Source organism: Anabrus simplex, chromosome 5 (assembly GCF_040414725.1).
Source record: "Anabrus simplex isolate iqAnaSimp1 chromosome 5, ASM4041472v1, whole genome shotgun sequence".
NCBI classification, from domain to species: Eukaryota; Metazoa; Arthropoda; class Insecta; order Orthoptera; family Tettigoniidae; genus Anabrus; species Anabrus simplex.
Window position 1 is genome coordinate 434,068,079 of NC_090269.1, and position 144,179 is coordinate 434,212,257.

The 144,179-nt window shown below is 38.9% G+C and overlaps 1 protein-coding gene across 2 annotated transcripts; it reads right to left on the reverse strand.

Moving 5' to 3' along the window:
• Positions 1-14,010: 14,010 nt before the first annotated feature.
• Positions 14,011-100,016, reverse strand: LOC136874611 (zinc finger protein OZF-like). Of its 2 annotated transcripts, none has more exons than XM_067148244.2 (5): positions 99,912-100,016; positions 93,227-93,357; positions 84,518-84,613; positions 51,850-51,932; positions 14,011-14,937 (listed from the first exon to the last, which is right to left on the reverse strand). In XM_067148244.2, the coding sequence occupies exons 2-5, from the start codon at positions 93,290-93,292 to the stop codon at positions 14,136-14,138; spliced, it is 1,047 nt and encodes a 348-aa protein (XP_067004345.2). In that variant the 5' UTR covers positions 93,293-93,357; positions 99,912-100,016; the 3' UTR covers positions 14,011-14,135. The 2 variants fall into 2 exon arrangements, with proteins under 2 accessions (XP_067004345.2, XP_068083795.1); XM_068227694.1 differs by lacking the exon at positions 99,912-100,016 and adding an exon at positions 96,442-96,565.
• Positions 100,017-144,179: the final 44,163 nt, after the last annotated feature.

The following is a 144,179-nucleotide window of genomic DNA, read 5'->3' on the forward strand; positions in this document are numbered from 1 at the left end:
GCGATATTGTGTTTACAGAACCCTGTCAGTTTTATTTCTGCTAGATAACCTGATATTTCAACACTCCAATTTGCAGCTGCTTGAATGACAACAAAACTTGGGTACTCTGGATTGCAACGGATATCCCTTTTAATTTATCAATTTGTTTTTCGGATTTATTGTGGTGTTTTATATTCTCAGTTCCGATGTGAACGAGGCGTTGCAAATTTTACACTTCGTCTTTCCTTCACTCATAGCGTCGCAACACAACCATCGTATATACTGTGGAATATTTACCTACATGATTTGTTCTAGAAACTTTTAGTGGGGACTATCCTCCCAAACAGAGTACATTGCTTTCTTTAACATGTGCAACACTGTCAATTCACTTTTCACACTTCGCTGTACACGGATGCAGTACGCACTGCATCAGCGCAGCCTGAAAGAGATGATCAAGGTGTGTGAATCTCTGATGTGTCAGCATAATGAGCTTTGATTTTAGTCGATGTCGTGATGATGAAATGATTCATAAGAGGTCGAAAGATGAAAAGCTGGGTTACCTGAAATGAGCGGAACTGGTAGATGTAAAACATAGTTATTCCACGTTGCGTTATGGTTTGTTCGGCTTTTTATTTACTGTAAAAGTATATTTCACTTCAAAATTTCAGGAAGACCGTGCATAATCCAAAGTCGGAACGTACATTGTTCGAGAAAAGAAATGTACCCTATTTGATTGGTCCAGACTGTACAAAATGTACATGATCCAAGGGTCGGAGTGAACGTCGTACATTGGGAGCAATATACAGTATTTGTGCGGTCCAGACTGTACAAAATGTACATGATCCAAACGTCGGCGTGTCCACCGTCTGAGAGAGCAATATACCATTTTGATTGGAACAAACAAATTTAAACATGAGAGATGCTGGAGTGAACTTGTGGGACTCATGAACCGCCAAATTTAGAGCAAATGCTAACCAATGCAGGGACGTATCCAACCTGGAATGATCTTCCTGATGAAATGCAATTAAAGCATATCTACGATTACGATTGACCCCCTCAGCAGGAGACGGCTGAGGGTAATAAGCAGAAGTTGTTACGTGTGAGATAGACAGGTCGAAACATAATTTACGAAATAAGTTAGACGTAAATGCCTTTGCGTTATCAGAAACTATGTATTGATAAGGACCAAAAGAAGCAAAGATAGTATGCAAACAGGAGATGGTAGGTAGACTGAGCGGTTGCCACCTTAGTCGGAAATAACAAAGAAAATATCATGAAACCGTCTACACACACCAGAATACATTCATTTCCATTCCCCTTGGATTGTGGGAAAGGTCCGATGTAGCCTATATATAGACGTTCTGGGGCGAGATGCTTGGTGCGATGACAAGAGCCCTAGCTTAGTGGACAAGGTGGACTTACTAAGCAAGCATGATTTACAAGCTTTCACCATTTCTCTCATTTCACCGTCCATACCTTTCCAGATGAACATCTCTCGGATATTTTCCCCGAGTTTTGAAGATGCCTAAATGCCCCCTAATGGGTCTCATTATAGTACTTGAACATCATAGGCACAAGCACACAAGCACAGTTGGAACCACAACTTTTATCTTTGATCATGCCTCGAAGGGCAACACATAACCCTGTTTCTCAACACATAAGGGATGACATGTTCCCCAGAAGAAAGGGTTTCCATTATAGGAGCCAGCGCAGTATCTTCACGTTGATATTTTTCAATGTCCCGAAATAACATAGGGGCATCAGTTAGAATAGCATTAATACCCGAAGCTATGGGCGTTGGAAGGGAGGAACTGTCTTCCTGTTCAGTGGTCTCCACTTCATAAGAAAACATCCGGCTTAGTCCATCCGCAACTAGATTTTCAGATCCTCTAATATGCCTCAGATCAAATTGAGAAGTAGATATTCTGATGGCCCATCGGGCTATACGACCAGTACGACGTGGCCTAGCTAATACCCAACTTAAGGCTTCGTTATCCGTTTCTAGGTCAAATTTGATATGTTCCAGATAGAGGCGGAACTTCTCTAGAGCAAAAAAAAAAACCTGCCAAACCCTCAAGTTCATAGATAGAATATTTGGCCTCTTGAGCCGATAGGGTCCTAGAAGCAAAGGCGATGGGTCGCTTTCTGAGTTCCGTTTCCTGAAAAAGGACAGCGGCAACCGCCGATGACGAGACGTCGGTTTGAACAATGAATTTCTTAGAGAAATCTGGCATGGCTAATACCGGGGCGTTACAAAGAGCTAGTTTCAGATCTTCAAGAGCGGCTTGCTGAGACGGCCCCCATTCAAATTTGACGCCTTTCCTACGGAGTAAGTTCAAGGGCGCCGCTCTGTTAGCGAAGTTAGGAATAAATTTCCTAAAGAAATTCACCATGCCTATAAAGCTGGCTATGCCTTTGACGTCCTTAGGAGGCTTGAAATCACGGATGGCCTGTGTTCTGGAATGATCAAAGGAAACCCCATCGAGCGACACATGATACCCTAAGAACGACATGGAAGGTTTAGCAAAAGCGACATTAGATAATTTTTAAGTCAACCCAGCCTTACGAAGGCGATTGAGTACTTCCTGTAGATGATCTAGGCGTTCTTCAAAAGTCTCAGAAAAGACAAGATATCATCGAGGTAGTGATACAGATATTCAAATTTGATGTCGGAGAAGACGCTATCTAGAAGTTTGGTAAGAACAGCTGCCCTCGTGGGGGGCCCGAAAGGCACGTGCTTGTACTCATACAAGTTCCAATCCGCGGTAAAAGCTGTCAGATATTTAGATTCTTCAACTAGAGGTATCTGGTTGTATGCCTAATTAAGATCAAGGATGGTAAAGAACTTGGATTTTCGAAACCATGAAAAACATGAGTGAAGCTTAGGAAGGGGCACAGATTTTAACACCACCTTACGGTTCAAAGCCCTGCAGTCAATCACCGGCCGGAAGCCACCTTGCGGGTTCGGCACAAAAAAAAAATTCTTTAACATCTGATTGATGATTTCCTTAAGAGCCTTCATTTTAGGAGGGGACAGTCTGTAAGGCGGGAAACTAACTGAAAACGAATCTGTAACCTCAATCTTACATTCGATAAGGTCGGTAACGCCAAGAGTATCAGAAAACACACCAGGAAAGGACTGACACAACTTTCGAATACTTTCAGCCCGCTCCTCAGGTAGATGTCTAAGATCTAACGACATCTCACCCTGGGTAAGCGAAACAGATGAACATGGCGCAGAATTACATTTTAAAAGGGGAATATGACAATTACTAGAAAATTTGAATGTGCATGACTTGCTGTGAATGTCGAGCACCAGACCAGTAGAATACATGAAATCGGCCCACAATTGTTTAGCAACAAATAACTTCACTTTCCAGGTAAATTTCGAAACACGAGTTTTAGTAAAAATGAAACCTAAAATTTCTAATGGGGATGAATTAGCCGAAATACATTTAACAGAAGATGAACTACAGTCCGAAATCTTACAAGCAGTTTTAAATTTAGAGTACCAATTAGGTTAATATGGGAAGTGCAGCATATTCAGAATGTAATGGAGCCAACTAGAGGGAAGAATATTCTGCATGTGGTGCTGGAAAACCTGATGAGGTCTAGAAACGCCGTGTGGCCTCCGGAAAGGCCTGCTGCAGGTCTTTTGATTTGACTCCTGTAGGTGACCTGCGCCTCGTGATGAGGATGAAGTGGTGATGAACCCAGTCCCCAAGCCAGGGGAATTAACTAATTATGGTTAAAATACCCGACCCTACGGGGAATCGAAATCGAGTCCCTGTGACCTAAGTTCAGCACGCTAACCATTTAACCATGCAGATGGATGGTGGTATTAGTGATCATTAGAAATGAGAACTATAGGCATTAAAAAAATAAAATAGGCAGGCATCTAGGATCTTAAATTAGCAAAAATAGGCATGTAAATAGGCACTAACCTGTAAAATAGGCAACAAAATAGACATGAAAATTACTTATAATTTAATTACTCAATCAATTACTATAAAAAGAATTTACAACAAGCAACTTTTCAATGTTTTCCGGTAACAAACTTGTTCTCCTGTCGCGCAGAATGATTTGCACCGAGAGAAAGTTTTCTCAACTTCACAATAAGTGATTTGACAGAACTTCAATGAAGCCACTTCATCTAGTTTTAGTTCAACTACTTCATATACCGCACCCCGTAGCACACTGGCTACTTTTACCGTCGCTTTCCAACATGGATTCTGCTGCAGGACTCTTATAGAACTTATTGCTGATAGCGGCTACCTTCCTAGAGGTTCTGTCAAAACTTCTCCTGACTTTTTCTACAACCCTAAATGACTCCACCAGGGGAAAGCCACTCTTTTCCAACTCGGTGATTGCTCCCGGAAGCTTGCTGAAATATGAAGAAGCTCCAGTTTTTGCAGGGGGGATTATCTCCCACCATTGCAGTGCAGAGATCTATAGAAATTGTTGTTGGTCGCTGTTCAAAGTGGACTGGTAGGAAAGCTGCGATGACAACGCTTAATGTACTCGTGTTCAATGCATCGCAGTATTTCTATGTTGATCTATATGGTATATTTTCACATTAGAGCTGAAAATAATCAAACTGACTTAAATTACAATGTTGCTATGTCAGGGAAGTTAGGATTGAATTTATAAGAAATAGTAATTGTTGATAGAATGGAATGAAATTTGGTTTATGGTCTCCTAATGGTGCAAGAAGACCATATACAAATTTTCAGGAAAATAGCAACGGAATGTTCTGAGAAATTAAATCGATAATTTTTATTTTTTTCACCGAAAACTCAGTCCCAGCCTCTCTTATATTTCTACAGCTGGGCTAATTGGCAATAATGCTTAATATCAACATGCATTTGTTTCATAAAATAAGAGAACGACTATTGAGGTGTTGTTTCTAGAAGTACAAAACTTTAAAGTAGGAACAAGGTAATTCGTAATTTACATGGAAATATGCTCTCGAAAATGTTCAGTTATAATCTGGCAGTTTCCTGCCGAGTTCACCGGGTGAAAAAATAATAAAAATGACGTGAGACGATACCTGAGTAGCGTAGAGATCCTTCCTGTGTGCATGCCAGGGACTCACCAAGCTTCCCCTAGCAGTATTCTTAATTATATAGAAGAATTAATACGGAGGCACTATAAATCTCAGATTTGTGAACATTTTATATATTGCTATTCGCCGGCTTTGGTCAGCCGGGTCAGCGGTCACGAAGACTATTTCCTGTTGCCTGCAATTTATTCTGCATCATGTGTGCCCACAAGGCTGCCACCCTCGTTGAAAATTAGAAAAACACGTGATTTGATATTATCGTGGCATACGCCCATAGCCTTACTCTCTGTCAAAATTTAGCAAGACTCTAGATGGAATGCTAGAGCTTACGCACCCTAGACCCTCTTTGCTCCCACGCCCCCGCCCCAGCACAGCGGTTTTTAACCGGACCTCACCAATCCAGACCAGCGTTTTTTTCTATCGCCTGGTCTTGTAAAGGTAGTACACTCAAGAAAATGGAAATTGCAACAGCATGAAGGCATTGGTCGTTTGTGTTGATTTTCAAGATATGGAACGGTGCCATGTAGGTATGTAAACGATCAAAGTTTCAGACCCATTCGATTGTTGCTACAGGTCTCCCCACGTAATTGGTCGCGGAGGAATCAACTCCAGTATACGGACCTTGGTTTAGCGTAGTTGACTTGCAGTCTGTGCAGTGAAGTGTTCCCCGTCAAACATGCCTCGACGACAGAGAAGAGCACGCTATCAACAACTGTCGCCGTTTGAGAGGGCTCGGATAATTGGGCTGTGTGTGGCTGGATTATCGCTAAGGACTGTCGCTGCACGGGTTGGCCGACAGATATCTACCATACAACGTGTATGGCAGCAGTGGGTAAAGGAAGGTACCCACACTCGTAGAATTGGCACTGGCCCAGAGCGACAGACAACTGTGAGAGAGAATCGCCGCATCATTCGGATGGAACCCCATGCAACAGCAGCGCAAATTCGAACAGCTGTGGCACCCCACGCTACCAACAAACAGTTGGTAATTCCCTGCGTGCAGATGGCTTACGAGCCCGTGTCTCTGCAGAAGGTGTTCCATGGACCACACAACAGCGATGTGTAAGGCTGGCCTGGTGTCGAGAAAGATCGACGTAGGTCGACGAATGGCATAGGGTCGTCTTTAGTGATGAATCGCGCTTCTGTCTTGCCCGCTGTGATCGCCGGAATCGTGTGCGCCAGCGTACCGGGGAGAGGGGCCGCCTAGATCTTATTGTCGAGAATCACACAGGGCCAACACCAAGCATTGTGGTCTGGGGAGCTATTGCCTTTAATGTGAAATCACAATTAGTGCTTGTTGAGGGCACTATGATTGCTCGACAGTACGTTGATAGGGTAGTCAGTCCAGTGGTTGTCCCTATGATGGCGAACATTGCTAATGGGATGTTTCAGCACGACAATGCCCGGGTTCATACTGCACGCACCTCCAAAGAAGCTCTCCATATCACAACCTTAGTCCTATTGAGCATGTGTGGGACATGATGGGTTGACAGCTGGCCAACCGTCCTCAGCCACCCACAACTCTGGAACAACTGACCCGTGCAGTGCAGCAAACATGGGCCACAATTCCTCAGGAAACGATCCAGGGCCTCATTGACTCCAAGCCTCGACGAATTCATCAATGTATTGCAGCTCGTGGTGGGCACATCCTGTATTGATTGTTGTCCAAACTTGCGGTCAGAGGGACCTGAAAGTGTAATAATCGAATCACAACCGAACACTCGTCCTGCATGTTCAATTGCAGTAATGTAGCGCCAATCCTTCTGGGTGTTGCAATTTCCATATTCTTCAGTGTATTTGCAGCCATGTAAAACACGCTGTGACATCATCAAAACTGTGCCATCTTGTATGTCCAGCCTCTGTAAAATCGTCCTAGCTGCACCACATTCGATCTTCAACCTATGTTTCGCGAAGGCTTTGTGGAAGCGTAATAGAATTCACTAGAGCCTACACATAGCGCTGGTGAATGTTACTCACGAATTTTTAAAACCACATTTCAGTTATAGCCCGCTTCTGTGGTGTAGTAGTTAGCGTGATTACCCGCCACCCACGGAGGCCCTGGTTCCATTCACGGCACTGCCAAGAAGTTTGAAAAGCGGCACGAGGGCTGAAACGGGGTCCACTCAGCCTTGAGAGGTCAACTGGGTAGAGATGGGTTCAATTCCCACCTCACGTCAACCTCGAACTGGTTTTCTGTGGTTTCCCACTTCTCCTCCAGGAAAATGTCGGGATTGTACCTAACTTGAGGATGCGGCTAGTTTCTTCCCTGTTCTTTGCCTGTCCCTTCCAATCTTCCCATGCCTTAACAAAGCCCCTGTTCAGCATAGAAGGTGAGGCTGTTTGGGCGAGGTACTAGACTTACTCCCCGGTTGTATCCCCCGACCCAAAGTGTCACGCTCCTGGACACTGCCCTTGAGAAGGTAGAGGTGGGGTCCTTCGCTGAGTCCGAGGGAAAACCAAACCCAGGAGGGTAAAGAGATTATGAAAGAAAGAAAGAAAGAAAGAAAGAAAGAAAGAAAGAAAGAAAGAAAGAAAGAAAGAAGGCAATAAACTACTTCAGTTGTAAATCTCTATTTTCACAAGAAATAAATCAGAGTTCAAAATACCGATTTTTAATTTTCATCCACTCTGTGACGAGACCACCGGCGTTCTGCCTCGTTCAGTAATTAAATAATTATTTTCATTTTAGCAATATAAATTATTGAAAGTTCACGACTAATACAGCATTGCAACAAAACATCTTTCAACAATACGTAAATTATCAGTTCTATAAATGCGGCAATGAAATGCGATCTTAGTTCATTCGCAAAAAAGTAAAAGAAACAAACGAACTTACCTCCTTTCAGCAAGCTTGGCAGAAGACTACCCTTCCATCCGTAGAGAAATTGGGATCCACTGTGATCCGCCGCTTCGGCCTGTAGGTCGATGATTTTCGCTATCAATTACAATTTTTTAAGTCACGCCGAGACAGATAGATCTTAAGGTGACGATGGGATGTGAAAGGCTTAGGAGTGGGAAGGAAACGACCGTGGCCTTAATTAAGGTACAACCCCAGTATTTGCCAGATGTGAAAATGGGAAACCTCGGAAAACCATCTTCAGGGCTGCCGGCAGTGGGGCTCGAACCCCTATCTCCCGGATGAAAGCTCACAGCTGCGCGCCCCTAAGCGCACAGCCAACTCGCCCGGTGATTATTCTTTGGGCATTGCCACAGACACACTTCTTCTTCACAATAAATCACAACACGTTCTGAAGTTAAGCATACGCGTACAATATTTCACATCCAGAAGGAGGTATAAGGGATCTGGGTTGTGCAACGTAGTTCGACATTGATTGGTTTTCGCATATGTTTTGGAAGGTTGGAGGGGTTGAAGGCTTCGAGGTCAAATGTTTTCTTGTTCCTCCTGACGGAAATTAACCAAGAATTATTTCTGGTGACTTTCGAGGTTTCCCATTTTTGTTCGTGGGGTAAACAGATCTTGAGAAATGAGAAGATAATATTGTTGAGCACATCAGTTACAATATAATGCCTGGAATAAAATCGGTTCCTTAGTTTCAAAAAGCGACAAATTGGCAATTATAGTCCAAATACTCACAAACCCTTGAAATAGGCATCTATACGCACATTGAAACCAACGAAATCTAGCTTAAAGGACCCTAAAACGGATTAATGTAGGCCTACGTTTCTGAACACAGGAATAAAATATGCACATTCCCGTCTCTAGTGATCACGAAACTGTTTTTCTCGTTGTTAAAAGTAAAAGTTATAGAACTGACAAGTAGGCAGTACCATATGGCTGATAAAAGAGGTATGAGGGAGTTTAAAAGAAGTAAGTATGATCAACGGAAAACTGAAATTTAAAAAGTCTGTTTGTTGTGTTTAAAGCGATTGTCGAGGAATCTGACAATAGCTATGGGTACTTTTAACATTAGAACGGCCAGAGCGGTCATTTTGACCGTTAGCGAATTTCAAGGTATTTCCACACTCGTACTTTTAATGCACGAAGTTGTGCTTTTGTGACTTTTAATCTTTTAGGGTTATGTACATTTACGCCAAAAATTACATCCGTAGTTGATAAGGGAACACCGATATTGTCCCTTATATAACTTGCATAAGTTGCTTGTCAAGTGCCTAAATAGGCTTGTAAACAAATTGAGACTCTTATTTTTATCATTTTCCATAAAGGAATTCAATAACAAGTCCGTCAAAATATTTCATTGTTACCTATTAGAAGTGAGAGAATATGAACAATTATTAATACTTAACAATGGATTGATCTGTATACAATACATACTAATTGTTAACTATGTTGCTTTAAAATTAATAATTGAACATTCGCATGTTTCCCAGATCCTGGATACTAGATATATGTCAGTATGTGGCAGCGGTCAAAATGACCGCCTGTGGCCTTTATAGGTATGAGGAAAGTTCGGCCGTTCTAGTGTTAAATGTGGTAAAGAATGGTAAAGATCCGACGTAATATAACAGAGAAGTAAAAAGACTGACAAAAAGGGCAGGTTAGAAAGAAATGAAGTTAGACATGGTTGTGGAGTATAGAGAAATGGAAGTAATTTATTAGAAAATTACATCTAGCGTAGAAGTCAGCTAAGGATAACATGACGTCAACCATAACTGACAATCATAAAAATTTTAGTGAAACAAAGAAAGGTATGTGCAGAGATTTTAAATGAATCGTACAGATTTTTGCACATGGTTACGAGGATATTTATGGGTTGTAGTAATGGTTTAAAGGAGAGCCTAGGTAAATAGAAAGGGTATCTGCCACCTGGGCGACTGTCCTAAGTGCAGATTAGTGGTGATTGCTTGATAATTTAATACTCGTACAAGCAAAGGACTAAACGGAAGTGTACAGTATATATTCTTACAAAAACAGTGATGAAGGTTCTGACGCTATTGTCACTGCAATAAACAACACAATCTGAAGATTTGCGCAAAATTTTGAACGTAACTGCCTATAGAACAGTAGCGCATCTGTACATTTTTGCATTCACACTTCAGTTTTCCAGGAGTCACTGCTGAAAACCAAAATACCTTAAAGTAATATACAATGTTGGTGGAAAGGAAAGTAAAAAATTGCCGTATGCGATAGAAAATATGATCCTGGATTGTTGCCGAGTACTCGGATTCAAAATGGTCACACTTGTGACTATATTTACCGGGTAGCATGACATAATTCCATGTGGAAGTGGTAAAGTTTAATAAGGGTAAAGGAATGGGTAAAAAATGAATTCAAATTTAGAAATAAAAGAGATATCAGTTACAATTGTTTTAAAGGCACAAAGTTAACCATAGTAAAATTGTTACTGTTATCGCTGATCTGATCACCTAATATAAGTTTACAATTATTTTAATCATTGTACACATCTCAATGCTTCATGCTTCCGGCTCTGACTGCTTTGTCAAGCTAACTGGAAAACAATAATGATTTATATTCAATCAGTTTATTTCATTGTTACAAGAACTATAACTTACTTAAACAGAGGCTGATGGCCTAATGAACACCATTAAATATCATCACACAGTGGTAGCACTTTGTAAGATATTACATTTAATTACAGATAAAACATGGGAAGAAAGTTGTTGAAACATCCAAGCCAGACTATATCCTAGTAGAAAGTAGGCTTACACATGTTTATTTACCAACTGAAAGGAACAGGGAAGCAGACGGCAAAGTCCTGCTTCTACTAAAACACAAGCTACCAAATGAAACACCCTGTTACTACTTGTGGACGTATTAATGGCATTAATTTACAACAATCACTACAGCAAAGGACTATGGTAAGGACACAGTCACATGTTGCACCAAATCCCATATTAAATGCATCAACAATTCACATGAATATCAGAAATATCAGTACCATTCATACTATCATTACTCTAAATAATTAGCCATTCACTGCTAAATTAATGATTCATTATTGTGATTATATTGTGAGTGATCAGGAAGTTTATCATCATAAGTTACTAGCGGCTAATTATAATTATCATTAATAATTAAATTTAGGTGTAATAATTCAATATCATTATTATTGTTAGCATGATGGTGAGGAATCAGAATAATTATGGCTTATTATTAGCGTTGGTTAGTTACGATTCTGCGATCAGCTGACCTACTTGTGAACATGGTACCTCAGCATGACTTAACTCGAGAATTGTGGAGATCTGAACTGACATTCCACAGACTAGAGAGAACACTACAAACAAGATCACTAACACTGCTATTAAACGGAAATAAATCATAATACCTTGTGAGTGGTCTGACGTAACTTCCACAAAAACAGAATAGAAATAATAGATGGTTTGGAAATTGTTCATCTCACTGAACAGGCATAAGCTAATCCAAGAACTCCAGCCACAGCAGAACAAGATTTCCAGAGAAATATTACAAACAACATATGGGAAATTTGATTGTCAAAATTCTTGTTTGAAATAATGTAGTATGTTTGATACTGAACTAATCAGGGCCCGGGGACATGCCAACAAGATCTCCACCCTAGCCACAGGCTAATTTAAATAACTTCTCAGTAATGACAACTGATGTAGTTGGAATAATAGTTATTCAAGAACACATAAAACCTGCCTTGGGGTAAAAACAAGAAACACCTGGACGACGTGCTGGGATATATCTTACAAGGACAGAATGGTCATCATCACTGGTGCCTATGAATACTCTTACAAACCTCATTAGAGTACCTGCATCGCTTGCCCTCACATGTTCCATTATTCATTAATGATCATTACTAACTTCAATACGGTTCACTACATCATCGTAGATTCACATTACTATCCTCACAGCAAGGACTCACGAATATCATCGCAGATTCGTATTACTAGCCTCATGTCAGGGACTCACTAACATCATTGCAGATTCGTATTACAAGCCTCACATCAAGGACTCACATAACATCACCGCAGATTAATATTGCTAACCTCACATCAAGGACGCACTAACATAATCGCAGATTCAAATTACTAGCCTCACATCAAGGATTCAGTAACATCATCGCAGATTCATATTACTAGCGAAACATCAACGACTCACTAATATAATCGCAGATTCGTATTACTACCCTCACCAACATCGGCGCAGATTCAAATTACTAGCCTCACATAAAGGACTCACAAACATCAATACTACCGGGCGAGTTGCCCGTGCGGTTGTAGCTGTGAGCATGCATCCGGGAAATATTGAGTTCGACCCGCAATGCCGGTAGCCCTGAAGATACTTTTCCGAGGTTCCCCATTTTCACACCAGGCAAATACTGGGCCTGTGCCTTAATAAAGACCACGCCCGCTTCTTTGCCACTCCTAAACGCTTCCTATCCCATTGTCGGCATTAGACCTATCTGGGTCGGTGAGACATAAAGCGAATTGTAAACATCATTACGAGCTTTACATCCAGGGCTCACTAACACCATATCAGATTCGCATTACCAGGCTCACATAAAGGACTCACTAAAATCAGGGCAGATTCATTTTACTAACCTCACGTCAAGGAGTCACTAACATCATCGCAGTTTCATATTACTAGCCTCACATCAAGGACTCACTAAAATCATTATTTTACAGTTACAGTTTACGATGAGTAGACATCGGATTTGTATGCAAATGCCGATATCTATAACTCGAAAACCGACAAGGAAGTGCGTTTGAAGGCAAAACTCGACCAATTATCCATGTATACGTTTGAGATTAGTGCGCACATTTCAAATTTCGTACTAATTGTGTATTTTCGACTATTATTATGCACATTTAGCCAGTTTTACACGCAATCCTCAAAAAAAAGATTAAGTAATTAATGCGCGAAACTTTCGGCAATGAAACAGACGAAAGGGCTACGACATCTACCAAGACATACTTCGAAATCATACCGGGATCAGTCAAGAAGCTAGAAACACGTGGACTGCATCTTTGAGGTTGTGAAGTGTGAACTGAAATGTATCCCAGGAAACTTCGGATAGTGAGGATCTACCAAAATGTTTAGGACCTACACTCGCTCCGAAATACAAGTACTCTGCTGTCACATCCGTACATGTAGAGATAATTCTTCACACAAAACAGACTAACGCCACCGATTTAAAACAGAAAACATGGAAAGGACTTGTAGTGCACGGCAAAGCACAGCAAACAATAAGGATATGCATATAATCATGCATCTGTTATAATATGTTAATAATTATAGTAATACAAAATAAAGAGCATACAATAGCCATGAATTTTCCTTGTTTCTAATAAATGCACCGATGATGTAACTGTGAACATTATTAACATAAAAATGGGAGCGACTTCCGCAGGGTTATGATGGGGTGAAGATAAAATTTCAACCTCTTAGCAAGCTGATTCCCTGATGTCGATACTGTGGCGTAATGAATATTTCAAGCAAAGGATTATACCCAGTACTTCATATATGTTATTGCTACTGGGTCAAACGGAGTGGAATGCAACATATATTCACCTAAAACAACTTAAAATGGCAAATACACACATATTTTAAAATGCAATATATTTGTTCGGTCCAGTTTTGATACAAGCCACTTAGAGCACATAAAAGGCGTCAGCTTCAGCTCGTATACATGGAACATTCTAAAAGTCAAATATGATGACTAAATTTATTTATCTTATTTTCTAAATTACTGTGTATGTGTGTATAGTAATCATCATGAAGGTAGGTTTGGTATTTACAATTAATATTATTATTATAATTATTATTATCATTTGCGAATTTTTCAAATGTTTGAATCCTAGAAACTTCTACAGTTGTTAATTTCATCCATTTCGCTGCCAGACGTTTGGTTACATTATTATTATTATTATAGACAGCATGGTGCTGCGTTCGAACGATTTGCCACAAAACATACAGCAGTGATGCCTCTCACCAGTTTCAATCCACATGGGTACATGCAAGTACCAGGACTGGATATCATATAGCTTTTCTCAGCATCGTCCGATTGTTATTCCGCACGTGTCCGAATGTGGACATGCTCCACAGTATGGATTCTACTCTCTATGCAAGCGCAGGTGTTCGGTTATAAGCTTTCCGGGTAAAGGCCTTGCCACAGATATCGCAATAGACTTACTTCTCGCCGTTATGCGTCTGCGAGTGATAGTTTAAATGATCTTTACGCCTAAAGGCCTTGCCACAAATATTGCATCCGTACGGCTTCTCGTTTGTATGTGTCCGCAAATGTACGATTAGATTGCATCTAATGCTAAAAGCCTTGCCACATATATTGCAGAAGTATGGCTTGTCCCCTGTATGCAACCGTAAGTGCTGGGTAAGGTACAATTTCCGGCTGAAGGCCTTGCAACAGAAATTACAACGAAACGATTTCTCGCCCGTATGACTCAGCATGTGAATCTTTACATAGACTTTAACACCAAAGGCGACGCCGCAAATACTGCAGAGGTACGGCTTCTCTCTTGTATGTGTGCGCGAATGATTCCTTAACTGAACCTTACTACTAAACGACTTGTTACAGATACTGCATGAGTACGGCTTCTCACCTGTATGAGTCCGAAAATGTCTAATTAGATTGCCTTTAAGGCTAAAGGCCTTGTCACAGATATTGCAACAGTAAGGCTTGACACCTGTATGAAACCGCATGTGAATGGCCAATTGTGAAGATCTTCGGAAAATTTTCTGGCATACAGAGCACTTGACTTCCGTGTGCATTCGCATGTGTTCTCTCACGGTGCTTCTCTTTGTAAAGCATTTGTGGCAAATTGCGCACTCGTGGAGCGCCTGGGCAGTGTGGATCTTGACGTGCTCAGACAGGCTACTTCCGCTAATAAACGGCTTGCTGCAGTGATCGCACCTGAGATGTCGTCCGCCATCCGGAGGTGGATGATCTGCGTCGCTCACCTCTGGGCTCGATCTACGTTGACAAATTGAAACCATGTGACCAACAGTTCTACAACTGACTCCCCTAGAAGTCTCACACAGAGGAACTAATACTGAACGTCAAAGAATCTCCTTGGAAAAATTAAAGTTTAGTAAAACAGGTTTTGCCAAACGTATGTCTACAACTACTTTAACCTCAGAAGGATCCTCAAACTCGTCAGAAATAGACGCAGCAAAGGCACTGCTCGCAAAAGGCTTTCCGAATGATGTCTCGGATTTTGATAATGATGAACAAGAGAACATCAGATTGATAAACTCGAACTTTAGGGATACTAACACACAAACGGAATTGGAATTTGCAGGCGAAGAAGTAGAGGATATTGTAACCAAAATTAACGATAAAATGTGCGTAGGACCTGAGGCAATTGTTGGAACAATAGTTGCAAGTATGCGTAATACCCTGCCAAATTTTTTGAAAACTACTTTCAAAAATTGCTTGCTTTTGGGATGCATCCCTAAAAAGTGGAAAAACGCCAACGTAATAGCAATTCCTAAAACATACAGAAGAAAACTGCAGTCAGTAGCAGGATGCCGAGGGATCAGCTTACTTTGAATTCCTGGTAAATAACTGGAAAAACTTTCTATGGATAGGTTAAACTAATTTCTTCAAGCCAACAGGCAGGTACCATCACAACAGTACGGATTCACAGCAGGAAGGTCCACCTCAGATGCGATAAAAGCAGTGTCAGATTTTGCTCACCAGTATAAAAGACTTGGAGTGAAAAGCAGTCTTCTTCCTCCAGATTTTGTAGGTCCTTTCGATAATGCATGACACCCTAGTATTCTGGCTCGCTTATGGGAAAAACTTCCCTTCAATTTTTTAACATCAGTAAGGACTTCGTAGAAGATCGTACAGCCCACATCACCCTAGGAAAGACTTCAACCTCAAAAGCTAACAGCAAAGGGTGTCTCCAAAGTTCGGACGCTGGTCCCACTCTATGGAACGTCATCACTAGCGGCTTAATTGTACAGCTATCAAATAAGCCCGATCTGGATATAGTTGTCTATGCTGATGATGTTATGCTCATGTTCAGAGATCCTTCTCATTCTCCTATCCTATCCACGCTTCAGACAGCGCTCGAAATTATGCGGCATTGGTGCGAAGACACAAACTTGAAATATCTAAAGACAAGTCAGCACTAATGCCAATGCGTTTCAGGAAGAAGGAAGATTATACCAGTCATCCTTCAGTAACAGCTTGGGATCTCAATGTTGTGTCATAAATGAAGTATTTGGTAGTAATGCTGGACAACAAAATGGACTGGAACCCGCACATGCAATACCTGGACATTAAAATAATGCAAATCCCGAACAACTTAGTCAGAAGTTCCAAAGAGACGTGCGACATGTCTTATCACCATTTGGTAATGATATATAATCATGCTATTCATTTTGCTATTTGTTTTACGTCGCACCGACACAGATAGGTCTTATACCGACGATGGGACAGGGAAGGCCTAGGAATGGGAAAGAAGCAGCCATGGCCTTCATTAGGTACAGCCCCAGCATTTGCCTGGTATGAAAATGGGAATGCAACGGAAAACCACCTTCAGAGCTGCTGACAGTGGGGTTCGAACCCACTCTATCCCTGATGCGAGCTCACAGCTGCGCGCTACTAACCGCACAGCCAACTCGCCCAGTCATGCTATTCTACCCGTCATATTGTATGCCGCAGAAGTATGGAGCACCTCCATATTAAAAAGAGCCAAATTGAAATTGCAACAAATACAAAGATATTTTCTGATATAAGCAACAAAGGCATACAGAACAGTCTCCAACAATGCTTTGCAAGCTATAGCCTACACCATACCCATAGATGCAGCCATTCTTTTACATAACGACATCAAATCCATCTCAAGATATCATCCCACAAACGCAGTAGTTCCTTCATTGAAAGAAACTGAAATCCAAGCATGATCAAGAAGAAACCATCCTGGAGAGAATCATATAAACATAAATACTTAAGAAGCTGGAGATAAAGCAGACGTTCTTATCTTTAGAGACGGACCAAAAACGCAAAACCATGTCGGAGCAGGAATGGTAGACGAGAAAAACTCGAAGGAAACCTTCATTGAAATGAAAAGGTTAGATATTAGTTTCTCGGTATTCCAAGTCGAACTATTGGGCATCATCATGGCTGTGAAATGGATAGAACTACTTAGAAACTACACTTCAACTTATTCCATTCATGTTGACTCGTAAGCTACAATTTTTGCCGTTGCTAATAAGAAAAATACCCATCATCTCGCCACTCAAATCAGAGACAAACTTATTACCCTCAACAAAACGAGCAAGCTTACTCTTTACTGGATTAAGGGCACACAGGACTTCAGGGGAACGAGAGAGCTGACTATCTTGCCAGGATTGCTAACAGCTAAAAATCGTCAATAGACCACAAATCACCACCTCTAAATTATGCCAAACAAGTATTAACTGAATATTATACAACAATTTGGAACTCCAGATATACCAGCTCCGAAGATTCCTTCCATACAAAATTATTCATGCCTAATATACCACACAGACTGTCCTCATCTATCTGGCCCAACTTCATAACCACTCAGTTTATTACAAATCATGGTCGCTTTAAATCCTATCTCCATAAAATGAACATAATTGATTCACCACTCTGCAGCTGCCCGGAAAAGTCTCCACAGACTGCTCGACACTTGTTGACTGAATGCACCACGTGAAATAACACTGGAACACTGTCGAAGTAACAGAATTCCTCAAGAAAATCTTATATTAACTTCAATGATTTATCCGTATGTTGTTATCATAACTGTAAATATCCCGTGATATACCTGTAGGTGAAACACGGGATGTAAATATATTACCAAAATATAAAACTAATACTGAACAGTTCGAGCACTGATATTCCATGCAGAAAACTCGTTAGTAATGACCGCCACATTCCTTCAGGGTGAACATCATCTCAACTCTAATTCAGAATGTATTCGTGTATATCAAAAGCTCTTACTTGTTACGAGGAAGTGTTGTGTCTTTTCCCTTGAATGTATAACGTAACAAAATAACGCTCAATAATCTTCAAACAATTTAGTAACGTACGAGCTCATGGAGTACTCTTTAAAGAATGAACGAGAAGTGGTCGAGCCGAAAGTGGAAGTACAAGATCGTATAGCCGGCAAATATTTATCTACTGAAATCCGCAACAGACTACTCTCCTTCATAAGGGACGGTGTATGTTTTAGGGTTTTGATCTTGTTCAACCACACTGTAGTTTATGGCAGGTTCGTAATTAACCTCTGTAAAAGCCCTTGTCGTCGTTTGAGAGAATCCCAGGGTTGTAGGTACTAATAAAGTTGAGAAAATCGTTCGCAATAAGTCAGCCATTGCAAATAATTTATAAATATTATTTAGTGTGACAAATATACTAGAGTGTCTCAGCTGGACCGGGAGACAAATGACGATGACTACGCAAAAAAGTACGAAGAGTCAGATTGTGCGGCGGAAGTGAGAAAAATCATTTTTCTGTTGTTTTGTATCTAATGCTATATGACAGGGCAAGGAAATTTATCTACTTGTGAGTGAACGAAGATTTGGGAACTATTGTACTTTATTTGGATTAAAATTACTAGTAGTATCATGAATGTGTGTATATAATTTTTCTTTATATCGCCCCAACACATACAGATCTTACAGCGAAAATGCAATAGGAAAGGCCTAGGAGTGGGAAGAAATCAGCCGTGACCTTAAATAATGTACAGCCCAAGCATTAGCTCGGTGTGAAAATGGGAAACCAAGTAAAACCATTTTCAAGGCTGCCGACAATGGGGTTCGAACCCACTACTTCACGAATGCAAGCTCAGAGATGCACGCCCCTAAACGCACGGCGAACTCGCTCGGTGTAGAGGTTTATTGCTAAGTTGTAATGCGATTTACTGTAAAGATATTCCTATGGAAAGGAAATTGACGTACGTTACCGGTACCCACGTATGTAACAACTGGCGTCAAAAGTGGGATAGTCTTTGGACAATTCGTGACCGTTAAAGGAGAGTTAGATATAAGGAAGACAATACTTTGATGAAAGTGAGTTTGAGCGATTGAAATGTTACCGCTCTGAAGTGCGAGCTGGAAGAACGTGATGAGGATATTTCCGGAACCGAGGTCGTGTTACGGTTAGATGCAGAAAGTAAAGATATAGATAGAGACATTTTTGAAATAGCAGGTGTTGTTAACATATTGGCACAAATATTGGAAGTTCGTAGAAAGTTCTAAGAGGACAAGCCGAAAACTTTAGTTTATTGGAAAAAAGCTAGGGAAATATTCTCAGAAACAGTTCAAAATTGAGATTGGTAGAATATAAGATAATTGGAATTGATCAAGGGCTAGAACAAATACAAACTGACGTATACCGTTAAACAGCTGCTATAGAGGACGGATTAGCATTACTGAAAAAGAAGTCCTTTGGAATAAACAGGTCTATCGCTGAATGCAGAACAAAATCCGAGAATGTAGCAGGGACGGTGCGTTTGAAACCAGTACCTTAGGTTTGCAATACTCCGTGGTCTATGTACGAGTGCAATTTGAGACAGCAGCTGCCGCCAATCGGTGGAATAGAGAAGACAAATGCACTGCCTAGGTTGTTGCGCAGCGAAGTGATGCGTTAGATATACTCCACGGGATTGCAGACAGTGAGCAATATAATTTCAATTCTCTGGTGGCCCGATTAGAGATGAGGTACGACGATAAAGACCTTAAAAAGTGTACCATAGTAAACTCCGTAGCAGGCACCAAAACGTGGCGAGACACTACAAGAATTTGAGGAGACATCGCGCGTTTTGTTTGTATGACTTATCCTTCAGCTACAAACGATTACGCAGAACAGCTATATGTAGTCTCGTATATCCGACCCAGAATTCCAACGAGCCCTATGTCTGGCGCACCCAAATAGGTTAGATGATGCGCTGGCTCATGTATTTTCATTCGAAGCTGCTACATAGACCTCGAATCTACAGGCGCAGCTTCGACGGCTGGATGAAGAGAAGCCTCAAGACGGAAATGTAAAGAGATTTGTTTTGATAACCCAGTCTAATGAGGGTGGACAACCTTGAAGTCGGGAGATTCGCTGTTGGAGTTATGATGAGCCTGGACAGGTTAGTAGCTGCTACAATAAAGACTCAAAGTTTCAGCAAAACTGAAATGGGCCGGTGCTAAGGGGCGAGCACGGCCTGTCGGCACTGCTGCCCCGAGAATGGTGGTACATGTCATTTCACCGGTTCGAATGGACAACAAAGACCAACAAGAGACGGGAATTTTCGAGTCTGTTGCGAGGAGGAAGTCTGCCCAGGAATATTACAGGGAAGAGGATTTTAAATGCTAAGGGGCCTACTTCAACAAATGTTGAACCTAAATGATTTTCTAGTATCACTGTAATCCATTGTTCGTGTGGACAGCACGAAGGATGCACAGGACGTCCATCACCTTTCAAAATTAATCGAGACCTCGGACATACTGCGCTGACGCAGGCAGACACAGATAGGTATTACGGCGACGATGGGACAGGAAAGGCCTAGTAATGGGAAGGAAGCGGCCGTGGCCTTAATAAACGTACAGGGCCAGCATTTGCCTGGTGTGAAAATGGGACAACACAGAAAACCATCTTTAGGGCTGCCACAGTGGGGTCCGAACCCAGTAATTCCAGGATGCTAACACACAGCTGCGCGCTCCTAACTGCACGGCCAACTCGCCCGGTAACGCAGGTTCAAAAGGCCAAAGTTGAAGAAAAGTTCTTCAAATATCAAGATGTCTTCGCAATCGAGAACTGTCCGTACGGAAATATTCAACCGAATAGACAGAGCCCACGACGTTCGCCACTATCAAGAAGAGAGGAGGCTGAGAGAATTGTTTGTGACATGTATAAGCCAAATGCCCAATGATGGTGCTAAAATTTATTACGGTTAACGAGGAGCATAACTACTTAGTTAATATTAATAACAGTCACAGTGCATTTAAGGAAGCCGATACTTAAGGTTTACAAACTTTCATCATCATCACAGCTATAAATTTTGGAAGTGATACTGTTGAATTACATCCAGGTTTTATGCTTTAGCATGTTGAATAAATTATTACATGGATGCAAAACAATTTTTGGATATTTATCCGTACTACTATACTATAACGTCAGAATTTACTTTTATTTAATACTTTGTGATAAATGCCACAGTCATCAAATGTAAATAAGGTAACTGTTTCAAAGTTGTAAGCTTCATTTTATTAAAACTTAATAGCGTTTGTATGTGAGAACGCAGTAGTGAATTCTTTCCATAGTGGTGTGTGGTATCTTGGCTGAAATGAATAGCCAGTGTACTCGTTTCTGTATTTGCTGTTGTTGTGATGGAAGGTCATGTGACGATGGATCTGCTGAAGCAGTTGGAAGATATGAAAGTTCAGAGGATAGAGAGTGTGAGGGAGGACATAAACATTCAGATGGAGGACATGAAATTTCACAGTGATGATTCAAAGAGTACGATCAATGATACACAAACTATTTGTAAAGAGTCCAGGGATGATTTAAAGACTAGAATTCAAGATAATAGTGATGATTCAAAGACTAGAATTCAAGATAATAGTGATGATTTAAAGTCTAGGATTCAGGACACTAGTGATGATTTAAAGGTTGGATTAAAGGACACCGTAGATCAACTAATGAAGTTTGAGAATATTCTTCAAGAAACACAGGCTAGTTGCCTAGAACTCAGAGGAAGATAAAGGTGAGATAGAAAAACTAAATCAGCGTTTCGATGATAGCCAGGTTGAAATTAAGAAATAAATATACAAACAATTTGCGGAAGATCAGGTCAAACTCAAAGATGATTTTGTTAAACAGTTTGCTAAAATTCATGATAGTTTAAATACAGACATTGATAAAGTTTTGATGAAAGCTACGACATGATAGCCAGGAGGAGATAAAGAAGCAAATTGACAAACACTTAGTTGATAGCACATAAACAGCCGACCAATACGCACGTGGATCTTAAAGCCAACATTATTCAACAGATTATAGAGATGTGGAAGTCTATAGATCATGAGAATGAGAAAACATTAACGATCGTGGAGGAGCAGCGTAAAATTTTATCAGCTGATATTAAGTTATTAGATTGTAAGATAGAGCGAATTAGTGGAGAATTAGACAGTGCGTTAAAGCTGGAAACCGAAACAGAGGAGAAAAGAGTAATGTAACTTCATGAGCAAGCAACTGGTAAACTCCAAGTGTCTAGTGAGAATTCCGAAACCACGATTAAAGACATTTAAGAGGAATTAGTGGAAATGAGAAATGTTTTGCGTGACACTAGGCAGAACATGACCCAGCACACTGAGGGTCCGATGATAGGAACAGTAGTATTGAGCACGATTTGAGAGAAATGGATTAGAAGGTCGGATGCATTAAGAATGAAGTCAATATTTGCATCAGTAGTGTGGTTGAGACGCAATCCAATGTGGATAAAGTTTTAAATCAACCCACGACAGTTCCTAATACAGATTTTGGTTCTCAATTGCCAAATGGTAGTCATATCAAAGTTAGTGGTCAGTCAGAATGTTGAGACCTGTCGATCTCAAGGCTCAGGGGTTGCGAATGTCACAAACATGATTCGGCTACATGAGGACCAGCCTCAGTTATTTGATGGTGGCCTACTTCTAACTTCGAAAGGATTCCGTAAGGATCGTAGGGTATATATTCGTGATGCTAAGATTCCTGACGAGTGGTGGCCGAAAGATAGCTTGAAGGAGCGCCGTTATTATGGTTCAAAGGCATATATTAATTTTTCGACACATTTGACGAGTTCCAACGGGCATTTCTAAGCAAATTTTGATGCACAGGGGCCCAGCAGAGCCTGAGACTTGAACTGTACTCACGTAGGTACGAAGCTATGGGCCCTACCAAGTACTCAGAATATTTTACAGTTCAGCTCGTTAAATATCACGAACTTGAAGCAACACAGTCGGAGGAAGAATTAGTTCAAGCTATCCTCCGGAGGTTCAAATGATGAACTTTGCATTAAACGTAGAGTCGTCTGTACAAGCGGAGATGATCCTCCGACAGCTAGACCTCACGCATAACCAAAAACCACCAAGAGGAGAACGATCCCACGAACGATACGTGAATACTATCAGTAAGGTTCCCGAAGGAGGTCAGGAAATATCAGACCAGGGAAATAACCACAATCGACCAAAGATGAGAGTTTGGAAACAACTGGGAACACCCACATCCTAGAAATGGGGACTGGAATAGGCGCAGAGGAAACCGGAATTATCACCGGAAGAGGAACCGTAACTGAAGACGGTATTGTTGAAACGGAGGTAACCGCAGGCATTTTAGGAATGATTAAAATAACCGAAGGGACTAGGGAAATAACAGATCCCAGAATTCTCAACATAACGAAGTTGAGAGGTATCGAGAGCGGGTTCGATATACTGATGGGTTGAGAAGAGCTCAAGAGAAAGAAACGTGGAAGGATGGCATTCAACACCAGGAAGTAAGCACAGATTGTTTTGGGGCTGAAGGGTTAGAGTACCGGGGAGCAAATCACCAGGATCAGCGCGATTCCAACTTAAGTCCTTTTGCACCGTGTTTCGAACGTGATTCACAACCGTCGCCTGATAGGAAAAACTTCAAAATCCCAATAGATGAAATTTCAATGTCGTCAACCCCAGTTTTTAAATGCGAAGTGTCAAATGACTGGGTGGTTGCACAAATGAGCTCTTGGATCATTACGTCCGTAGACCTAGTTGAAGACTACTTGAAACAGGAAATTACCAAAGTAAAGTACCCCCAATCAATGTCCGCATATGTAACTTTCAGGTCAAATCTTTGGTGGATACTGGTGCCAGTATCAGAATCATCTCCCAAGCTCTTATTTGACAATTCGAAACATCAAAATAAGTTGCCAAAAATTCCAGTGTCGCATGAAAATATACGACGGGTCATACCTGACAAAATTGCTGTTTGTAAGGTACAAACGTTTTTAGATCTCCAGACTATAAATTCCACGTTCGCTCATCCATTCGTGATCATGTCCAAGATGCACCACAGTGTGATTTTAGGAGCCCATTTCATTCGAGAAACTAATGCTGTGATTGACTTCAGTACAAATCATATTAAATTCAGGAAAGACAATAGATATGAATTTGTTCAATTAAATGAGGAATCGGTAGAAGACAGAATATATGAATATAGCGAAGAGGATGTCCAAGGTTCAAATGCTCTAAATTCAGTAGAGGCAAATTCTGGTGAAAGTGAGGTTATAGAGGATGAAAGAATTCATCGTGAGGAGCTACATGACGTTTTGGAAGTTGATGTTTACACCGATTACGAAACCGTGATAGGATTGAGGGTACCTGAATTTCCGCGAACCGTGGAGGAAAACGAGCAACTGAGAAAACTTTTGACGGAGTATATATCAGTGTTCGCTAACAGAGCAGGTCTGCTTCGGCTGTTAGGGATTTGACGCCTTTCAAGAGGAAACCGTATCCTATTCCAGATAAATACCATACCCAAGCTGCCAAAATTATAAAGGAAATGGAGGAAAATGGGTTCATTTCAAGCAACCCACACCATATTTAAATCCTGATGGATCACTACGAGAGTGTCTGGACGCTCGTGCCCTCAATGAACAGTTGATCCCCGAGCACGATCAAGCTCCGCCCATTAAAGATGTTATTAGACGTTTTAGAGAAAAATCACGTTTCATCAGCGTAGAACATACATCCTCATACCACCACATCGGACTGGACCATAAATCAAAACAGTTTACTGGCTTCATTCTTGATGAGAAAACGTATGTTTTCAAACATCTGCCCTTCGGACTTAAAACGAAGGTGCAGCTCTCATCGCGCCCTAGATCGATGTCTCACTGAAGAAATTATGGCTGTGAAAAAGCGTTATATGGACGATGTTTCCTTAGCTTCAGGAAGTTTCTATGAGAAAGTTCAAGATTTAAAGAAACCACTGGAAAATATAAGGGCATGAGGCTTCAGTAAATTTAAAGAAATCCAATTTTTTCAGAGGGAAGTTTTGTTTATTGGTCATGTTATTGATGGAGAGGGGTTCGCCCGAATCTGGTTAAAGTCCGAAGCCACTCAAAAAATTTAAATGTCAGGTGATTCCTCGGAATGTGCCAATCTTTCGCGGATCACTGCTGAAATTATACGGAAGTGGTGGCACCACTTCAGAGCTTGCTTCTTAAAACAATAAATGTAGGTGTAGTCCAGAATATGAAGAAGTATTCAGGAAGACCAAAGAGCTACTGCTAAACAGAGTCAAGATACGTTATCCCGATTTTGAGAAATCCTTCATTTTACAAACGGATGCGTCCACCGTGGGAACCGGGGCTTTTTCATATCAGGAAAGTTCAGACCAGCCCACCGATAGGAATTATTTGTCCTTCTATAGTCGGAAACTAAGACCGCATAAGATCAGGTACAGCCTGACGGAACTGGAAATGTTGGCTATTGTTCAGGCATTGCAGCACGGGAAAAATATTGTTTATGCATTTGATATAATTATTAAGACACAACCATAAGGCACTTACTTTTATAATGAAGACGACTGTTGTGAGTAAAAGAGTGGCCAGGTGGGCTCTGTTTATCCAACAATTTTACTATGAGATTGAGCATTGTTCAGGGAAGTCAAATGTCATGGCGGACTTATTAAGCAGAAACCCTAATGAGGAAGAGAATATGGTAAACCATCCACATACAGTCCAGGAAGACCGAGATTTTCTGGTAGAGCTGGGACAACTAGGGGACCTACAATCGAGACACACTTTTTGCAAGAAAATGACTCGTACTTTCAGTGGAGACTTCCAGCTAAGTATCCACGATACTCTGCCATCCGAAAGATCGCTGATAACTACTTGTTTGTGGATAATACACTCGTGAAATTTGTAGATAGTGATCATGTAAAATCCCAGATTTTGATATCAACGCAGCTACGAAAGGTATTAATTTGGCACGTGCACATAATTATTTATCATAGAGGGATCGATAAGGTTGTTTCAACCAATCGAGAGACCTTTACATGGGTGATTTTGCTGGAGAATGCAAGGGAAATCATCATTCCATGTGACACACGCCAGCGGGTTAAGGCAAAGCCTTACTTAATTCGACAGGCATCTATCCGTATCTTGCCTTCACAACCAAACGAGCTATACGCTATGGACATTTATGGGCCCCTCGTGAGAGGAAGCGTGGCAGCAAGTTTGTCTTAGTAACCATTGACGTCTTCTCCAAACTTACGACACTGTTTCCTATGCAGAAAGCGAACTCCAAACTTGTTTTGAGATGTATTTCCCGTAACATTATTCCAGATATGGGCGAGCCGAAATTTCGTCTTACAGATTATGGCTCCCAGTTTATTTCTGCGCAGTTTGAGACGGTCATTTAGAACTTGGAAATTTATCATATTCTCAGTAGTGTTAGACACCCTGCGGGAAATCCTAGCGAGAGGGTAATGCACGTAATTGCAAAATTCTTCAGGATTTAGTACGACCAAGAACACCTTAAGTGGGTTGAGGTGTTACCTCTGATAGTCAATTGTGCCAATAACACCCTTCACGAATCTATATGGAGAATACCATCCGTTGTTCCTGAAACATGCTAATGTAGCATGGTTTCTTAGATGATGTTACCGATGTCTCAAAGAATATGTATCTGACTGTTCCGTGTATCTATGTATTTCCACTTTCTGTCGACAGAGGGCACCCTCTGTCGCGAGCATGAAGGATTATTTCTCGGCGAGACCTTTTAATATCTTCTCCTAGAAGTGAATATTTTTTCTGATTAATCTGACTAATTAAGACATGCAGCCCTCACACACAGGAGCAGCGTTTTTAAGCATCAAATGGATGTTTTATAGGTTTAAAAACAATGCTAAACTACTGCATCATTTGCGTGCTTCGATGATTGTTATACTACTGCATCATTTGCGTGCTTCGATGATTGTTATAGTACTACATCATTTGCGTGCTTCGATGATTGATATTGCCGGTAATGTAACATTTTGAATTTGTATCATTTGTGTATGATCATTCTTTCTTTTCTTTTTCTTACGGCCGACCGAGACCCATCTTTGTACTCGGGGCGAGTATGGCATGTGTGTGAGTTGTAGGAGTGATCGTAGTGCGTCATAATCTGGGTTTCTGTTTATTTTAATGAGCTTCTCGTTGTAACATTTTGCCATCTTTTGGTGGTATGGTCGGTGTGTCGGCCGGAAAATCTGTTCTGGCCGTACGCAGCATAAGGGGTGGTGATTCTACGCGTGACCGTGGGGTCACAAACGTCCTGCTGTCGTTTGACCTGGGAAGCTATATATCTACTATTGACGTGAGACCTTATCGCTGAAATGTTGTATTGCACTCTACGAGATGCCCTTATTTATTTATTTATTCGGACCGAGCTGCAGAGATTATTTGCCTTAGAGGGCAAATGATTATATGGTTGAATGAATGAGTAGATGAATGGGCTGAGTGTTAAGATGTCGTATCGGTCTCTTAAAATCATATTTGTTTGTTCTTTATCGCCTCTCATTTTCTTTTGGGAGCGAATTCTTTGTTTCCTTATTGTACGTCGTGGTCTTTTTCGACCTGGACGCCGCCATGATGATTTGTTTATTTCATGGCCGCGCGCCATGTTACTCTTGTTGATATGTTTAACATTCATTGCTCCGTAGAGCATTCCCTTTGCCCTTCGAGCTAATTTCCTTGGTCACGGCGTTTCTCTGATTTGAACACATTTTTGCTTTATCTGCTCCTTGGTGTGTGGGAATTGAAATGTGTGGGAGGTATTGTTAAAAAAGGAGTTAGCAAATGATAAGGGACTCCCACGCTTGTGATTTAATATTTTATCCTCGGTGAAGGAATGACTGAATAAAATTCGAGCAAAGAATATTCACTTCGCAGATTTGAGTAGTGAAGTCACTGATTGTATTAGTGCCTACATCTCAAGAATAACTATCCCAGGCACATGTATGCAATGATGAGGTCACGATTGACATTCGGACTAACGCCGAGTATATATGTATTATCCTGTTATAATCACTGATTTAAATTGATCCTTTGATTGACGTTACATTTCAATAATCCCTTATTTATCTTTTCTCGGATTTTTATTCCTAGTAGTGTTTGTTACTAACTTGTGTTGCTTGAGGTGAATAACTTTTCTAGTTCAGGGTAATGTCTTTCGCCCTTCCTGACCGGGGTCCACGCCTAGTTTTCTCTTTCGATCCTCGTATTTAACTATGTGCGTACGTTAGTTAGAAGGTAGGTGTGGCTCATTCCTTTTAAACAATACCCGGTGAGACCCTGGCATGGTGTGGTTCAGTGTACCAGTGATCCTTGACAATCACATGAATTATGTACACAAAATACGGCTGACACCTACATCGGCACGCAGATCGCCGGTTGCGCAGTGTGAAAAACCGAAGATTCCATCGTCCATTAGATGAAAATGAATTTGTGCTCGAAAGAAGACCCGTGATGTATAAAGCAAGGGAAAATATCTATGGAAAATTTGCACGCTTATACGTTGGATCATTTAAAATTGTTGAGAGTTTCAGGAACAACAATAAAATTTATTGCACGGCAGCAGGGAGGCTATATTTAATGCAGCGAACCTGAAGGTATGCCATACCCAAGAAGAAAGAATTCCAAAACCCAATGACTTCACCATAGCAGCAGCGGAGATGACCCCCGGAGAAGAAGAGGTCCTACGGCTCATTAATATTGCTACTTTAACAGGTAAAATACCCGGCCGAAGGGCCACTCCATGGAACTATAAATATCAACAAAAGTTCGGAGAAAAACCAGTAATGTCCAGAGTGCAGGCATTAAATAGGAGATTTTGTCGATGACACACGCCACGAAATTTTGTTGGTGGAAGAGGAAAACCGGAAGATGCTCGAGAGGACTGAAATCCTACGTCGGGAACAAGATTTGCAAGAGAATGCGCTGTAGAATTATTGTTAATTTTGATGTCAAAATTCTTCCACACATTCCGATTTTGAGAAATATTTATGTTTCCACTTTATACGTAAATATTCCGTCGTTGTAGGTGGATTATGAGCACACAATTCTACCTTGCTGAAATTTCAACTCAACATAAAGTGCATCCATATTTTTATTGCAAACTCATCTCGCGTTCTGTGGCGTGACAACCCACAGCGGGATGCGGCCCACCAAACATCGAACGAGGTCGGAACATTTCGGAAGACCTTGGGTAATTAATAATGAAATTCAGGATAATAACCCTCATTGTGAGAGATTTCAGCACTGTCATTAAAAAGAAATAAGTAATTAAGAAATTTGGTAAATATCTGATGAAGCTACGGTCCACAGTATGCAACTGTACTTAATTAGGATTGGAGAGAATTTAGCATGCTTACTGGCAGATTAATGTACACATGTCAAGGACATGCAGTCAAAATGCGCGGGAATCTCCGTGCACGAAATTAATTAATTACGCCCGTTAAAGAACCAGAGCAAATTAGCAAGAACACCATCATGACTGGAAAAATGGATGGAATGTCTGGTGTGAGTATCGAAGAAATCTGTTCAGTGGTCATCAAATGGAATGATTGCACAACAGTAGATAACGCCAAGCAGAGCGTCGCTTCTACATGTATAAATACTCCCTCCTCAACCAAGAGCGTCAGTCATCATTCAGTTGCCCGAGAGTGTGAATCCGCGTCAAGCGACATTTGGAAGAAGGCTTAAGGTGGGCGAAATAGACTTGCAGAATCCTTAGAGCCAGTTGGCTTGAGGGAGGAATATATTACCAAGTGGTAAATGGTGAACGGAGATAAATTACATATTGATAACATTGTATCCACGATATCCATCCCGGACGGGGAAGAAAATCATAAGCTAAATAATTGTAGGATTCCTGAACTTTTCATATGGAGACAGCAGATAGATAGCTCTTGTGAATTTCTGCGAACGATGTTATTTTTGGTAATCGGTAAGGGAGGACTGTAGTCTGGCGGAGATAAGCTTGCGTCCCACGGTCAGTCGCACCTGTGAATATCTGGATAAGAATTAGTTGGGAGGTTTACGCAAATTCTATTAGTTGAGTTCTCGACACGAAACGGGGCGGTTTAACTGTTGTACAAGTGTACATAATACAGTTTATCGTCAATTGTTAGATATAAAAAATATAATGTGCGTTGCTTCAAGTCAAGTCCAGAATCTGTATTTATAAGGTAGTGTTTAAGCGAAGAATTTGTCCTGAAATTATGAGAGGGTTAGTCCGAGGTGGCTGGCATAAAATGAAGCCGAGATAACGCCATGCCAACGAGGAAATTATAGGTCTGTCTAATTTACATATCATGTTTTGTAGTTAGAAATATGAATGCTTGTTCCTTTAAATACTTAATTCATGAATCATAACATCGCGTTGCATATGTGGCGTGTAAAAATTTAAGTGTTGCGACGTCGATGATATGTCTTGTCGTTATACTTGTGTGGAGGCGAATGTTAACGAGAGAGACAGTGAAGGTAAATACTGCAAATGAAAATTAATGAAATGATCAGGCCGGAAAATTTTACAATTATGATAACCACAAAATAACAGTTATGAGTGTGATAAACTCAAATATCAAAATATCCAATAATAATAATAATAATAATAATAATAATAATAATAATAATAATAATAATGTTCACGCCAGGAAAAAAATGAGATGAAAAAGTATGTGTTCAGCAGAAACGTCAAGCGACATTTTCAGTTTATACCGAAATCCAGTGAAGATAATCATAAGTCGGCATTTTCGGAATCTTAAATTTGGTGACACCGAGTATTTGCGATACAGAAAATCACGGTATGCTCTTTTGCTCGCGAGGTCAGGAAAAAATTCGAGAAGTAACTTGTGAGATCATTATAAAGTTGTTTGATCATGGAGTCGCTAGTATTTAAAAAAGTTGGAAGCAAGAAGGAACTGGATTGTAATGGAAATGAAATATTATGAGAGTAGTTAGGACGATGTTAAGGAAAGAGTAAGCCTGTATTTTATGAGTGAGGTAGAATAAGCAGGATGCCGAGGATAAGAGGCAGTGTATTTCGACGGAGAGGAGGTTTTGTGGCATGTTGTATAGGTTGAGATGTAATTTTTCTGGGAAAGGCTGTATAAGAGGAACGATTTCCTGGAGCAATCCAGAACGACTGATGAATATAAAGGTTGTGAAATTCAAGTGAGCGCGTTGTAACGCTTATTATAAGTAGAAATTCATGTTCTCCTATGATTACTATTTTTGTAAGACCGTAAGTAACGATAATTAAGTAGAAGTGACGGTTCTATTTTATATCAACGAAGTGCATTTTGTGACAGCTGACCTCACATACAAAATACACTCTGACACACGGTTACGATAATACTTGAGTATTGTAAATAGAATTCTATTCTGTATCTTTACGAGACGAAAATATCGGTCACTGGAAACATTGCGGGTGTGAAAAATAAATTTTATTAGAATGATAGCTCAGCTTGCGTATATCGATTGGAAGTTACTTCACTGGGCAGTTCACCGTGATACCAGTTTGGAGTGTTGACACTGCAAGTCAGTTGGAGCTTCACACTCGAGTTATGCCGTGAATATCTTGATGGTAGTGATTACTGTTTTCAGTGATATTATGTAATATCAAACGAGAGTCGAGTTTATTTTTATTTTGTGAACATCACTGCATGTGTTGAGACTGTGTTGATTAAACTATTTGGACATGTTGTTTAACTTCGATTTCGCGTTTTAATATAGGAAATAGACAAAGTAATATTTCCAGCCTCGAGTTCATTTTTGTAGCGATTCTGAATTCATGTGTCAGAGTTTCAACGAGGGTCAGACGTAAATTCCCGGACATTGTGTTAAAAGTTTCGATTTCGCCTGGCGGTATGAATGTGTAGATACCATGACGTTGGCTCAAGGGAAGGATTATGGCGTCGTCTGTACACAGTCAAGTCATAGGATAGGCATTTTTGCTGATCGACTTGTACGATGTTAGTGTTTGCAGTAGTGGATACGAATATGAAAGATATTAGCAGGTACTATTCAGGCCATGTTTCGCTATAATTCCTACTAGCTAGAACGTGCTCCCATAATAGCGCTGCATCAGAAGCGGCATGAATGTAAGGACTGTCCCACGTGGAAACCTGGCTAACGGAGACTGATCCTTACTGCTTAGCCGCGTGTGTTCAAGTTCGATTAACTTTCGTTTTCTATTTGCTTATCTTTACTTTAAGATTTACTGTTCGGGTGTCCGATATATTATGATTGTGTCGTGTGTTGACACTTAGTTCATTTATGTAGGACTTACACTACGAATGCGATTTCGATTCGGCAGCTTTTAATATATTTTACTTTAATTTTTCGTTCTTCACGTTATGTATGTGGGACGTTGATCTACTGATCACTTGTAGTTTGGGTTAATGGGACATGTGTAGGTAGAGAGATTTGTAATTATAGTCGCAGTTATAGAAAACTGGAAATATTTCTGTAGTGTACTATCGATATACAGGAGATCGATGTGTGTGTTGTAAGATCAGAGAGAAGATGATTGTTTTTTATGCTTTGGATGTAATGGCGACTGTCAATAAAGAGGTTGTTTATTTCGTATAAATCGCTAATTATACAGTACATTGGCGCAGTCGGTAAAATCCATTGGTTAAATCCGTCAACTAAACCTTCAGAAAATATTAAAATGGAAAGAAGCAGCACTAGCCCTATACCAATTTTCGATGTAAATGGAGATGTCACCAGCCTTGCTTCTAGATGGAAAAAATGGAAACGTTCGGTCGAACTGTATATTGCCGCAAAAGGAATAACAGATTCTGCTAGAAAACAGGCAATTTACCCGCATTCGGGTGGAGAAGGCTTGCAAGACATATTTTATTCAATCCCTGAACACAACACTATTCCTACAGGTAAAGCTGTGCATGAATATACTTTAGAATTGTTAGATAAACATTTTTTACCGAAAAGCAATCCGCTATTTGAAGTCTATGAAACAGGATGTTAGTGAAACATCTGACGCCTTTATATCTAGGTTGCGTCAACAAGTTGTCAAATGTGATTTTAAAGATACCACAACAAAAAAAGAATTAGAGGACATGTTTATGTGACCAGTTCGTAGAGGGTTGTAAATCAGCTGAAGTCAGAAAGAGAATATTGGAAAAATCCTCTGTCACAGTAGACGATTTGGTTGACATTGGACGGGCTCACGAAATGATAAACATACAGACATCACATTTTAGTAAGGACGACGGTTCTGAGCAAGAGGTGTATAGTATGTCGAATAGGAAGAATTATGGGATTTCACAAAGAACTATTTCCAATAGTGGCAAAAACACTGGTGCTCCGCCGAAAACTAGTTATAATAGTTATCAAAATAGAGGACAAAGGAAATGTTATCGCTGCGGGGAAACAAATCACTTAGCAAGAGACCCCCAGTGCCCTACAAGAAACAACGTTTGCCAGGCTTGTCATTTAACAGGGCACTATCGGAAGTGTTGTAGAACAAAAAGGACATATACATTAGAATCGGGGGAGTCAAATGTTGATGACGAAATTTCGTACGTGGGCAACGTCAAATATGAAGTCGGCCCTGGATGTAGTAGTGATTTAGACTACACCTTTCTTACAAATGACGAAAAAAAACGGGAGACAACGGGGAAGACCACTTGCCTATTGTCAGGGGTACCCTTCGTTTTTATTATTGACTCAGGATCTACTTGCGATGTTATTGACCAAGGAACTTGGAAGGAATTTGAAAGGAAGCAGGTAACCGATAAAGTAAAATTACTAAATAGTTCGAAAAGACTTTTCACTTATGGTAGAACCGATCCGTTGGATATTTTAGGAGAGTTCGAGGCGGACATAACGCATTCCAATAGAAAAATTAGTACCACTGTTGTAGTTATTAAAGGTAGGGGACCACCTATTTTGGGACGTTCCTCGGCTACAAAACTAGGAATATTACAAATTTCTGAGCACGTTAACCAGACGGTGGTTTGTGACACATCGAGGGTGGGCAAAATAAAGAATTTTCAGCTTAAATTACCAATCGATCCGAAAGTCCCACCAGTTATTCAACCTCTGCGGAGGGTGCCATTGGCATTAAAACAAAAAATAGCAGAACGTATCCTTGAGCTGGAGCAAAATGACATAATTGAAAAGGTTGAAGGACCGTCAAGATGGGTTTCCCCTCTTGTACCAATTCCAAAAGGTGACAGCGTTAGATTGTGTGTCGATATGCGAATGGCAAATAAAGCTGTACTAAAGGCTAGTCATCCATTACCAACCATGGAAGACCTACATCCTGAAATTAGTGAAAGCAAATACTTTTCAAAGTTGGATGTTACGTCAGCTTTTCACCATGTGGAGCTGCATCCAGACTCACGGGAGATTACCACATTTAGCACACATTTAGGCTTATATAGGTTCAAGCGGCTAATGTTCGGTTTGAATCGGGCAGCTCCTGAGTTCCAAAAGATAATGGAGCATCTGATAAGGAACAAGATTCCTAAAGGAGTTTACGTATTTATTGATGACATTCTGGTGTATGGGGAACTAAAGAAATACATGATTCAAGATTAAAAAAGGTTCTTGAAGTTTTTCGCGAGCACGGTATTGAACTGAATGAGGAAAAGTGTGAATATGGTAAAACTTCAATTAAGTTCTTGGGTCACATAATATCAGCTAATGGCATTAGGCCTACCGAAGACAGAGTGGCGGCTCTGAAAAATTGCAGAAGACCACAAAATGTGTCTGAGCTGAGAGGTTTTCTAGGCCTACTGAACTATGTAAGTAGATTTATTCCGAACATATCAAACATGACAGAACCACTGCGACAGCTTACACATAAGTCTGCACAGTTTGTATGGAAACAAGTACACCAAGAAGCTTTTAATAAAATAAAAAAGTACTTACATCTAGTTCAGTTTTAGGATATTTCAACCCCAAGGACGAAACGATAGTGATGGCAGACGCTGGCCCAAAAGGACTTGGTGCAGTGCTGATACAACGGAACAATGAAGGGATCCCACGCATAATTTGCTACGTTAGTCGCAGCCTGTCGGATGTCGAACAACGGTACTCTCAGACAGAGAAAGAAGCACTTGGGATTGTCTGGGCGTGTGAGCGTCTAAGGATTTTCCTGACGGGTAAGCAGTTTTGCCTGTATACGGACCATAAACCACTAGAGGTAATTTTTGGGCCTAGATCAAAACCCTGCGCGAGAATTGAACGTTGGCTTCTGAGACTCCAATCTTTTGACTTCCAGGTTAAGTATGTAAAGGGGAAAAATAACATAGCAGATCCTTTATCACGGTTAAGTGAGAATTCAATCGGTGAAGCCGAGAAGGACAATTATCTGATGCACTTGGCTACGTATTTGGCACCAGTTGCATTATCTTTGGAAGAAATAGAGCAAGCTTCAAAAATTGATCCCACTCTAAAAAAGGTCCGGTCACATTTACTAACAGGGTGTTGGGATCGTAATGACGTTGACCTCCTTCCATTTCGGGCGATGATGTCACAATTATGCGTCATGGACAATATATTACTGAAAGAAACTAAGTTGGTAATTCCGAAAAGTTTACAAACTAGGGTCCTTAGTTTGGCACACGAGGGTCATCCGGGAATTTTGGAAATGAAAAACAGACTCAGATCTAAAGTATGGTGGCCTGGAATGGACAAAGCAGCGGAACGGACAGTGAGAACATGTCTGGGTTGTCAGATTACCAGTAAACCCGAGAAACCCGAAAAAATATCTCCGACAGTAATTCCTAAAAAGCCTTGGGAACGAATAGCTGCTGATATTTTGGGTCCTTTCCCTAATGGGGTACAACTATTGATCGTGATAGATTATTTTAGCCGTTTCATGGAAGTAACAAGACTAAGTAGTACTGACTCTAAAAGCATAATAAAGGCCCTAGATGGTATTTTTGCAAGATACGGGTATCCTGAGGTTCTCTCAACAGATAACGGCACGAACTTCGTCAGCGCAGAGACGGAAAATTACCTGCAACAGTGTGGAATTCATCACCACAGAGTTACCCCGTTACACCCACAAGCAAATGGCACAGTGGAAAGACTGAACCCAGGGATAACTCAACGACTACAGATTGCCAATGCCATGAAATTAGATTGGGAGTTAGAGCTAAACAAGTACCTACTGATGTACCGGAACCATGAGCACCAGACTACAGGAGTTAGTTCGGCGGAGTTATTTTTTAACAGAAAATTGAGGGACAAAATTCCCGGTCTGGCCCCATACAAGACAGAAAAAATATTAGAGGAGGTGGTGGAACGAGACCTTATTCAAAAGTTTAAAAAGGGAGAATACGCGGACATTAGACGTGGGGCCAGAGAAAATAAATTATCAGAGGGCGACAAGGTTTTGATGCGTAACCCCAAAGTAAACAAATTTTCAACTACATTTGGACCCACACCCTTGAAAGTCGTCAAGAAGAATGGCAACGCTGTGACAGTAGAGACTTCGGATGGTAGACAAATAACTCGCAACTCTACCTTCTTCCGGCCTTTTCATGAGCTGTTGTCTGAGGACGAGTCAGAGAGTGTGAAAGAGCAACCAGAGGAACCAGAGAAGAAAGAAGAAGAAGGAAGTCAAGAATCGGGACCGAGACGAAGTCAACGGGAGAGGAAACCCCCAGGATTTTTGTCAGACTACGATTTAAAGTAAAAAAAAAAAAAAAAAGAAAAAAGGGAGTGATGTAGTAGTGTACTATCGATATACAGGAGATCGATGTGTGTGTTGTAAGATCAGAGAGAAGATGATTGTTTTTTATGCTTTGGATGTAATGGCGACTGTCAATAAAGAGGTTGTTTATTTCGTATAAATCGCTAATTATACAGTACAATTTCTCTTTGGGTGTTTTAAGTTGTGGACTTGTACTTAACGAATTTAACGACTTAACTGTTTCATAACCTGAAAATTGGTTTAGTAAGAACATTTTCAAGTGATTAATCACTTTTCGTTAACATCAGTGTTTGGCATTTCTTCTAAATGTATAATGAATTAATGTTTTCCTGCATTTTGCTTTTTTGTTCCTTCAGAACGATAAAATATAAAATCGCATCGGAACAAGTGCTGTTGGCTCCTTCTGAACGTCTGTTCGGGGTGATGAATATTCAGCATGGGGATTCCTCTGTAACTTAAGGGTGTGACGAGATGAAAACATATGGTGGAATTTTATTTTTGCTTGTGACAATTGCTGTTAACTCGTAATGAACAACTTGCTTTGAAGTAATATTTCGCAACCTAGCCAAAGAAACTGATAGTCGATTTGGTTTGATTAAGGATCCATTCGGGGGGTTTCCAATATCCGATAGGATAGTCGACTGATGGATAACCTTAATTAAATGTAAATCTGGAATTCTACTTGTCGAAGGTCAGATTTTCCATGGATCACGTGGATTAAATCTCAGTTATCGTTTGCATCAATGGTGCACAATTTTCAGGTATTATTCTCTCTTTCTGATTTTGCTGCCCACGAATTTTTAACTATGTTTTCATTCCTTGAAAGACAATAATAAACAATTTCAATAATTTTTTACCACTCACGTTATGCATTGTGACTGCGTTAACACATGTTGTGACTTTTCTTGCACTTTTAATAAATAAAGGTTCGTAATATACATTGAATTAATATTTTAGTAAGCACATTTTTGCCCCTCAATCTGAAGTAGTTATGCTTTCCCCTGAACCCTGTAGTTTGGTCAATGAAGTGACAGAAAAAGAAAACGCTCTACTTAAGTCGCCGAGGCAGACGACCAACGGTGGTACGGTAAGTTCAAGGGTTCAGTATCTCATTGATTATTACAACAAGCATAGAATTCACTTGCATACTGGCGGGAGGGTGCGAACAGAGGTTGAGGGGAAGTTGGAAGGAAACCAATGTGGTTTCAGAACACAGAGGTGCTGTCATGAGCAGATTTTCAGTATGCACCAGGTAATTGAAAAATGCTACAACAGAAATAGACAGTTGTGTTTACGGTTCGTAGATCTAGAGAAAGCATATGACAGGGTACCGAGGGAAAATACGTTCACCATACTGGGGTTCTATGGAATTAAGGGTAGATTATTAAAATCAATCAATGGCTTTTATGTTGACAACAGGGCTGCAGTGAGAATTTATGGTAGAATGAGTTTTTGGTTCAGGGTACTTACAGGGGTTAGACAAGGCTGCAATCTTTGACCTTTATTGTTCGTAGTTTACATGGATCATCTACTGAAAGGTATAAAGTGGCAAGGAAGGATTCAGTTAGGTGGAAATGTAGTACGCAGTCTGACCTATGCTGACGACTAGGTCATAATGGCAGATTGTGCCCAAATCCTGCAGTCTGGAACTTGAAAATAGGTGCAATGTATATGGTATGAACATTAGCCTTTTTGAAGACTTAATTGATGTCAGCAGGTAAAAAATTCAACATAATTGAATGTCAGGCTTGCAGACTGCAGACTGAATGCTGAAAGGTATAGTGGCCTATAATGATTTAAAAAAATTCTCTCAAGTTCACAGTATGCAGGCTATTATTCATAACAAGTTGGAGAGGACAGATGGAGATGAGTTGCATTCTTTGCTTTTTCAGAAATTCTGGAGGAAAACTACTTGAGTAACATGGACCAGTATTTCTAGCTTTCAAAACAGAAATAAAATCCACAATTTCAGTTGACATTGAGTACCTAAACTGAAATGGGTTCTTTTTCACACTCGGCATTGCTGTGCAGTTGTCAGAACAGAATGTATTAGTCTTTATATCCTCTCATACTTAGAAACACCATCATTTCCACAAATGTTCATCAAGCGAGCCAATTTGGTGTCATCTATCAGATTCTCACTCTCAACAGTAGAGCAGTCATCAAACTGCAGCCTACAAATTGGTTCTGAAGCACGTTCATTACATCTTCAAGAGACTCACTTTCCTTCCTTGGCAGCAATAACGGAAATCTTTCTAAAAGAAACTGTACAGATGAAAACTGAGAACCTTCAATTTTTCAAACATCTGCACCCCTTGCATGTTTCAGTACTTCACCATTGAAAGGAAACTTGTTAATAATATACTCACATGCCGTGTAGAAGTGACCCATGGAAGATGAAAATCATGCTGATTTAGCTCTATCATTAAGTTTCTTCACTAAGTCCATTCTCTCAACGCCGATGTCTAGGATGATCACTGTCTCTCCGATTTTCTATAGAATGGTATGGAACTTTTAATAAAAGAGAATTTTCGATCACTGCTGGTTTAACAAATTTGGAAAGCAGCTGTTTTAACAGGTTCGTCATCAGTTCTAGTAGTTTATGAATGTGAGGGGAAGCACTCTGAAGTGTAGAATTGAGATTCTTAAATAAAGTAATGAAAGCATACAGGAAGGCACAGTATGCTTTACTTAGGCCTGATGATAGAACCATAAAAAAATTCTTCACAATTTTGAATAATGTTCTTATTCTTTACAAGGAGTGTCAGATTTTGAGACACATGCAAATTTTTAGGAGCGACCAATTCTGCTGACTCAATAGGTTTCTTCTTTACATGGTCTTTGGAACTACCAGGCTCAGCTTTTGGGATCGTAAATGATCTTAAGCTAGTAGTTCATGCACATTGAGTATTAACAAGCACATCACCTTTAAAGAAACCAAGTAGTTGCAGACACCTCCCTAATTGTCCCAGTGGGGACAGGTTTTTGGCCTTTCCACCCAATATTTTAGGCCTGGGTGACTCGCCATCGAAACTTGTATCACTTTGGAATTTTATTCCAACTCTGTTCTAATTTTATTTCCTGTGCGGCTTAGGTTACAAATTATAATTTCATCTTCTCCGTCAGCGAATAAACCTTCCATCGTTTATATACGATGTGTTTTACTATTTTTTCCTGATCTCATGTCTGTTGTCTACTGGTCTGATGTCAGGCCAGCTGGAGAGCGAATCTTACTTGGTCCGCTCGCTGTCCTACGCTCTTTTGCTGTACATCGCCTTGCTGGCGTGTGTTTAGTCGATTGTGCTGCACAATGATGGTTGCGCGTGGACTCTTTATTAGAGCATCTTTTCATCTAACAGGGGGACATTCCCTGCTCGTCACCACCGATTTCGCTCAAATTTATAGAACATGCAGGGCTTGGCTGGAAATGAAAGCACCCGAAGTGGGAACTCCAGATGGCCAAGCGTATAAAAAATAAAAATAATAATGTTGACGCGGCTCTCGCACCGTATAAGCCACTTACGTTAGTGCGCACGCCGAGCAGTTGTTGGCGTAGCGGTAAGAGCTCGGACTGGTAATTCGATGGTCGTGGGTTCGATTCCCCGTGTGGAGACTGGTTTTTCTGTCAAATTTTATATTATTCATTTTCCAATTACGCAAAGAGGTGAATAATTCATTTTATTTATTTATACGCAAAAGGCATAGAAAAGGTAAAAAAAAAAAATTGGGATTTCATTGTCATTGTCTACCTGCGCCAAGAATCTACTGTTTGTGTACAGCCGCCAGGGGCAACCTTCACTTGTCAGGTGAAAACGAATCTTACAGCGAAACGACTATTCATGTTTATGGCACATTCCCCAAGGAGGGGAGAGAGCCAATAAAGGAGAAAACAGAAGAATTCCTTTTCGAACACGTCGGGAAAGTTCGCAACTCCAAATTTTCTACAATTGTGCGCTCATTAAAAGAATGACGTCCTATATGCCTTTTGCATAAGTAAAATAAATTAAAATAAATGAATAATATAAAAATTGAGAAAAATATTCTCCACACGGCGAGTCAAACCCACGACCATCAAATTACTAGTCCAAGCTCTTACCGCTATGCCAACAACTGCTCGGCGTGCGCACTAACGTAAGTGGCTTATACGGTGCGAGAGCCGCGTCAACAATTTTTTTACATTTTTTTTATACGCTTGGCCATCTGGAGTTCCCACTTTGGGTACTTTCATTTCTAGCCAAGCCCTGCATGTTTTATAAATTTGAGCGAAATCGGTGGTGACGAGTAGGGAATGTCCCCTTGTAAATATGCCTGGATAACATGTAATGGATATGGGCTAAGGCCCTGAGGTGTTTTTGTCTTCTTAGATGGAGTGGACATCCGCTATTTGATTGCTACGAGGATCTAAGTAAACTACATCTCAACTGACGCCATGCGTTAGTTTTCTTCTCATGGACAAAATGTAAGTCTACTATTATTCTGCCTGGAGCAGGATTGTCTCGTCTCAAACCCTTAACTTGATATTATTCTGTTCGATGATCACCAATTCTAATAGACATTCATTTCGAATGAACTTGGAAATTTCACAACATGAAAAGTTTTCGGCCTACTGACTGCACTGTTTAAACCATTCGGTGGGCGACGCGGCTACAAGTCGCTTACTCGGTGGGAACGCGGATATATCCGCCCATTCAAATTATATTTTTTTCTCACTTGCCTGCCTGCAGAAGTTAATTTCTTTTTCAGCAGCGTATTCCGGATGAGTCTGCCCTCTGATGTTAATTTTTCAAATATGTTTTCCCAGTACCAATATGTCATCCTCAAGTTGCATCATAAAGAACGCAGTTTACGTCCGAGCAAGAACGACCTAAGGCCTAATAGCTTTGCGCTGAAGCTGTAGAAGGAATTTCCAGAGATTGTGATACTGAACAGACCACTCTGATGACATTTGAGAACTGTGACCTGATTTATTATTCCCAGTCTCGAGTTCTTCCTCCACGGCAGGAGTATGTGTTTACCGCGAGTTACACACCATTTATTATCGTACGCATCCATAATACAGGCACATTTCATGATTTCCGTCCAACCTGCAGAGACCAGGGTTCTGTTCGATCCTCCTCCTTACATTCTCCCCGCTAAAATTTCTAAAATGAATTATCGGCCCCCATCGTTAGAGGAAGATGACTTACGGGTCATTATTAACGAAATGTTGGAATTTGGTGAGGGGAATAGTCTTAGTGAAGTAAGTACTGCCGAAGGGGAATTCGTGACAGGAATTTACATGGAATAAGTACTTCAGGCTCGAATGTACAGAGTTCGGGCCCAGCTGATGCGAATGTTAGGCAGTCTCGAAAGAGACAACACGTGTTCGATCATGACAGTGACAGTGATAACGATAATGCTGATTACAAGTGCAAGTTCTTCGTCAACTTATACCGAAAATGGACAAAGATATTTCGCTTTGATCCAAAATTCCATCGTGATGTAAAGGGACAGTTTTTACGAAATCAAAACCGAGCGGAATATTTCAATAATTTTTATGACAAGATATGCCAGAACATACCTGAACAGAAAAAGGATGCCCAGCAGAAAATCGCATATAAAACCCAGCTTAGTAAGATGAAACGAAAGAGTCGAGATCAAGACCGGGTCCGAACAAATAAGGATGAAATAAAGCTTATTATGGCCATACTGTTGCCGCAGGAGGTTGTACAGGAACGTAAATTAGGACACTATATTTCTCGCAATCGCTTCTTCACTACGCCTATTTGCTATGAGCTGATGACATATTAGAGACTTTTTTCCGCCGGGTTGAGTGACGCAAACGGTTGAGGCGCTGGCCGGGCTTCTGACCTCATCATGGCAGGTTCGATTCTGGCTCAGACCGGTGGTATTTGAAGATGCTCAAATACGTCAGCTTTTGTGAGTAAATTTACTGGCATGCAAAAGAACACCTTCGGGACTAAATTCCGGCACCTCAGCGTCTCCGAAAACCGTAAAAGTAGTTAGTGGGACGCAAAGCCAATAACATTATTATTATTATTATTATTATAAGATTTTTCCACAGCTTTTTACATATCTCTGACAATAAGGTGAATAATGGACAAATTCCTCCCAAAATACATACAACAAATCCAGTATTTGACCACCTGTTAGCAAAATTTTCGGAAGCTTATAATCCTGACGGCAAAGGGCCAATTGATGAGAACCTCTTGGTACGGAAAGGGTGGCTATGCTGGAAAGTTTACATACCAAGAAAACGATCGCGTTTCGGAATGGAATCATATAAATTATGCAAAGCCGAGACAGATTAGATAACATGATCTGCTTCCGTGTGTATCATAATGAACAGCTGTAAGAGACATAACACTGTGAAGACTGTAAGTAATGTAAATATTTCCTGAATTGTAGTGTAATGTAGTCCGTGTGTGTTAGTTATGAATTGTAGGTAGGCTACATAAACTTGATCCCTCAAAAGCTCTAAACAACATAACAGAAAATTTAATGTGTAATATAATTTATTCCAATGTAAATCGTTTAAATGCATACAGGTAAACTTTGTAAATCTAAAATTCACATATACAGAAACATTTACTTCTAGGCAGAGATTGTTAGTAAACTGCCTAAAATATTCAGGTAAAAGTTGCTGTATAAACAAAAAGCACAGCTTTGCTATTAGGAAGAAGCAACCTCGATATCGCAGTATGAAAGCACTTATTACGTTCTTGCACAAAGTATTGACAAATCAAAATACTAGGATTTTTCAACAATTAAATACATTATATTCAAGTAAATATTTCTCTTAGGGCCCTTTTAGTCTATGATTGTTTTCAATCAAGTAATTCAATATTTTCTTCAATCGGGGAAATCGCTCCCCACCTGGGAGTGAGCAGGTGTGTACCGAGTTCTCCGCTTAAGGTGTTAAACCAACTATGAGTGGGAGTAATACTTTTCGGTGAATTGTTATTGGAACTAAAAGATTTTTCTGTTTCGGATTATGTTATTGAAGTTAGGAGTAAAGTAATTTAAAAATGTAAATGCATCTATTAAATGGTTTGAAATCGCGAGATTATCTCCGTGGATCGGAATCTGTTTCTGCTTTAATTTGATCTTTTCTGCTCTTCTTTTCTTAATGTGAAATTTCCTTTTACGCTTCGGCAACGATCACTCTTGCTTAACGTTTCCATGGCAACCGTCGCCCTTGGGAACTATTGGTTCGGATTATTGAAAATGTACTGAGGAGGATTGACGATTGATTGAATTTGTAACGAGCGTGTCATTAAGTTGGGAGCTGTTGGCTCTTTATTCTTCTAATTAATTGATTGATGATTTGAAAGTGGTTGCTTTTCCAGGTGGTTTGAGCTGCCCTGCGCTTCGTGCTTATTTGAGTTTTCGTGTGCACGCTCTGTTAAGATTAGAGCTGCTTGCTCTGATAATTTATGATCGTACTCTAATTATTGGTGGGCGCGTTATCATCTTTGTGCTATCTTTTCTTCCATTTCGAAGCGTGGTGAATTTTTGGGGTCATTTGGTGGCCTGTTTCGTGTCTATTCATTTCGGTGAACGCCTTCAGTTTTGGATATATTTTCTGCGCACGTTATTTAATTTTCCAGTTGGCCTATTGTGACCCGGTTCTGGGAAGAATCTCGCGGCCTCATCTTAGCATATTTTCACCTAACATACAAAATAATTCCTGGAGAAAGAATTTGTTTTTTTAAATTAATAATATACAAGTATAAATCTTTTTAAGTTCAATGTAATTACTCAAGCCCTTCTGGTGGGCAGTAAAATTAGTCCATGGACATTACTGACAATTAATTACCTTGTAATATGATCTAGTTTCAAGTTTACCTTTTATTAGTTATTTTAAATCAGAGGGCGTCCCTTGACTCTAGGTATCCATTTGTTTTCAATTTAATTTTATTTAGTTAATCAGTTCATTAATTTGTTATTTCAGTTCAGAGGATATTTTATTAATCAATTTCCATTTAGGTAATTAATCTTTTAGATTTGTAAAGGTGCACCACCTAATTCCTATGGGTTTTGCTTTACTATCATATGTAAAATTCTTTAATCACATTAATTAAATAATTTAGTTCTTTTGAAAAACTCTTAGCGTTTTTCTTCCCTGATTTCTTATATTTACTACCGTGAAGATCTGTTGGTTACGATCTAAGTGGCCTCTGGTTTATGGCCTGTTGCTTGACTATTTGATGAGTATTCGCTGTTTTCCTTCTTAAGTTTTATTTGTAAAAAGGGATTTTGCTATCTTTTGCTTTCTGTTTACGTGCACCAGTAAATGCTGGTACAACTGGTATACTAATGATAACCACCTTGTGCAAACACGTTTCAGTATCATCTCCTTTTCCTGGCTCTGAAGCTCTTGGAATTTCTTAAGGTGTTTCTTCCCCATACAACCCTTTTCTAAATACTGTAATAGAAGATGTCGAGTAATAGTTAATCAACTTTAACAGGCAAACTGCTCGCAGCTTTCTCAGCAGCTATGTTAATCAAATGGCATTAGCAAACCAGTACGAAGACAGCTGACTGTGCTTCCATTAAAACTACACAATTTTGAATTGGTGTTTTGTATGACTCTAACTGCGAAATTACCAAATTACAAATATTACATCCCGTTCAATCACCCACCAAAGGCTGAGACAGACAACATTGAGCTAACTATATTTTCATGCTTTGCCACAAAACAGCTGATGACAATAGGGTAAAGTTTAGCCTTACTATTATTGTAGCCATCTTTAGTTAAAGAAAATGGATCATGTTGCATGTAAGCACTGAGTTCACTTCTTGAATAAGTAGCCATTTCTTTCGAAATGTGTGTGGTTTTCATACGATCACAGCCACATTTTTTGCAATTTCTTAACCTGGAAACATTTTCCCAAACAGAGCATCAGCATGATAGGCAACAGCTTACGGGATAATATGATCAACTGAAAATGAAGCGAACAAGCATTCCGCTCTTACTCCATCAAGGTCGGCTCCAGAAGAGGTAAAAATGAATCCATTTTCTGACTGTCATCCTTAAATTTTGTAGGGAGACGTGCTTAACAGATTTAATGTGATTTACGAATTCTGTTCTTTCTCCTTAAGAAACGTTCATATCACATGGGAATATGGAACAGAAAGCAAATATTTCGCCTTTCCATGATTATATAACACAAGGAAATTCAGCAGAATATGCCTCCCTAAAAGATCGATAATATCTTGTGTTTGTTGAACTCATTACAAATACCACTAAAAATACTAGATCGCTAACAAATCGTCCCACAATCCCACGAGTTTCAAAACTACTGCCAATGTTACACCAACACACAAACGAAGTTTTCAGCTGCTATGATGCATGACACAGTTACTACAGTTCTCATATATAAATTCATAGCCTGCTACGTTTCACTGATTTCTCTCCATCAAAATCACAGCCTGCTAATTGTTTGGGAATATCTCAGTGCCTGAAGTAGCAGTTGAAGTCGAACAAGTGACAAAAGCACGGTGATAATCAATAATATGATTATCGATACAATTACCAGTCAAATTTGAAACACTGCATCTCGTATTACCAGCTACTAAGACCAATAAAAATGGTCTGTTATTCGATATTAAAATTACATTACCAGCTACTATGGAAAGTCAAATAAACCAACTTGACTGGGAAAAGCAAAAACAAGTGCGGATATTCAAAATCCATACAATAATGTTGTTCATCCGTACAACCGTAGAACACACTCAAAATCCATACATTTTACCGAATTATGGAACACTTGACAGGTAGTGGAATGGTAACATCGTTAGTGTAGCATCAAAGTCTTTGCCTGTGTCCCCACTGCAGAGTGGTCTAGATATTCTAGGAATGAAGAGACGGAAAAATAAATTGCTTGGTTAAAAGTTGAATCTGTTTACAAGCAGATGGAAAAAGTCGATCACGCAGACCAAAATAAATCGTATCATGAAGTGGTACTGCTTAATTGACACTGCGGGATGCATGACTTCCTCACAAGCAATGTAGTGGGAGGCTCGACCTCGTGTTGTTGTTGTTGCACACTTAGGAGAAAAAAGTGGACAAATAAAAGGTGTGATTTGATTCCAGATATGACAGGCTAGACATCTAAATCATCACACAAGATATTGCCATCACAAGACAACATGGGGCAGAAAATACAACAGTGGTTTATATGACATACGTTTTGAGGCATATCACATCAAGGGAAAGGTGCAATACTCTGTGGCAATTCTTCTTTACGTAATTAGGTTTTTGGTGACAAGTTATTTATCAGGTTTTCAATTAGATTGTCACTAAAATGGTGTTTCATGTTGTATTGATGAATATTCGCCAGGAACCAGTTCTGCTGCTGTAAAACGCTACTCAACTCGCAAGAAGCACGGGACAATGGCGGAACTACTTTGAAAGAATTTCAATCTTGGAATTTCCCCATCTATCAATCCCAACCACCTGTGCTGTTGATGGTCCAAAGAAGGAAAATTTGTCCCCAATGTCCAAGCTGTGCAGAAGGAGATGAAACCAGGAATAGCCATCGTTCCTGATGATACTCCAGCAGAGTTTAGTTCTCTCAATGGTGGGATGCAGCGGTGTGGCTAAAACAGCTTTTAAACAAGGTGACCAAAGAAGGTCAAATACCAACAGATTGGCGACGGAGCATCCATTCAAAAATAAGGGAAGCCCTGCCAATTTTTCTAATTTTCACTTGATCAGACTTCTGAGTCACGCAATGACAGTTTTGGAACAAGTCCTCAACAAAAGGATTAGTGACTTAGCCAAATTTACAATGGCCATGCTCGATTTGTGAAAAATTATGTTACAACAGCTGCAATCCACACTTCACGGCTGTTAGGTGAGAAACGCCCCGAAAAGAATAAGATGCTTCATCTCCACTTTCTGGACCCTGAGAAGGCTTTCCCTTGAGCACAACATGACCTAATCTGGACAGCACTAGGAGAACATGGCATTCCAGAGCACATTGTTGTAAAATTGCTCTACATAAAATCCAGGAGTTATGTTTAAGCTGCCGCAGGAGCATCCCATGACTTCTGCAGACACCCTGAATATCACCACTGCTGTTCATTCCTGTGATGGACATGTTACGTCAGACCTGAACAAGCCAATACCACAGGCACTTCTCTATGCTAAAGGTGTCATTTTGGCTGCGGAGAATAAGCTTCATCTCCAGTGCCGAACAGAAGATTGGAACAATCCACTAGAGCAATATGACACACACCTCAAAGAAAGGAAGACACAATACATGACATTACATCTGCGAGAAGTTGGAACCATCCACGTTGATGGTGAAAATACACCACAAGTAGAAAAATGTATGTATCCTGGATCCACAATCTCTGACGATGACCGAATTACTGATGAACTGAACTTAAGGATATACGCAGCCTGGCTGAAGTGGTGAATGACAACGGGTGCCCTTGAGACCATCGGATGAAGTACCATCTGAAATGTAAGATCTACCTAACTCTTACCCATCTTGTCATTTTCTGCGGCACCAAATATTGATCAGCCACAAAGGCGGTAGAACGCCAACTAAGCATCATGGATAGGAAGATGATTAGATGGAAGGCTGGCATTAGTAGACTGGATCACATTTCAAATGATGTTATTAGGAAACGTGTGGGCTGATCCAGAAGAAAATTCATGAAAGTCATGTGCGCTGGTTTGGGTTTATATTGCATGCAGAGGATGATATATTGTTAGAGTCAGCGTACACGCACGAAGTCAGCAGAAATAGGCGCAAGGGACGAACAAGACAGTGAAAAGCCAATAAAATGCATAATGAACCAAAAGCTGTCAGACTACATAGAGACATGGCATGAGAATGAACTAACGGGACACAATGAATCACAACACTGGACCTTGCCAGCAGGCAGGACATGTGCTAAAAAAGGAGAATAACAAGGTTAATGAATATTCTACTGTAAAAAATGAGAAACAATGGATATTTTACACATCAGAGCATTCAAATTAATATGTTCAAATTCTCTCCCATAAAGCCTTTGTCCAATACCTTCAAATAAATGACTTATTTTCACAAAATGGTGTTTCAATGACAGAATGCTTGTTGAATTTGTGTTTAATTAATGCCATTATATGCATTATTGAGAATATATATATATAAGTCACCAAAAGAAACAATTCAGGATCATCTAGCTTAATTAGCAGTGACAGTTTGAATATCGGGTGAAATTCTATGAGTAGCCACAAGAGCTCAGTGTGTTCTAGGCTGAATGGAATTTTGCAATTCATATTTCTGCCTACACCATCATAGATAGCAGATGATCAGATTCATTAGTGTGTTATATTCACTCTGATCCAAGTCTATAAACATGCAGACCTTGGAGGAGTGGAAAAAAGTGGTCAGCTAAGGGGCATGCGACACACTACAAGTGGAAGGTAACCTCAGCACTAAGTGGCTAGCTGAGGGCCATATGTCTCTCAACAAGTGGAGGCTAACTTTGGCACTAAGTGATTAGCTCAGTACCATGTGACAGTTCACAAGTGGAAGCTAACTTTGGCACTAAGTGTTCAGTTCAGGGACATGTGCCTGTCTACAAGCGGAAGCTAACTTCAGCACTAAGCGTTCAGTTTAGGAACATGTGCCTGTCCACAAATGGAAGCTAACTTCGGCACTACGTGTTCAGTTCAGGGCCATGTGCCTGTGCACAAGTGGAAGCTAACTTCGGCACTAAGTTGTCAGTTCAGAGCCATGTGCGTGTCCACAAGTTGAAGCTAACTTCGGCACTAAGTGTTCAGTTCAGGGCCATATGTCTCTCCACAACTGGAAGGTAACCTGAGTAATAATTATTAGCTCAGCGCCACGTGTGTCTGCACAAGTAGAAGGTAACCTCAGCCTACTATGTGGTTAGATCAGGGTCATGTCTCTCTCCAGAAATGGAAGGTAACCTGAGTACTAAGTGGTTAGCTCAGGGCCATGTATCTTTCCACAAGTCAGCAATTAAGAAATTTATTAATCTTCAAAGCATGCTCTTATGTAATTCAGTGCCTAATTGAAATGGAAATTTTTTTAGACCTTTTGAAAGAAGTCATTTAAGTTGCTCCATATTTGTAGACTGCAAAAATGAGAGTCTGGACAATATAGCACCAGATGTGAGATGTAAAAAAAATGTGCGAAGCTGTAGATACTGTAAGAGCCTGTCGACTGGACCCTTCAGAAGAATCTAAGTCCTATGATATTAAATGGACTAAGCTACTTAGACAATGGATTGCCCTCTGCCTTCATTACCAAGAAAAATGATTATGTGCAAAAGTCTTGTTGCTTTCCTGGTTAGAGAGAGAAAGCAAAATTAAACCCCATCCGAAAATAGAAATATGCAACGTGGAATAATGATTTTCATGAGCAACATTTTTATTGGAGGTCATATTAAAACATTGTTTTCTAAATTAGCCTATTGTGTTCTCTTACACAAGAATTACAAAGAAACAGGAGAATTTGAACCTCGAAGAGTTGATACATTAGAGCGTTCTCCAGTTGTGTGCATGGCTCTTCTATGACTAATGAGAGAATATAAGCTGGTACTGGACGGTTCTGAGGACTTAAGAGAATATTTCTTGCCACTAGTTGTGAATGTACAGTAGGAACAAGTCAACGCACCACACAATAGATGAGAAGATGCAAAAAACAAATATAGTACACAAACTTTTTCTTGAGCCCTAGGTCCCATTCAGCACTATGGAGTTCAGGCCTCAAGAAAAAGTTCCTGTACTGTAAACCTTTCAGAATTCATAATTTTCATCACAAATGTGGATTGAAGTCAAACATTAGGCCATGAGTAGCCATAGCAGAACCTGCCGATACAAGGCCGTGGCTAAGAGTACAAGTCTGAGCTTATACAATCACATCCCATGGAGTGCAGGAGTGACAATCAAGGATCATCTTATGCAGTAACCATCAAAGGTGTGACACCAAAAACGTAAGTAGCAAATAGCCCAATTGCACACCCACAATTAAGAGGACACAACTGGGTTAAAAGTTTGAAAACGGGATATATAGTTGTGCTACTCAGTTACATCACTGTTATAATAACAATTCTGAAATAAAATTATATCATTACATTATTATTTACCTACATTAAGGAGATAGTAAATTTACTTATGTGAAGAATTCTGGCAATTTTTAAGGCCACCTTAACAAATCTAAACCTTCTCTTGTAGCTGCCGATTTGATTACTTAATACTAATTATACTAATTGTGTAAATGTGTTTGCAATCAACACAGTACAAGCACTTGACTGGTAATGAGCACTAAAATGAAAAGTAGGTAATGGCAACAATCAACCAGTATGACCAAAACACTGAAACAAACTTCACATCAACACCATGATATCTTGTTATGCTTACAACAATGTGGAAATTTTAGTTCAAAACTATGATATCTAAGATGTAGATCTACTGAACTGAATTTTTCATTTCTAAAATCCTTCTGCTTTCACATCCACAAATGGAGGAATTTGACTTAACACACAATAGAACTGGTTAGATCATAAGAAATGAAATCTAACCACATAAATAATGTAAAAAATGACAATATTATTTGTGTTATTGTACTACTAGATCGAGCCATCAATATACTGATTAATGCAGCTAAATTATGTAACTTGAAATAAATATTTTATTTTCAATGTCCATAAAAATTTAACAATTTTGAATTTGTAGATTTTGTTTATAATCTATAAACATGGCTTCATCTGTATGTCACTGTTGGTACACACACACAAAACTTCTGAGAATATCTGGAGGTAATAGTTGCAGATGACATTTCATATGACAAAATATGATGAACAAATGATGCAGTGACAGTGAAAGAAAGAATACATTTTTCATCGTTGCTTAAATGTATTGTAACCAAATACACCTCAGAAATATCTAGATCTGTCAGATATTAGTTTTGCAGATATATATTCAATAAAACTACATTGAAGAACATTAATATGATCTTAATTTTAACAAATCAATTTTTAATATATTCGAGTATAAACGTAACCTTCTAAAGAAAGAATAAAACTGATGAAAACGACCAGTTTTTGGAGATAAATTATCCACAACTGAACATAACAGTGAATAGGTACAAACTTATTACATTTTGTATAGAGTTGGTGGTGTACATACTTTGTTTCTTCTTTGATGTACGGAACAAGCTGATCAACAGTGTGTTGTTCTATGAATATTTCCTCCTTTGTATCTTCAGAAGGCTATAAGTAAGAAATAAGGAAAGTAGAATAAAGAAGTTAGGAAATAAATATAAACAAGAAAAAGCTGAGAAAATAATTTTCATATTGCAACTATAAAGTATAAGTAATTTTCTCCCAATGTAAAAATATAAGAATGGAAAGGAACAGACAAGTGATAAGAAAGATAAGAACATGAAAAGAAACACATGATAGCAAAGCACTAGACAAGGTCGCAATGGAATAGGAGAAATATGAAAGGACAAAGACTGTCTCCACATCCTTACCTAATACTATTCCTTGCTCCCTTTCCTCTTTCTTTTAATTCCTCCTTGAACACTGACTAGCTATTTTCTTTATCCTCTTACATTCACATTCCCCTGTTAATATCTTTCTACACATGACTTGACTTGTCGCTTCTTTGTTCCTTTCCATGTTCCTGCATACGTTCATGCTCAAAACATCTCACTGTAATATCAAACAATCCCACATTATTCATACCAATTTCCCAACAAGTCGACAATGCTTAAATCATAACTACAGAAATATCCATCATCTGTCCCTGTACATCACATTAAGATGAACAAGAATGAAGGAATGAATGAATGAATAAATAAATAAATAATAAACAAACAAATTAATTAATACATAAATAATGAATAAATCAATGATAAAATCCAGCAATCAATACTGATAAGGATTTAGGGCTGTCACACAGGCAGCAGAATATTTATCCATTGTTTAAGTAGAAAACAAAATTAGAAACTTATGAAACTAATCTCTTGGTAAACTATTTCTGTCGCTAACTCCCCTTCCTATAAATGAACATTTGCCAATATTTGTCCCCTTAAATTTCAAATTATTTTCAATTATTGATCTTTCCTACTTTTAAAGAACACTGGCTTAAATTTATTCATCTACTAATGTCAACCCGAGCGATCTCTCCAATGACAACTCACAATATACCACTTAGTCGTGCAGCTTGTTTCCCTTCCCCAAGTCTTCCCAGCACAAACTCTGCAAAATCTTTGTAACACAGCTTTTCTGTCAGAAATCACCCACAAGAAATGGAGCAGCATTCTGTGCATTATTTCCTGTTCTCCAATCAAGTAATCATACTCTAATTGTGGCCTTGCTGGAGATATAATTGCCCTCTCCTTTACAACCCCTAAATAATTACAAGTTATAAATCTCATTTTGCAACCGTATTGGATTTCAGAGTAATAAATTATTATATTTAAAAACCACCTTTCCAATACACAAAATCGTATTTAGGATGAAACCATTTAATTACAAATTGGACATGTTTCGCTCAATCTTAGTGATCTATGGCTGATGATGCTCACTAAGATTGAGCGAAACATGTCCAATTTGTAATTAAATGGTTTCATCCGAAATATAAGGATTTTGTGTATTGGAAAGGTGGTTTTTAAATATAATAATTTATTAACCCCTAAATAATCCCACATAACCATTACAGGACAAATAAGGGTTCACCTACTCTAATTCTTTTCATTCTATTTTCTTGTAAAATAACCATCCGTTTAGTCACTATTTTATCCAACTGAATTGCACTTATATTTGTCAATATTCTCCAATGATTGGCCCCATCAAAAGCTTTAGGTAGGTCAATCGTGATACAGTTCATTATTTTAACCTTCTGAATTTAAAATATCTGCTATACCTTGCTTGAATTATACAAGTTCAAGTACAGCAGAATAACATCTAAACCTGAATGACCTTCTTTCAAAAGAGTTAGTAATTTTGCAAACGTGTATAATATAATCATAAAGAATGCTTTCCAAGAGCTTGCTTGCAACAGCAGTCAAGATGACGAGACTGTAATTATTGGCTTTATGTTTATCATCGTTTATTTTTGCAACTCTTGATGTGTTCAGTATACTTGCTTCATACAAACAGTAATCAACTAAGCACTACAGATATGTACTCTGACTTCAGTACATCCCCAGAAATCTTATCAAACACAGCAGCATTTCTAATTTTAAAATTTTGTATCATATTGTTATGGCTTTGCCCGCGATACCTAGCTTTTACAGTATAATAGGTCTTCTGGTATGTGCAAGAAAATTGTTGTTACTTTCAATGATCTGTCACAGTCTTATCCTTCGCTGTGACAATAGGAAAGTGACCGAGGTATGAGTGATGGTGGTAGTGCCATTACTAATGCAGCTAATCCCTGCTATAAATGGTGTCAAGATATTGCTCATAGGGTTGGTTGTTCCATGCATTTCGGAGGGTTGGCACAGTGATACACAATAGCACCTTCTAGCTCAGTAAGAAAAGCAATGGGATACTAGTTCACTCTTCATTTCCCCAGTATTCCTCATTATTGTGCCTAGGCCATCTATGAAAATTAATGGTGGTGCTGCTGATAATCCAACAAGCCTTCAGACTGAGGTCTGAACATACATACATCTTATTGTCGATGTCTTTTTAATCATAGGCCCTTGTGGAAATGGGTGGAAGTGTCATCTGTGTCAGGAACTGCAGAAGGACATGACAATAACACTTTTCTTGTGCCTTCTCATTGATAGATGCGTTGCCCATTTGCTCAAGAACGGTGTCTTTTTTTTACGCGATACAGGAGTGCAATGTCCATCAAGTGAGTATATATAAAAGGTGCAGGCTTGCACACCAATTAAGTCAAAACCATTCCTGTTGGATGTACTCAGGTAGATTAGTTTATAGACATTTCTGACATCATGAGATTTCCAGCCTTTCCAAAGAAAGCAAGATACAATCTAATTAAAATAACTATTCTTAAATATAAATTAACTTAAACATATCCTAATTACAAGTTAACTGAAACAATAGAAATATAGTGAGAGCAATATTCCTAGGGAGAATTATCCCATACAATGTAAAGATTATGTAATAATAAAATGTGCATAATATTTACTAATCAAACGTGTTTGAGTCATCAGTCCATAGACTGGTTTGATGCAGCCCTCCATCCCACCCTATCCTGTGCTAACCTTTTCATTTCTACGTAACTATTGCATCCTACATCTGCTCTAATCTGCTTGTCATATTCATACCTTGGTCTACCCCTACCGTTCTTACCACCTACACTTCCTTCAAAAACCAACTGAACAAGTCCTGGGTGTCTTAAGATGTGTCCTATCATTCTATCTCTTCTTCTCGTCAAATTAAACCAAATCGATCTCCTCTCACCAATTCGATTCAGTATCTCTTCATTCGTGATTCGATCTATCCATCTCACCTTCAGCATTCTTCTGTAACACCACATTTCAAAAGCTTCTATTCTCTTTCTTTCTGAGCTAGTTTCCGTCCATGTTTCACTTCCATACAAGGCCACGCTCCACACGAAAGTCTTCAAAAACATCTTTCTAATTCCGATATCAATGTTTGAAGTGAGCAAATTTCTTTTCTTCAGAAAGCTCTTCCTTGCTTGTGCTAGTCTGCATTTTATGTCCTCCTTACTTTTGCCATTGTTAGTTATTTTACTACCCAAGTAACAATATTCATCTACTTCCTTTAAGACTTTATTTCCTAATCTAATATTTCCTACATAACCTGACTTCTTCGACTGCACTCCATTACTTTTGTTTTGGACTTATTTATTTTCATCTAGTACTCCTTACCCAAGACTTCATCCATACCATTCAGCAACTACTCGAGATCTTCTGCAGTCTCAGATAAAATAACAATATCATCGGCAAATCTCAAGGTTTTGATTTCCTCTCCTTGGACTGTGATTCGCTTTGCAAATTTCTCTTTGATTTCCTTTACTGCCTGTTCTATGTAAACATTGAAAGGAAGAGGGGACAAACTGCAGCCTTGCCTTACTCCTTTCTGGATTGCTGCTTCTTTTTCAAAGCCCTCGATTCTTATCACTGCAGACCGATTTTTATACAGATTGTAGATAATTCTTCGTTCTCGGTATCTGATCCCTATCATCTTCAGAATCATAAATAGCTTGGTCCAATCAACATTATCGAATGCCTTTTCTAGATCTACGAATGCCATGTACGTGGGCTTGTCCTTCTTGATTCGATCCTCTAAGATCAGACGTAAAGTCAGGATTGCTTCACGTGTTCCTACATTTCTTCTGAAGCCAAATTGATCTTCTCCCAACTCAGCTTCAACTTGTTTTTCCATTCTTCTGTAAATAATACGTGTTAAAATTTTGCAGGCATAAGATACTAAACTAATGGTACGGTAGTTTTCACACCTGTCAGCACCGGCTTTCTTGGGAATAGGTATAACAACATTCTGCCGAAAATCGGATGGGACTTCTCCTGTCTCATACATCTTGCACACTAAATGAAATAACCTTGCCATGCTGGTTTCTCCTAAGGCAGTCAGTAATTCAGAGGGAATATCATCAATTCCAGGTGCCTTGTTCCTATTTAGGTCACTCACAGCTCTGTCAAACTCTGACCTCAAAACTGGATCTCCCATTTCATCAGCATCAACAGCCTCTTCATGTTCCAGAACCAAATTATCTACATCTTTACCTTCATACAACTGTTGAATATGCTCCTGCCATCTTTCTGCTTTGTCTTCTTTCCCTAGAAGTGGCTTTTCATCTGAGCTCTTAATATTCATGCACCTAGATTTCCTTTCTCCAAAGGTTTCCTTGATTTTCCTGTATGCAGCATCTACCTTTCCCAGGACCATACAGCCTTCGACATCCTTGCACTTCTCTTTCAGCCATTCTTCCTTAGCTACCTTGCACTTTCTATCCACTTGATTCTTTAATCGCCTATATTCCTTTCTGCCCTCTTCATTTCTAGCGTTCTTGTATTTACGTCATTCATCAATCAGGTCTAGTATCTCCTGAGTTAGGCCTGCTGCCATTTCTTGATGGGTACAGTACTTTTGTATCCATCTCTTGGCACAGGCCAGAGTAAAGTGTAGCTTCCACCGAAGTCCCAGTCTCATCCATGGCTGTAACAATATGGAAGCTGCTGGGGTATGGGTGGTGCTGAGTAATGACATTCAGAGCACGACTAGTGCATGAGTGTTATGAAAGATGTTGGTCATAGGGTCAGTCGTGCTACAATAGTACTTTCTGACCCAGTGAGGAAAGCAATGGCAAACTACCTCACTCCTCGTCTTGCCTAGTATGCCTCATTTTGGTGCTGCCATTGGTTTTTGCGGTTTCCTTATAACCGCATAACCTTTGGTGGTGCTATTTGAGGATCCAACCAGCCTCTGAGCTGATGACCTACCAGACAGACATCTCCTGAGTTATCCACTGATTCTTAGTTGATCTTTTCTTCCTTCCTAACATTTCTTCAGCAGCCCTACTGATTTTATTTTTCATGACTCTCCACTCTTCCTCTATAGTGTTTCCTTCAGCCTTTTCATTTAGTCCTTGTGCAACATGTTCCTTGAAACAACCCCTCACACTCTTTTCTTTCAACTTGTCTAGATCCCATCTTTTTGCATTCTTTCCTTTCTTCAATTTCTTCAACTTCAGATGGCATTTCATGACCAACAAGTTGTGGTCAGAGTCCACATCTGCTCCTGGGAAAGTTTTGCAATCCAACACCTGGTTTCTGAATCTCTGCCTAATCATAATGAAGACTATTCGATACCTTCCAGTGTCTCCAGGTCTCGTCCACGTATACAGCCGTCGTTTGTGGTGTTTGAACCAAGCACTGGCAAGGACTAAATTATGATCAGTGCAGAATTCAACCAGCCGACTTCCTCTTTCGTTCCTTTATCCCAGTCCAAATTCTCCTACTGTACTACCTTCTCTTCCTTCGCCTACCACTGCATTCCAGTCTCCCATCACAATTAGATTCTCGTCACCTTTTACATATTGTATTAAATCTTCTATCTCCTCATATATTCTTTCAATTTCTTCATCATCCGCTGAACTAGTTGGCATATAGACATGCACTATTGTGGTGGGCATTGGTTTGGTGTCTATCTTGACGACAATAATTCTTTCACTATGCTGGTCGTAGTAGCTTATCCGCTGTCCTATTTTCTTATTCATTATTAAACCAACTCCTGCATTTCCTCTGTTTGATTTCGTGTTGATAATCCGGTAGTCGCCTGACCAAAAATCCTGTTCTTCCTGCCAACGTACTTCACTTATACCAACTACATCTAACATTAGCCTATCCATCTCCCTTTTCAGATTCTCTAACCTACCACAACGATTCAAACTTCTAACATTCCACGCTCCGACTCGCAGAATGTCAGTATCCATCTTCCCGATGATCGCCCCCTCTCGTGTAGTCCCCACCCGGAGATCCGAATGGGGGACTAATTTACCTCCGGAATATTTTACCCAGGAGGAAGCCATCATCAGTACATCATTCATACAGAGAGAGCTGCATGTCCTCGGGAGGTAGTTACGGCTGTAGTTTCCCGTTGCTTTCAGCCGTGTAGCAGTATCAACACAGCTAAGCCATGTTGAGTATTATTACAAGGCCGTATCAGTCAATCATCTAGACTGCCGCCCTTGCAACTACCGAAAGGCTGTTACCCCCCTTTCGATGAACCATTCGTTAGTCTGGTCTCTCAACAAATACCCATCCGATATGGTTGCACCTGCGGCTCGGCTATCTGCATCATTGGGACACGCAAGCCTCCCCACCGCGGCAAGGTCATATGGTTTGCAGAGGAGGACAATAATTCTGAACCACATTTAGATGTATCCTAATTATAATAGTTTAACTGAAACAACAAATGCAGTTAAAACTATGAACCTATGAAACTTATGAACAGACAAATTTTCATTGACTATGTACACAACATTTAGTTTGATGATATTTCCTTGGTTTATGGTAAAGACAAAAAGGTGAAAATTGGGCAGTTGAATTACATAAGGAAGATCAATTAAACATAACCTATGGCAAATTACAGTTATTTTTTTATGATTTTCACAGTTTCTGTTTCACCAAATAATTGGTTTTAATAATCTGCTTTACATCACACCAACAAACACAAGTCTTATGGCAATGATGACATATAAAAGGGCTAATATTGGTGTAAAAATGAGAAACCATGGAAATTCCGCACTTCAGAGCTGTCGACAGTGGGTTTGAACCCACCATCCCTCAAATGTACACTGATAGCTACACGGCCAGGTGTTCATTACCACAAAAAAACAATTGCCTGAATTCCTCCTATTCCTAACACTATTGTTGGGAGTAAGTATAAGGAATATCTTCGCCGGGCTGAGTGGTTCAGACGGTTGAGGCACTGGCCTTCTGAACACAACCTTACAGGTTCGATCCTGGTTCAGTATGGTGGTATTTGAATGTGCTCAAATATGTAAGCCTCATGTCGGTAGATTTTCTGGGATGTAAAAGAACTACTGAGGGACAAAATTCCAGCACCATGGCGCCTCCACAAACCGAAAAAGTGGTTACTGGGATGAAAAGCCAATAACCTTATTATTAATGAACATCTTAAAATGTAATTTCAAACAGTATGTTAAAATTGAATGTTTATTTTAAAAATTGAGTGTTCACTGTTACCCAGATTTACATCTAACTTCGGACATAAGTTATCATACACATGTCCAAAATTTTATGATACACTGGGTTACTTAGGAAAAATGAACAATGAAACAGAACCGCAATGCACAGCATGCTTTCCTCCCTTGAAGTAAAGGTGGGCTGCCTATCTACACTCTTCAGTTCTAGGATGTAGTCTTCTCCCTTTGTCGTTCATCCACTATCTCTATATAAGCTTTACCAAGCATACCAGCATTGTAATCACGATAATCATGCTTCCAAGTTTATGCTCATATTCTTGCAGCACTGTCCACACAAGCACCATACTTAGAAAAATCAACAAAGACATGACCTCTGAGGTGATCAACGTAATACAAGTTGATATTAAAAGAAATTCAGTTGTTGTAAAACACTCAAAAGCAATTCACTTCAAGTAACATTTCCTGACAAAGTGAACGTTCAGCACCACATGACACAACAATCAAATTCTCCCAAAGAGGGACAGAGGAAAACAGAAATAGGTTTATTGCAGTAGTGATATGAACTTTGACTGTCCAATGTCAACAACAGATCTATCCATTTTAAGAAAATGAAGCATACATTTGCTTGAAGTTAAGCTGTCCTCCAGATTAATCCCATTGAATATCTTGAGCCCAATACTCCAAAAATTGTAACAGAACACTAGTAAACTGCATGGTATATGATGTAAAAGGGAATTGAGTCCTAATTAGCACTGTCCTTGGGAAAATATAAAGTAGATACGGTGAATACCGGAGCGCTTTAACAATTCTTGACAATGACTCACAGAGCAACTGCATTTCACAATGTGTTGTTCCAAGGCTGCAAATCAAGGAGACAAGAAACATCTTAAAACTACAGGTATTCGGATATCTCACTTCAAAAGTGAACACAATCATCAAAGCAGAACTTTATTCCAATTAGAACAACCGCAATTTCAACATTGACTGCATTGTCCTAAAATAACTGACCATCACCTGTCCTACTGGAACATTTCTGGAGACTTAATAGGCCTACTTGCTGATCTCATTTTCCACACTCCTCAAACTCACCTATCACCGAGAACTCAAGTTTTCAAGCACCATTAATAATGGAGTAGAAAATTCATGAAAACCACTACGTTTTCCAGAACAAAAAATTGGGATGAACAAACAAGAAAGGAAGATGACAAAACTACACCTCATCAATCTCTATTCCTATATAACCTACAAAAGACCAAATATTTTGGAACATAAAAGTGGATGACACTACAGGAAATGGAGTGTGAAGCAGATTTCCAGCAACATATCAGGCAGATACACTGTAGAACTCCATATTAAGAAAGACCCTTTAAAACTTGGTAGATCTAAACAAATAGTAGCTCAGCATATATGGATACGACATAATCTCAATAACTGAAGAATTTTATTGCGGAGTCATGACCAAGACACGTAAGATGATTTTCGCAAATGGAAATTTTCTTTACATTTTTAATATAAAGGATGAAAATTCAAAGGAAGTGCATTTATTAAACAATTAAAAATAATAATGGTACTGTAATAGTCATCTGAATTACAAAATAAACAATGTTTTACTGAATTTGAAAATTTCCTTAAGGGAACACTGCCATCATGTTACACCATTTCACCAATATCCTCCACCAAACCACCGTCGATTTCATCTTCTGAATTGTTTCCCTTATCATGCATAGTATTTGACAGAAGGAGGGTTTTGTATAACTAGAGTGTTGGAAAGTTTACTCATGTAGGACCAAAGTGGATCTGAAGTAGCTTCCTTACATCGTCTTTCTTGGGCTGCTTCAATGGCACACCAGATGGAGTAACAGCTGGCTGAATATCTCCAGCATTTCTCCCAGGGTGACAAAATTTCCTATCTACACCAGTATCAGTGTTGCAGGATACCTCAGCACGCACAAGCACTCTGGCCGTCGGTACATTTTCTTGCATTGCAATAAATCTCTTGCAGATGGAAAACCGAAAGTGCCACTGTCTTGGCTTCTTCACAATACCAACAGAAGCGTCTTTTCAGGCATACATTCGAAAGTCTTCTCCTGCTTTTAGAACTGTCCCATGTTTCCTAAATACAACCTCAATTGTTCTGTCCATTTTTAGCAAGTCCGTCTCATTATGACCAAAGACTCGATCAGGTAGCATGAATGCCCTGACAATGGGAATAACTGCAGTTCACGAACATTTGGCAGAGCATCAGAGTCTAACCACTTTATGGGCAAAGAAATCAGTGTACTGTTTTTATTCTGACCCATGCAACCCGCTGCAAAAAGTCGAACTACTTCATATTCACTTAAATCAATGTGAATGAGTCTATGATGAATGGCAGAGGCTATTACAGAAGACCCTTTGCAATGATCTGCTTCAGTCCAAGTGTATAGGAATACCTTGTCTTGAGTTTGTGAATCCTTTGATGTTCCTTGAACGATGCCAAAGATGTACAAGTAGAGCTGCCTAGAATAATAAGCAGCTTGGTCAGGTACTTTAGGTATCGGCATATTCTTTTGACAGTCAAAAGAAAATGTGACCGACGTTTGAACATGTCTGCGGAGGCGTTCGATGAATGCATTGGTTTTATGTTTATGGCACTCAAATTCAATCTCCAATGACCTGTTGTTTTCTACCTTAAGTCTCTCTTCATACTGAATGCACTTGGAACATTTATCAGTTGCTGGAGTATTGAAACTTATGTTACACTAATTGCAAATAAGTACTCATAGTTTACTTTTAGGTCTTCATTAGCATCCCATAGTCGTTGAATGGTGAGAGTGGAATCAATGTACATCTTGTTAGTCTTTTTATTCCCGCAATGATGGCTGTCAACAGGTACCAAGGATTCAATAAACATCTTGACATTGTTATGTTTATCAGTATACAAATGAGAACGATGGTCACCACCTCGATTTTCTCTGGCAGGCAGTCCTGTTTGAGAGTGGAATCTTCAAATCCTCTGCACTCATTTTTTGTCAATGTTAAGAATACTTAAAAAGGCCCGTTGACAAATCAGGATTTAGTTGTCTGCCATTCCGGTAGGCAGTTCCTCTCTGGCTTTACTCTTAACAAATTCGTGCTTGAGGTCCGTCTTGGATCGAGATAATTCTAGAATCTCAAGTGTTTTGAATGTAATGTTCCAAGAAAAACCGGTTCACCAGCCTACTTCTATCAAGTCTATCTACAATTAGAACACTAGAATCAAAATACGGAATATTACGCATATTAATATTGTTTAACGGCACTGTATTACAACGGATTATCATTCAATTCGAATTCTACCAAGGACAGAGTGAACCCGTCATTTAGTTCGCTAATATTAATTTTATGAGGAACTGTTTTTTACTAAAAAATCTTTACTACAATGGACCTGCATACCGAACATAAAATGTTTAATGTTTAACATAATATCAGCCAAATTTATTTCATTTTATTTTAATGTCTGTAAATAACCAAATTGTATAATTGCTTAAGAAACACTGAATACCCCAAATGCAATAAGCAGTTGTGAAAAAATTATTAAGACATAGATTTTATCAAAAATTTGTACTGTAACGTATCTTCATACCTGGTACATTAGGCGAACTTATTTTAATGCATGTTAGTTGTTGGAATGTATATTTGGAAAAAAGAAAACATATGTCCTTACGCCTAACAGCTGTATAAACTTTTTAAGAGATTGATTTTAATTAACTAGATGCTCAATCAGCATTTTATAACATTTATAAGGACTTGACTACGTTTCAACTTTTACCCAAAAAAGATTGTACAGAGGTAACAAGTTATAATATATCGCATAAAAAATACGCTATTAATTTCAATTTAAAGTTTTATGGTGTACACCAAATTTCAAAGTAATTTAAGACTATGGTTCAATTTACAAACATGTATGTTTTAAAATTATGTTAATATTGTATAAAGCCTTGTTACAATTTTCCTTTGGCTGATGATGGCAGACACAAATGCCGAAACTGGCCCCAATCTTGAAAGCTAATAAATACGTGATATATTAATGACGTCACATTATTATATTATTGAATAGGTGGAAACAATTACCCTCGCTTTTTAATGTAAATCTGGATTTGTTTAACTGAATCACCACACTTGATGGGCATGTAATACTTGTGTCAGTATTGAGTGTTTTGCTTACATTCTCCCTTGCTTCTATCACGTTTAGGCATTTCTGTAGTAGTATGTTTTTAAATAATGTTATCCTGATCAACTTTAACAGTTTCATAATCACATTGGTGTGGGTAGAACATCTGGTGGAACTTATGTACATCTTGCATTGTCACAGACGAACACTGAAAGTCATTCCTTCCTTTATGGTCACACTTTGGAAGTGTTGGAGGTGTTTGAGATGAATGTCTGTCCTTACTCCTATTCTCTCTCCAAGCAGCAGGGTTTTGTTTCTTTTTGCAGCCTTTGCCTTTAGGGGCAGGTCTTATATTGTTTCTCAGTTTCAAACAAAGTTCAGGTCCACTGTTAGTATTCATAGTTACAAACTCACTAACTGCAATAAGATCAACACAAAGAATTACTTCCAAAAGTTAAAAACACTGAAAACCGTTCAAACATCCGCAGTAAATAAACCACCCATTATAGCACGAAGTGCACTCAGAGACGTACACTGTTGTTGTCAGGTCACGGGATATCTGATCATTAGAATTTATACCTGTCTTTTACATAGGCTAACAACGAAACAGAAATTTACTCTCATAAAAGGACATCAAATTAGTATTCAGAAACAATTTTATGACAGGTGCTGAAACTGCTTCATATACTGCACAAGGTTCACTTTGGAAAATGCGTCTCTCATTGTATCACAGTGTTGCATGGACAAGGGTCATTGTGGTTCTGTATAACACCAGTGATTTATTACCCGCCATATCAAATGGACAAGGGGCACTTTGGAAATGGACCAGAATTACAAACACACTTCTTATGGACTAAGGGTTGTGTTGTACCTGTAGAATACACATATTTCAAAAGAGGAGAATCAGAGAAAGGCAGTGATACCAGTATGTCAATTTCAAAACTTTTGGGACAAGATGCTGTTTGGAAATAGACACCTCATTTTTTTTAAACTACAGGCATTCGGATATCTCACTTCACAAGCGAACACAATCATCAAAGCAGTTTATTCCAATTAGAGCAACCACAATTTCAACACAGAATGCAATGTCCTTACTAAAATAACTGATCATCAACTGTCCTACTGGAACATTTCTGGAGACTTAATACTTGCTGATCCCATTTTCCACGCTCATCAAACTCAACTATCACCGAGAACTCAAGTTTTCAAGCACCATGTAATAATGGAGCAGAAAAGTAATGAAAAGTACCAAGTTCTCCAAAACACAAAATTGGAATGAACTGACAGTTACCTACAAACAAGGCAGGAGGATGACAAAACTACACCTCATCAGTCTCTATTCCTACATAACCTACAAAACACAAATAAACTATTTTGGAACATACAAGAGGAGGACACTACAGGAAATGGAGTGTGAAGCAGACTTCCACCAAAACATGACGACAGGCACATCGGGCAGATACACTGTAGAACTCTATATTAAGGAAGACCCTTTAAACTTGGTAGGTCTAAACAAATGGCAGCTCGGCATATCCTGCCCTTGGAAAAAAGAATGAAACGCAATGAGAAGTTATGTTAGAAATATATTAAATCCATGTAAGAATTCAAGTCACTTGGCTATGTGAAATAAATAAATGTGAAACCCTTATAGGAAGAAAACAATTATTAAATTCACATCATCCTATCACAAAGCAGTGAAGTTCAACAACAAAAACACTTGTTGTTTTCAATGCTTCAGTCAAGACTGAAAATGGCATGAGTGTCAACGACATCCTGCATGTAGGGCCATCTATTCAAGAACATCTCCTCTCTATAATCATCCGATTGTGGGCCCATCACTTAACATTAACTGCAGAAATAGGAAAATGTACAATCACATAAAATTCAACCATAACATTTACAACCTACAATGTTTACCATGGCATGATAGACCAAAATAGCCAATCAAAACATATGGTCTCCCGACCGTAACCTACACAATTTCATTCCTCGCCATAAGAAGCACAAAGAAATTTAATGAAGAAGAAGGTACGGGCTTCCCGTCTGCAGCAAACATCATAAATTCAAGGCTTCTGTGTCAACAACTGTATTTCCAACATGGGTGAATTACAGGAAGCAATCAAAATTCGCAAAGAACTACAAAACATACTCAATCATAGAGGCTTCAACTTATGGAAGTGGAACTCTACCGGCCCAGTCTAACTGAATTCAATTCCAGCTGGATGCATCCAAATTTACTCAAAGATGATGATAATGATGTATTAAAAACATTATGAATAATCTGGGCACCATTTCAGAATCAATTTAATGTCATATGTAACGTGAGAAAAGAACACGAACATTATACAACTGCTTTGTCTAAAACACTGTTCAATCAAGAAATGTATCTATCTTCAATTCGTTAGGACTTGTAGGTCCAACTGACACACTATGGAAGCCTGTGGAATAAGGGTTTATGTCAGACCATTTAGCAATGAAGCTCAAGTGATGACAAAGCTGCAGTGTGTAAAATGCAAGGTAGTAGTGATTAAAAGCTCTCCCTTCAATGTCACAGATTTGCGCAGTCCTCCTCAAGAAGACATTAAAGTTTCCGAGGACGAACCCGCGGCGTAATAATTAAAGGACATTATTGTTATGTTCCTTAAACTTTGTTTCTATTTCGTTTCAATTTGCCACATTATTGTTAACTGAAACTTTTAATTAGTGATTGGATTTAAATTTTAAAACAACTATGGCCAGTCATTTTCTCATTGGATATTTTATGGCACATCACTGAATATGAACATTGCAACTGGTTGACTCTGCATGACATTCAGCAACTGTTTGTGTACCGCTCTCTATCACCACCGTTTTGAACCCTGGAAGTTAAGCTGCGAATCTCTCACTGACAAGATGCCTGTTGATTTAGCTCCATCTAAGATCGCCTATATTGGATCGGAGTGTTCTTTGAACCACCTTAGTATGATTAACCAGCAATTCTTGACCGTTTTTAACTTAAAAACTAGTGGTGGGTGGTAGCTTTGGCTATTTTGAAAAATATTGTTAATTTAATCTTCCAATGTGACCATTACGTTCTTCCTCTGTTGAAGCCTGTTGCCAAGGCATTACTGGAATTCATAACAGTAAGTCATGCGAGAATTTTTCTTATACATCGTCGTCATCTCATTTGGTAAGTCAAATTCTGCATAAACCGTTTATTCTTCTACGGGTCTTCAACTTCACCGCTAGGAAGAAGCTTAGTTAATTGTGCTAAACAAAATGTCAGAGCGGTGAGCGATATTATTGCTGCAATTAAATAAGCATATGGTAGGTTCCACCTTTCCGATACATTTACAATGTTGTTATCTGATGTTTACAACATTATTTTTTACAAATTACAGGACATGTTTTGGTGTACAATTTTTAACACCATCATCAGCTGCATGAAAAGTGTATAGAAACTTGACGGTTAAAACAATGAAGAGCATATTATCATACTTAACTCCTTATATACAGGCAATAAAATGTTGTTATAAATAATTTAACATCTTATTTTATTTATTTTTTTTTTGCTAGGGGCTTTACGTCGCACCGACACAGATAGGTCTTATGGCGACGATGGGATAGGAAAGGCCTAGGAGTTGGAAGGAAGTGGCCATGGCCTTAATTAAGGTACAGCCCCAGCATTTGCCTGGTGTGAAAATGGGAAACCACGGAAAACCATCTTCAGGGCTGCCGACAGTGGGATTCGAACTTACTATCTCCCGGATGCAAGCTCACAGCCGCGCGCCTCTACGCGCACGGCCAACTCGCCCGGTAACATCTTATTATGCTAGGTTAAAACTAATTTGTGTGAAAAGGAGATTTTTGCAGGTCAAAATATAAAATTCTTCATTTGATATATGAATGGTCTTTGGTTCCTTAATGTCTATAAAATTATACACTCGTAATATTGGTTTCACACGCGATCCTAAATTAGAGGATTGAAGTTGAATGCAGTCCGTTTGACATTAAGATATTCATTTTTTGTATATGTTATTTTGTTGAATTAAAAGTTTGTTGTATATAGAAGAATTATTAAAGCTGAGCCGTCTTCTTATTTTTGTTGAGTAAAATCGTAGTATTTTTGATGCTGTATAAGTAGTGGTTGAACTGTGATATTAATTTGCCCAATAGTTGTTAAGCGGGCTACAATTCTCAGTTTAATAGGCACCTGTAATGATGAAACCCTATGTTAAAGGAAAAGCGAGAAAATTGATAGAGAAGCTGATTGAATTATTGAAACGCCTGACTCACCTCTAAAGCTGTGTACCTGGCTTGACGGCTGCAGCACAACGAGTGTGTCTGCTTGTGTCTTGTACTGTGTGATGAAGCGTTAGGGAAGGATAAGTAGGGGCAGTAAAGGGGGTGTTTCCAGAACATTGGCTGTTTAGGAGGAGGTCCGGGGGGTGTTGTGGACGTAGACTGTAATACGCAAAGTTGTTACGCAGAGTATGAAAGACGTTCAAATTTTCTGGAATTTTTAAGTTGTTGAGTAATAGAATCAGACAATCAAATAATATCTTAGGTTTTTCCAAGATTTCGTTCAGATTAAGGTTGGCATTATAATATTGATCTAGATGTATTAAACATGCTTCCGTAATGACAAGCCTCTGTCCTTTAGCCAGTGTTCCCATGATCTCAAGGTCTTCATTTATATCTGTAAATTTATGTTTATACTCATAGATATGCTGGCCTACCGCTGAGAATCTATGATATTTTACAGCGTTGAGGTGTTTGTGATAACTGACATTAAAGCTATGCCCAGTTTGCCCTATGTATCCGCTTCCACAGTCTCTACATTCGAATCTATACACGCCTGATTTAGAATAGGGGTTGAGTTTGTTAACAATTGAAGCATTATGTAGGGCTGTTGCATTTCTATTATCTGTCTTAAATGCTATCTTAATGTTATGTTTTTTGAAAATATTTGTGATTCTATACACGTCTTTATTTTATGTGAAAGTTGTGATTTCCTTTGCTTCTGTTCTCTTTTTCTTCAGGTTCGTATGAGGGTGATATTTGAATTTACTTATTCTTCGTTCTATAAAATTTCCTTTGAAACCGTTAGCTTTAGTCATAGCTCGAATGATGTTCAATTCCTTGTCCAAATTTCGTTTGGACATTGGTATGCTAAAAGCACGATTCACTAAGCTGTTATAGGTTGCGGATTTGTGAGTTAAGGGGTGGGTTTCTTATTGTAACTGAAGTTTGTGTAGGTTTTCTGTAAATACTAAAAGAAAATGAAGAGGCGTGTCTATTAATCTTTAGGTCCAGATAATTAATAGATTTTTCTATTTCAGATTCTAAAGTAAATTTTATATCGGTATCTATAGTGTTAAGATTATTAAGAGTTGTAGAAGCGTTAATTATGCGTTCATATAGGATAACAAATTACGGAAGCATGTTTAATACATCTAGATTAATATTATAATGCCAACCTTAATCTGAATGAAATCTTGGAAAAACGTAAGATATTATTTGATTGTCCAATTCTATTACTCAACATCTTAAAAATTCCAGAAAATTCGAACGTCTTCCATACTCTACGTAACAACTTTGCATATTACAGTCTATGTCCACAACGCCCCCCGGACCTCCTCCTAAACAGCCAATGTTCTGGAAACACCCCCTTTACTGCCCCTACTTATCCTTCCCTAACGCTTCATCACACAGTACAAGACACAAGCAGACACACTCGTTGTGCTGCAGCCGTCAAGCCAGGTACACAGCTTTAGAGGTGAGTCAGGCGTTTCAATAATTCAATCAGCTTCTCTATCAATTTTCTCGCTTTTCCTTTAACATAGGGTTTCATCATTACAGGTACCTATTGAACTGAGAATCGTAGCCCGCTTAACAACTATAGGGCAAATTAATATCACAGTTCAACCAGTACTTATACAGCATCAAAAATACTACGTTTTTAATCAACAAAAATAAGAAGACGACTCAGCTTTAATAATTCTTCTATATACAACAAACATTCAATTCAACAAAATAACATATACAAAAAATTAATATCTTAATGTCAAACGGACTGCATTCAACTTCAATCCTCTAATTTAGGGTTGCATGTGAAACAATATTACGAGTGTATAATTTTATAGATATTAAGGAACCAAAGACCATTCATATATCAAATGAAGAATTTTATATTTTGACCTGCAAGAATCTCCTTGTCACACAAATTAGTTTCAACCTAGCTTAATAAGATGTTAAATTATTTATAACAACATTTTATTGCCTGTATATAAGGAGTTAAGTATGATAATATGCTGTTCATTGTTTTAACCGCCAAGTTTCTATACACTTTTCATGCAGCTGATGATGTTAAAAATTGTACACCAAAACATGTCCTGTAATTTGTAAAAAATAATGTTGTAAACATCAGATAACAACATTGTAAATGTATTGAAAAGGTGGAACCTACTATATGCTTATTTAATTGTGATCTCAGTTCAATACGGATAAAAACATGAAATTCCTTACACTTAATTATTGCTGTAATTCACTTGGAAGTGCCATTCGCCTTAAATACTGTAATACAGTTGTGGCAGTATATATTGAACACTTTAAGGTTATCTCCATGAATTACTGATCAGCAAATTTTGCCAATTAAAAACAGACCTCTGAAGGAATTATGAAACCTTAACGGAACATCCACTGGTTGCAACATCCTTGTTCAGACTTTTAAAATGTATAATTTCTATGCTCAAGGCGCCTATGAATGCAACAGTTGTATTCCTCCATATATCGAGCAGTCTGCGTTATATATACCAATCAATGAGGACTTAATTATCAAACATGAATTTTATATATCGAATGACAAGGTTTTAAATGATGATATAGATGTTGATTCTGAAATCCCTGTCTCGAATGAGTAACTCTTAGAGTGCCGGGGAGCGCAACTGCGCTCCTATGTAGGCTAGCGAAAAGTGCCAGGAGCGCGATAAGTTGTAGCTGTCTATGTAAGTAGTAATAGTTTGCTAATATCAGGCAGATGGCAGCTCCAGTCGGCATCACTCCATACTAGAAACTATGTAGTTTCTAAATCTACCACCAGAATCTCTGTGTGGCATATTGTGTTGATGTTATGATTTTTCTGTTTCAGCTGCTTGGCGCGTACCTGTAGACCATGTTCTTGTAATAATGGTGACGAGTTCTCGTATTGTGTTTGAAAATGATGATGATTTGGTAGAGTATATTAATTTATTGAGTGATGATTCTGATTATGTCGGATCAGGCAATGATTCAGATGATACTGAGAGTGATAATAATGCAGGTAATGTTTCACACAATGAAGATAGTGGTGATGTTATCCAACCTACTTGTGTGACAGTGATGCATGAAATTTCTGATTCAGCTGGTGACGATAGTGACGGGAATAATGATGGAGTTGATGGAGACAGTAATCACGGTAATGATCAGATTCCCAATTTCCGTGATATTCAGTCCGATCACAACATACAATTTCAACCCTCTCCTACATTCCTTGAGACGCCTGGCCCTAAACGTGCACCTCCTTCTGACGCTAGACCAAGTCAGAATTTTAATCTAATTTTCACCCTCTCCCTATGGGAATTGATGGTCAAGGAAACAAACCAGTATGCCTGCCAATTTCTGCCTGATGTGCAGTAGTTATCACCTAATTCTAGAGCCAGGGAATGGCAACCTGTCACTGTTGCAGAAATCAAGGCATTTGAAGCAGTTATTCTTGAAATGGGAATAACTCGTAGGCCTACTATATTTTCGTACTGGGCTAAAAATTCCAAGAACATTCTATGGTTTGGGGAAATGTTTTCCAGAAACAGATTCCAGGTAATTTTAAAATTCTTCCATCTAGTTGACAATAATACATTGTTTCCCCTAGGCCATCAGAACTATGATCCATGTACCAGATTTGATCCCATTGTAGAGCATGAAAACCGTGTATTCCGTCAACATTATAGCCCTCACCAACATCTCAGTATAGACGAGTCAAATTTTGGATGTTATGTGACTCTGTTGCAAATTATTGTTTGGGATTTTATTGCTACCAAGGAGCAAAGAGTGAAGTTGACAAAGCTCAAATCAAACAGCATGGCCTTGGTCACATGGTAGTCACTGAATTGTTAAAATTAGGAAATTATTTGCAGAAAGTCTACCATGTAGAAACAGATAACTTGTTTTTCAATTATTCCTTTAGCTTGTTACCTATTTTCCAAGGACACTTATTTTCCTGGTACCCTTAGACGAAACAGGAAGGAAATACCCCAAGGCCTTAAAGATAGATTTGATGTAGGGCAAGTGAAATATTTTAGGAGTAATGAAATTCTAGTTGCAGGGTACTGTGAAAAAAAGTCCCAAAAATATCCAGTTTTGCTCTTGTCCACTAACGCTGTAGCTAAAAATGAAACAGCTGGGCTGAGTGGCTCAGACGGTTAAGGCGTTGGCCTTCTAACCCCAACTTGGCAGGTTCGATCCTGGCTCAGTCCGGTGGTATTTGAAGGTGCTCAAATACGACAGCCTTGTGTTGGTAGATTTACTGGCACGTAAAAGAACTCCTGTGGAACTAAATTCCGGCACCTCGGCGTCTCCGAAAACTGTAAAAGGGTAGTTAGTGGGATGTAAAATAAATAATATTATTATTAAAAATGAAACAACAACAATTAAGACTAATAAACAGAAGAAAATTACAAAACCCTATATAATTCACAATTACAATACCTACATGGGGGGGAGTAGATGCTTCAGATATGATGTGGTAAACCTATCTGGATGAGAGGTGTACATTGAAATTTTGGAAGAAGGTGGTGTTTAGCATCATTGCTAGGATGGTTCTAAATTCCTATATAATCAATAAAGAACATACCTCTAAAAAGAAAATAAACAGACTACACTTTACTTCTAGCATTATTGAGGATTTAAAAATAGAATGGAGAAGTCACAGAAATCGAATCCCTGCTGCAAAAACTGTTTCTGCAAGAGGGGCCTTGTTAGAATAATTACCCGGTAGAAATTTAAAACGCTGTGTAGTATGCAGCAATAAGGATTGTGGACCAATAAAAAAGGCCCAATATTGTGTGCGCCAAGTGCAAGAAAGGACTTCATGGTTTGTGTGTAGGACTGCATAGGTGTTGAGAGGTGAAAGTTCGTGAAGTGTAAATTTGTCCCTATAACAAGTACGAGTAGTGATACGGAAAAGTATCTTTTAGAAGAACTATTATCATGAACACATTGATATTTTACAGACTAGTAAACAATGCATCAGTGTGCATAGGAATACCAAATATAGGTGAGTACAATCAAACTACTAAAATGTATAGATATTCAAATCTGAATTCTATTTTCTTTTCAAAAACTGCATGAGCAAATTTATTTTTTATTGGGCACTATGAATTATTTTTGTGATGTTAATATAATGAGTGAGGAGAGGGATAATTTAGCTACAAGAAAATGTAAACTACAATTAGATATCATGAAAAGTGAAGATAGGATATGCTTTATTATTCAGTGCTGCATAATAGGCATTTTTTCTCTTTCAATCTTAGCAAACATGGCAGTAAGGGAGCTGACACTATGAGAGTTAATACATACTCAAATATCCTGAAAAACACAAAAATCACTTTCTTATCTCTGTCTTTCCACAGAGAGCGGAACATGCCTTTAATTGTCCTTGTTTCTCTCTTTTCTCTTCATTCTTCCTGGTACTCCTTTGAAGATACCAGGTATATTTTCCTTAATATAAACTGAAGGAATACATGCTATTACTTGAGGTGGGTGAGCAAGCAAGTTCCAAAGCAATTTCATGCTCATTCAATAATTTTGGCTTGTGAACTTTTACTCCGCTCTTCAAAATGACAGCACCAGGAAGATCGTTCTTGGGAGAAGGTACTTCTAAACATTCACCATTCCACATAAAATCATCTCTGCCCTGATCATCATCATCTTGTTCTGATGAACTATCTGTTATTGTTTCATTTTGATTAGGCAATATTATTTCACGTGTTGCATTATACCAAGTTGTAACACTTTTCCAGTAAGCATACAAATCTGGTTCACCATCATTCTGCTTTTCTCCATCATGTCATTGAACTTATCAAGAAAACGAGAAGGCAAGAATTCTTCGAGTTCATGTTTAGCTTCTTATTGAAAAAAAAAAAACCAGGGGGTGAAGGGCTGCCTTCGTCACTCTCATGCTGTTGCCATCCCACTGGAGTTTTAAAGAAATCTGCATCACATTTTGTGAAGTCCAGAGCCTCAGGATCTAGTGGATTGAGACCTCACTTTCGAAAGACACCTTTCACAATATCTGGGCTAAAAGTATCATACTAAACTTTCTTCAACTTGGGTGCAAAATATACCTTGGTATCTGATGCATCGAGAGTTCATATTTTCTCGTCTTAGAAAGCATTTTCCCACTATCTGTTTAGAGGTATAAACACACCCACATCTGCTGGTTGTAGAAGATGGGTGGTGTTAGGGAATAGGGAGTACAATATTATTCCATGGTCATGACAATATTCACTGAGTTGAAGGGATAATATAACTCCTATGTCCATCAAGAAATAGAATAACAGGAAGTGTAATTTTCTCTACCACTACTCATGTCCTAAAGTGTTGAGGATAGTATAGAAATGTTGGGCCATTCATCCAGTCACCTTTAGTTTTCTCGTAGATCCAGGGCTCCAGAACACTATCTTTGATAATTTGCTGAAGTTGTATGTTGCTACAGATGATCATTGTTGGGGCACAACGCCTGTCGGCACACAAATTTCCGAGCACTGTTATGTCTACCTTCTCCTTAGAGATTGCCGTAAATTGAAGCTATTCCCTCTGACTCCAAGCTACTTTCCCGAAACCTTAAGAAACAAAAACTTGCCTTGTCTGTATTGAAGATCCTGCTTGGATCTTTCTTAGTTGATCTTACATCCTCAGATTCTAGGTAGCACAACAGTCCTGCAACCAGCCAATGTATTCTCTCTTCTGGGATAGCAGCTCTGTCCTTGCTAAAGCATTCAGCCCTCTTGCAAAACATATGAACCAGGTTTTACCAGGTCCTCGATGCCTAAACGACGTGCTCCTTCCTGATGACTGAACAATTTGATGAAGAGTGCCAAGTAAATATTTTTTCACTGGAAATCCTCTCTTAGACATGTTGATTAGCAATTCATTAATGCGCTCTTCTTCTTGTGGACTCAGGAATGGCTTCCAGCAAACGGCAGTCTAAATCTTCTGAAGCCCAGATAGATTGTCGAATAACATTGTTAAAGGGACCTGGTATGTTATAGATGCTTGCCTTTTGGACATCATGCCGGACTAAACCTGTTGAACAGCGTCAGTCAATGCAGATAATGTACACTGACACCGTTTCATGTTTTCAATATGATTAAACTTCAGCTTTTGGGACATTTCGCCTGTTGGACTTCTTAATTTTGACCATTGTCAAAGCTCTGAACACTAGTTAAGGAAAATAAGCAAGAAGTGCAAAGACGATCACTTTTTGTTTTTGGTTTTAAAAGGATAAAAAGTAAAAAAAATGTATTTTTTCCCAAAGAGTGAGGGGCAAATGCCCACGCACATCCCCTCTTGTTGTCACCACTTCATTTGCCAATGACGAGAACACTTGGAACGAGAGAGGATTGTTAAATAAAGTGATTCAAACAACGTACGACATCAACAGGCATAAGACTTCGTGAAAGAAATTTAACTATAACTGATGACGGTTCAAATTCAGGCCCTCTCGAGTTAGAGATAGACGGCTCACCAGTCACGAGCAACGAAATGCGAACTTCAGTACTAAAGAAAACAGTACTATAAATTAAAAAAGTTTTCAGTGGTGTTCGACATTAAGGGTAGTTTTTTTACTGAATGAACCTCAGTTATCAAACGAGCTTTTGATATTATAAAATGGAAGTAAAATACTGAACTGTATTTTATTTTAGAAATAAATATGAAAATTTGTGAAAACTCACAACACAAGAAATTAATGAACTTTTATGTATGTAAATACAACCTGTTCTTTAGAGGATACATTCTGAAGACACTATTTTAGCGGCAAATACAGATAATCACAGGTATATTGCACCTTAGTAAAAATACAATGATCTCATTAAAATCCTGAGACTTCCCCATATTCGCCATCATGGCAATGACTTCGACCTATCGACTGACATAAAGCTAAGTTTAGAGGGGTGAATCTAGAAATCTCAGATATTACGTTAAACTTACCGCTATCGTTATTTCGCAACGAGATGTGGAAATGTTTTATTTTTAAAGGGAGTTTGATATACAGTGCCATTACCTTACTTCAAGATGTGAATATTTTGTGCCAGAAATGATTAAGTAGTGTTAAATGCAACGTATCAACTAAAGGTATCTCCGAAATTAATTATGTGAAATTTGTTATTAGGACAAAGTAATCCATGAACGACACGATATACTGTCATAATAATTGGCACATCACTGTTATCACGTGGCAGTTTAAAACTGATTTTGAAGAATTGGATACTGTTCCTTTAACGTTCTCAGCAGTGTAATTATCAGAGCTTAATTATATATTTTTTTGAAACTGAGTGGTCTATTGATAAGGTTGTCACGTTGGTGACGTGCTTATAACTCTTCCCCAAACCATATTTTGAAATGGCATTCATACTGTAGAAATTTGTATCATTCGGAAATTATTTCCGTCTTGTATTCCCGTATTACCTTCTCCGTGACATGGCTCACATTACTCTGTTGATATCATCTTCATCATTGGGCCTATGCGCCTATATTGCTTTAATGTTTTCTGCTATTATTCTTAAACTTGTGTTTGGTACGATCTCATGCCCTAAGTTGTGGTGCCACATTGAGAGCGAGTCTCTCACTCACCCCTTCCTTGTTGGGCCATGCTGTCTGTAGCCGTGCGACGCCACGAGTGGTGACCTGAACAAGATGAAGAAAGGATGTGTGTTAGCTCCGCTCCGGGATCTGGTTCCCATCTACGATATGGAGCCTGGATTGTTGAATTTTGTGCAAGGGGTTTGCCCTTGGAAATCTTATTACTTTATTTTCAAGAATGTCCTCTTCTCTCTTACTTCGGATATAGTAACTACTAGTGCTTCTACGTGAGTAGACTATAGTAACGTGCTTCTGCAATTTGAAGCAAAATCTCTCTTCATAATTTCCATTTCTTTGAGCCTCCTGATTCCAAGGAAGATGATGTACAAAAGCTTTGGGTCTGAAGATTTTGCGTGTGTGAACTTCTAAAAGCATCCATCTTCACATTATTTCAATATTAGCTAGGGTATTCATTAAATCGGGTTCCTCCCTTGTACCTTGATATTATCACTTACCTGATTTTTGAAATGTGAGGGTACTAAATTTATGAAGGTTACTTCCAATTAAGTACAAGGAGTTATTGTTTATTTCACATTTCTCCTTGTTTTGAAAAGGAAAATTTGTTTGTATTTATCTAATGATTTTGGTATGGGGTAACTGAAAAGGTAACTACCTTATTTATAAAAGTATGGACCACAAGAGGCTTCACCTGAATTTTAGGATCTTGGTTCGATTTCCCTGTCACATGCTAATTTCTGCTTCCCTTTAATGTAATTTTATCCTGTAGTGTTCATATTTCAATATTTATTTCTGGGGTTTCTTCCTCCTGTGTATGTACCATTGTTGTTCTTGTTTTTGTACTGGTGGTTGCTATGGGTACATGGCATTTTGACGTTACCGTAGTTACTGGTTGTGTTGGTGATGATTATTATTATGGGGTTACTTACGGTCCTTATGTTGCGTTTTAAAGATATGTGTTTATGGTACCTGCATCTTGGTGAGGTATTAACTAGTTTCTTGCATTTTCTTTATTTATTTCCCTTTATTACCTTGTTTGAGTTGGTTTTATCTCCCCCTCTGTTGGGTTCGTGATTTATATTTCTGGGGTGAGATACGAACTGAATTTTGGAGGAATCTCTGTGATGGCTCTTGGTACTGTCCGAGTATATTAATTATAACTAAAAGGAAATTAAATTGGGTGAAACTAATGAAGAGATTAGTTTTAAGAAACAAAATAATTTCAAGTTGTATTGTAAAAAACAAAGCAGGTTACTAAGTGCACATTTCCTATCGGTAGATTTGAAAGAAAGGAAAATGTGTTATTTCATTTTTTCTTTTTCATTCGGCCGAATACTATGAGTAATACTCATTATTTAACTGGGTTTTAATTTGTTACTTACTATTTATCTCGAGGGCGTTTATTCTTTCTTTACCTTTTCTGCTCCTAATGTTTCTTTTTTAACTCTTATTTTATGAATTAAATACATACTTTGTTCTCAATGAACTTCTTGTTTTCTTTATAGTGTTGAAGCAATTTATTGCCGTACCAAGATTTTTCTTGGTCCATGGTCTCTGGGTAACTAATAGTCTTAATTAAGGTAATGGTAATTTTTTTTGTGGTTTAACACGTAATTTTAGGGTGTTGCCTTTTATACTTCTTGTCTATGTTTAACTTCTACTGCTGACAGTAAGGCGGTAGAAGGTTGACCATCTAGAGGTGTACATGATGTTCGTAATAGTTGTCTGCAAAGGTAATACTTGGATCATTGTAATTCTGTTCCAAAGTGGATACTGAAGTGAGTTTATTTTCGTAGATTTATTTGGTAATTTGTCTTACCCCTTATTCTAAATTTTTATTCATTTTATTTCTCTTGAATTATTTACAGTTCAGTTTCACCTCATTCTTTTCTTTGTCTGGCACCACAATTTTCATTTTTGTGAGATGTTGCCTTACGATTAGATAATGCATGCCTTACCATCGTACTGATGTTGGTGGTGGTGATTACTGAATTTAGTGACCTGCAACAATGGTTATGATGTATGCTTTTGGTGTATTTATGTATCAAAACCTGGTCATGGTTATTATTTTACTTAATTTTGTTGGATTTTAGGTATTTATTTTCTGCTGTCTGGTTAAAATTAATTTTCTTTCTCCCGTTTTAAATTTCATTGCATCAACTCTTATTTTCAGCTTGTTTATCCTTAATTTATCTATTTGCATTATACTAATTTCTTCCTCCGTCCTTCCCCTGTGCATGTTTTTTTTTTTTTTTTTTTTTTTTGGCTTGTAGATAACCATGCATATTTACTCAAGTTTCTTTCTCGTAAAAATCAACTATGTGATAAGGTTTGGTCTAAATAAATTCTTATCTAAGGCAATGTAATTTAATTGGGTAAAATATAGGGACACCCCTACCTGGAAATTGAATACATGAGCGGTATCATACATTGTACACATGACACAAATATAGCTCATGTAAATATGAAGACTACTCATAATTCTACAAATTTCAATACCAAGCTTGGAAGTTACTGAAATTTTAAACATGTATTAATCATCATTTCTGTGGTTTACAACACACCTAAATTTCTCTTACCACAAGTGATATCTAAATTATGTCTGCAGTATGCCATTTTAAGAACTCGGATATCCAAGATGATTTCCTCTCAATTTTGTGGGTTACTATAGTCACGTCCTAGTTCGTGAACCATGGGCAACGGATGAGTGGCCTAGTAAGTTGTCCTGAGAGTCGGGATACCAGTTGCTATGGAATGGGAGTGGGCATCTCGGACATATTCTGAGTCCTGGCCCTCCTTGTGCTCAGGCGGCTAGGACTATACAATTCACCAGTGGTCCATAACCCGTTAGAGGAGAGATCCTCACTTGGACTATGTGCAAGTAGGGCAGCATCCTGCTTCATGAATTTACCGACCTCAGAACACTTTAAGCAAGCCTCGGACCTATGGGAGTAATGGAGTCCCACTCCCATTTGACAGGCAAGGGACTCCTTGGAAACAACTTGGCCAACGAAATGGAAATCTATGGGGAACTATCAATATTAATGGGGCTTATGGAAGAAAGAAGGTAGAACTGGCTGAGTCAGCAAAGAGGATGCATCTGGATGTGCTAGGAGTAAGTGATATTCGGGTAAGGGGAGTTAATGAGGAAGAGACAGGAGATTATAAAGTGCACTTAATGGGTGTTAGAAAGGGAAGGGCAGAGTCTGGGTAGGGCTCTTTATCAGGAATACCATTGCACGCAACATAGTTTCTGTTAGGCACGTAAATGAGCGAATGATGTAGGTAGATTTGTCAGTGGAGGAATTAGGACTAGAATTGTGTCTGTGTATTCACCATGTGAGGGTGCAGATGAGGATGAAGTTGACAAGTTTTATGAAGCATTGAGTGACATCGTGGTCAGGGACTACAGCAAGGATAGAATAGTGCTAATGGGCGATTTATGTGAGAGTTGGGAATAAAACTGAAGGATACGAAAGGGTGATTGGTAAATGTGGGGAAGATATGGAAGCTAATGGGAATGGGAAGTGTTTGATGGACTTCTGTGCTAGTATGGATTTAGCTGTTACGAATACATTCTTCAAGCATAAGGCTATTCACCGCCACACATGGGAGGCTAGGGGTACCAGGCCCATAATAGACTATATCTTAACAGACTTTGAATTCAGGAAATCTGTTAGGAATGTACGAGTTTTTCGCAGATTTTTTGATGATACAGACCACTATCTGATCTGTAGTGAACGAAGTATCTCTAGGCCTAGGGTAGAGAAAGTGAAATCTGTCTGCAAACGAATAAGGGTAGAAAATCTCCAGGACAAGGAAATTAGACAGAAGTACATGGATATGATTAGTGAGAAGTTTCGAACAGTAGAATGTAAGCAGGTTCAGGATATAGAAAGTGAATGGATGGCATACAGGGATGCTGTAGTAGAAACAGCAAGGGAATGCCTAGGAACAACTGTGTGTAAAGATGGGAAAAGGCGAACATCTTGGTGGAATGATGAAGTGAGAGCAGCCTGTAAACGTAAAAAGAAGGCTTATACGAAATGGCTCCAAACAAGAGCCGAGGCAGACAGGGATTTGTACGTAGATGACAGAAACAGAGCGAAACAAATAGTTGTTGAATCCAAAAAGAAGTCATGGGAAGATTTTGGTAATAACCTGGAAAGCCTAGGTCAAGCAGCAGGGAAACCTTCAATCAATCAATCAATCAATCAATACTGATCTGCATTTAGGGCAGTCGCCCAGGTGGCAGATTCCCTATCTGTTGCTTTCCTAGCCTTTTCCTAAATGATTTCAAAGAAATTGGAAATTTATTGAACATCTCCCTTGGTAAGTTATTCCAATCCCTAACTCCCCTTCCTATAAATGAATATTTGCCCCAGTTTGTCCTCTTGAATTCCAATCTGGACAGTAATAAAGAATCTTAGGAAGGGAGGGAAAAAGGAAATGAACAGTGTTTTGAGTAATTCAGGTGAACTCATAATAGATCCCAGGGAATCACTGGAGAGGTGGAAGGAATATTTGGAACATCTTCTCAATGTAAAAGGAAATCATCATGGTGGTGTTGCAAACAGCCAAGCTCATGGGGAGGAGGAAACTGATGTTGGTGAAATTATGCTTGAGGAAGTGGAAAGGATAGTAAATAAACTCCATTGTCATAAGGCAGCAGGAATAGATGAAATTAGACCTGAAATGGTGAAGTATAGTGGGAAGGCAGGGATGAAATGGCTTCATAGAGTAGTCAAATTAGCGTGGAGTGTTGGTAAGGTACCTTCAGATTGGACAAAAGCAGTAATTGCACCTATCTATAAGCAAGGGAACAGGAGGGATTCCAACAACTATCGAGGTATCTCATTGATTAGTATACCAGGCAAAGTATTCACTGGCATCTTGGAAGGGAGGGTGCAATCAGTCGTTGTGAGGAAGTTGGATGAAAAGCAGTGTGGTTTCAGACCACACTGTGGCTGTCAGGATCAGATTTTCAGTATGCGCCAGGTAACTGAAAAATGCTACGAGAGGAATAGGCAGTTGTGTTTATGTTTCGTAGATCTAGAGAAAGCATATGACAGCGTACCGAGGGAAAATATGTTCGCCATACTGGAGGACTATGGAATTAAAGGTAGATTATTAAAATTAATCAAAGGCATTTATGTTGACAATTGGGCTTCAGTGAGAATTGATGGCAGAATGAGTTCTTGGTTCAGGGTACTTACAGGAGTTAGACAAGGCTGTAATCTTTCACCTTTGCTGTTCATAGTATACATGGATCATCTGCTGAAAGGTATAAAATGGCAGGGAAGGATTCAGTTAGGTGGATATGTAGTAAGCAGTTTGGACTATGCTGACGACTTGGTCTTAATGGCAGACTGTGCCGAAAGCCTGCAGTCTAATATCTTGAAACTTGAAAATAGGTGCAATGAGTATGGTATGAAAATTAGCCTCTCGAAGACTAAATTGATGTCAGTAGGTAAGAAATTCAACAGAATTGAATGTCAGATAGGTGATTCAAAGCTAGAACAGGTCAATAATTTCAAGTATTTAGGTTGTGTGTTCCCCCAGGATGGTAATATAGTAAGTGAGATTGAATCAAGGTGTAGTAAAGCTAATGCAGTGAACTCGCAGTTGCGATCAGCAGTATTCTGTAAGAAGGAAGTCAGCTCCGAGACGAAACTATCTTTACATCGGTCTGTTTTCAGACCAACTTTGCTTTACGGGAGCAAAAGCTGGGTGGACTCAGGATATCTTATTCATAAGTTAGAAGTAACAGACATGAAAGTAGCAAGAATGATTGTTGGTACAAACAGGTGGGAACAATGGAAGGAGGGTACCCGGAATGAGGAGATAAAGGCTAATTTAGGAATGAACTCGATGGATGAAGCTGTACGCATAAACCGGCTTCGGTGGTGGGGTGATGTGAGGCGAATGGAGGAGGATAGGTTACCTAGGAGAATAATGGACTCTGTTATGGAGGGTAAGAGAAGTAGAGGGAGACCAAGACGACGATGGTTAGACTCGGTTTCTAACGATATAAAGATAAGAGGTATAGAACTAAATGAGGCCACAACACTAGTTGCAAATCGAGGATTGTAGCGACGTTTAGTAAATTCTCAGAGGCTTGCAGACTGAACGCTGAAAGGCATACCAGTCTATAATGATAATGTATGTATGTATGTTAAAATCTTTCTAGTGCTCGTTATAATAAATTCTAGAAATTTTAATTTTATTTTTATATCTCTTATTTATCAACCCACCGTTCTGATTATTACATTGAATTCTGATATTTAAACTATGACATATGTTGTTATTTCTAATAATTGTTCCATTTCTTGTACTGTGTAAGGCCCGCTCCACAGTTGCAGTCATCTGAGCTTAGTACCTGCCCAGATATTCTATCACTTCCAATCCTACCTTGTGCTATGTGGCATCCCTCAGAAGTTGGTGTGATGTTCACATTAGGATAACCAATGAACTTTCTTGTTGGTGTGCTCGCAATTGATACTGATGCTTGCTGTGTTTTGCTCTCACTTGTTTTGCTGTCATGGTGTTCGAGTGTTGGTACTTCGCAAAATGAGTGGTATCATATTCTGTCCGAGGACAAACCATCTGATTTAGTGTTCAAACGACTACAAATGAATACAATCTTCAACAATTCACTTTGTTGGCATGGACCCAAATTGTTAACTAAGATGCCTTGGGTTGGCCGAAAGCAATACATGATGTTTAAATTTATATCACAGAATAAATGCCACCAATGCTTCTTACAGCCATGCATGATGATCTATCCATAACTAATGTTTTGAGATTAAGCAAGGTACAAAGAGTAGTTGCATATTGTTTGCGACTTGCCTCATATTGTTGTAAACAACACATGGAGTGAAATTAAAGTTCACAGTTCGTATTGAATTTGAACACTGCACACAAATATTGCATTAATGTTAAGTAGGACGCTATCAACTTATATTAAGACTATAAACCCAATCACAGATCAACAAGCCAATCTTTATGTCAGCAGAGGACTGAACAATGCCCAAATTCTAGTGGAGTCAAAACACCACTTCTACCTGCATCCATACCATCATCTAACAAAGCTAATATAGTTAATGTTCATGGCAGAACACCTTCGAATACTTCATCGTGACACTCCACTCTTAAACACATCTCCAATTCAGAGAAAACTTTGCATCCCATCAGCAAAAGGGAAGCCACACTCGTGCACGTCACAAGTGTTGCAAGTTGAATGCTGATACATCTGTACGATTCATTTGAAATACAGCAAGGGTGCATGTAGCCGCGGCGCACCCATTCCTTAACAGTGGAATAGAATATTTTGGACCAATGCTCATAAAAAACGTAGTGAGGTCGAACAAGACCACACTGCCTAGCTACCAAGGCCCTCTACATAGACATGATACCTGATTTGCCCACAATTACATTTCTCCTGCTCTTCGTCAACTTCATTCTCATGGAAGTCAACCCATTAACATTTACAGCGATAATGGCAAGAATTTCTTTGGAGCAGCTAAAGTAATCAAAGCAATTCTGCAAGACAATCCTTGGAAAAAGCAATACTTCACTACAACTGCAGGCACGGGACTGACATGGCAACCTATCCCTCCTGCAGAATCACACTTTGGTGGAATCTGAGAAACAGCCATCAAGAGTCTGATATATCACTTCAGAAGTGTGATGGGTACTTATTGCTTCACCTACAATGAACTGACCACTCTTGCAAAACATGTGCCCTCTCAACATAGTTCAATAATAACCCTTCCGACAAGTCTTACCTAACTACCATACTTTCTCGTATAATTGACCCCCTTGCATAATTTACACATCCCAATATTTTTCTTTGACAGTAATAAAAGAATGTATCTTATAGCAAATTTGTGTTTGAAAGTATTTGCGCAGTCAAAAGTATTAGTAGCAATAATGCCAGTTCCCAAATGACATGCATTAGAGGTCTTTCGAGCCATCCCATTTGCTATGTCATACCTAATGCAAGATCTTGGAACAACATGAACGAAATATGAAAATTAGGCAAGTAAAGCGTTAACCTCATAAAAAAAGTATATTCTCCATAGTACTATCAATCATACACATCAAAATGAAGGGTCAACCATTGATAGCTGATGAGCCACATTCTAACCATTTTCATTACACTACACTGGCTTATCAAATTATGTACATTACCTCAAATGAACAATCCCCTGTTGGCTCTGGCTCAGTTAACTCTGATTTGGCTTCTTTTTTCAGAGTTATAATTTCTGGCACATGTTCAATAATTTCCTGTGGAAAAGAAGATATATTAGGTAAGCACGTAACACACTACTACAAATACAGTCATCAACAATAGAGCATGGGAATTCATTACCTGCCAGTTTTACAGTTAATTTGAAAATTTTGCGAACATTTAGGGAAGGTTTCTACCAGGAGAAAATTCTTAAAACCAAAGGCTGTATTGAGATTGGTGTTACTATTCTTGCTCACACCCAATGTCATGGAAAGGACAAGAATATTATCCTAATATATACTGAGAAAATTTCCTAGGCATACCAGAAGATATATTGCATCCTACCAGAGATGGAATGGGAGCCATCTTGCACAGAATTTTGGAAGTAAGTAGTCAGAGACATGAACACTAAATCATATTGCACCCAATTACTGCATCCAGTAGGAGAGTTAAAGAAAACTCTGACTACTCATGACGATCTCAGAATACATCTTGACAAATCTAAGCTTAACATGGAGTCAGAGAAAGGGTACGGTGTTCCACAACTGTGACCTATCAATATCTCAGGTGGACGTCTCCACACACATACCATACGATGTGAAAGATTAAAAAAATGTAATTCACTTAAATCTATATCCTTAACTTACACTATCAATAAATAACCTTATCAAATGGTAAATTTTTACCTAAAATCGTTTATTAAATAACTAGAATACCTTGGAAAGAGAAAATTACTGTGACATAAATCATTTCATAATACTTGATGTTCAAATAAATTTCATAGGAAATATTGTTTACAATATAGTATTCTTTTATCATCTAAGTATGACAATCCACTTGCTTTAAGATTAATTGACCTACATTCAATATCTATTTTGTAATAATTATCCTCACTTCCTTTCCAACACCTATCCACTAATATGTAAATTACTAGAAACAAAACTGTTTTCAACATGACTATTTATCAATTTCCTAATTTAATTTTGTAACTACACCATAACTTATCTATCTATCCTCATGACTAACATTTGAAATGTCGTGCTAAGTTCCACATCTTCCCTAAACAGCAATATCTTGCATCTAATAACCTGATCTTAATTCATTGGGATATTTCAATCATATCATAATCTCCAAAATGAAAATTTCTGACTGACTTCTAAGTCTACCAATTCTTATTTGATTACAGCTTTTAATCTAAAATCATGTGCTCCAACATCAATGTAGTACAACACTTTGTTGCTTGTTTACAGCTCCTTAAATTCAATGAACAGCTTGGCAACGACTGTCACACAACAACATTACATTATTTCTCAATATATTATTATTATATATTATCATATTATTATATTAGACACACGTGAGATGTTTAATATAGGTATCACCTAACATATTAATCATTATTGCATGGATATACCACAATATAAGTTGGACAAAGCTTAGCATTCACTATTCTAGGTCAGATATGTCCTCATACACTTCTATGTTTCCTCGATGAAATTCCTTAATACTTCAATGTAGTCAGTACGTGACCCTATTTACATCTGGTATACCAATCTATTTCTTTCTCTTCAATGATTATGCACTTCATTTACTACAACTCGCAGCTTATATATTTCAATTTTAATCCTCTCTGTATATTTTCATTTCTTCTTAAATGTCTCAACCTCTTCTCATAAATACATCTCCCTCGACAAGGCATATATAACTATAGCTATTGAAATTACACTGGGTCATATATTATTTCATTACGAGGACATCTAACTCCCGAGTTTACCAAAACATTGCTCCTTGCTTTTGAATGACAATGAAAACACACACCTGCCTGCATATCCATACTTAACCTTACATATGCTTTTCACGCTAATCATTAGGTTGCCTGATGCATTATAATATCTAGTTCTCAAAAACTGCTGTTCTCTGACATAGTAAGCTTTACCTATTCAATAACATCAAGGACACATCTGTCTATCTACAGCATTGTATGCATTCTATAGACATTGAAAACTGCTCCATTCTTACTATCAACTCTGATTTAGGTTAATATGTGAGAGCTTAATTAAAAATTTCCTTTACATTGAATATATCCATACTACAACTACATACTCTCTGTTTTAGGTTAGAGACATTTTTTTAAAAAATTATTTCAAGTAAGAACTGTCATTTATGGGAACTTAGCTCAATCATTCTCCACTTTGGGGCAACTCAGCTGCCATCTACCCTTGGCCTGTTACTCTCTCGGCCGTCCAGAAAACCAACGACCCGCTGCATTCTCATTTCCCTCTCAGGTGGGACCGATTCTGTGGTGTCTAACACATCTCTAGGGCCAACCACTCCACATTTAGCTAGGATTCATAAGGATCTTCTTGCCTGAACTCATGTCAAAAGAGAAATGTACAGATGAAATATGGGAATTCACATCCATATCCTTATAAAACAGATAATATATATTGCTTTTCTGACTTTGTTGTTCTATATAAGACTGCTCTGAATTGTTTCATGGGAATCTTGGTATTGCTCCCAATCAATATTTTATTTCCAAGATGATCAGGTTTTAACAATCTGCTTGTTCTTCCATGCTAATTTCTATTTTCTATTCTCTCTTCTTGAATATATCTTGGATACCACTTGGCAATCTCGATATTTCGCAGACTACTGCTATCTCGGCCATCATATAGCGCAACTTCCTTCTGTAGTGCTTTTCGTTTTCTTCCCTTTAGATACTACTTATTATCTATCATTAGATATGATTTAAAACTTGTTGTCCATTTGCTTTTCTTGGCGATGTTGTAGTAGTTATATCATCCTTTTCTTAACAATCTAGCTTGCTCTTCTTTTCCACTGCTTCTGCAGTAGCTTCTGCAGCTATCAGGAAAGATAGGGCTGACCAGGAGGGGAGGGGATCAAATGAGGTGGGTAGGGTTGAGGCTCTGGTCATGGGGGATTCCATCGTTAGACACGTGGGGAAAGTGTGTGGAGGAAAGGGAACCAGGGTAGAATGTTATCCAGGAATTAGGTTGAGGCAGATGTTGAGGAAAGTAGAAGAGAGAGAGGAGGGGAAGGAGAAAATGGTAGTGTTTCACGTTGGTACCAACAACGTAAGGCAAGCTGATATAAGTACCAACATAGTTGGAGATGTGTGGGATCTGGTAAATGCAGCACGGGTGAAGTTTAAGAAAGCGGAGATTGTTATTACTGGAATACTGTGTAGGAGGGATACTGACTGGAGGGTGATTGGGGATTTAAATGACACTATGGAGTGGGTATGTGGGAAACTGGGAGTGAAACTTCTAGATCCTAATGGGTGGGTAGGAGATAGGGATCTGCGCTCGGATGGCCTTCATTTAAACCGCAGTGGTACGTATAAGTTAGGAAATTTGTTTGGAAGGGTAATAGGGAGGTACATTCAGGGAAACGGTATGGCCTAGGGAGCGGTGATAAGGGAACAGGGAACTGGAAATCAAGTAGGGATGACATAAAATTGTTAGTGTTGAACTGTAGAAGTATTGTAAAGAAAGGAATAGAATTAAGTAATTTAATAGATATATATTCACCAGATATTGTAATAGGAGTTGAATCATGGCTGAGAAATGATATAATGGATGCAGAAATTTTCTCAAGGCACTGGAGTATGTATCGTAGAGTTAGGATAGGAATGGTGGGAGGGGGAGTGTTCATTCTGGTGAAAGAAGAATTTGTAAGCTACGAAAAAGTTAAAGATGAGACACATGAAATTCTAGGTGTAAGGCTCATTTCTAAAGATAATAGGCAACTTGATATATTTGGAGTGTACAGATCAGGAAAGGGTAGCACTGACGCGGATTCAGAATTATTTGATAGGATAGTCAGCTATGTGGGAAATGACATGGAAAGAAATGTAATTGTAGCTCGAGATCTGAATTTGCCAGATGTCAATTGGGAAGGAAATACGAACGATAGGAAGCATGACCAACAAATGGCAAATAAGTTAATATGGGAAGGACAGCTGATTCAGAAAGTGATGGAACCAACCAGAGGGAAAAATATCCTGGATGTGGTGCTGATAAAACCAGACGTGCTCTATAGGGAAACTGAAGTCATAGACGGTATTTGTGATCATGAAGCTGTTTTTGTCGTAGTTCAAAATATATGTGATAGAAAGGAAGGTCTTAAAAGTAGGACTGTTAGGCAGTACCATATGGCTGATAAAGCAGGCATGAGGCAGTTTCTAAAAAGTAACTATGATCGGTGGAAAATGGTAAATAAAAATGTAAACAGACTCTGGGATGGGTTTAAAGAAATTGTTGAGGAATGCGAAAACAGGTTTGTACCTTTAAGGGTGGTAAGGAGTGGTAAAGACCCACCTTATTATAATAGAGAAATAAAGAGACTAAGAAGGAGGTGCAGACTGGAAAGAAATAGAGTTAGAAATGGCTGTGGAAGTAAGGAGAAATTGAAGGAAATTACTAGAAAATTGAATCTAGCAAAGAAGGCAGCTAAGGATAACATGATGACAAGCATAATTGGCAGTCATACAAATTTTAGTATTTTAAGGCAGAAACAGGTTCCAAGAAGGACATTCCAGGAATAATTAATGAACAAGGGGAGTGCGTATGTGAGGATCTTCAAAAGGCAGAAGTATTCAGTCAGCAGTATGTACAGATTGTTGGTTACAAGGATGATGTCGAGATAGAGGAGGAGACTGAGGCCTAAGAAGAAATTAAATTTACATATGATAACAATGACATTTACAGTAAGATACAAAAGTTGAAAACTAGAAAAGCGGCTGGAATTGATCAGATTTCTGGGGATATACTGAAGACAATGGGTTGGGATATAGTACCATATCTGAAGTACTTATTTGATTATTGTTTGGTCGGAGGAGCTATACCAGATGAATGGAGAGTTGCTATAGTAGCCCCTGTGTATAAAGGAAAGGGTGATAGACATAAAGCTGAAAATTACAGGCCAGTAAGTTTGACATGCATTGTATGTAAGCTTTGGGAAGGCACTCTTTCTGATTATATTAGACATGTTTGTGAAATTAATAACTGGTTCGATAGAAGGCAATTCGGTTTTTTTGAAAGGTTATTCCACGGAAGCTCAACTTGTAGGATTCCAGCAAGATATAGCAGATATCTTGGATTCTGGAGGTCAAATGGATTGTATCGCGATTGACCTGTCTAAAGCATTTGATAGGGTGGATCATAGGAGACTACTGGCAAAAATTAGTGCAATTGGACTAGACAAAAGAGTGACTGAATGGGTTGCTATATTTCTAGAACATAGATCTCAGAGAATTAGAGTAGGTGAAGCTTTATCTGACCCTGTAATAATTAAGAGGGGAATTCCTCAAGGCAGTATTATCGGACCTTTATGTTTTCTTATATATATAAATGATATGAGTAAAGGAGTGGAATCGGAGGTAAGGCTTTTTGCGGATTATGTTATTCTCTATAGAGTGATAAATAAGTTACCAGATTGTGAGCAACTGCAACGTGACCTCGAAAATGTTGTGAGATGGACAGCAGGCAATGGTATGTTGATAAACGGAGTTAAAAGTCAGGTTGTGAGTTTCACAAATAGGAAAAATCCTCTCAGTTTTAATTACTGCGTTGATGGGGTGAAAGTTCCTTTTGGGGATCATTGTAAGTATCTAGGTGTTAATATAAGGAAAGATCTTCATTGGGGTAATCACATAAATGGGATTGTAAATAAAGGGTACAGATCTCTGCACATGGTTATGAGGGTGTTTAGGGGTTGTAGTAAGGATGTAAAGGAGAGGGCATATAAGTCTCTGGTAAGACCCCAACTAGAGTATGGTTCCAGTGTATGGGACCCTCACCAAGATTACCTGATTCAAGAACTGGAAAAAATCCAAAGAAAAGCAGCTCGATTTGTTCTGGGTGATTTCCGACAAAAGAGTAGCGTTACAAAAATGTTGCAATGTTTGGGTTGGGAAGAATTGAGAGAAAGAAGAAGAGCTGCTCGACTAAGTGGTATGTTCCGAGCTGTCAGCGGAGAGATGGCGTGGAATGACATTAGTAGACGAATAAGTTTGAATGGCGTTTATAAAAGTAGGAAAGATCACAATATGAAGATAAAGTTGGAATTCAAGAGAACAGACTGGGGCAAATATTCATTTATAGGAAGGGGAGTTAGGGATTGGAATAACTTACCAAGGGAGATGTTCAATAAATTTCCAATTTCTTTGAAATCATTTAGGAAAAGGCTAGGAAAGCAACAGATAGGGAATCTGCCACCTGGGCGACTGCCCTAAATGCAGTCAGTATTGATTGATTGATATTCATATACACGCACAGAGGTGGAGCAGCAGGCCTTTTTATACAAAAAAAATTGATCACGCTCTTCTTCTCTAAGTTAGGCCCATATTAACTTCTAAATCATACTCTTGTTCACCTTCGCTCTGCCTACATCCATTTCATGAAAATTCATTCCTACCATTAGGCGACAATTTTTCATATGACCTAAAATGCAATGGCGCATTTTGAACTGTTTTTATATGTCCAATCATAATAAAAAATGTTAGAGATTGTTTGAACCACATAAAAAAGTTAAAACTGTTATGAATTTGTTGACATGTAGTGGGAGATATAAATCCTACATACTCAGCATAGAGTTTGTTTACAGACAGATTAAAATACCTTAACATATCTGAAGCACATTCTCTACTCTGGTTTTGCTGAGCTCAAAAGTGCTACATACTGCCTTGGGACAGTTCCATTTCAATCAAAATAATTCAATGCTTCCAAGTATTAAAATGAAAAAAAACAAACATGAAAGAAGCAGGCTGATCAGTCATATTCCAGTGTAGTGTTCCATGAAGAACTGTGGGGATGAGAACACCATCAGTGGTGAGCCAGCAATGTTGGCAAGTACATCTGCTGTTTCAGAGCCTCTTTCATGATCCATTAGGATGTCATGAAAGGAAAGCGCAATGGAAATTTAGAGAGCTTTCATTTCTTATTATACAAAAGTTGTTAAAAGGTACAGACAGATTAAAATACCTTAAAATATCTGAAGCACATTCTCTACTCTTTGCTGAGCTCAAAAGTGCTACATCATGTCTTTTGAAATTCAATGTTTCACTTAGAATAACTCTGCACATTCATGAAGAAAAAAGTTGTTTCCGATATTGGCACAATTTCTCTAACATAATTTTGATATTTTTACAAGTGGTGGCAGAATGATGTGCAAGAATTCAGTATAACTACACACATGTGCTGGAATAATTCAGCTTCTTCAAATACCTCTAGACTGAAACCAAGTCACACTTGCCAACATGAAATTAGCATGTCATCAATTTATCCCCTGATCTATCACATGAAGGGGACTGAACTGAAAGCCACACACACAGAAGATCACAATGGACCGAGTTCAGGGTAGCAACAAACAAAGCAAAGGAAAATGATGATAATTGATCACTTCTTCTCCGAAATCTTTGACTGCATCCCCGCCTTCAATATAGTGTTTGCTTTAGACATGCTATACTGTGACAGTATTTTACTTTGTGCTCACCCAACATTAGCAACATTGTGGAGAAGTTTAAATGATGAAAATCTTACCTGGAATGTCTTTCGGAGGAAAAATATGTTCACTATGATAGCCAGGGACCTACTGGTGATACCTAGTTAAATCTTGCACCCACCATTGTCCATCAGTTCAGCAGCTAGTAGCATTGCAACTGGCTGACATGAAAGGAAATGATGTCAATCCCCAAAAAATACCATTAGCAAACCATGCAGAATAAAGACAACCACACAACCTTCTGAAATCCATATCAGTAACTAACAACAGTAACAAAAAACAATGGACAGTCAATCAATGCATACTTAGCACATGAAAGGCACTGAAGCCCCGATCTTGAGACACTGCCTATCATGACTTTCACTAGCTGGACCTAACATACGCTCCTTCACTATCAAACACGACACATTCATTCAGCTTTTTACCACTATCAAACATAATATGCACTGCTGTGAAAATAAAAACCTACAACCTATTTTCCAGTCAGTGACCAGCTCAGGGATGGAATGAATGAAGCCCCCATCTTGTGGCGAGAATAGGAATTGTGCCCGCTGACGGAGCTTGTCACACTAATCTGGGGCAATGATTAATGACTGACAGATGAAATGATATTAGGGAGTGTTGCTGGAATGAGAGATAACGGAAAAAAAACGGAGTACCCAGAGAAAAACCTGTTCTACCTCCGCTTTGCCCAACACAAATCTCACATGGAGTGACCAGTATTCAGCAGTGAGGGGCAGACGCACTGCCGCCTCAGCCACAGAGGCATCGAATGCACTGCTGTTTCCCCAGTAAATGTTACAGGACAATTTGCCACTTTGTGGCCCTAATCTGAGGGCTTCTGACACCAGAACCTTTTTGCTCACCCATGAACAATGATTTTGTCACTAGCCAGACCCAAATATGTACATCTATACTGCTGTTTGTAGTGCCTAAGTGTTGGCAGCCTAGTGTAGCACGTTGTCACATATTTTCAGATAAAGAAACGTAAGAGAGACATACCACACCTAAATGCTCATGCTGCAAGTGGTGACTGCTGGTGTTAATATTGGGTGAGCATACAGTAAATTTTGCCCCTGCCAAATTTATTCAGCTACTAAGGGTTAAATTCTTATCCCTGTAAAGTTATCTGGAATAAGACTTACAAGTGAAGCATTCCCTGTTCCTTCAAGCCAGGCTGGTTCCTCTTTGATCTTTGTTTCCAGGTTCATTTCGCACTGCAAGTGAAGTAGTGTAGAAGCTACTGGTATTGTTGATTACTTCCAATGACCTTACACTGAAAAATAGGCCAAGAAAATATATTATTGTTTTGCTGTACTTATTTTCTCGGTTATTTATCAACAGACTAAGCAACAAGCCTGTAATAGTACATGATTCTCAATATCATGATCATAGCAAAGAAACTCAAATTTTACATGAATGTTGATATTGTGATCATACCTATAGAGCCACAAGTCTCTATGACCGATACTACAATCATAGCCAAGAACCTCCAGTTTTAAATGACTGCCATTACAGTGATCAATTTCACAGGATATCTAATTTAATATCACTGACGATAACGTGATCATGGCCACCAACCCCCAGTTTTACATGACAGCTGATAATGCAATCATACAGTTTTACATAGAAATGAAACCACAGCATGATGAGTTATCAATTTAAAAATTAAAGGTAACTAACTGATATGAAATGAACAATTCCCAGTGCCTTGAGATTTGTTCTATCAAACTTTTCTTCCTTGGGATCAATTTCTCTCAAACTGTTCTCTCATCAAGCTGATCAACTATGGGCCTATTGCAGAAACAGTGTTTAGACGATGTCTATGGTTAAACAGTGTCTAAGTAGATCTGTCGCATGGCAGAGACATTATTTATCACTTAGACACTGTCCAAAGTCGATGTTCAAGATGTCATTTTTAAGCACTGCTGAGAGCAATGTTTAACCTCAAAATAGGAGTGAATCGCAGTCGTCGGTTGTTTACTATGGAGCATGGAATTTATACCGCTACGTTGAGACGATTCAGGAAAGAAATGTTAGATGGCCTCCTGTACATCGCCTACGAGATCAGAGCAATCCTTTCGAAATGTACGGGGATGCACAATTTAAAACACAATTTTACTTTTCAAAGGAAAGTGTAAGGGAACTGTTGCGCGATGTGGGAGAATTAATCAAGCATGACACAAGAGGTAGCCCATTACCTGTCACCCTGCAGCTCCTTCTGACTTTATGATTCTTGGCAAACAATGACTTTTATGATATGTACGGTGATATGGTAAATGTCAACGCAGCAACTGTGTGCCAGATGGTGGATCGTGTTGTTTGAGAAGATTTATTAACTGCCCTAACAATGATGACCTACCTGCTATCAGAAATGATTTTGCTGTTGTTTCCAGGTAAATAGGCCTAATCTTCTTTCTGTGGATTGAATGTAATGATCATCTCTGTAATGTGTGAGCTCATAAACGTGTTAACAATTTACAGTGTGGAAAATAATTGTTATTATTTATAGGGATAACTTTCCCAGAATAATTGTGCCATTGTCTGTATTCATGTCAGAATAACTTGTCCCGATCGTCAGAGAGCTGTTACGTAGACAACCGGAAGGGATTCCATTCTATTAACTGCCAAGTAAGTGCACATAACACTAACACAAAACAGCACTTATTTTTCTGTAATGGCTGTTATTTGTACTCATCCTAACGACAATACTCTTATTACAGTTACACTTCATTATATGCCATGTAACAATAGTGGACATAAACGCGGTCTAACCAGTTCATATTAACACTCATTTACAACATGTAGTAACAACAGCAACCACTACTAGTAGTAGTAGTAGTACTACTACTACAACTACACTTGAAACCTACTTACAGCAGTTATTTCATTGCAGCTGATATGTGACACTAAGATGACAATAAGGTGCATTGTTGCTCGTTGGCCTGGCTTAACTCATGATAGCAGAATATTTCGAAATTCTATTATCCACGAACGCCTCGAGATGTTAGGGGACCTCTTGTCAGAGTTTCTGGCTACGCTTGTAAGAAGTACTTACTCCGATTCTGAACACAAGGAACGCAGCTGATACTCGTTATAATCGAGCTTATGTCCTTGGCAGAAATATAGTGGAAAGAACTTATGGGTTCGTGGAAAAGAAGATTTCCCTCTCTTACACAGGGTTTGTGAACGAAAGTTTGAAAAACCCTTAAAATCATCGTGGCGACTGCTGTGTTACATAACCTTGCTGTGCAGCGTGGTGAACTAGACTTGGAGGCAGACTTATCAGATGATGAAGTGCCTGTTCATCCAGTACGAGATGATGTGATAGGAAACATATATCGTCAGCTCATAATTGATAATTACTTCACCCGCTAGAAATCATGCTAAGATAAGATCACATCAAGTGAAACGAAAATATGTCATTTACTCATTAATTATTATTTAACATGATTATCAATTAATTGAATGATACCACTCTGGCAAGTCATAACCATTTTTTTCATTTCCTGTTCAAATGAATAAATGTCTAACAGTGCCTTCCTTGCTTCTAAATCTAACACACGCAACTGTCTCTTGTGCATTTCTTGCATCATTTTCACTGCCTCGTCCTCTTAATCTTTCTCATGTAGCCTTTTCCTGGACTTGGCACTGGAAGTACACGAAAACATAGACCATGTTTAGAGATTATACTGTACTTTTCCCTACGAAAAACAGAGGTTAAATGCAGTAGAGAACAGAAAATAATTCAAATTTCTGACCACAACTCGCCTTAGAGTCTGGGGTGAAGATCTCTCCCCTGTGAATTTGATCAAGTGCTCCTGTTCCACCTCCCTAACTTCGGCATCAGGACAGTAAACACTCTCCACTGCACACTTGCTGAGCAGCGACAGCGTTAACACATTCCACAGGGATCTGTTTTCATACAGAGCAAATAAAACTTTCATTAAGCAATTTATTTACAATGCATTTCCTACATCAAGAGTAATGCTCATTGAACAGTATCCATTATATGTATGTAAGAGAGTTCTCCCTCATCATCATCATCACATGGCTTTTCGAGAGGTTCGCCTGAATCGCCTAACACCAGCAGCACATTTTCCTCTAAAGGACTCAATGGGCTTGGTGGAGGCCCACCTCCTGTTGTTTTGGATTTTTTTTCTTTTGTCATCCAAGCTGTTTTTAGATTGGAGCTTCAGCCTCCACCACAGCCCTGTAAAAATACGCCAATACATTTTAGTGCTTGCCTATTGAGTCAGTTTTTGCCTTTATTTTGGTTCAACATGATTAGTTTTCCAATATAGAACAGATTAATTCTCACTGGAACAAATAAAATCTGCAAAATTAACTTGGAACTTACCCAATAGAGTCTTGCTGTCACGTGGGGGGCTCTGAGGAAAACTGCTGTTGAAAGCCTCTGTAACCTTCTCCCAGGCTACCTTCTACTTCTGTATTGTATTGCTGTTGAATGCCTTACATTCCACATCATCATTCAACTTAACAATTTCAGAAAACACTATTTTTTCTTCACTTGAAAAGTCTTCTGAACATCTTGCCATTTTCACAACACACAACAACTGATTCAAGATGGTGCCTGCATTGGTGAGTTTTCATTGCTCCCAGCTGGCAAAGAGTAGCTTCAAAGACACTCCTATTTCCGTTCTGCAGCTGATATGGAAACATCAATGATGTCTTGTCAATGTCTTGATAAACACAGGCTGAACATTGTTTAAGCATCGGAACATCAAACATGACTTAGACGTTGTTTAGTTAGACATTGTCTAAGCCTTAAAATTAGTCACCGTTTCAGCAATCGGCCCTATCTCTTTATCTGAGACATGTTCTATCCATCTGATCTTCAACAACTTCCGATAACACAACATTTCAAAGGCTTCAGCTCTGTTTTTCTCAGCAACAGTTATTATCCATGTTTCATTCCCATACAGTGCCACACACTAGACTAAATGTTTTTCAATCTTCTGAATCTAAGGAATGTAATGGAGAAAAAACTGGAGTTCAGGCAGGATTTTTATAGACATTGAGAAGGCATAATATGTCATATTATGACAGTGTACCATGACAACTGGCCTTGGATGCATTTATAAAAAATGAAGGCAGGCAGAGCAGAACAAATTATCAAAGCCATATACGAAAAGTGAGCACGTACTATGAGAACTATGACAGGATAAACAAACTGGTTCAATGTAGAAACAGAACATCAACAAGGATGTGTATTATCCCCCTCCCACTCTTCATTACAGTCGTGGATGAAGTCCACAAGAGTATACAACAAAAAGGGAAGCAAAAGAGACAAACGCCTTACTCTTTGCAGATAACATTGTAATATGGGGAGAAGATGAAACGGAAGTACAAGAAGAAGTTACTGTATTGAATCAGGAGGCAGAGGAATATGGAATAAAATAAGTGCAGAGAAGTGTATGATAGTAGTGGTGATGAGAGGTAATACAGAAGGAAGAGAGAATATTGAAGTAAATGGAAGACCATTAGAAGTTGTGGAAAGAGTCAAGTATTTGTGGACTATACTTGCAGAAGATGAGAAAATAATATATAATCATAGTTATTTGCTTTACAGCCAACGTAGGCCCTACTGGTTTTTTTTATGGATTTCCAAGACACCAAGGTGCCAGAATATAGTTCTGCAGGATTTCTTATGTGCCAGTATATCTACCTGCATGAGGTTGACGTATATTTGCACCTTCAAATACCTACAGACTGAGCCTCGTTCAAACTTGCCAAGTTGGTTTCAGAAAGCGAGCGCCTCAACCCTGAGTAGATTGGAAAATAAACAGAGAATTTGGAAAGAGAACTGAACAAGTTTTACCAATGTGTGAGATTTATAGTGCAGAACTGGAACATCCTAAGGAAATGCAAGAACATTCTGTACCCAATGTGTTACACTTCAATTTTGATATATGCGACAGCAAATGGACAGCAACGAGACATGATGAAAGCAGAATCCAAGCAGCCTAAGTGAAATTCCTTAGAGGAATAATTGGGAATACATGAAGGGATAAAAGCAGAAGCACAGAAATTAGGGAGAGAATTGGAATTCCTAAATTGCAGGACAAGGTAGAGTCCAGTAACCTGAAATGGTATTGATACATGAAGAGAATGGAAGAGGATAGAGTTCCAAAGAGAGTATTTAGAGAGAAAATAATAGGAGAAAGACAACGGGGAATGCCCAGAAAGAGGTGGATGGATACCGTGAAGGAGAGTACAGAAAAGAGAGGAGTAAAAGTAGAAGAAATATTGGAGGAAGGAAGCGAGTGGTGGAGAGAGAGAAAACTGAGAAGGTCCTCGATTCACAACTCAACCCACAAGACTGAAAACGGAAAATGAACAAGAAAAATCTGTTCAATGGCAGAAAAAAATTATATAACACTGCTATCAGCTCATTACATTGAACAACCTTTCTTTGTCTGTGCATGTCATGTCTAGTGACAGAACTGAGGGGTGCTTACCACAGCGCCCCCTGAAGGGAGTTCCGTGTCAGACATCTGCTTTAAATGTTTAGCAGTTTTTATTGTTCCCTGGTTGTACGAAACTTGTTTGTGTTTAATACCTCGAGTAGAGCCGCACCTAATTCATTTCCTTCAATAGCAGTGTTCCTTAGTCAATGATATTTTACTGTAAAAGTATACAACTACAATTTCTCACTCATGTAATATGGGCTTTGTTCCTGTGGCCAATTGTGTTTATCTTACTTATTGCCAGGGAGCGTATTTCTGTGTAAACATATATCTCTTCAGGAAATTATGATTAAGTGTATTTTGTACATTTCAACATCGGGGACACTTCCTAAGTGTGCCAAGTTTACTCGTTCTGGCCATCAATGGTTATTCTGATAATATATTATTGGTTTTACTTGCCCCAGCATTTGCTTAATGAGAAAATGGGAAACCACAAAAAAGATCTTCATGGCTGCCGGTGGTAGCAATCGAATCATGCAAACTCACAGCAACTCGCCCCAAATCATCCAGCCAACTCACTCGGTCCTCCAGAAGTTCTTTAACACACCGATAAATAACAGGAAATATCTTACAAAAGAGAGGCAGGCTACTGTTACGATAAAACATGAGGAATAAATACTGGATACAGCTGTTGTGGGGTAATGATCTCCATAACAACACTGATATGCCAAGAATTCAAAACATTCAGATAATCTTACAGATATCCTAAATGGAACAACTTGCAAGATTCCAAGCCCTACTACCATCTTTCGTAGCCTACAGAGTGAAGAAAAAAAAAACATCAACATTCACAGCGTCACTTATAGACCGCACACAGCGGTACATAACACATCACCACTATAATTACAATTACACACTTAATCTTATAATTTCTTTCTAAAATCCCCATCCTTAATTCTTCAGGTAAGTAGTGCTTCAGGAAAATTATCCATCCCATTAAATTCAGATACCCGATTCAGTGAAACTGACATACATACACTGCTACAGCACAAGAGGGAAAGACTTGCTAGCAATTGTACCGCAGAAACCAGGATTTTTCAATAAGAAACCTAGTTATACAGATCATCAACATGATCGTTGTTGTAGGGCCTACATTTTCAGTTTTCCGCGTACTGTTAATGAGCCTCTTCAACTTCTTCCTATCCATATACAACTATAGGTATAAATTATTAATGCTTAAGTAAAAATAGCGTTTAAGAAAGAAAAAAATAGAGGTATCTCGAAACATATAGAAATCTGAAACTGAGAAAGATTAGTAGGTACGGAATTTTACTTCTTACGTTTCCCAATTCAAATTTATAATTTCGGCAAAACTACATGATTGAGACTTGAACATTACCGACTATATGTTACAGCTTGCGGAGAAGGCGAGAAATGATGGAAATCACAATCTCTCAATCAAGAAAATCTTAGAGAAGTAACACAAATAACGGAATAAGCTGTAGAGTCCTACTGGCTGATACGCATCTTCTGGAACATGCCGCTCACTTCGAAAACGAAACAAACATTGCGATGTATCAATCAATCACTACTGATCTGCATTTAGGCAGTCGCCCGGGGGCCCTGTTTCATAAAACATCTTTCACTAATATTATTATTAAGAAACCAATAATATTAACTAATAATATTAGTATTATATTTCATAAAATTATTAGTTAATATTATTATTTATTAGTTTATGACTCAAAATTATTAGTAGATGTTCCTAATAATATTAGTAAATTGTTTCATAGACAACATGACTAATAAAAGTTACTCATATTATTAGGATTATTTCCATGAGTGTATTTTGACTCATAATTCATATTATTAGTGAAACCAAAGTGAGCGGTATTTTAATATTTTGGCTTAAAATCATGAAGATCACTGAAACAGTCGACTCTGATTCAAATAGTGATAAGGAATGAGTGTAGGCATTCACCGTTCAATAAATGTTACGTCAAAAACAGCCTGTACTGACATGTAACAAACATATGAATACCGGTACAATGGGAGATTTAGGTTAGATTACATAACTTTTGAGTATTTGCTTGATAGGATTGGTAGGTAATAGAATGTTCCACTGCAAAGAATGAAGCATAACCTTAAAATAGCAGCTTCGCATTGCACTCCACCGGTTGGTAGTGATACACAGTATCATTGTGTTTCTCTAGTGCAGTTCTGCTCGGAAACTCCTAGTATCTTTTAAAGTCTTGGCTTATATCACCAGTAAACTGGTGATGATTATTGTTTTAAGAGGAAGTAGGCTACAACTAGGCAACCATCATCTATAATAACACTAATGAGATAGAAAAATGGAAAGGATCCAACATTTTGAAAAATGAGGGTATCGGCTAAAGAAAGAGAAGGGCGTGAAAATGAAAGGCTCTCTCGGCCTCGCAACCTAATACTGTCAGGGTTGGAAAAGAAAAAGCATTGACCAAGCGAGGTCAGATAGGATAGATTGAAGTGAGGAGCCTGCCAGAAGTAAGTTGAAGCAATGGCAGGACTCATCTCAGTTCCCCATGTTCGCCAACACACGCTCCTAAGTTGAGAGCCCTGGGCCCCCTTTTAGTTGCCTCTTACGACAGGCAGGGGATACCGTGGCTGTTATTCTACCGCCCCCACCAACAGGAACAGTAAAAAGAACAAGGAGAGTTGTAGTATGCAAAAGGCTGAAAATAGGTGACGCTTTAACTCAATCACTTTCTTCAAAGAAATTTTCTTCTCTCTCATTATTTTCACTTCTTTTATTCATTTTCATATGTATTGAAGTCACAACATCGAAAATATCAAGTGAGCCTTTTGAACATGTGGATTAATAGTCGGTTGTAGTCAAGCATTAGTCTACTGCTAGGAACAAACCCAAACCACGAACATATGCAACAGACCGATTCTAACCTCCATTTGTATCAGTTGACTAATGAACTAATATTATTAGTGAATATATTTTATTAGTCATGTGTAAATCTTTATGAAACAGAATTTGGTTAACTAATAATTATTTTTATGAGTTCTAATATTATTAGCTAATATTATTAGTTAGTTTTATGAAACAGGACCCCAGGTGGCAGACTCCCTATCTGTTGTTTTCCTAGCCTTTTCTGAAATGATCGCAAAGAAATTGGAAAATTACTGAACATTTCCCTTGGTACATAAGTTATTCTAATCCCTAACTCCCCTTCCAATAAAAAAGATTTGCCCCAATTTGTCCACTTGAATTCCAACTTTATCTTCGTATTGTGATCTATCCTACTTTTAAAGACACCACTCAAACTTATTCGTGTACTGTTCTCCTCCCACACCATCTCTCCACTGACATACCGGTACCACTTAACCGAGCAGCCCGCCTCCTTTCTCCCAAGTCTTCCCAGCCCAAACTTTGCAACAGTTTTGTAACCCTACTCTTTTGACGGAAAACACCCGGAACAAATCGAGCTGCTTTTCTTCGGATTGTTTCCAGTTCGTGAATCAAGTAATCCTGGTGAGGGTCCCATATACTGGAAAAATACCCTAGTTGGGGTCTTACCAGAGACTTATATGCCCTCTCCTTTACATCCTTACTACAACCCCTAAATACCCTCATAACCATGTGCAGAAATCTGTACCCTTTATTAACAATCATACGGTATTTATGTGATTACTCCAATGAAGGTCTTTTCTTATATTAATACCTAGGTACGTACAATGATCTCCAAAAAGAACTTTCACCCCCATCAACGCAGTAATTAAAACTGAGAGGACTTTTCCTATTTATGAAACTCATAACCTGACTTTTAACACCGTTTATCATCATACCATTGCTCACCGTCCATCTCACAACACTATCAAGGTCACCCTGCAGCCGCTCACAATCTTGTAATTTATTGCTCTGTACAGAATAACATCATCTGCAATCAGCCTTATCTCTGATTTCACTTCTTTATTCATATCATTGATATACGGTACATAAGAAAAACTAAAGGTCCAATAATACCGGTACTGCCTTGAGGAATTCCCCTCTTCATTATTACAGGGTCAAATAAAGCTTCGCCTACTCTAATTCTCTGAGTTCTGTTTTCTAGAAATATAGCAACCCATTCAGTCATTTTTTCCCCAGTCCAATAGCACTCATTTTTGCCAGTAGTCTTCCATGATCTACCCTATCAAATGCCTTTGATAGGTCAATCGCAATACAGTCTATTTGGCCTCCTGAATCCAGGATATCTGCTATATCTTGCTGAAATCCTACAAGATGAGCTTCAGTCGAATAACCTTTCCTCAACCCAAACTGCCTTCTGTCAAACCAATTATTAATTTCGCAAACATATCTAATGTAATCAGAAGGAATGCTTCCCTAAAGCTTACATACAGTGCATGTCAAATTGACTGGCCTGTAATTTTCAGCTTTATGTCTATCACCCTTTCTTTATACACAGGGGCTACTATAGCAACTCTCCATTCATTTGGTATAGCTCCTTCAACCAAACAATAATCAAATATGTATTTCAGATATGGTAATATATCCCAACCCATTGCCTTCAGTATATCCCCAGAAATCTTATCAATTCCAGCTACTTTTCTAGTTTTCAACGATTGTAGGTATCTTACTGTAAATGCCATTGTCATCATAAGTAAATTTTAATACTTCTTTAGTATTACTCACCTCCCCTATCTGGACATTATCCTTGTAACCAAAAATCTTTACATACTGCATGCTGAATACTTTTGCCTTTTGAAGATCCTCGCATACACACTCCCCCTTGTTCATTAATGATTCCTGGAATGTCCTTCTATGAACCAGTTTCCGCCTTAAAGTACCTATCACTGAAATATAGGCAATTAGGTAGGTATTACCTACAGTTCAATGGTTCCTATACCAAATACAGTAGAGACAATACGCGGCATATAGTGGGACAGCTATTAGAGCTCTCTCTAGCGGGTAGACCTGACAACTACTGATTCTGCCATAAGAGCACGTGCATTTGTGTGTGAAGTTTTTGGTGTTATTTATGCATTTTCAGTGAGTTGACATAATTAAATAGTAGCGTGTGTTATTCCTTGATATCTCCTCTCAACATGAGGGGAAAGGTATGTGCTGTGTTTGGCTGCAGTAACTATGAAGTAGGGAAGAATGCGCGGTCTTCCTTTCGCTACCCTCGTGACAAGAAAATGTAAGTAATATTTTGTTTGTAGACCTATATATTCTTCCAGTGACACAGAGATTTTTATACTTCATAATCTTCTGACCTGCTCGATCCATATTTTAACTGGCTTAAAATATAAAACGCATATCTTATTGTACAGTGCAGCAGTTAACCTTCAATACCGATGTGTTGTTGTAGGTGTGATCTGTGGGTTTTGAAATGTCACAGAAGTGATTTGGATGAGGTGTACGAGAAAGAAAGGACGTTACGCTTATATAAGAATTATAAGATCTGTTAAGATTATTTCAGGCCAGCGACTTTAAAAGTCCTCGACTATACAGCCAAGGGTATGTTATATTTTTACTCTAACTGTACGTAAATATTCCTTAAAGCATCACTATCGTCAACATTTTCACACTTTTCTTTCTCTTATCCCTCTTCTCAGATTAAAGCCGGGATTTTATAGATTTTTCCTTCTGTTAGTAGGCTTGAGCCATGCTTGAATGGCAGCTTCATAAAAGTTACCTTTATGTCTTTGCTAATGGCCGCTTCCGACTTCCCTTTGATTGACTTGACTATTTCCAAGATTGCACTAGAGAGGGCAGCTCCCTCAGTTGTGAATACGGAAGACCATTCTTTCCAGCGAGACTGTAACGTTATCTCTTTGACTCTAATGCTCGTTGTGGTTTAGAGATATGGATACAAAATGGGCTCCACGCTGATCGGAGTGGCTTTTCTGAGCTTTAGATAGGTCTTTAATCGATTCAAACTTTGCCTATACTACCATCCTTCTTCTTACTTTGATGACTAATATGTCAGGTATGGTAATTCTTGTTTTTATATTTTTTCTACGGTGCTGTTATGACATTCCTCGCTATCATCCATAGCTGTTTGATACGCATCCTTCTGCTCTGCTGCATGAATGGGGCTGCGTGCTTGATTTATTGTGATTGAGTTATGATGTTAGTTGGGTCTCTGATTGATTTTAGTTATGTGCACTGCATTCTAAGGTGTTACGCCGTCAAATGAACGTACGCCCCCGTGTCGACATGAAGTTCCATTCGTATCGGACGACGTGCGTAACATGCTGAGTTTGTGTATGACTACGGGATCCTCTCTGATCCTACTACTGAACTATTTGCTCCATGCACGCTATTTCCGACATCTATGAGACCTTTGTGGAAGACCGCGAGAGTCACTGCATTTGAATTGGGATTCGACCTTTAACTGGAGTTAAGCTCATTTTGTTGCCGATACCGACAATATCTGGATGTTTGGGGTTGTGTTGACGAATGAGGGGAGTGAAAGGATCACGTATCGCTCAGCTCTATTTTCTTTTTTGACCTTGTTTCTGCACCTTATGTTTGTCTGGGGTGCGGTGATATTTATTTTAGCTTTGTGGCTGTCTTGGTCTCTGGCTTGTCCGCGAAGCCGCCATGTGTGTTTTCCTTATTATCAGGCTATGTGCATGACCTGTTTTCCTCTTTGGGTTTTGTTCATAGCTTCTTTGGTCCAGAGATGTTCCCCTCTGTGCCATGACGATACTTACATTCATTTGTATTATCTGCTCGGTCCTTTGCTTCTCCATGACGCGTGGGAGCTTACCGTTTTTGGGTATTGTTGTGATGATGGTGGAGTTTAAAGACACGTATGTGAAGGATGACTGTAATATCGCGGCAGGAAATATCTAATTGATCCGTGTGGATTTTATTTGTATTGCCCGAAAATGAAATGAGATTACTTTTAAAGCGGTGAGCTCGTCGCAAATGTAATTTAATCTTGGAGTTGAAAAATGCCTTGCTCACGAAATGATGTTACCACATCAACCCAACAGACTCAGCTCATGTATGTATCCTTGATTATTTATATTTTTAAAGTATTTGCTTCATTTCATTGTTTCTGATTTTAATTTCGTTATATCAATAAACCCTCATTAATCTTAATTTGAATTTCATTACTCGTAGTATTAGTCCCATATTTATTTGCATTGGTAATGAGGGTCATGTCCAGTTCAAGGCTGTTCACCTGGCCTTTCCTAGTCGCGATCTACGCCTCATAATCTCCCGATGTGCGTGTATATGCTGGAGTATTTGTTCTCGGTAAGGGAGGGGGTTGGTGCAGGCTTCATGTTAAGAGCAAAATTGTCCACCTTTTAGATGTTAATTCATTACATCATGTGTGTAAGGAATGTACCGATATTTTATTGACAAGTGTCTTAATGTGATGATACAATGCTTTTAAATGAGAAAGATTAACCCATTTCACAGCAGTCCATTTCACATCTTGTTTATATGTCTAATTTCAGTCTTTCAATAATAACCTTTTAAATAATTATTCATTCATTTATCCAGAATTGCTTTAGCAACTTCGAAGTTAATATCTCAATAATACTTTCTTTCTAGACGTCATTTATCTATCCATTTCGTATATGCATTTCCATTGATATTTGAATTTAGCGCTACTCTTCAGGTCAAGTCACTACGAGCGCCACCGTCGAACTGGTTCCCTTTTTTAACAATGCTAAATCCCTAAGTGTCGCGTAGTGTCTCTACTGTATTTGCCTATACACACCCTTCCGTTTTTCAATAAAATTTGTATGACCACCAATTACGCCTGCCATCATGTTATCCTTAAAAAAGAAACAAATAGATGTATCTCGAAACATATAGAAATGTGAAACTGAGAAAGATTAGTATGAAATTTTACTTCTTACATTTCTCAATTGAAATTTATGTAGCTTAATAGTAATAAATTTTAGCCTCATATCACTTAAAACAAACACTTGAAGAACAAATTTGATTTCTGTCAGCCAGTAGAACTGGCTGGGTCTTGAAACAGACAACTACAGAGTATTTAACATTAAGAATTCTCTAATGTGAACTACAGAGTATACGGACACTTCTTCTTCTTTATCATTATTGGCTCCGCATAAATAGCCTCCGTCCAACCAATGAACCTCTTTGATGAATACAATGATTAAATTAAAGGCCTTACGGAATAATCTCTTCAACTAGGGAAAGGACATAACAATTAAAGTCGGGTCTAGATGACTGTCTAGAAAGTAAAACATTTACGTAGGATTACAATGCCAGTGTAATTCATCACTGCATTTAACTACCAAACAGACAAGACCAAAACACATACAAAGGAAGGTGTTAGTTAAATCATACTGTGAGTATACTTTCCTGAAGGGAATGGGCTAGTGACTCTGCAAGTTGAACTGTAGGGCTATATAATAGGCAAAAAACAATCAATAAATCAGTCAATAACGACCTGAATTTAGGACCTTCGCCCAGGTATCAGATTCCGTATGTGTTGTTTTCCTAGCCTGTTCTTAAATGATTTCAAAGAAATTGGATATTTATTGAACATCTCCCTTGGTAAGTTATTCCAATCCCTAACTCCCCTTCCTATAAATTAATATTTGCACCAATTGGTCCAATTGAAGTCCATCTTTATCTTCATATTGTGATCTATCCTACCTGTACTTTTAAAGACACAACCGAAACTTACTCGTGTACTAATGTCACTCCACGCCACCACTCCATTGACAGCTCGGGACATACCACTTAGTCGAGCAGCTCGTCTTCTTTCTCCCAAGTCTTCCCAGCCCAAACTTTGCAACATTTTTGTAATGCTGCTCTTTTGTCAGAAATCAGCCAGAACAAATTGAGCTGCTATTCTTTGGATTTTTTCCAGTTCTTGAATCAAGTAATCCTTGTGTGGGTCCCATACAGTGGAACCATACTCTAGTTGCGGTCTTGCCAGAGACTTATATGCCCTCTCTTATCCCTTCCAGACCTGAAAGAAAACTGGAGGTGTGAATTTTTGTTTGTACGTCAAGAACTGACTAAAATGCTCCTCAATACACATATTAATAGTTTATTTTACAAAATAAAAACTAACATCCGAAAAACAGGACCCACACAATTGTGCGTATCAAAATTCAAAACCTCGTTGTATCACGTACGATGGTGTAGCTTCAAAATTTACGTTCACTAACCAATGTACACACTTCATTGAATATATTCCGGTATTCAGTAAAGCTTCTAGATTAATATAAACGCAGTAAATAAATACTTACTTTCGGCACTACTGCTTCCTGCCATCTCGCCGATCAACTGTGCTTTTTAAACTCTTCTTCCTCCGCCCTGGCGGTCAAGCGCATACTAAAATCAATTGAAATACACGCCACGTGTCCTGCACAATCACTGCAGTCCGGTGTAGCGCCGAAAAAACATCAAATACGGTCAGGGATAACTAAAATACGAACCCGCACAATTGTGCGTACTCGGTCTGAAAGGGTACTACAACCCCTAAACACCCTCATGACCATGTGCAGATATATGTACCCTTCATTTACAATCTCATTTATATGAATACCCCGATGAAGATCTTTCCTTATGTTAACACCTAGCCACTTACAGTGATCCCCATAAGGAACTTTCACCAGATCAATACAGTAATGAAAATTGAGAGGACTTTTCCTATTTGTGAAATTCACAACTTGACTTTTGACCCCATTTATCATCATACAATTGCCTGCTGACGATCTCACAACATTATCGATATCATCTTGCAGTTGCGCACAATCTTGTAACTTATTCATTACCGTACTCTATACAGAATTACATCATCTACAGAAAGCCTTATCTCTCTGATTCCACTTCTTTGCTCATATCATTTATATACCGGTATATCAGATAACATAAATGTTCAATAATAATGCCTTCAAAATTCCCCTCTTAATTATTACAGGGTCAGATAAAGCTTGACCTACTCTAATTCTCTGTGATATAGCAACCTATTCAGTCACTCGTTTGTCTAGTCCAATTGCACTAAGTTCTGCCAGTAGTCTCCCATGATCCACTCTATCAAATGCTTTAGACAGGTCAATCGTGATACAGTCCATTTGACCTCCTGAATCCAATATATCTGCTATATCCTGCTGGAATCCTACAAGTTGAGATTCAGTGGAGTAACCTTCCCTAAGTCCGAACTGTCTTCTATTAAACCAGTCATTCATTTTGGAAAAAATGTCTAATTTAATTAGAAAGAATGCGTTCCCGAAGTTTACATGCAATGCTTGCCAAACTTACTGGCCTGAAATTTTCAAGTATATGTCTATCACCCCTTCCTTTATACACAGGGGCTACTATAGCAACTCACCATTCATTCGGTATAGCTCCTACAAGCAAACAATAATCAAATAAGTACCGGTACTTCAGATATGGTACTATATCCCAACACAATAGCTTTACTATACACCCTGAAATATTATCAATTCCAGCTGCTTTTCTAGTTTTCAACTTTTGTAACCGTAAATGTCATTGTTATCATATGAAAGTTTTAATACTTCTTTAGCATTCGTCACCTCTTCTATCTGGACATTATTTAGTGTACACATCCCGAGCATATTAGGGCAACTATTCGGTTTCACAAACAGATGTATAAATGGAATTGTTGGATGAGAACCTTCAGAAATCATTTCCAGGGCTTCAAGTCTCGTCCTCCTTACTTGCATTGCGTCAACGGCTGGAGTTCACAAGCATATGCGCAATGGAATGTTCGTAAAAGAAAACAGGCACTACATAAAATATAACGAAAGCAGTGTTCTATATAATGTGAGAGGAATACACTAATATTATTAAATGACAAGAAACTTTGTTGAAAATATTTGCTATGCAATTTATTATACTGATAAAATCACTCGGTAAGTACACGAGATGATGCCATATTACAACACATAAACAACAAAATATTCAAGACTGAAGCCATAATTATGTATAGTATGCCTTAACGTGCTTTTAGTTTATTCACAGTTGTAGTTGTCGCTTGGCATACCTTAAATCATTTGATTAATACGCACTGATACGGGCATTTATTTATCTATAACAGTGATATTAAATGGCCTCTATTATTTTAATAGTCTAATGAAAAACGGCACCATCTTGTTGAATCATATCGTTAATTAACTATCATGGTTGTGGATTATATGCATTCCACTAGTACATTTTCTTTTACACACGAGATTGCATCGCCGTATATCAACATATGGTCTATTTGACCACAACAATTACATATTACACTGAACACATACGCGTATCCTGGGTTTACCCAACAAATTATATTCAAAGTAAAATCAACCAACGATGGTATCGAACCCATCACCATACAACACTTTGGGAATAATAAAACATGTAAACGCATTACATAGAAAAATATCAAATATATAGCACATAATACATCTTGAAGATTTGGCTTAATCAAGCCATTGTATCAGATTAAATCCCTGGTCCAACATTAGTCGAACCCATGTACTTCAGCTTCCGAGGCAAAAAACCTGAAACTCCTATCAGGAGCTAATTTAATGCGTAAAAATGGGGAGGAATCCATCCTTCGCAAAATCATAAAATTATCCACGTTACTCATAACGTATCATTAGCATGGAATCGATACTGCACTGGCGAATGAAAGAAGGCTTCCAAGTAGACGCTAAGACTGTTGGATTTAACACAATCTCCCTTCAGACCCTGCAAATCCTTACATCGTAAATCCGTCAATCTATGACAATGGCTATGTGCCTTGCTCTGCTGTGACAAAACATATTGCATTCCTTCCTTCCTTCTTTCTTTCTTTCTTTCTTTTTTCCTTTTTTCTTCTGTTATCTTAGCTCGTTCTCAAGTACGCATTCATTTGAGAGCCAGTACTTCTTATTATTTATTATCTGGCTATATATTCATCCTAACTTAATATATCATGACCGCCATAATTATTATAATCCTTTATTATTCCAATATCTCAAACATTTCACAAGCTTCTCCTTCCCACATCATACCACTGCATCTCAAATCCGTTCCATTAATTTACAGAGACGGCTCCATTCTCGCAGGTAGTTTAACTAATTCAATTTCACTCGCATATCTATATAATTCACATATTACCTCGCTTTTAACATCTTCAATGATCATTTATTATTAGATGGCATTTATAAATGCCTGAATCACCTTGAAGTAAACATAGAGTCTATATTCAAATTACTCTGAAATTTTTAACCGGATAGTAACATTACGAAGAAATTATACATTTAGCTAAAGCGCTATTCTTCTCAAAATATGTGCTTCATATGCACTAAGAATTTATTAAAATTTCGTATGGCTATTACTAGCCGATTGCAGCCCTTGTAAGGCAGACCCTCCGATGAGGGTGGGCGGCATCTGCCATGTATAGGTAACTGCGTGTTATTGTGGTGGAGGATAGTGTTATGTGTGGTGTGTGAGTTGCAGGGATGTTGGGGACATCACAAACACCCAGCCCCCGGGCCAATGGAATTAACCAATTAAGGTTAAAATCCCCGACCCGGCCGGGAATCGAACCCGGGACCCTCTGAACCGAAGGCCAGTACGCTGACCATTTAGCCAACGAGTCGGACACTAAGAATTTATGGGATCTATATATTAATTCATGCAAATAAGCCCGCTAAATATAAATTATTATTCTTGAATCATTAAGAAACCCTAATTAAAATAATAAATAACCTTTCCCAGTCACACGGGTATATTATTAATCATAACATTTTAATACTTACAAAAAAAATTGCTATTGGCATGCAAATCTCGTGGCTTAATATATTCAAATTAAATGTACTTTTCGAATGCTGGGTATGGTTTGCTGTCATCTCGAGGTACACTTGAGATTTTACACCATCATGATGACTGCTCTTCTCTTTGATAGTTCTTGGTTCCTCTTCATCATAACACGATCCATGTCCCGAACTGTGGTCTTCTTAGTGTTGTCTCTAGACGTTCCCTGTAGAAATGACTGCAGGCACTTAGGCGCGATTCTCGTAGGCTCCAGTTCTCGGGGTTCGATGATCACTCACGAACATACAGGCAAAATGTGAAATCAGTTACTAAACACTGTTTATGTGCTTTCAAAGAATCTATTGGTGTTAGATCCACTATTAACTTGAAAAAGATTAATCAAATAGTGGCAACTTTGTGTTAATCAATATTCATTTCCCCATTAATCACAGTCTAACTACTTATCACCACGAGTGTGCATGGAGTATGCAAACGCTAATTTTATCAGGAATAATTCTTTAATTTTACTGAACGTCACTGACTCTTAAAATGCTTTAGATCGGTCACTATTAATTACTGAACTTAATTAGCTGTCTCACTACTTCTAAACAACCTGATGCGTTTGCCCTATCACTAAAGATTGTATCATGAGCCGCAACTGACTCTCGATGATATTTAAAAAATTAAATGTTGAGATAGGTTTTCTATTCATCACCACTGTACATTATCTTGTAGCATACGGTTTATTTCCGGATATTTTACATTGCACTGATGTGTTTTTCTTCCTCGACACAGTACTTCCTATATTGGTATCCATAGTTCACTCCTAACGTGTGAGTACTGCGGCTACACAAATTACAAAGGGATACTGCATCTAAGTCCAGGTCTTATTTATAATATCTGGACTGAGTGGTTGGGGGAGAGGTAGACCACGCCCCTGGTCGAAATGGAGCTCCGGTAAACGGAATCTTACAGCGACGTGAAAGCAATCAAATTATAGCTCGTGACCCCTATTTTCTATTGACCTCATTTAAAACCAATACGATCAGCGGGTCATTCCCGATCTCAAAAGTGTCCTTTTAGAAATTCACGCGTCACGGTTCATACGCAAGACCTCCCACTTTTTTCACACGTTGCCGGATTTCGGCAGTCATCTTTAGTCCGCGTACCACTATATGACAGGCGTCATTACCGATCCACTATTAAAGTATTGCATTTATGTGCATCAACAATTGGCATTAAAAAATTCGGGTCGAATGAGACCTGACTCATAAATTTCCAGAGATTATTTCAGATGAAGGTTTTCTTCTTCTTCTTCCTCTTTTTAGTTAATTATGGTGATGTGGCAAAATTAAATGCGGCGTTGAATTAGTAAAGGATATTTATTTCATGGGGGTTAACACACCTTAATTCAGCCCACTCTCCGACAACCTACATTTCCACGCGCAGCGTCATCTCTCCTACTCGCTCGCACGAAAAGAGGGCGGGATTTCAAGGTTCAGCGGTAATACGCTATCCTATCCTCGATACAGCCCAGAAAACGGCTCCCTTCGGGCTGGCGCATCGCAAATCACATCCCGGTTCGGCATGTAGACTGCTAATTACGACATTATATGTAGCAGAATGTTGCGGAAAACGGCATATATGATTGACTAAACCTCCTAACATGCCTATGGCATGGTGATGAACGGTTACATCCTTCCTCCGCTCCGACTAAGAAAAATCACGAAACTAGGGATTTTTCTTATTCAACATTGTGACAAGTTATTCAGTTTCATAAAATTCTAATATATTTCCGAAGCGTGATGTTTTCTTGTATTAGCTTACGTCTTTCCAATAATATTGGTTGATCCTTTTGCATTTTGAGGTCTCGTTTTCCTGCACATTCTCTGCACTCATTATCGTCCGTAAACTCATCATCATCATTCATGTCGTGTAGATTTTCTTCATGCCATAATAGATTAATCTCAGGAAATTCTTCATTATCTTCAATATCATCTACGACATCGATTTCTTTTTCATGTGATTCTCTATCAGTAACTAATTAACATGTTTTTCTTATAGTTCCGCCTCTCGCGAAGTATTTAGTTGCTTAAGGATCTAAACTACCTCCGAGACTCATACTTAATTTTATTCTTATCACATAGTCTATCATACTATTAATCTATATAGATTGTCTTAATATTGCACTGTATATACACAATATACATTTCCATTCGGGTCGTAACTTGTCATTAGCATACAAACACTTCCTTTTGTTCACAAGACCCTACCTCTAAAGCATGAGGTCTTAAGCCGAACATCCCTTGTCCTTTATTATGGGGATGCAGCACAACTACTTTCTCTTTCTCCAGCCGCCTCCTCTTCATGAGTGCGTAGCTTGTCTGGAATGCTGAGTTGGGCTAAGACTTTCATTTATTTACGTGTCTTCCGATTACGTTTTGACGTATCATTCCATTGACGTCCTTCCTCTCCAAATTTTTCCTGACGAACTGAATATCATTATGCAACTGATATGGCTCAGTAACGCATCTCTTTAATATCCTGCACAACCGCTGGTAGCTTGTAAAGTTGTCCATTCCTTTGGTCCATATCAGAAATTTCTGGAGTTCTTTGATTAAGCCCTCGCGACGAGCAACTTTGAATGCACATTTCCGGACTACAGATGTGGTAGAGGATTTCAAATTCCCATTACAGTCCTCATTTACCTCACGTATACTGTTTGTTTCAGCCTCCTCTATTCCGTTTACCTTGACATTGACATGATTACGTATCTCCCTAGACTGTATAATAGCGGCATTCTGTAATTTGAGGTTTTCCACCTCGTCTTTACTCTCCCTAATCCATTCATCATCATTGTCCATATATATATATACATGCCATATGGGCTTTCTGACTCCCTTTTTCAGTCTTCCCAGCTAATTCCCGCAATTGACCACGGATTTCCCGTTGCATTCTTCCTGCATCCAAACCAAAATCTGCCCTCATGTGGTCTAGCCGTCTGTCCACTAAAGCATGTACCTATTCTAATTTTGCAGTTACAATATTGATGCGGATATTGTATTCTACGGCCTGGGCTATACGAAACGCTTCCTGGTCGTCTATACGTTTAATGAGATGCCCTACCTGTTCAGTTTGTTGATTAAGACGCTCGCATATTTTATTGAACCGTTTCCGAGTATCTGCCCTGAACTGAACAAACTGTTCTTTAATGTCTGCATTTGCTTGTTCAAACTGTTGTTTAATATCTATGTTTACCTGATCGAAATGTTCCCCCATTTGATTAAAACGTTCCCTTTTATCTGCATTAGCCTGATCAAGCTGTTGTTTAATGGTGTTGGCCTGATCCTGCTTATCGAAACGTTCTTTAATGTCTGCGTTTGCCTGTTCGACACGTCCCATTAATTGATTACAACGTTCTTTAATATCCGTCTAGGCCTGATCCAGCCTATCAAAACGTTCCATTGAAAGTTCCTTCCGCATTTCCGTTTCGGCCTTCTGTTGCGCCATGAACTTGTCCATTATCTCCTTCACTACTTGCACATCCATCACAGCACTATTTTGAGAATTCCTACCCCCAAAATCGAGAAAAACCATACTATTTCCAAACCATGATTTAAAAATCATATTCTAATTACGCGTGTTTTGAAATATATAATCATATTACATCGGAACAAGCTTCAAAACGGCCTTACCACGCCTCCTAATAATTATTAGTGATTCTATCAGTACGCATATAACTTGTAAATCATCCTATCTCGATATATTCATTAAATTATTTTCAATTAGCCCCTTAAAAATAAAAATTGCTGAAATTCGCGACTTGTACTGGGCTGGACAATTTACATATACCGGAAACATTGTATATTTAATAAACATTGGATGCTATAACCTTCAATATTGGTAAAATACTTCAGCAGATAATTACCCGTCTATGAGCTGTCAACATCTCACTGTTTATCATAACAAGTTTAAGGGCAACGGGATGAGGCATCCCATCTTAACCACGATATCTAAATATTTACAATGGGATATGTCCCCTAAACTACCAAGACTTGCGACAATAAACCTTTGGCTTAGACCCGTAACTAACAGAATTTCAAGAATTCTTCTTAGTTACTTTATCCTCAAATTTTGGGAAAATCATTTTATTGTTTCCCTGGAATTTCAATCTCCATAGTTTTCTTGGGTCTATTATAATTTTGAGTAACTATCGTGTACTATTCCATTTAATATGGAGACACGATTTTCATTCTTTTCCCTATCATACGACTATAACTTAATTTATTTCTGTTACTCATTTAAATATTATTACGTGTGATATCACTGTTTCTGGTTGTGGCTTAAGCACTCCATCCGATATATTTATTCGCTATGAATGCTGTATGCACACGCTCTGATTCCCTAGACTTTGTATTCCTCTTTCCTATCAAAATATTAATCGGAATAAATTCAATATTTCCATCTATTTAGTTTCAACCATGCCGATTCGGTATTACTACTTGATATTGGGTATTTCCCTATTACAGTAGTGGTATTCAAACTCATGCCTTAATATCTGGCTATGTATTTGTGAAACAAAATAAACATTATGAGCAATTCAAAAATGCAAGTATTGTAGCGCCTTGTGTTACGAAGACATTTAAAATCTACCACAACACGGGTATGAAACCTGCCTCTTACACGTTCGGCATAATATTAGTTTCGTGACTTGGATATAAAACCTGCCCTTTCACGTTCGGCGCCATTTAGTATACGCATACCGAGCATATTAGGGCAAATATTCGGTTTCACAAACAGATGTATAAATGGAATTGTTGGATGAGAACCTTCAGAAATCATTTCCAGGGCTTCAAGTCTCGTCCTACCTACTTTCATTGCGTCAATGGCTGGAGCTCACAAGCATAAGGGCAATGAATTGTTCGTAAAAGAAAATAGGCACTTCAAAAAATATAACGAAAGCAGGGTTCTATATAATGTGATAGGAATAGACTAATATTATTAAATGAGAAGAATCTTTGTTGAAAATATTTGCTAAACATTTTATTATACTGATAAAATCACTCGGTAAGTACACGAGATGATGCCATGTTACAACACATAAACAAAGAAATATTCAAGACTGAAGCAATAATTATGTATAATATGCCTTAAAGTTCTTTTAGTTTATTCACAGTTGTAGTTGTCGCTTGGCATACCTTAAATCATTTGATTAATACGCTTTGATACGGGCATTTATTTATCTATAACAGTGATATTAAATGGCATCTATTACTTTAATAGGCTAAAGAAAAATGGCACCATCTTGTTGAATCATATCGTTAATTAACTATCATGGTTGTGGAATGTATGCATTCCACTAGTACAATTTCTTTTACACACGAGATTGCATAGCCGTATATCAACATATGGTCTATTTGACCACAACAATTACATATTACACTGAACACGTACGCGTATGCTGAGTTTACCTAACAAATTATATTCAAAGTAAAATCAACCAACGCTGGTATCGAACCCATCACCATACAACACTTTGGGAATAATAAAACACGTAAACGCATTACATAGAAAAATATCAAACATATAGCACACAATACATCTTGAAGATGTGGCTTAATCAAGCCATAGTATCAGATTAAATCCCTGGTCCAACATGAGTCGAACCCATGTACTTCAGCTTATCACGAGCTAATTTAATGCATAAAAATGGGGAGGAATCCATCCTTCACAAAATCATAAAATTATCCACGTTACTCATAACGTATCATTAGCATGGAATCGATACTGCACTGGCAAATGAAAGAAGGCTTGCAGGTAGACGCTAAGACTGTTGGATTTAACACAATCTCCCTTCAGACCCTGCAAATCCTTACATCGTAAATCCGTCAATCTATGACAATGGCTGTGTGCCTTGCTCTGCGGTGACAAAACATATTGTATTCTTTCTTTCTTTCTTTCTTTCTTTCTTTCTTTCTTTCTTTCTTTCTTTTTCTTTCCTTTTTTCTTTCTGTTATCTTAGCTCGTTCTCAAGTACGCATTCATTTGAGAGCCACTACTTATTATTATTTATTATCTGGCTATATATTCATCCTAATTTAATATATCATGACCGCCATAATTATTATAATCCTTTATTATTCCAACATCTCAAACATCTCACAAGCTTCACGTTCCCACATCATACCACTGCATCTCAAATCCGTTCTATTAATTTACAGAGGAGACTCCATTCTCACAGGTTGTTTAACTAATTAAATTTCACTCGCACATCTATATAATTCACGTATTACCTCGCTTTGAACATCTTCAATGATCATTTGTTATTAGATGGCATTTATAAATGCCTGAATCACATTGAAGTAAACATATAGTCTATATTAAAATTATTCTGAAAATCTTTACCAGATAGTAACATTATGAAGAAATTATATATTTAGCTAAAGCGCTATTCTTTTCAAAATATGTGCTTCATATGCACTAAGAACTTATGGGAGCTCAATGATTATTCTTGAATTATCAAGAAACCCTAATAAAATAATAAATAATCTTTTCCCAGTCACACACATATATTATTAATTATAACATTGTAATATTTACAAAATAAAAATTGCTACTGGCATACAAATGTCGTGGCTTAATATATTCAAATTGAATGTACTTTTCGAATGCTGGGTATGGTTTGCTGTCATCTCGAGGTACACTTGAGATTTTACACCATCATGATGACTGCTCTTCTCTTTGATAGTTCTTGGTTCCTCTTCATCATAACACGATCCATGTCCCGAACTGTGGTCTTCTTAGTGTTGTCTCTAGACGTTCCCTGTAGAAATGACTGCAGGCACTTAGGCGCGATTCTCGTAGGCTCCAGTTCTCGGGGTTCGATGATCACTCACGAACATACAGGCAAAATGGGAAAATCAGTTACTAAACACTGTTTATGTGCTTTCAAAGAATCTATTGGTATTGCATTTATACGCCTCAACAATTAGAATTAAATACATCGGTTCGAATGAGACCTGACTCATCAATTTCCAGAGATTATCTCAGATGAAAGTTTTCTTCTTCGTCGTTTTAGTTAATTATGGTGAAGTAGCACCAATGAATGCGGTGTTGAATGAATAAAGGATTTTTATTTCTTGGGGGTTAACACACCTTAATTCAGCCCACTCTCCGACAACCTATTTTTCCACGCACTGATGTGTTTTCCTTCCTCGACTCAATACTTCATTCACTGATATCCATAGTTCACTCCTAACGTGTGAGTACTGCGGCTACACAAATTTCAAAGGTTACCGCATCTAAGTCCAGGTCTTATTTATAATATCTGGACTGAGTGGTCCTCGCTCGCACGAACAGAGAGCGCGATTTCAAGGTTCAGCAGTAACGCGCTATCATTTTCTCGATACATCGCAGAAAACTTCTCCCTTCAGCTGCCGTATCGCAAATCACATCCCGGTTCGGCGTGTACACTGCTAATTACGACATTGTATGTCGCAGAATGTTGAGGAAAACGGCATAAATGATTTACTAAACCTCCTAACATGCCTATGGTATGGTGATGAACGGTTACACCTTGTAACCAACAATCTTTACATACTGCTGACTGATTACTTCTGTTTTTTTGAAGATTCGCATATACACACTCACCTTGTTCACTAATTATTCTTGGAATGTCCTGTTTGGAACAGGTTTCTGCCTTAAAGTACCTATATATAGCCTTCCATTTTTTACTATACTTTGTATGACTGCCAATTATGCTTGCCATCATGTTTTCCTTAGCTACTTCTTTGTTAGATTCGGTTGCTAGTAAGTTCCTTCAATTTCTCCTTATATCCACAACCATTTGTAACTCTATTTCTTTCACATCTGCACCTCCTTCTTGGTCTCTTTACTTCTATTTTATAATAAGGTAGGTCTATACCATTCTTAACCACTTTTAAAAGTACAAACCTGATTTCACATTCCTCAACAATTTCTTCAAACCCATGCCAGAGTCTGTTTACATTTTAATTTACTGTTTTGCTCTGTTCATTGCGACTCTTTTCAAACTCCCCCCATGCCTTCATTATCAGCCATATGGTACTGTCTAATAGTCCTACTTTTAAAACCTTCAGTTCTATCACATTTATTTTTAACTATGACAAAACAGCTTCATGATTAATAATACCATCTTTTACTTCAGTTCCTGTATAGAGCTCATCTGGTTTTACCAGCACCCTCTAGTTGGTTCCATCACCTTCTGAATCAGCTGTCCTTCCCATAGTAACTTATTTGCCATTTGTTGGTCATGCTTCCTGTCGTTCACATTACCTTCCCAGTTGAAATGTGGTAAATTCAGATCTCCCACTACAGTCACATTAATTTCCATGTTATTTCCACTCTAGCTGATTATCTTGTCAAATAATTCTGAATCAGCATCTGTGCTCCCCTTTCCTGGTCTGTACACTCCATAGATATCAAGTTGCCTATTATGTTTAAAAATGATCCTTACACCTAGAATTTCATGTTTCCCATCTTTAACTTTCTTGTAGCTTACAAATTATCCTTTCACCAGAAAGAATACTCTCCCTTCTACCATTCATATCCTATCTCTACAATACCCACTCCAGTTCTGTGAGAAAATTTCTGCATCCATTATATCATTTCTCAGCCATGATTCAACTCCTATTACAATATTAGGAATGTATATACCAGTATCTATTAAATTACTTAATTCTATTCCTTTCTTTTCAGTACTTCTACAGTTCAACTCTAACATTTTCATGGCACCCCTACTTGACTGCCAGATCCCTGTATCCTTACCACCGCTCCCTAGACCACCCCGTTTCCCTAAATGTACCTCTCTATATCCCTTCCAAACAAATTTCCTAACTTATACGTACCACTGCGGTTTAAATGAAGACCATCTCAGTTCAGATCCCTATCTCCTACCCAGCCATTACGATCAAGAAATCTCACTCCCACTTTCCCACATACCAGAATGTATAGTCTCATTTAAATCCCCAATCACCCTCCAGTAAGTATCCCTACAACACTCTATTCCACTGAAAACAATCTCTGCTTCTTTAAAATTCACCCATGCTGCATTTACCAGATCCCACACATCCCCAACTATCTTGGTACATATACCGGCTTGCCTTACGTTGCTGGTACCAATGTGAAACACTACCACCTTCTCTTCTTCTTTCATTAACATCTACCTCAACCTAATTCCTGGATAACACTCTACCCTGGTTCCCTTTCCTCCACACACTTTCCCCACATGTCTAACAATGGAATCTTCCATGACCAGAGCCTCAAACCTACACACCTCATTTGATCCCGTCCCGTTCTGGTCAACCATATCTTTACTGAGAACTCCAGAAGCTACTTCCTCCTCCTTTTTCTACCTCTCATGACCCTGTTCCACTTTACTCTTCCTATCCTCTCACTACATTTCTATTTCCTACCTTTTTCCTTCCTCCTACTTCCACACTTCTGACAACAGTGCCTTGTTTCTCATCTTCCCTCTGTTGTTCTACCTGCAGTGATTCGTAGCGATTTCTCACAGACAAGTGTACTGAATCCTGATCCTGATTATAGCCCTTAGCCTGCAATCTCCTTCCCGCTAGAACATTAGACCACCTGTCTTCTGCATTTCCCCCCCTTTTCTCCCGAACCATGTTGTACACCTATTGTATTCTGTACATTGTTTCCTTCCTGTCCTCTGAGAGAATCCTAATTACCTCTCTCAAACACTCCACCTCCTCCCTCATACTCCTTAATGCCTGGACACGCCCACAGTTCCTACATTTGCACTCGTTAGCCATTCCTTATGGGAAAATGAAATGAAAAGGAAAAATAAAATAATTGTATGTGTAAAAAATGAAAGGAAATATATTGTCCGAGATAGTAGACAAAGATCACACGACAATAATATAATTAGTATACTACTACACTACAATAATACGTAATCGCAGTAGCGGTGATTAGGGGGGCAGAGGGGCAGTTGCCCCCTCCCCCCACTTTGTGGAAATAATACGAGGATTGGGGCAAAATCATGGCAACTATTTTTTTCCTGTGGATATATGAACGGATCACAAACGTATATGTGTCGTGTGGAAGTTCTGCAGGCATAGTGTGGATGCAGAACAACAGATGGCTCTGCGATAGCTGGTAGTAGCGCAGCGAGAGCTGTGACATCACTCAGTTGGTGAGTGTCGTGCGAGATGGAAGTAACCCGTGTTGAGCAGCGCGCATACATCAAAATAGTCGTTCTCCGAGGGAGGAATGCGGTGGAATGTCACAGTGCATTAGTGGAAGCCCTTGGGAATAATGCCCTACCATACCGTACAGTAGCACGGTGAGTAGGAAAGTTTCAGCAAGGACGTGTGTCAACCAGTGATGAGCAACGATCGGGACGACCTGTCAGTGTGCGGACTGACGTGGCACATGCCGTCATCAAGCAGCTCAAGGATGCAGACAGACTACGGACACTACTGGAGTTAGAGAGGGTAGGTGGGATCGAGAAACGCAGCGTCCACAGGATATTGCGTAATGAGCTGCAACTACGCAAAATTGCATCGCGGTGGGTACCGCATGTATTGACGGAAGTTCAAAGGTGGGTGCGCTATGCCATTTGCTCCGACCACCCTGCACGCTGGTATCAGGACGGCGATCAATTCTTGACACGAATAATCGCCATCGATGAATTTGGGCCAGGGCATACGAACCAGAACTGAAACCTCAGTCCGCGGAGTGGCGACATGCTGGACACCAAGGAGGCAGAATATCCGTCAGAATCCTTCCCCAGTCAAATTGATGGTGATCGTCGCGTATGACGTCAGGGGTGTCATTGTTTGCCACTTTGTTCCACATGGCAGAACAGTAACCGAGCAGTACTACAGAGACTTCCTGGTGCAACAGGTACGACGTGGCGTTCGGGAGAAACGTCCGGATCTTGTGGACAGTGCAATAATCCTGCACGACCATGCACAACCGCATTAAGCAGAGTGTGTAGGGCAGCTACTGCGACGTAGGGGATGGGATGAATTGGAGTACCCACCGTACTCTCCCGAAATTTCGCCCTGTAACTTTGATCTCATTCAAAAGATTAAGGAACCACAATGTGGTAGGCGGTTTGCAACACGAGAGGACATTGCTAATGCTGTGCGCCAACAGGTTACCTGATTCACACAAGGTGCGGCAAATGCTGAGGCAGATGGTATTCAGCGCCTCCCACATCGTTGGCAGCGTGTGGTGTCACTAGCAGGGGACTACTTTGACGGTATTTAGGCTTAGGTTTGTCATGTAAACTTTATGTGTACTGTGTTATAATTCTTTTGCACAGGGAAGGTCATACTGCCCTGTATACTACCGTAATAAATTAGTGTATTACGATATTTCACTGCTATTCATTGTCCACACATGTAGTTAACACCTTGTCCTTTCGTCTGTAAATGCCACATTTTCCAACCGGACTGGTATCTTCAAGAAAAAAATAGTTGCCATAACATTTGCCCCAACCCACGTATTATTTTTATTCCACTTTAGCCAGTGGAAACTATGAATTATAGGAATGATTAAGAACCAATTGGTACAAGACTTCTTATATTGTAAAATAATTCTTTCATTTATTTTCTTTAATTATTAATACAATTATTAAAGGTAATACGCAAAAATTGTCGTACGTCCAGGCTACCGATTTGTATAATGCCACATCAAATAGTGGAGACTTTGCATATGCTGGGAGGAAGAGTAGTAGGGGTGTATTTTTTTGTCCAAGGCCTTGAATTCTTTTTAGTGTCTGTTAGTTCCTTAGTGTGTATGTAAATAATAAATTATTTTAATTGTATAGTTACGCCGTACTTTTTGAATTATAATAAATGCCTAATGTTGTTCCTCCGGTGAAAGTTTTGCTGTGCAGTATTAAAAGAACATGTCAAAAACTATTCTTACCGCACTTAAATCGGTACCGGTATACTTCAACCTTTACCTCTCAGTGGTGGCTTGTGGCTGAAAAGTATAGCGAAGAGCTATAACCCGTTCTGTTTCGTGCGACGGATTTACAAACTACGTGTTGTTGTTTTTTGGTTGTTTTGTACTCCTACCTCTACCGGGCGAGTTGGCCGTGTGATTAGGGGCACGCAGCTGTGAGCTCGCATCCGGGAGATAGTGGGTTCGAATCTCGCTGTCAACAGCCTTGAAGATGGATGTCCGTGGTTTCCCATTTCCACACCAGGCAAATGCGGGGGCTGTATCTTAATTCAGGCCACGGAGGCTTCCTTCCCATTTCTATGCCGTTCCTGTCCCATCGTCGCCATAAGACGTATCTCTGTCGGTGCGACGTAAAGCAAATAGCAAAAAAAGTACTCGTACCTGTGACTGCCGGAGGGTCCAGCACGTGACCAAAAATGTATACTGACCGGAGCGCTGTGTAACGTCATAGCGCGACAACCATGTGGCAGCCTTTGCTCTACAATGCAAACGAGAAATAAGATCTGACCGGGAGACTAACAATAATTATGGAAGCGCGGGAGCCTCGGGAAGAGCTGGACATTTTGTCATGTTTTCATTTACGACGCACAGCTGTTTACTGACGCTAGAAACCGAAAAAGTTATATTACCATCTGAATGAAAAGCCTATTTAAACGTATTTGAACGTATGGAACTGTACACTATACAGTCTAGCATTTTCCTTCAGGGCATCAGAGACCGTGTTTTGGTTTCTTTCCAAAGTCTTCAAATCTAGCTGGCATTTTATATGTTCTGCAGAGTGTAAGTACTTATGTAAAGAACGTGTTATGTTCAAAAGGGCTGAAAATCCTTCTTCATTCCAGGCGTTATTTTTATTGATAAAAGGCAAGCAGGCCCAACAAAACAACTTCCGTAGAGCTGGAGAGGAGCACAACCATGGAAATTCCTTAAACCACGATCGTTTGAAACTAAGATTGTAAGATTTACCGGAATGTTTCACTTCTTTTGTAGCACAAATTTGCAGAGATTCAGTAGGGCGACCAAGACGTAGAACTTAATCCTGATCTTCGTTTCTCCAACGTAAAAATTATTATTATAATTATTAAAGCGTCTTTATTGTGGCGAAGTTAGGGCTCCCGGCCCTTTCTTACACTTAACCATTTCATATATATACAACGTAATTTTTACATAAAATTTAAACATATGAAATTTTTACAACCTAAAGTATAACTAAAGCAACTAAAGTATCACGAACTAAACTAAGGTGAGTAAAGTATAACTAAATTATATACAGGAACACATTGCAATAAACAACCATATTCACTCTCATTCATGCATCTCATTCACACTCAAGAAAGACTGGAAGTGCTTAAAAGATGACGCTGGCAAAGGATTTTAAATTTTGTCTTAGATTTAGCTTCTCTGATGTCATTGGGGAGTTCATTCCACCAGCTCGTCGCGGTGATTGTGAACGATCTGTTGTAGGTTGCGGTTCGATGCACAAGAATTTCTAGCGTACAGCCTGACCGGGTATTGAACAGGTGTAGGGAACTAAGGTAGCGAAATCTGGTGGATAGGTAAGGAGGCATGTTTTCAGAAAGCACTTGATACACCATAGCAGTTGCATGGAGTCTACGTCTGCCATTCAGTCGTAACCAAGATAATTGTGTATAGAATGGGAATACATGGGCGTGTGGTTGTATGTCGAATGCATACCTGATGCATGCATTTTAGGCACGTTGCAGTTTCATCCTTTGCTCGTTATTGATATCAATAAAAACTGTATCACAGTATTCAAGAATTGGAAACAAGAGTGAGTGAATGAGCTTTATTTTCAAGGAGCAAGGAAATATATTTTTTAACCGCTTCAGAGGATGCAGGCTTTGATATACCTTTTGGCACACTTTCGTCACATGTTGCGACCAGTTCAATGTTTCGCTTATAGCCACACCAAGATTCATAACTGTTTCACAAAATGGAATAATGGCATTGCTTAGTGTTACAGGAGGAATTTCGTATTGTTTTAAGACGTGTAAGTTTTTCGAAGTACCAATGATTATTGCTTGCGTTTTAAGAGGATTAATTTTGAGATTGTTACTCAATGCAAAATTACTTATGAGACTTAAATCAGCATTAACTTTTTCTACAGCAATCTGAATTTTATCAGTTCTTGAGTGGTAGTAGATCTGCAGATCATCAGCATAAAGATGATACTTGCAATGTGTAATCGATTTGGCAACATCATGTAAATAAATTGCAAACAGCAATAGTCCAAGTACAGACACTTGGGGGACACCGAGGGGTTTGTTAAGCCACTCAGATCTGCTATTATTTACTTTGACACACTGACGGCGATTTTTGAGGTACGAACTGAAAAAGTTTATTGCCGTCTTGCTGAAATTTAATGAATCCAATTTTGAAAGTAGCAGTTGAGGAACAACAATATCAAAAGCACTAGAAAAATCAAGTAGAACCAGTACAGTCACTTGTCGAGTGTCCATTGCCTGTCGGATATCATCAGTTACTTTCAGTAGGGCAGTCGTTGTGCTGTGTCCTTTCTTGAAAGCAGATTGGTAAGGGTCAAGCAGTGAGAAGTTGGTCAAGTAAGTGAGGACATGTTCGTGTACCAAGCGTTCTAGTACTTTGGAAAGGGGTGGGAGAATGGATATAGGGCGATAATCTGATGGTAAACTAGGAGAATTCTTCTTAGGAGTAGGAATGACGATACCGTGCTTCCACACAGTTGGGAATACTCCCTGTACGAGGCAGTGATTAAATATATGCGTCAGAATAGGTAATATGGCACCAATAATATTTTTTATGAAAGATAATGGTATGTCGTCATTACCCGGAGCATCTGACTTGAGGGAGTTTCTAATAAAATACGGACAATGTCATAAACGGGATACATGTTTCAATAAAACAGCACAATACTACGAATGATCCACGATGCGTAGCTACTCGTACTTCACACAGGACAACGCAGGGAAGACGAAACATTCGGATCTCCCGGCAACTTCACTTGCTCATTCCGCTGTGAGGAGAGTACGCGGGTGACGTCACGCTGTCATGGCAACCGCCAAGGCCAAGCGGTACTTGGGAGGTAGAGCCAGCTGCTAAATCTTCCGTCTTCATTCAAGCTCACGCGCCGTACTGTGGGTGGCCGACAGCCGGCGCTTTCGTGAGTTCCCGTGGTTCTCAAGTGGTTCTCTTCGTACTCCAAACGCCGTACAAAAAATCATTTTCTTTCCGTAAAACCAACAGATGTCACAAGAAATATAAATATAAATAATTCATTCTGGTAAAAGCGAATGGTGAAGTGGCACTTATCTACTTCACCTGAAGAGCCAAGCCGCCTCTGTTACCTCTCTGTCGAAATTTGCTCAGAGAGCATCAAAAACTTACCATTTTGTAGTTTTTCTGTTCAGTTTCGATGTATACAACTCCCGCCAGGCCGCTATATTCCACAAAACTGGGACTGTTAGTTGTCTGCATTTCTGTCGCCCCCGCACTTTTAATTTCCAATCGCCGCTACTGCTTATTCGTGCCCTATTTTTATCCTACTACACCACAACAGGATAAAAACTGCCGTTAATTACAGAATACCGAAACGAATACACGAATTGCATAATTATAAACTGCTGTTAAGGAAAATATAATTCTAGTAAGAGAGATTCTACGAATAACCACTACTATACGCCTACTACACGATTATTTTACAATAATAGATTTAGCACGCTAATTTCTAGTAGGTATTAATCGTATACTACAGTACACTACAAGTACAATTCAAAAGTCAATTTCATCATTTTCTGAAGAAAATTGTTTCGTTGATGCTTGAATATCTCATATTGGAACAAAGTGTGATTCGGGTACGGTACCGAATTTCTTACCACATTCACAGATGTTCATATCGATCACCTTTACTCTAAATAATGTTCAGGGGTACAGACATGATTGAGTCTTAATCTTACTATCGATGTTATATGTCGTCTTGCGTATAAACCTCTGGAAAACCATGGCTGTTTCGGGTTAGTCTTTAAAATATCAAATAGACGTTTGCCTTTATGCTGAGACTCACGTTTCCCGTTTTCAATCCAGAGCCTCCATAACTGTCCCACTACTTCTCCCCATAAATCTAAATAAGGTACTGGTACTGCTAAATGATACGCTAAGCCAAATCCATTAGCAGCTTCATTGACAAGTTGATCGGCTTGTAAATTGCCGCATTTTCTATATGACTTGGAACCTAAAAAATATTATTACTTTGACATTACTCATTTCTAAATCGTAACTTATTTTTCGAATATTTTGAATATACCAGTTGGTAAGCTTTTCAACATGAAGTAAAGGGGAAAGGGCACTGAGCGAATACGGACATTTATTAAAAGAGCGTAGGTAGGTACAATGTCCCAATATGTCTTGCTCAAAGAGGATTTACAAGAAGGAAGGAACCACTCCGATTATAAACAGACGGGAATAAACAAATTCGACATCAGTTGCATCAGGGGAGAAAAAAGAAAACAACAGCAGGTTCAAAAGTCATGATGTATTTGGATAGATATGAAACGAGAGATAAGCTATTTGAAATTTACAATCCAATTCTTCGTATAATAGAAGTTAAGTTGTACAGTTATTATTATTATTATTATTATTATTATTATTATTATTAATAATACGGAGATTCCGTGGTGGACAGAGTTGAAAGCAGGTGCAAGCATTAATGGGTCGTTGTGAGACAGTCATAATATTAATTTAAAATTAGAGCTACATTCCTTTCTCTGCTATATTTTGGTTCCCTTTCAAAATCTCAACTTCACAAATTCAGGTACTAGAGTTCGTAACATTGGGTAACAACTTTAGAAGATTTGAATAATGATCAATTAACAAATCTGAGCTTGAAGCGCCCTATTTATAAAAGATCCGTGAGCGCTGAGGCTCCATTCACCAAACAGTCAAGGAGATGGGCCTCCTAATTTTATTTTACATCAATAGTAAGAACATAGTATCCTAAATATACAATCTTAAAAGAGCACCTTAGCTCCACAACATTATCTAGAAGACTGCTCTCCGATGGCACCTTTCAAGCTTTACCTTAATAGAAAGAGCGTCTTTCTTCTGTAAATTTACACTTAGGAACCTATTTCCAGAAATGTCCAGGCCTATCAAGGGCACCACCTACATTTTGCATAGTCAAACAATATTCACTTTCTTGAATGCTAAACAATCTGATATCTTTAACATGAAAAGGAATGACATTGATTGTAACAGGGTTAGAACGTACCCATTCTACAAGGCTCTGCCCAAAAACCAAAATGAAAAGGAAGCGATCTCTTGCACTCCTAGAAATTTAAAGTAGAATACATAAAATCCTATTTGTGCTTATGGCCCCACGTTACAGGGGCTAAGCCTATACTACCTAGGTGACTAGATGGAGAGAATACATGTTACGGAATTTACAAGATTGAAATATAATAATCACCTCAAAAGCTAGTTGAAAGGGAATTGGAGAGGGTATCTCACTCTCCATTCCCTGATTTCGGATAACTTCTTTCGAGCTGATTGTAATTTACATTTAGAGTTTTAAATTTACATTGTAGAAAAACGAAGAAGGTTTGGAACCTTCCCCTTGAGCTAACATTAACGGACTATCAGATTTTAGACTGGGTCTGCCATTACCTTGAGCTGGTGGACCTCCTGGAAATGGACGAGGCACCCCCGCCTCCCTTTACGAACACACACAAAGAGTTGAGCGACCAATAAGACGACCTGGCCCGAAAATGCGCCAGCTTTTATAGTCAAAGGGAAGGTTCCAGAAAGTCCTGGGCTAAGGCCCGAGACACACCCAATTCTTATTGGATGATCAAATCCATACCAGAAACTTTTGATTGAATGAATAATAAATATTAAAAATTTTCTATTGGCCCACACCTTACGTTGGTGGGAAGAGATGAAAGTGTTGTAAATTTAAACACACCAAAAAAGAAGAATAACCTTTCAGTTTAGTAAACCTTAAAAAGAAAATTACTCTACAATTTTAAAATAAATCTTCACACTAGAGGACATAACATCATTTTATAGCAGAGACATCTGTGGAGAAAATTCCCCCCGGCGTAGTTTTCACAGAAATTATTGTAGACAACCTCTTATTTTTCGCCATTTAAGGACACTTATATTCTCCGTCCCGCATAGTAGGGAAAATAATAGTAATCCACCAGCGGTAAAATTCATATAACCACATTTCAATTTAGATTTGTAGTGCAGATACGGTATGTTTAGATAGTACAGTATATTACCTGCTATATTTGTATGTATCTTTGTGTGTGTACTGTATCTATTAGAGCGTAGTACTAATGATAATCTGTCTAGGCATTTAGCTTTATTGGTAATCTTTGAGTACAGTAGTTCGTGCAAATTTCAAACTTGCAATTTCAATTTCTGTTTGTGCTTAGTAGTGACATATGGTACCGGTATTGTAATTAGGATACGTCTGAACGTAGTTTAAAATTATTGTAGTGTACTGTACAGTAGTATACGAGTAATATCTTATTAGAAATTAGAGTGCTTATTTTATTATTGTAAAATGTTTGTGTAGTATAGTAGAGGTATCTGTAGAAGCTCTCTTACTAACATTCTGCTGTTGTAATTAGGACAGGCTTAACTGCAGTTGAATTGTGTAATATTTGTGTATTCCTTTCGGTATTCAGTAAATAACAGTAGTCCTTTTCTGTTAGGCTGTTGTAGGATAAAAATAGAATACGACTAGGCAGTATTATAGTGTAGTAGTATATTAATTACTTAATTGTCGTGTGATCTTTGAGTACTATCCTAGACAATATTTCTTTTCGTTCTTTTTTTTGCACGAAACAAGTTATTTTATTTTTCCTTTCCTTTTCATTTTATGGCTAAAGAGTGCAAGTGTAGAAACTGTGGGTTTGGCGAGGCACTGAGTGGTATGAGGGAGGAGTTGGAGAGTTTGAGGGAGATAATTAGGATTCTCACAGAAGACAGAAAGGAAAATAGGCCTCCCTCAAACATTGTTCAGGTTACAGCAGGTATTAAAGAGGGAGAGGAAGGAAAGGGTGGAGTTGTAAAAGACAGGTGGTCTAATGTTCTAAGGGGAAGGAAATTGCAGGCTAAGGGCTCTATTCAGGATCAGAATTCAGGACAGGTGTCTGTGAGAAATCGTTACGAGCCACTCCAGGTAGAGCAACAGAGGGAAGATGAGGAACAGGGAACCATTGCTGAGATGTGTGGAAGTAGGAGGAAGGGAAATGGTAGGAAAGATAGGAAAGGGATATGTAGAGGATAGGAAAAGACAGGTGGAACAGAAGGAAGTAGCTTCTGTAGCTTTTAGGAAAGATAGGGCTGGCCAGGAAGGGAGAGGATCAAAGGAGGTGGGTAGGGTTGAGGCTCAGGTCATGGGAGATTCCATCGTTAGACACGTGGGGAAAGTGTGTGGAGGAAAAGGAAACAGAGTACAGTGTTATCCAGGGAGTAGATTGAGGCAGATGCTGAGAAAACTAGAAGAGAAGGAGGAGCGGAAGGAGAAGGCGACAGTGTTTCACTTAGGTACCAAAACGTAAGGCAAGCTAATATACTGTAAGTACCAACATAGTTGGGGATGTGGGGGATATGGTAAATGCAGCACGGGTGAAGTTTAAGAAAGCGCAGTTTGTTATCAGTGGAATACTGTGTAGGAGGGATACTGACTGGAGGGTAATTGGGGATTTAAATGAGACTATGGAGTGAGTATGTGGGAAACTAAGGAGTAAAACTTCTAGACCCTAATGGGTGGGTAGGAGATAGGGATCTGCGCTCAGATGGCCTTCACTTAAACCACTGTGATAAGTATAAGTTAGGAAATTTGTTTAGAAGGGTAATAGGGAGGTACATTCAGGGAAACGGTATGGCCTAAGGAGCGGTGATGAGGGTACAGAGATCTGGAAATCAAGTAGGGATGACATAAAATTTTTAGTGTTGAACTGTAGAAAGGAATAGAATTGAGTCATTTAATAGATATATATTTACCAGACATTGTAATAGGCGTTGAATCATGGCTGAGAAATGATATAATGGATACATAAATTTTCTCACGGAACTTTAGTGTGTTTCGTACAGATAGGATAGAATAGGAATGACGGGAGGGGTGTATTCGTTCTGGTGAAAGAAGAATTTGTAAGCTACGAAAAAGCTAAAGATGAGAAACATGAAATTCTAGGTGTAAGGCTCATTTCTAAATATAACAGGCAATTTGATGTCTCTGGAGTGTACAGACCGGCAAATGGTAGTGCTGACACGGATTCAGAATTATTTGGTAAGCTGTGTGGGAAACGACATGGAAAGGAATGTGATTGTAGCGGGGATCTGAATTTATCAGATGTCAATTGAGTAGGTAATCCGAATGACAGGAAGCATGACCAACAAATGGCAAATAAGCTAATATGAGAAGGACAGCTGATTCAGAGAGTGACGGAACCAAATAGAGGGAAAAATATCCTGGACGTGGTGCTGATAAAACCAGAGGAGCTGTACAGAACAAGCGAAGTAATAGATGGTATTAGTGATCACGAAGATGTTTTTGTCATAGTTAAAAATACATGTGATATAAAGGAAGGTTTTAAAAGTAGGACTATTAGGCAGTACCATGTTGTTGTTGTTTGAGTCATCAGTCCATAGACTGGTTTGATGCAGCTCTCCACGACACCCTATACTGTGCTAACCTTTTCATTTCTACGTAACTATTGCATCCTACATCTGCTCTAATCTGCTTGTCATATTTCATACCTTGGCCTACCCCTACCGTTATTACCACCTACATTTCCTACAAAAACCAACTGAACAAGTCCTGGGTGTCTTAAGATGTGTCATATCATTCTATCTCTTCTTCTCGTCAAATTTAGCCAAATCGATCTCCTCTCACCAATTCGATTCAGTATCTCTTCATCCGTGATTCGATCTATCCATCTCACCTTCAGCATTCTTCTGTAACACCACATTTCAAAAGCTTCTATTCTCTTTCTTTCTGAGCTAGTTATCGTCCATGTATCACTTCCATACGATGCCACGCTCCACACGAAAGTCTTCAAAAACATCATTCTAATTCCGATATCAATGTTTGAAGTGAGCAAATTTTTTTCTTAAGAAAGCTCTTCCTTGCTTGTGCTAGTCTGCATTTTATGTCCTCCTTAATTCTGCCATCGTTAGTTATTTTACTACCCAAGTAACAATATTCATCTACTTCCTTTAAGGCTTCATTTCCTAATCTAATATTTCCTACATCACCTGCGTTCGTTCGACTGCACTCCATTACATTTGTTTTGGACTTATTTATTTTCATCTTGTACTCCTTACCCAAGACTTCATCCATACCATTCAGCAACTTCTCGAGATCTTCTGCAGTCTCAGATAAAATAACGATATCATCGGCAAATCTCAAAGTTTTAATTTCCTCTCCTTGGACTGTGATTCCCTTTCCAAATTTCTCTTTGATTTCCTTTACTGCCTGTTCTACATAAACATTGAAAAGCAGAGGGGACAAACTGCAGACTTGCCTCACTCCTTTCTGGATTGCTGCTTCATTTTCAAAGCCCTCGATTCTTATCACTGCAGACTGATTTTTATACAGATTGTAGATAATTCTTCGTTCTCGATATCTGATCCCTATCATCTTCAGAAACATAAATAGCTTGGTCCAATCAACATCATCGAATGCCTTTTCTAGATCTACGAATGCCATGTACGTGGGCTTGTCCTTCTTGATCCGATCCTCTAAGATCAGACGTAAAGTCAGAATTGCTTCACGTGTTCCTACATTTCTTCTCAAGCCAAATTGATCTTCTCCCAACTCAGCTTCCACTTTTTTTTCCATTCTTCTGTAAATAATACGTGTTAAAATTTTGCAGGTACGAGATACTAAACTAATGGTGCGGTAGTTTTCACACCTGTCAGCACCGGCTTTCTTGGGAATAGGTATAACAACATTCTGCCGAAAATCGGATGGGACTTCTCCTGTCTCATACATCTTGCACACTAAATAAAATAAACTTGCCATGCTGGTTTCTCCTAAGGCAGTCAGTAATTCAGAGGGAATGTCATCAATTCCAGGTGCCTTGTTCCTATTGAGGTCACTCACAGCTCTGTCAAACTCTGCCCTCAATATTGGGTCTCTCATTTCATCAGCATCAACAGCCTCTTCATGTTCCAGAACCAAATTATCTACATCTTTACCTTGATACAACTGTTGGATATGCTCCTGCCATCTTTCTGCTTTCCATAGAAGCGGCTTTCCATCAGAGCTCTTAATATTCATGCACCTAGATTTCCTTTCTCCAAAGGTTTCCCTGATTTTCCTGTATGCAGCATCTACCCTTTCCAGGACCATGCAGCCTTCGAAGTCCTTGCACTTCTCCTTCAGCCATTCTTCCTTAGCTACCTTGCACTTTCTATCCACTTGATTCTTTAATCGCCTGTATTCTTTTCTGCCCTCTTCATTTCTATCATTCTTGTATTTTCGTCGTTCATCAATCAGGTCTAGTATCTCCTGAGTTATTCACTGATTCTTAGTCGATCTTATCTTCCTTCCTAACATTTCTTCAGCTGCCCTACTGACTTCATTTTGCACGACTCTCCACGCTTCCTCTATAGTGTTTCCTTCAGCCTTTTCATTTAGTCCTTGTGCAACATGTTCCTTGAAACAATCCCTCACACTCTTTTCTTTCAACTTGTCTAGATCCCATTTTTTTTTTGCATTCTTTTCTTTCTTCAATTTCTTCGACTTCAGATGGCATTTAATGACCAACAAGTTGTGGTCAGAGTCCACGTCTGCTCCCGGGAAAGTTTTGCAATCCACCACCTGGTTTCTGAATCTCTGCCTAATCATAATGAAGTCTATTTGATACCTTCCAGTGTCTCCAGGTCTCGTCCACGTATACAGTCGTCGTTTGTGGTGTTTGAACCAAGCACTGGCAAGGACTAAATTATGATCAGTGCAGAATTCAACCAGCCGACTTCCTCTTTCGTTCCTATGTCCCAATCCGAATTCTCCTACTGTACTACCTTCTCTTCCTTGGCCTACCAATCACAATTAGATTCTCGTCACCTTTTACATATTGTATTAAATCTTCTATCTCCTCGTATATTCTTTCGACTTCTTCATCATCCGCTGAACTAGTAGGCATATAGACCTGCACTATTGTGGTGGGCATTGGTTTGGTGTCACTATGCTGGTCGTAGTAGCTTACCCGCTGCCCTATTTTCTTATTCATTATTAAACCAACTCCTGCATTTCCCCTCTTTGATTTTGTGTTGACAATTCGGTAGTCGCCTGATCAAAATTATTGTTCTTCCTGCCAACGCACTTCACTTATGCCAACTACATCTAACTTTAGCCTATCCATCTCCCTTTTCAGATTCTCTAACCTACCACAACGATTCAAACTTCTAACATTCCACGCTCCGACTCGCAGAATGTCAGTATCCATCTTCCTGATGATCGCCCCCTCTCGTGTAGTCCCCACCCGTAGATCCGAATGGGGGACTAGTTTACCTCCGGAATATTTTACCCGGGAGGAAGCCATCATCAGTACATCATTCATACAGAGAGAGCTGCATGTCCTCGTGAGGGAGTTACGGCTGTAGTTTCCCGTTTCATTCAGCCGTGTAGCTGTATCAACACAGCTAAGCCATGTTGAGAATTAATACAAGGCCGTACCAGTCAATCATCTAGACTGCCGCTCTTGCAACTACCGAAAGACTGCTATCCCCCTTTCGATGAACCATTCGTTAGTCTGGTCTCTCAACAGATACCCATCCGATATGGTTGCACCTGCGGCTCGGCTATCTGCATCATTGGGACACGCAAGCCTGCCCACCGCGGCAAGGTCACATGCTTCACAGAGGAGGGGCAGTACCATATGGCTGATAAAGCAGGCATGAGGCAGTTTAAAAGAAGTAATTATGATCGGTGGAAAACGGTAAATAAGAATTTAAACAGACTCTGAGATGGGTTTAAAGAAATTGTTGAGGAATGTGAAAACCCTTTTGTTCATTTAAAGGTGATAAGGAATGATAAAGACGCACCTTATTATAATAGAGAAATAAAGACACTAAGAAGGTGGTGCAGATTGGAAAGAAATTGAGTTAGAAATGGCTGTGGAAGTAAGGAGAAATTGAAGGAACTTACTAGGAAATTGAATCTAGCAAAGAAGGTAGCTAAGGGTAAGATGATGGCAAGCATAATTGGCGGTCATACAAATTTTAATGAAAAATGGAAGGGTATGTGTAGGTACTTCGTGGCAGAAACAGGTTCTATTAGGACATTCCAAAAAAAATTAATGAACAAGGAGAGTGTGTATGTGAGGATCTTCAAAAGGCAGAAGTATTCAGGCAGCGGTATATAAAGATTGTCGGTTACAAGGATAATGTCCAGATAGAGGAGGTGACTAAGGCCAAAGAAGTAATAAAATTTACATAATGACAATGATATTTACAATAAGATACAAAATTTGAAAACTAGAAAAGCGGCTGGAATTGATCAGATTTCTGGGGATATACTAAAGACAATGGTTTGGGATATAGTACCATATCTGAAGTACTTATTTGATTATTGTTTCGTTGAAGGAGCTATACCAAATGAATGAAGAGTTGCTATAGTAGCCCCTGTGTATAAAGGAAGGAGTGATAGACATAAAGCTGAAAATTACAGGCCAGTAAGGTTGACATGCGTTGCATTTAAGCTTTGGGAAGGTATTCTTTCCGATTACGTTAGACATGTTTGCGAAATTAATAACTGGTTTGAGAGAAGGCAATTCTGTTTTAGGAAAGGTTATTCCATGAAGCTCAACTTGTAGGATTCCAGCAGGATATAGCAGATATTTTGGATTCTGGAGATCAAATGGACTGTATCGCGATTGACATGTCTAAAGCATTTGATAGGGTGGATCTTGGGAGACTACTGATAAAAATGAGTACAATTAGACTAGACAAAAGAGTGACTGAATGGGTAGCTATATTTCTAGAAAATAGATCTCAGGGAATTAGAGTAGGCGAAGTTTTACCTGACCCTGTAATAATTAAGAAGGGACATCCTCATGATAGTATTATTCGACCTTATATATATATATATATATATAAATGATATGTGTAAAGGAGTGAATCAGAGGTAAAGCTTTTTGCGGATGATGTTGTTCTCTATAGCGTAATAAATAAGTTACAAGGTTGTGAGCAACTGCAAAATGACCTCGAAAATGTTGTGAGATGGACAGTAGGCGATGAGTTTTAATTACTGCGTTGATGAGGTGAAAGTTCCTTTTGGGGGTCATTGTAAGTATCTGGGTGTTAATATATGGAAAGATCTAATCACATAAATGGGATTGTAAATTAAGGATACAGATCTCTGCACCTGGTTATATGGGTGATTAGGAGTTATAGCAAGGATGTAAAGAAGAGGGCTTATAGGTCTCTGGTAAGACCCCAACTAGAGTATGGTTACAGTGTATGGGACCCTCACCACCATTACATGATTCAAGAACTGGAAAAAATCCAAAGAAAAGCAGCTCGATTTGTTCTAGGTAATATCCGAAGAAAAGAGTAGCGTTACAAGAATGTTGTAAAGTTTGGGCTGGGAAGAACTGGGAGAAAGGAGACGAGCTGCTCGACTGAGCGGTATGTCCCAAGCTGTCAGCGGGGAAATGGCGTGGAATGACAGTAGTAGCCGAATAAGTTTGAGTGGCGTCTTTAAAAGTAGGAAAGATCACAATATGAAGATAAAGTTGGAATACAAGAGCACAAATTGGGGCAAATATTCATTTATAGGAAGGAGAGTTAGGGATTGGTATAACTTACCATTGGAGATGTTCAATAAATTTCCAATGTCATTGAAATCATTTAAGAGAAGGCTAGGAAAACAACGGATAGGTAATCTGCCACCTGGGTGACTGCCCTAAATTCAGATCAGTATTGATTGATATTGATTGTATTAGTTGTCTCAAACTTCTTTTATAAGAGGGCATACTCCCCGTATACCTTCCGTTATAATAATAATAATAATAATACATTACCATTATAGACTGTTATGCCTTTCAGCGATCAGTCTGCAAGCCTCTGTGAATTTAATAAACGTCGCCACATTCCTCGATTTGTAACTAGTGTTGTGGCCTCATTTAGTTCTATACCTCTTATCTTTAAATCGTTAGAAGCCGAGTCTAGCCATCGTCGTCCTGGTCTCCCTCTACTTCTCTTACCCTCCATAGCAGAGTCCATTATTCTCCTAGGTAACCTATCCTCATCCATTCGCCTCACATGACCCCAACACCGAAGCCGATTTATGCGTACAGATTCATCCATCGAGTTCATTCCTAAATTAGTCTTTATATCCTCATTCCGAGTACCCTCCTGCCATTGCTCCCACCTGTTTGTACCAGCAATCATTCTTGCTATTTTCATGTCTGTTACTTCTAACTTATGAATAAGATATCCTGAGTCCACACAGCTTTCGCTCCCGTAAAGCAAAGTTGGTCTGAAAACAGACCGATGTAAAGATAGTTTCGTCTGGGAGCTGACATCCTTCTTACAGAATACTGTTGATCGCAGCTGCGAGCTCACTGCATTAGCTTCACGACAGCTTGATTCAATCTCACTTACTATATTACCATCCTGGGAGAACACACAACCTAAATACTTGAAATTATCGACCTGTTCTAGCTTTGTATCACCAATCTGACATTCAATTCTGTTGAATTTCTTACCTACTGACATCAATTTAGTCTTCGAGAGGCTAATTTTCATACCATACTCATTGCACCTATTTTCAAGTTCCACAATATTAGACTGTAGGCTTTCGGCACAATCTGCCATTAATACCAAGTCGTCAGCATAGGCCAGACTGCTTACTACATTTTCACCTAACTGAATCCCTCCCTGCCATTTTATACCTTTCAGCAGATGATCCATGTAAACTACAATCAGCAAAGGTGAAAGATTACAGCCTTGTCTAACCCCTGTAAGTACCCTGAACCAAGAACTCATTCTACCATCAATTCTCACAGAAGCCCAATTGCCAACATAAATGCCTTTGATTGCTTTTAATAATCTGCCGTTAATTCCATTGTCTCCCAGTATGGCGAACATCTTTTCCCTGGATACCCTGTCATATGCTTTCTCTAGATCTACGAAACATAAACACAACTGCCTATTCCTCTCGTAGCATTTTTCAATTACCTGGCGCATACTAAAGTCTGATCCTGACAGCCTCTCTGTGGTCTGAAACCACACTGGTTTTCATCCAGCTTACTCTCAACGACTGATCGCACCTTCCCTTCCAAGATGCCAGTGAATACTTTGCCTGGTGTACTAATCAGTGAGATACCTCGATAGTTGTTGCAATCCTTCTTGTTCCCTTGCTTATAGATAGGTGAAATTACTGATTTTGTCCAATCTGAAGGTACCTTACCAACACTCCATGCTAATTTTACTACTCTATGAAGCCATTTCATCCCTGCCTTCTCACTATACTTCACCATTTCAGATCTAATTTCATCTATTCCTGCTGCCTTATGACAATGGAGTTTATTTACGATCCTTTCCACTTCCCCAAGCATAATTTCACCAACACCATTATCCTCCTCCCCATGAGCTTGGCTGTTTGCAACACCACGAGAATGATTTCCTTTTACATTGAGAAGATGTTCCAAGTATTCCTTCCACCTCTCCAGTGATTCCCTGGGATCTATTATGAGTTCACCTGAATTACTCAAAACACTGTTCATTTCCTTTTTCCCTCCCTTCCTAAGATTCTTTATTACTGTCCAGAAAAGTTTCCCTGCTGCTTGACCTAGCCTTTCCAGGTTGTTACCAAAATCTTCCCATGACTTTTTGGATTCAACAACTATTTCTTTCGCTCTGTTTCTTTCATCTACATACAACTCGCTGTCTGCCTCGGTCATTGTTTGGAGCCATTTCTGATAAGCCTTGCTTTTACGTTTACAAGCTGCTCTCACTTCATCATTCCACCATGATGTTCGCCTTTTCCCATCTTTACACACAGTTGTTCCTAGGCATTCCCTTGCTGTTTCTACTACAGCATCCCTGTATGCCACCCATTCACTTTCTATATCCTGAACCTGCTTACTGTCTACTGTTCGAAACTTCTCACTAATCATATCCATGTACTTCTGTCTAATTTCCTCGTCCTGGAGATTTTTCTACCCTTATTCGTTTGCAGACAGATTTCACTTTCTCTACCTTAGACCTAGAGATACTTAGTTCACTACAGATCAGATAGTGGTCTGTATCATCGAAAAATCCCCTGAAAACTCGTACATTGCTAACAGATTTCCTGAATTCGAAGTCTGTTAAGATATAGTCTATTATGGATCTGGTACCCCTAGCCTCCCGTGTGTAGCGGTGAATAGGCTTATGCTTGAAGAATGTATTTGTAACAGCAAAACCCATACTAGCACAGAAGTCCAGCAAACGCTTCCCATTCCCATTAGCTTCCATATCTTCCCCTCATTTACCAATCACCCTTTCGTATCCTTCAGTTCTATTCCCAACTCTCGAATTGAAATCGCCCATTAGCACTATTCTATCCTTGCTGTTGACCCCGACCATGATGTCACTCAATGCTTCATAAAACTTGTCAACTTCATCCTCATCTGCACCCTCACATGGTAAATACAATGAGACAATTCTAGTCCTAATTCCTCCAACTGACAAATCTACCCACTTCATTCGGTTGTTTTCGTGCGTAACAGAAACTATGTTGTGTGCAATCATATTCCTGTTATACAACCCTACCCCACACTCCGCCCTTCCCTTTTAACACCCGGGCCGATGACCTTCGATGTTAGGCCCCTTTAAACAACAAGCATCATCATCATTTTTAACACCCGTCAAGTACACTTAATAATCTCCTATCTCTTCCTCGTTATCTCGCCTTACCCGAATATCACTTACTCCTAGCACATCCAGATGCATCCACTTTGCTGATTCAGCCAGTTCTACTTCCTTTTTTCCATAAGCCCCATTAATATTGATAGCTCCCCATCGAATTCCATTTCGTTCGCCAAGTTGTTTCCAAGGAGTCCATCGCCTGTTAAATGGGAGTGGGAGTCTGTTACTCCCATAGGTCCGAGGCTTGCTTAAAATGTTCTGAGCTCGGTCGATTCATGAAGCAGGATGCTACCCTACTTGCACTTAGTCCAAGTGAGGATCTCTCCTCTAATGGGTTATGGACCACCGGTGGATTGTATAGTCCTAGCCGCCTGAGCACAAGGAGGGCCAGGACTCAGAATATGTCTGAGATGCCCACTCCCATTCCATAGCAACGGATATCCCGACTCTCAGGACCACTTACTAGGCCACTCAGCCATTGCCCATGGTTCACGAACTAGGACGTGACTACAGTAATCCACAAACATGAACCACAATAATAATAATAATAATAATAATAATAATAATAATAGGAGGAAGAACCCAATCTAAATTGGGAGGAGTTTGCAAAAATTTCTTAAATTTAACATATATTATGAAAATATAATATACACAAGAAACTCGTTTATCCGGATTATCGAAAATCCGGATAATACGGAAAATGTAAAAACAAATACAGTACACGTTATACAGCATTTAACTTAAGTTGTACAGTAATACTTTTTTCCAATTCTACAAAAATTATAAGAACAGCACAATCACAAAAATGTTTTACTAACATCAGTTCTGCCGGTGTGGTTTCAGTCTGGGAATAGGCCATCAGTTTGTCCAGCTGCATTGTTGCATCTCAATGGTCATTGTTTCTTCTGAAGGAGCGCCGGCTTCACCATCACTCTCGTCATCACCTGCCGAGGAACAAGAGGCAATAATTTATTCATCTGTCATTATACCGTAGCCTGAATTACAGTCATTTTTCAACCAGTCATTTACGTCGTTCCCATATACGTCTGTGCATCCGGGAATGCGTTCAAATGTGTCAAGGAACTCAGAAGAGTAAACAGTTTCCCGTTCTCAATTCCATGCGAATGCCGGGACAGGACTTTCGATAGACCACGGCCGACTTACTTCCATTTCCTGTCCTTAACTATCCTTGGCGGAAGAGACATTCAAGAAGAATAGACCCCGTAAATGAAATAATGTACAAGTACAAATAAGTGTTTATTATTTTCGATCCGGATAAACCGGAGATCCGGATTAATGAGGGCCGGATAAACGAAGTTCTTGTGTACATACAATTCTGCAAGTAAGTACAATTGTATAGTTTCCTTTGCGTACATTCCACATGTCACTTTATCAGTGGCATACCCACACGAAAGAGTTTCTAAGATGACACGTAGATGGTTTATTAAATTTAGATCTACTCCAGTAATATCCGCAGAATTGAAAGCCTCTCTGAAGGATCTTCTAGCGGTTTCCATCATTGGATATCAACCAATAGACCCGTTTCTTCTCTGAACCGAACCTGTATATTCTTCTTTCTTCAACCAGTTTCTTCTCCTCGGCATCTCTTATTTGCCACTTTCTTATGTCAAGTCTGTACGCTATATGTAAAAGGCATTCGAAACATCGAATCCATGCATTATGTGGTCATAACCCAAACTTAAGCGTTGTTGGGTTAATTACTCTTTCAGTCACTTCAGGAATAGTATTCACCCCTTCGGGGGACGCGCCACATATATATCACCTTTGGGAAGACTGATAGGAAGACAATGCACTGCAGACTTTTCCATCTACCACAGTGAAGTGTAGCTCATTCTCAACCGCTCTGTGAACCGCTGGCACCTCACTTCTGTAGTGAAGTCATTTACAGTATTTATTTATTATGTGTGTATTTTAGGCTTTAAATCAGTGCGTGATTGTATTGTGTTGAGTGAGAATTATGCGATAAGCCTACGTGTACGATTTCTTTCTTTAACATTAATACTGTGAACTTTTAGAGTCATCTGCAGTATTTGTTTATTGCGTCTTTTTTCTAGCTTTTATTGTCTGGATACATTTATTAAATGCAATTAAATACATCCCCCGTTCCTCGAGCCCATACAATTATTTGTCTATTTTCTCCCTCAATTTGCCTTATATTTCAGTGCTGAGGTTTCTTATGTGCTGTAGTTTTCCTCTGATTCTCTACAAACCAAAAGTGGACCCTGTAAACCCCGCGTCCCCTTTAGTTCATAAAAATAATTTGTAGCTTAGTTTCTTCAGCCTTTTGTCTTGAACTTACATACTGAATTTCACAAATTTATGTTCCGCCGTTTTCCCGTGATGGCGTTGAGAAAAGCTGTTCTATAAGGCAACCCTGTTGTCATAAGAGGAATACTGTTTTCTTAACATGGAATGAGCTATAGTACTGGCAGGCTCATCCTGACATTGCTGTGATGCACGTCCTTCTGCAAGGCTGATTCTCTGGTCGAACCAACTTTTATTGTACTTCAGCAATTTGTCCCTTTTTCTACTATAGTTTGTCCAGCGTGATCGAATTTTAGCACACAAAATACTGACAGACTTCCTTATTGACTTGGATATATCCTCGGAACAATCCTCAAAGCCTAAATGTTCAATTACAACATTCGCAATATCATCGTTGCGCTTATATTCCCTGCTGTTCCTCAACAGCTCGAAAACCGACCTCCGGGTTACAGAGTACATGGCTTCTGAAAAAATTAATTACTCTCATGATCGCGCCTGGTCGCAACAAAAAGTTACAGTTTTCTATTCATTAAAGTATAGATAACTCCTCCAAATACTTTCATTGCGGAAATCAAAGGCAATCCATTTTGAAAGTCAGCTCAAATTTGTATAATTAGATATCTCTTGGACACCCCTGTACCTGAATTTTAAGTGCATATTCCAGACAAAAATATAGTAATTTTCAGAAAATGCTACACACTATATAAAATACATACCTTCATCTAATGGAATCACATTTCAAGCTAAAGAAATATTTAATTCTGACGTCTTTATTGAGCCCTCACATAATAATACCTGCGCACTCGCCTCGCCAGAATATGATGCCCTAACGGAGGAGAGCCACTTTAGGCCTTCGGTGAGATTAGATAATCAGACAGCGGAACTTTTCAATACTTAATTACTGTACCCAAGAGTCTTATAAACACGTCTCACAGAAAATGCGCACCAAACACAAGGGTTGAAAATCTTATTTTTGGCCGGCTGGATGCGAGAAATTACCCACTGTGCAACGGATGAAAAAATAATAAAAATGACGTGAAACGATACCTGAGTAGCGTAGATATCCGTCCTATATGCTTGCCAGGGTCTCACCAAGCTTCCCCTAGCAGTACTCTTACTTATATAGAAGAATTAAAACGGAGACACTATCAATCTCAGGTTTGTCAACATTTTATATGTTGATATTCGCCGGCTTTGGTCGGCAGGGTCAGCTGTCATGAAGACTATTTTCTGTTGTCTGCAATAGATCCTGCATCATGTGTGCCCACTACGCTGCCACCCTCGTTGAAAATTAGAAAACCGCGTGATTTGAAATTATCGATGCATTCGCCCATAACCTTAATTTTGTCGCAACTTAGCAAGACTCCAGATGGAATGCTAGAGCTTACGCACCCCAGATGGTCTTTGCTTTCCACCCTCCAGCACAACGGTTATTAACCGGACCTCACCAATCCAGACCAACGGTCTTTTCACTCACCTCATCTTGTAAAGATAGCATCTGGAGCCTTTTAAAACACGCTGCATGTCCAGCCTCTGTGACATCGTCCAAGCTGCACCACATTCGATCTTCAACCTGTGATTCGTGAAGGCTTTGTGGAAGCGTAATAGAGTTCGCTAGAGTCTATACATATTGCTGGTGAATGTTAATCACGAATTTTTAAAATTACGTTTTAGTTTTAGTCCGCTTCTGTCGTTTAGTAGTTAGCGTGATTAGCCGCCACCCACGGAGGCCCGGGTTCGTTTCCAGGCTCTGCCACGAAATTTGAAAAGTGGCACGAGGGC

Excerpts from the sequence above, each read along its gene's own strand:
- LOC136874611 (XM_067148244.2), bottom strand. The coding sequence starts at position 93,292 with ATGAACCTGGAAACAAAGATCAAAGAGGAACCAGCCTGGCTTGAAGGA. Across the intron at positions 51,933-84,517 it reads CAGGGGATTGTTCATTTGAG|CCTTCTGAAGATACAAAGGA; the intron begins GTAATGTACATA and ends TCTTACTTATAG. Across the intron at positions 14,938-51,849 it reads TACATCAAAGAAGAAACAAA|ATCGAGCCCAGAGGTGAGCG; the intron begins GTATGTACACCA and ends TTGTCAACGTAG.